The sequence below is a fragment of the Lynx rufus genome, unplaced genomic scaffold (genome assembly GCF_022079265.1).
Source record: "Lynx rufus isolate CCGP_SWC_20201006 ecotype Redwood Valley unplaced genomic scaffold, mLynRuf1.p SCAF_24, whole genome shotgun sequence".
NCBI lineage: Eukaryota > Metazoa > Chordata > Mammalia > Carnivora > Felidae > Lynx > Lynx rufus.
In genome coordinates this window covers 19,481,332-19,590,810 of record NW_025814839.1, presented here as the reverse complement: position 1 = coordinate 19,590,810, position 109,479 = coordinate 19,481,332, and the positions used below count along the sequence as shown (strand labels likewise).

General features: G+C 47.2%; 1 protein-coding gene and 1 non-coding gene across 4 annotated transcripts; both read right to left on the bottom strand.

The window, feature by feature from the left end:
* Positions 1-35,303: 35,303 nt before the first annotated feature.
* TRNAR-UCU (transfer RNA arginine (anticodon UCU)) lies at positions 35,304-35,388 on the bottom strand. Its single transcript has one exon. It is a non-coding gene; the product is annotated as a tRNA-Arg (tRNA).
* A 10,049-nt stretch (positions 35,389-45,437) lies between these two features.
* On the bottom strand, positions 45,438-107,743 carry PITPNB (phosphatidylinositol transfer protein beta). 3 transcript variants are annotated; one of them, XM_047088058.1, is made up of 12 exons: positions 107,658-107,743; positions 102,928-102,958; positions 99,768-99,913; positions 88,523-88,614; positions 87,872-87,879; positions 87,290-87,364; positions 85,601-85,684; positions 65,615-65,692; positions 52,206-52,316; positions 50,464-50,586; positions 47,065-47,150; positions 45,438-45,864 (listed from the first exon to the last, which is right to left on the bottom strand). In XM_047088058.1, the coding sequence occupies exons 1-11, from the start codon at positions 107,675-107,677 to the stop codon at positions 47,103-47,105; spliced, it is 816 nt and encodes a 271-aa protein (XP_046944014.1). In that variant the 5' UTR covers positions 107,678-107,743; the 3' UTR covers positions 45,438-45,864; positions 47,065-47,102. The 3 variants fall into 3 exon arrangements, with proteins under 3 accessions (XP_046944014.1, XP_046944013.1, XP_046944015.1); XM_047088057.1 differs by lacking the exon at positions 47,065-47,150; XM_047088059.1 differs by lacking the exons at positions 45,438-45,864; positions 47,065-47,150; positions 50,464-50,586; positions 52,206-52,316 and adding exons at positions 57,570-58,064; positions 62,445-62,548.
* Between the last annotated feature and the right edge of the window lie 1,736 nt (positions 107,744-109,479).

The following is a 109,479-nucleotide window of genomic DNA, read 5'->3' as shown; positions in this document are numbered from 1 at the left end:
TTAAGTCCGATCGGGGTCGGGTGGGAAGCCCCAAGACGTCTCCCGAAGCCTCCTGGAGTCCGTGGCGGAGCTGCTAAGGGGCCGAGCAAGGAGACCCTTCAAAGCCGTGGCTGGCACCCGGGCATGGACAGAGCAGTCCCTCCCCGCCCCCCCGCCCCCCGGAGTCCCCGCGCTCCGCAGCCCAAGCCTCCGCCGAGCACGATCCGCTCGCACAGTCTCCGTCGGCCCTGAGCAAGCTGCTACTGTTTCTTCAGCGGGTCGGAGGGCCGGACGCTCGGCTCGGCATCACGGGTGCGGGCCCTGAGCCGAGGGCGAAGCGGGGCTGGGGAGGCGGCGGGCGCCCGGGGTCCGAGCCGAGGTTTGAGGGAAGGCGCGGTTCCCCCTGCTCCGCGGCGGGTGCTCTGCACCCCGGCGCGCCGCTTCGCGGCCACGTCCGCCGCCTGCCGCTTCTGTCCTCTTCTATTCGGTCTCTGAGTTCGAAGGGGTCTCCGCGCCCGGTTCCAGGCGCGGGCGGGCAGCGAGACGAGAGGTTGGGTCGCTCCGAGTCTCGGGTTCCGTGCCTCCGCTCCGAGGTGCTTCGCGAGTCCCCCTCGGACCCGAGGAGGGGGGCGTACGCGGGTTGGGGGGCCACGCTGGGCGAGCGGGCTGAGGCGTTCCGGCTACGCTCTACGGGCCCGGAATGGGGGGGCGGGGGCAATCCTGGGGGGGTCCGTGCACCCCTCTCCTGGCTGGCGGGGGGGCTCTGCGTGGGGCGTTCCGAGGGTCTCGGCTCCCCTCTCGGTGTCTGCCTCTCGCCCAGCGCCGGGAGAAGCAGCAACAAGTTTTGCATTTCAGCAATCAATTTCAGCCATTACATTTGCACCAATCAGCGCAGCCCGAGCTCCGGTCCCGGGGCGGGGCTCGCTCTTAAGGTGGTCCTGGTTGCTGGCTGCTGAGGCCCCCGCCATGAACCCGCACTTCGCCAGCTCCGGAGTACCCCGCTCGGGTTTTGCCTCGGGGTCCTGCGCCAGTGCGCTGGGGGGCGCGCCCTGGCCTCCTGGCGCATCGGGGCGGAGAGGGCGCCGGCGGAGAATGGCGGGAGCTTGGCTTTGTTCGCCCCCCTGCCCACTCACACAGTTCCCAACTCCCCACCCCTAACTGAAGCGAGACCTGCGGGTTGGGCAGGGGGCGGGGAGGTGGGCGGTAAGCGGTGCGGGGCGCTTAGACAATGGGGTCGCCAAGCAAAGCTCTCGGACTGAGCACGGAAAGTCGCTAAGAGTCAGCTGCGCTTCAGCCCCGGGGCGAACCCTCGGTTCTCCACCGCTGTCTGCCTACTAGTGGCACCCAAGTTAGCCGGCCCTCGGATTTTCCTGGAGGTGAAAGCAGACGGGGGATCCCGAAGTTAGGGTTCTCCTCGAAAGACCCGGGCGCTTGCTCACTCCTCCTCACTAGGGCGCGCACAATTGTTCCCTGCCCGGGGTTCCCCGTTCTTGGTCGCCGGCTTCCGCCCAGGGGAGCCTTAACCGCTTGGCCACTTGTGGGGGGAGTGTGGAGCGGGGGGGGGGGGGGTGCACCTCGGATGAACGCAGAGCCAGAAAGAAGACCCGCGCGCAGAAGGTGCACCGACCCGCTGGAGCATCCTACCCCGGACACCCGGGCCAAGGCCCAGGCCCTCTGCGGGCGCGAGGTTGGCCTCCTTAAGAGATCAATTAAACTGAAGAGGCCAAAGAACGGAATTGGGTTGTGATACTAAAATCAATAAGAGTAATTTAATATCTGCCCTGCTCTTTATGAAATATTTATCCCAATAATCTTAGTTAAAATGTTTAGATCTTCCTGATCCCCACTGAGGCTGAAATCTATCTTGCAATTAGAAGTTGGGAGTTAGAGGGGATGGAGGGTAGGGAAGGTGTTTATTCTGTGTGCCTGCGTGTGTGTGTGTGTGTGTGTGTGTGTTTTCCTCCCTAAAGTGCGCGTCAGGGAGGAAGGGGGAGAAGGCCTGTAATTTCCCTTGCCATAAAATAGCGCCAGGCGATTTCGCTAGCAGACCAGCATTCTTAGGAGAAGGGGAGGAAAAAAAAAAAAAGAACTTTCTTTGAAGTGCCCCTGATATCGCTATTAAATCTAAATAAAATTAAGCATGGTGTATAAAAATGCCTTTCCCCCCACAAAAGAAAGTGTTTATCACCCAAGTCTGTCTAGCGTTTGCTAAATTGCGCATGAAATCTGAAATGAAATAAACGTTATAATAAAACCAACCCCTGAGCCCTTTTTATTTAAAAACCTCAGATTAAGCACTCCACCGTCGCGGGCGGGAGTTAAAAAGTTACCACGTTGTGTGCACACGGATTCATTGCTCCCTGGAGTCACTGCTGGGAAGGCAGACTCTGGGTGTTCCAGAGCCAAAATGCCAGGGACACGGCTCAACTTCGGGTGAGGGGAGGACAGCGACCGGGGTCTCTTGAGGGACTCCAGGAGAAAATAACACCCCTCCCAAAAAGAATAAACATGAAAACAAGCAATAAAAACTTGCAACTTTGAAACTCAGAGAGCGGAAGCCAGCTCAGATCTAGGGCCCTTCCTGGGACCTTCCTGTTGTGGATGTCTACCCAGATTTTTTTTTTCTTTTCGAAATTAAAAATGAAAATGACCCCCACCAAAAATGGGGTCCATAAATAAGCATCGAGAAGAAGTATTTGTACAGGGCGGTGGAGTTTTAAAAGGATTTTTCTGCAGGATCAGGTTGTTGGTCTGTGATTAAATATTGATTTTGTGTAATTAGTTTTCATGTGAACTATCCTCTTGCTGATAGCTTAGAGGTTTCAGAACTAGAAAGAAATGGAATCGGACATGGAAATTATTACTTAGCAAAGTGACAGGGAAGTGGGAGCCGGAAGAGACTGAGGCTTGGCTGATTTAGGCACAAAGAAATAGAGGTACTGGGTGGGCCTCTAGGGACCCCACCCACCCACCCACCCAGGGCCCCAGGCCAGAGCAGGGGAGACCCTGAGCTTCCTGGTCAGGAAGGGGACAGCTAGAGGGGATGGTGGCCAAGGGGAAGACCCAGTTTGGGCAAAGGCCCGTGCAAAGCTCCTGACACCTGGTCACACACCTCATCCAGAGCCATCGGTGCCGGGTGCTGTGCGTCTCAGGAGGCCCTCTGTGAGGAGCATTATGTCTCCGTGCGTGTCTGGAGGAAATAGTGGCAGTCGGACCTGTCTGGAGACCTGGGTGGGCCAGGGCAGTGGGAAGAATGGCCCACAGACCTGCAGTCCGGGGAGCCCCCCGTTGGGGTGTGTCCTAGGCCAAGGCATGACTTCACACGGGGGTGGGGGTCCCCTGAACACCTGGGCAGGTTTCCTGTGGAATAACTGTGTGCTCCAGGGAGGGGGTGTGGGACTATTTTTCTGGGGCTGTTTCCAAGAGCTCAGTCTACAAGGTGTGTGAGCGTCTGAAAGGAGGGTGTGTTGGGGCCTGGCTGGGTTTCTCTCCAGGATGTGTCTGGGTCACCTTTCCGTAATGTGCGGGAGGGCGACGTGCGGCTGCGTCCATGTCTTCGCCTGGGCGAGCGCGGCAGGGCACCTGCGTGTATCTGGGTACAGGCCTTCTCGGGTCTCCGGGTGTCTCCGTGAGTGTCCCCAGGAGAGGTGCTGTCTGTCCCCCAACCCTATGCCTCTGCGTGTGTGTAACGCCCGCGTTTGTACCCGCGGCTCTGTCTCTGCTCGAGCATGTGTGTTTTCTCTGTGAGTGTGAAAGTGGACATCGGTGCCCGTGGACGTGCTGGTGTGTGTGCCTCCAAGGGGTGGGCGCCCCTGCGTGTGCCTGTGTGCGCGCTCGGCCTGCAAGGGCCTGCAGTTTCTTTGGAACAGACACATTGCCCCCTAGCGCTCAGACGACTCAAAGTCCCCACGGCGCAGAGCCGGGAGCAGCAGGGTCCACCCCCAGACCCTCCTCCTTCCTACTCCCCTTCCTCCAGCCCTGCTCTCCGAGGGGGGCTGCATGGGCCCACATCCAGACAGGAGGGCCCCCTGGATGGAGAAAGGGGACAGCTGAACTGGGGGCCCCAGAGCTGAAGAGAGCCGCTCCCAGCTCGTGACAAGCAGGGGGCTGCCTGGAATGGCCCCCAGTCAGCTACTGGAACCCTCCCTACTGGGGCTGAGAACCTGGCATATTCAAAAGAGCCCAGGAGCCCCAGTCTACGAGGGGGCCCCCACCAGCCAACACCCCATTCAACAAAAACGCAAAACAACCGATACTCAACACCCTTCACCCGGTACACACCCTGCTCTCACGCCCGCCCATCAGGTCCCCAACACCAACACAAGCACACAAACGCCCCTGTACACGCCCACACGTGTGCCTTCACACGCATATCCATAGTAGACGTGTGTGTACACAATCACACGCGTGCACTCACATACACACCCATAGTGGACATGTCTGTACACACTCACACGTGTGCATTTACACACAGATCCATAGTAGACGTGTGTGTACACAATCACACGCATGCACTCACATACACACCCATAGTGGACATGTCTGTACACACTCACACGTGTGCATTTACACACAGATCCATAGTAGACGTGTGTGTACACACTCACACGCGTGCATTCACACACACTTCCATAGTGGACATGTCTGTATACAATTACACGCGTGCATTCACACACACCCATAGTGGACGTGTCTGTACACACTCACACGTGTGCATTCACACACACCCATAGTGGACGTGTCTGTACACACTCACACGTGTGCATTCACACACACCTCCATAGTGGACGTGTCTGTACACCATAATGGCTACTGGGGACGGAAGGCTCAGTGCTAATTGCTTTACGTCCAGGGTACCACTTCCTCCTCAGAAGGGGCCCGCGAGACGGGGGCTCTGAACCCATTTTACAGATGAGGACGTGGAGCCTCACACCAGCCAGGTGAGTCTCCCAAAGTCAACCAGTGGCAAAGCTGGGATTCTGCGCCAGTCCACCTGCCCCTGAGTCCCGGCGCTTAACCGCTGCCTCAACGTTCAGGTACAGCACTTAGCACGTGTCAGGAACACGGGTAAGCGCCAAGAAATGTTGGCTACCTTTATCACAACTCCACTACTATCGCTATTCGTATTATTGTGGCCGTGACGAGTGTTAGCAGTCTCTGTGGGTCCCTCTCTCCCACACAAACATGAGAAAACAGCGCCCACGCCCACATACATCCTCAGCCTTTTCTGCCCTAACCGCCTTGCCCTTTAGAGCCTGGGAGTGCGCAGGACTCCCAGCGGGCCCGAGTCTCTCTTGCAGCTAGTCTCCCAGGAGCCCCGGACGGGAACCTACTTCCCCGGAGGCCAAGGGTAGAGCGTCCACGGAATGACTCCCTCTCCTGAGTCAGCGGTGGAAAGGGCTGGAGTTTTGGCATTCCATACCCAGATTCACATCTTGTCTTCCCCACTTTTGAGCTAGGCAACCTTGGACCACATACTTCCCTCTTCCTGGCCTCAGTTTCCCCTGGTGAAAAGGGGAATGAATGACGGCCAGTGCGGGCGGATCGTAAGGTTTGGAGGCAACGTTTAAAAAGTGGCCCAGAGCCTGACAGATGCCCTCTCTTATTACCATTGTTGTCGTTATTATTTCTTCTGTGTTTGGATCCGGGGAGGCGGAAGGTGAAACAGTGATCCCAGAGAAATCGGATTTATGTGACAAATCAGTCTTGCCTCACCAGCCAGTCTTTGAGGGAAAGGATGACTCTGTTAGGTGGTCGCCTCAACGTCCCTGACTTCACACACTGTGCTGGTGTAACTGGGGGCAGGCCCAGCACCTGTCCAGGGAGGACCCAGGGCTGAGGCCTCCAGGAGGGCCCAGGTATGGCCAGGGCAGAGTACAGTAGCTTGCTAAAGGTTGGAAGGGATGAGACCCTCAAGGAGCCACAGGCTGCCGGTTGCTAAGCAACCACATCTCCTCCCTCTCTCTATGCACGATGCCCGATATTTGGAGGGGGGGGGGTCTCTCCTCCATCTGTCCATTGAATAAATGTATATCGAGTGCCTACTATGTGCCAGGGCTCAGGAAAAAGTGGAAGTTGCAGCCCCAGCTCTCAAGTCAGACCAAAGAAACCGCCTCGTAGTATAAGCAAAAGGGACTACATTACACGCTAGAAGGGGCAAAATAACTGTGGTGGGAGGGAGGGACGACAGAGAGGGATTCCCAGAGGTGGGTTTGGAAGGTAGAATAAAACTTCAACGACCAGCACAGAGTCAAGGGACTTTCGAAGCAGAGACATCTGATTACGGTACGCGGGGGAGGTTTGGGCAGCACTTTGTTCAGGGCTGGCTGAGGGAGAGGCTTGTCTAGAGGTCTAGAGATCAGGAGGGTCTGGGCTGAGAGGACCACAAAGGCATCTGGGAAAGTTTGCACATCGTTCTGGGGAATGATGAAAGGGTGTTAAGCAAAGCCAAGTGACACAGTCAGAGGTGAGTTTTAAAAGATCTTTGGAAGGTGCCTGGGTGGCTCAGTTGGTTATCGGCTCAGGTCACAATCTCATAGTTCATGACTTCAAGCCCCACATCAGGCTCTGCACTGACAGTGTGGAACCCGCTTGGGTTTCTCTCTCTCCCTCTCTCTCCGCCCCTTCCCCACGCTCTCTCTCTCGCTCTTTCAAAACAAACTGCTTATTTATTTATTTTGAGACAGAGAGAGCATCCCAAGCAGGCTCCACACTGTCAGTGCAGAGCCTGATGCGGGGCTCGAACTCATGGATCTGTGAGACCGTGACCTGAGCCGAAATCAAGAGTCGGATGCTTAACCGACTGAGCCAGCCAGGTGCCCCAATAAATAAACTTAAAAAAAAATTGTTTTTAAATAAAAGATCCTTGGAGACCCTGAGGGCCTCCCCTTTCTTGGCTTTCCAAGGTGGACCCAAAAACCACCCTCACTGCTTTCCCTAGAAAACAGAGCCTGGGATGGGGAGAGCGACGTGCTTGTCCCCAGGCAGCCAGCACAGAGCCAGGCAGTACAAGCCGGCTTCCCCATGTCGGGGTTGTTCGCACGGACAGGGGCCCCCTCACTTCAGTGACTACAGACGCTGTCACCTGTTGATTAGGACTTCCCACCTGGCCCTCAGCTGGAGGAGGCCTAGGGACATTTACAAGGTGTCCTAGGTTCAAAGCCCAGTCCCCCCACCCCTGACCGCACGACCATAGGCAAGATCTGGACTGGAGTTCCAATTTCCCCATCTGGAATCATACCTGTCTCCAGGGGTATCAGGGAGGCTGAAAGCACCCAGGTCACACAATGGAATATATATTATATATAATTATTATATTACATTATAGTGCCTCATATATTATATTATGTAGCTTTATATTATATATATTATATTATATTATATTATATTATATTATATTATATAGCTAACCTGTGAGGTGAGTTCTATGATTTTTCCTATTTTATAAAGGAGGAAACTGAGGCACAGAGAGGTGAAGGGATTTGCCCCAGGTCACCCAGCAAGTAAGAGGCACAGCAGGACTCACACCAGACCTGGCTTGACCCCCCCATCGGCCTCTATACCTGTCCGCACTCTATGCAGCCTCGGCCCCCCGCCCCCGGGTCTGAGCCCCCCAGAGGCAGGAGGGGGAATTGGCCCAGCCAGAGAAACTCCTCCTTCCCCTGCCCTTGGGGACCCCCAGCCTGGGTTGAGGGCCCCCTCCTTCTCTTCTCCTTCCTGCCCAGCCCCTGCTCCCAGAGGCCTGTAGGGCCCGATCACGGCACGTCAGTATGACAGAGCCAGTGACCTTCCCCTTGAACCAGACCTGGAGAACTGGCCGCTTTGCTGCTCACAGGGCTGGGCAGGGCCACCTATACGGGAAAAGAGCTCTTGCCGCCAGAAAGCGTTGCAGCTTCCCAGGGACCCAGGCACCCGGGGGCCGAGTCTGTGACCTGCTTCCAGCACTGGGCCGTCCTTGAAGCCCAGCCATCCCCGGCACATGCTCCCTTCTCATGAGTCTAGCTCAGAGCCAGTACCCGCAGGCCGAGCTGTGACCTGGCAGACCAGAAGCGGGCCCACTGCTTGAAGGTATGAACACCGATAAGAGATGCCTCTCTTCTGAGCACAGAAACCCGCCTAGGCTTCATTTTATCTTGAAAGAGATCCTAGGAGCCGGGTCCCTCCACCATCCCTGCAAACTCGCTGGAGCCCACACGGCAGGGCCTGGTCTCAAACCGTGGTCCATAGGATCCCCAAGCTATCCGGCCAATCTCTCCATCTCCGAGGTTTTCTCTTCCCCCAGATAGCATCCAGCTCTGAGCTTCTATTTTCCATTCTCTAAGCGGAGTGTGCTGAACCCAGGCCCCAGTCCCAAAATAACTCAAACCAGCTCCATGGGCTGGAACCGAAGTCCCGGCAACGCCATTGCTTGGTCCAGCCTCCCTCTGAAAAAGTTCTCTCTCCCGCAGCAAAACAACAGAGACCACGCACGAGGCGTCACGCACCACACGGTGAGTCAGAAAATGCAAAAGGTCGGCAGCGTTCATAATTATGCAACAAACCTGTTTAGCATGATCCCCCCCCAGCCCCCACCGCCTTCATTCCCTCCCTGCAGCAGTCAGCAGGGCGAGCTCATTACCACTGAGAATCTAGCTGGCAAACCAGCTTCGTAAACGGAGTCAAACAAGCATATACATACGATGGGAAAACTTTGGACCAGCCCGTCGTTAGCCAAAGCCTTTCACATTACTTTGTCTGTTCCCTCACCCCCGCTGGGGAAGACTGCAACATGGTGGGGTCTCCATTGGGGTTGGGAGTTGGGGCACTGGGGAAACCACTCCAAGGCAGGGAGAAGGTCACCCAGACTTGGTCCTGCAGCGCCTGGGGCCGAGGACTCCTTCCAGGGACGATTCCTGCAAGGACCTGGAGTCTGCAGCCTTGTCCCGTGGGTCAGTGGCAGTGACAGCCGCTGGGGTTTGCCAGCTGGATCCCCTTAGCTTTCCACTGCGAAGGGAAGGGGCGGGCTGGTGTGGCTCAGAGCATCCCACAGATGTGAGATCTGTGACATTGGACAGGTCATTCGCCCCCTGTGCCTCAGTTTCCTCATCTGTAAAAGCAGATCCCAGCATCCCTACAGCAAATGGTGTTTGTGTGAAAAAGATGAAATGATGTCTCGAACCTCCCCTAGGAGGTAAGTGGGAGCCAGTGCAGAAAACCGGAGAGGGGGGGGCCCTGGCAACTCACAACAGGAGGAACACGGTCTCCAGTTCTGAGTGCTCACTTGTGCCGGCCTCCGCACTGAGTCCCCTCCGTAGGTTATTTCTAATTCCTAAGGCAAGAGGACACAGGGTTGTGTATGTGCCCATTTTATAGAGGGACCTTAGAGGAAGGTGCGGCACTTTGGGAAGGAGCCTGGGGAGAATTGCTTTGAAATAGGCACCTTCGCCTGTTCAGGCAAAAGACCCAGGCAGGAAATAAACAGAACTCCCTGGGGAAGGCTCAGACTCCCCCAGCCCACCCGACCCCTCAGGCTGTGGAGTGGACCAGGGGCTGGTGGGTTTTGAATGCCCTTCCCGCTCTAGTGAGGCAATAGAGCCCAGAGAGAGTCAGTAATGTGCTTATTGGAGTCAGATCCTTGGAAAAGTTCACAAATTATCGCTGTCTGGCCCGTGACAGTTCGAAGAGCTCTCCCTCTGAGAGGGAGGCCCGGACAGTCTAGAGGTGCGCGGGATCAGCCTCGAGCACGGCCGCTCACAGTCGCTTTACCTCTCTGAGCCTCGGTCTCCCCATCCGTCAAATGGGGAGAATAGCAGTTGGTTGGGTTGTCAGGGGGGCGAACCCTGCACGGAGTACTTAGCACGTAGTTAACACTCAATAAACGGCAGTGCTACCGCGTGGAGCGAGGCCCCTGCAGGGCGGGCCCGGCTCCCACAGGGCGGCCCTGAGAAGGATTGATGAGGTGCCTGTGTCACACTTTTGCTCCCTCTCAGACCCTGGCTGTGCGGTTCGAGGCTCCGAGCTTGCATCCAGACCGGAGACCAGCACACCGCCGGCACCGAGGAGGGGCAGCAGGCCGGGCGTCCCCACCCCGGGTCCTCTGGGCCAGGCCCCAGCTGCACAGGGCCCACCCTCCCCTGGCTCCCCCCCAGCTGGGGCCCAGCCACCTCTGACATTTGCCACCAGGCCACCTGGTGAGCTCCGGGCAGGCTCCCGGGCGCCAGCTGCCCCCACCTCTGGCTCGGATGAGCTCATCTGGGTTTGGTAACTTCCAAGGCCGCCAGGAATGTTTGCTCAAATGTTCCAGCGGCCCCGCTTGTGCATGCGGAAAGCAAGCTGCTATAACTCAGACAGGCTGGCTTCACCGGGCCAAGGAGATGAACGCCGCGTTTTGGAATCTACATCACCCAAAAGGAGAACGCCTCTTAAATCACAGGGATTCGGGCGAGAGCAAGGACCTCATGACACCCCGGGTATGGGGCCACGAGGGAGGGACTGTCTCCAGGCACTGGACCTCCTCCTCCTGCCACCGATGTCCTGCCTACGCCTCCTTTGGAGGGATGTCAGGTGGAGGAAGCGAGGCCTGGAGGGGCTCACCCAGCCGTGACCATGCACACGCGCACACGCACTCACACGCACGCACTCTCTCACATCCACATCCCCGGGCTCTGTCGGCGCGCGTCTCCTGGCTCCTTCCCTTCCCCGGTTCTGGCCACCACCCCCCGCCCAACACCCCTAACCCGCAGTCAGGATGGAAATCTGATCGGATCAGATCACACACACCCCTCCCCTGCCCCGCCCCCACCCTCCCCACACCGATCAAGTTCCTCAGCCACACCTTGTTTTTGTGTTTCGCAGAATTTGCAGGTGCAATGCCCACAGCTGGGGGGCTCTTTCCCACCCCTGCCCCCTTTCCCCCGGGTGAGGCATAGTCTCCCTCAGCTCAGCTACTGCATCCTTAGGGAAGTCTTCCCCAAAAGCTGACTTCAAAATGTTCTCTTCATCCCAGGCCTGGGTAGCGTGACATCCGTGACGGTGGCCATCCATCCAGCTTTAGCTCGTGGGATCGTTCGACGAATCTCTGTCCACCCCACTCAATAGTGAGTGCTGGGCAGGGAGGGACTCTCCCTGGTTCTGGGTCCCTACTGTTTGCTGGCCCCAAGTAGGTGCTCAACATACATTTGCTGAATGAATGAATGAACGAATGAATGAAGACATTGTGCCATCCAGAGAAAGTGGCAAGGTTGGGGGTCCAGAACATTTCTAAAACTCAATAGATTAAGCCCGACAGTTTTGCCAACCAGCAAGGGCCCTTGCAGTTCAGTCTTCCTTGTTCAGTCCCTCTGGCTCTGGGGCCTTCCCCTGGTCTCATTGTTACTTGTCTTTCTGGGCCCGGCAAACTCCTATTCATCCTGCAAGACCCCACTTCATGGGAGGGTTGTGACCGATTGATACGTTAAAAATCCATCTGGGGGTGGGGGTGTGCCTGGGTGGCTCAGTCACTTAAGCATCTGACTCTTGATTTCAGCTTAGGTCAAGATCCCAAGGTCGTGGGATTGAGCCCTGTGTCGGCCTCCACACTGAGTATGGAGCCTGCTTAAGATTCTCTCTCTCTCTCTCTCTCTCTCTCTCTCTCTCCCCCTCCGCCCCTCTCTCCCCCTTGTGCGCTCACTCTCTCTTTCTAAAAAATTAAAAATTAGAAAAAGGAAAGTGGGCTGGAGGTCACCAGGAGCTGGGGTAGGGGGCAGTGGGGAGTGACCATTTTATGGGTACAAAGTTTCTGTTCGGAGTGATGAAAAGGTTCTAGAAATGAGCAGTGGTGATAGTTGCACAACATTGTGAATATACTTAACGTCGCTGAACCTTACACTTATAAACGGTTAACATGGTAACTGTACATTATGTATGTTAATAATAAACAATCATAAAAGCCTTACACTACCCAGGTAAGTACCCAAGTAAGATTTATCTGGTGAAACTTTTGTTTCATTTGTGTGTTTATTAGTGTATTTGTATAAAATATGTTTCTTACTTTGGGTCAACATCAAGTAATTTTGAAAAACACTGCCTTTGGGGCAGACGGGGCACGGATCCTCAGAAGCCTGCCCTGACCTTGGGGACAGTGACCAGCTCCCCGCTGTCTGTCTGTTCTCAGGCCCTTTTGCACCGAGTCTCAGCGCTCAGCAAGCATCCCTGTGGCCTAGCCTCACATGTCTCTGTCGGTCACCAGAACTGGAGCACAAGCTCATGAGGGCCCAGGCCTGTGTCACATTTATCTCCATGCCCTCAAGACGCCAGGCTAGGTGCCGACACGTGACCAAGATGTAGGTGAGGCCAACAGTCCGAAGTCGGGATTCACCCTGACTTCAGGTCCCAGCCCCACCACTGTTATGCTGTGTGAGCTTGGGTGAGTCACCACCTCTCTGGGTATTTAGCATCTACTGTGGGCCTGCCTTTTGTATGGCTCTGTTCTAGGCCCAGGAGAAACAATACTGAATAAGACTGGCAAGATCCCACCCCTCGCAGAGCTGACCCCTTCAAGACCAGATTTGTGATATTTCATAAACCATCTTTTTCCTTCCTTCCTTCCTTCCTTCCTTCCTTCCTTCCTTCCTTCCTTCTTTCCTTCCTTCCTCCCACCCTTCCTTCCTTTCCTCCCTCCCTTTCTTCCTTCTTCTTCCCTCCCTCCCTTTCTCCCTCCGTCCCTTCCTTCCCTCTTCTCTCTCTTCCTTCTTTCCTTCCTTCTTCCCACCCTTCCTTCCTTCCTCCCTTCCTTCCTTCCTTCCTTCTTTCCTTCCTTCTTCCCACCCTTCCTTCCTTTCCTCCCTCCCTTTCTTCCTTCTTCTTCCCTCCCTCCCTTTCTCCCTCTGTCCCTTCCTTCCCTCTTCTCTCTCTTCCTTCTTTCTTTCTTCCTTCCTTCCTTTGTCCCTCCCTCCCTCCTTCTTTCCTTCCTCCCTCCTTCCCTCCCTCTCTCCCTCCCTCCCTTTCTTCGTCCTTCTGTCCCTTCCTTCCTTCTTCCCTTCCTTCCTTCCTTCCTTCGTCCCTCCCTCTCTCACTCCCTCCCTCCCTCCTTTCCTTCTTTCTTTCCTGCCTCCCTCCCTCTCTCCCTCCCTTCCTCTCTTCCTTCTTTCCTTCCTTCCTTCCTTCCATCCTTCCTTCCTTCCTTCCTCCGTTCCTGCTTCCTTCTTCCCTCCCTCCCCAAGGGTCTCACTGCTCACCCTTGTGTCATGTCACCAGTGGGAGGAAAACCATCTTCCAGCAGCTGCTAGATGGGTAGTGACCCCGTGCAGTAACGTCATAGGGCTCCCATAACAAAGCACCGCAAACTGGGTGGCTTCAAACAACAGGAATGTATTCTCTCAGAGTCCTGGAGGATAAAAGTCCAAAATCAAGGTGTTGGAGGGCCGTGCCCCCTCCAAAGGCTCTAGGGGAGGGTCCTTCCTTGCCTCTTCCAGCTTCTGTGGCCACCAGCCATGCTTGGCTTTCCCTCTAGTCTCTGCCTCCATCCCCACGTGGCCTCCTCCTCCTGTGTCTCTGTATCCAAATTTCCCTTTCCTTGTCCTACAAGGACACCGGTCATACTGAAGGTAGGGCCCACCCTACTCCAGTGCCTGCCACGTTCTAACTTGATGACGTCTGCAAGTAAGACCCTGCCTCCAAATAAGGTCACACCCACAAGCTCTGGGTGGACCTGAATTTTGGGGGTACACTATGCAACTCAGTACATTCTGGGTCTTTTAAATCAACTAGAATGCTTTCCAGGGACTTTTCCAAGATACACTGGGTAAAACCCATGGATAAGAATTGTCCAGACTCAGCGTGTGTTATCCAATTAGGTGCTAAAATATATTTTATTAGATATATCAGAAAGCATTTCGTGGGGGGGGGGGGGCATCTGGGTGGCTCAGTCGGTTAAGCGTCCAACTTCAGCTCAGGTCATGATCTTGCGGTTCATGAGTTCAAGCCCTGTGTCGGGCTCTGCTGACAATGCAGAGCCTGCTTGGGATCCTCTCTCTTACCTTCCCCTGTTCTTTCTCTAAACGAACAAACACATAAATAATAGCATTTCATTCTATTACAGTCAATCCACATTTCATCTCACGTGACATGTAATAGGTTCAGCCAATAATTAACAACAACAACAAAATTTTTTAAAAGAAGCTAGCTGCCGACCCGTTGGGTTTGAGCAACATACACGTTAGCTTGTCCTCTAGGCAGAGGAAGAGTTTGATAGTGATTCCTAAGACTCCTCGTAGTCTTTAATTACAGGACAGGTTCCCCCAAACAGTTAATAATTATTTCCTAAAATGGAATTGTTTTTATAATTATGTTATTATAAGTATTTTATAACAATTATATCATTATAATAACGATTTTATAATAATTTTATTAAAAACGTATAATCTATTTCTGTTACTTTGGTCAACTGTATGCCACTGATAACTGTAATGATAACTCAAAATCAGAAAACAGAAAAAACAAAATATTTTAACCCTTAATGCTTCATAGTCAACAGAAAATGAGACAAATATTTTCAAATGTTAAAAATCTGCGTGCAGGGGCACCTGGGTGGCTCAGTGGGTTGGGCATCCAACTCCTGATATCGGCTCCTGTCATGATCCCAAGGTCATGGGATCAAGCCCTGAGTTGGGCTCTGCACTGAACCTGGAACCTGCTTGGGATTCTCTCTCCCACTCTCTGCCCCTCCCCCACTCGTGCTTTCTTTCTCCCTCTCTCTCAAAAACAATAAATAAATTCAAATAAACATAAACAAATAAATAAACAAATAGATAATCTGTGTGCAGGGGCATCTGAGTGGCTCAATCGGTAAGCGTCCAACTCTCGATTTTGGCTCAGGTCATATCTCATGGTGTGGGGGTTCAGGCCCTCATTAGGCTCTGTGCTGACAGCTGGGAGCCTGCTTAGGATTCTCTCTCTCCCTCTCTCTGCCCCCTCCCCTACTTGTGCTCTCTCTTTCTCTCTCTCTCTCTCAAATAAAAAATAAATAAATAAAAATAATAACTAAATAATCTGTGTGTAACAGTTTGGCCTGGAGACAACGGTGAGGACTGAGTCTGGGTGGTGACAGTAATATTTCTACAGTAATATTTCATGGGCTAACCCACTGAGATCCTGGTCATGTTTCTGGCCCCTTCTGCTCCTGCCAAGACGTGGCACAGTGAGGAAGATTCAGTTTAGAGTCGAGAGGCCCTCCGGGGATCAGCCAGCAAGTTCAAAACCAGTCTCCACCCCGGGCTAGAACCAGCTTTCCTGACCCTCGCTTGAGCAATTCCTTAGACCCAGGAAATCAGAACCCCTCCCTCAACCCCCAGAAGGACTAACGTCTGCACAACTCCTCCAACCAAAGACAGCTACTTGAGAAGGCCTTGTAGCTCTGCGGAGTCGAATTTCGCCCTGGAGGCACCCAGAGCACGGAGGTGAATTCCACAGTATCCCGGAGAGCCCAGGCTGGAGCCCAAGAGAGGGCAACGCTCTCCTGCACATCTAGAAGCTGAAGCATCTCCACCACACCTCAGAGGCCCAGGGAAGCCTCAGCCCCCCAGGCGCAGACATTTGGGTGCCTCCTGGCAGTTCGAGGAGCGAGTGAAGGCGAGACGGTGAGCCCTGCTCACGCTGCTTCACGGCAATACGTTTCAGTAACAACAGACCCTTCAACTTGGTTTGACAAGCCCCCTACCCCCAGACCTCTCTGGGGGCCGCATTTCTAAGACGAGTTCCGGACAGAACCCCACACCCACCCTGACCTCCGGCCATTTGGGAAACCACCCAGAGGGGCTCGACCCTTTTTCAACCCCTTTTTCAACCCCTCTAAAGGAAATCTCATTCCCATGAAGCAGTCATTCCCTGTACCGTCTTCCCCCGGCCTCTGGTAACCGCCAGGCTGTGTGTTCTGTCTCTCCCGACTTGCCTGTTTGGATATTTCATGTCGACGGGACCGTACAACATATGAGCTCTGCGCGAGGCTCGCTTCACGCAGCGTAAGGTCTTTGAGGTTCATTCAGGTGTCCGTACCTCATCCCTTTTCATGACTGAAGAATATTCCATTGCACGGATAGACCACGTGTTGTGTGTTCATTCGTCCATTGACGGACACTTGGGTTGATTCTACCTTTTGGTTGTTGTGGATGGTACTTCGGCAGACAGCTGTGCTCATCAAGTTGCTTCTTGTCGAAGGAACCGACTGGGTGCCAGGCGTGGTAACGGGCATCGGGAAAGCGACAGGGAAAAAGCTAGGAACATGGCTGTTCCCTTGAGCTCTGGGTCTGTGCCACACAGCATGAGATGACGAGGTGTGTGAAATTATAAAGCGGATCTCCTGCTGGACAGTTCCTCGTTTGGTTCTGCAGCTCCTGGCACATAGTAGGAGCTCAATCAATATTAGTTGAGTGAATGAACAAATGAATGAATGAATGAATGAACCAATGTTTTTGTCCAACTCACTACTGGATCCCCAGTGCCTGGAACAGGCACAAACATACAGTATTCCACGTATGTTTGCTAAATGATTGGACCCAAAACCCAGTGTCTGGTCCCACAGAGAAGCATGGGGCTTACGTTCAGATCGTAGTTCAAATCCCAGCTGTGCCATTCACATGTCGGGTGGCCTTGACCAAGTCCTTTGCCTCCTCCTCATCCGGAAAGCTGGGCTGGACCTCTTGCCCCTCCTGAGGCTGCTGTGATGGATCACCACAGCCGGGCCACTTCAGGGAAGGGATTGTTGGCCCCTGCAAGGGTAAGGCCCTGCTGTATCACGTATCTGCTGGCCCTTCCTGCCCTGACAAAAGGCCCGATTTAACCCAGCGGCAGTCACCACTACCACGGCGGGAGCACAATACGGCAGGTTTGTGGCTGGCGACCGCCGATCAGATTTCGAGTAATATCCCCACCAGACTGCCCAGGCCAGCAGACAAAGGCCTCTTTGTTGCAAATATACTTTTTAAATCCCTAAAGATGTTAGAAGGGGAGATCACACTGCGAAAACGCTGCAGAAATTGTGTAAGGAATGTATTTCGAATGTGAGGGTGTTCATTCGAATGGAATCTGCCCCGTGCTTTTTTGGGAACAAGATTAGCTCAGGGCAGACGTGGGCCTTGGACCCGGGCTGGGAAGTCTCTAAGGTGAAATAATCCTAACAGCCATCAGCACAGCGGTGCCAGCTGTGATTCACGGAACCTTTAACAGGTGCCAGCCGCCTACGCATGTTACTTCCATCCCTCAGCTCTTAGAGAGAGTTCGACTGGCAGTACCATTCTGTGGATGGGAAAACCAAGGTGGAGGGACGTGTTGGCCCGCGTGACACAGCCGGGCTTGAACGGGGTCTCTGGGACCTTCTAAGCTATTTCCAGCCCCCTCCACATCCTGTTGACGGTCACAGATGTGGAATACATCCCCACCTCTGAGCTTTAAACCCCACCGGTCATCCGCGAGGACTTCTGACACCCGCTCGGCCCCTCACACACCTTATTCCTTCAAGTTCACACGTGAGCACCTCTCCAGATGACCGTCTCACCTCCTCCGAGGCAATTCCACTGGCTCCAGACCATGCCTCCTCTGAGTTCTTAATCGAGGACCGTGACGGTTCTCCAAGGCTGCGTCGTGCCCTAACACACACAGACACCTCAGGACTCCTCAGCACCAGGAGAGCGCTGTGGAGGACAGCTTGGATTCGAATCGGAAACACCAGCTCTACCTTGAGCTTCACAGGCTGCGTGGCTGAGAGGTTAAAAGTAGATTCCTGCTCCTCAGTAAGTTCAACTTTAGAATTACCAGATGACCCAGCAAGCCCACTCCTCGGTAGATACCCGAGGATATGAAAAAGCAGATATTTGGGGGCGCCTGGGTGGCTCCGTCGGTTAAGCGCCCGACTCTGGATTTTGGCTCAGGTCGTGATCTCGTGGTTTGCGGGATCGAGCCCCGAATCGGGCTCTGTGCCGACCATGCGGAGGCTGCTTGGGATTCTCTCTCTTCCTCTCTCTGCCCCGCCCCCCGAGTAAATAAATAAACTTTAAAAAAAACACAGATGTCTGTTCCAACAAAAACTTAAGACACGAATGTACATAACAACGCTATTCCTAACAGCTGAAAGGTGGGGGGGAAAACCCAGCGTCCGCCAACGGACAAATGCATAAACAAAATGTGGCGAATTCGTGTGATCGAGTATCATTCAGCAGTGAAAAGAGAGCGAACGACAGACACACGCTACAGTACGGAGGAGCCCTGAAAACATTCCGCTAAAGGAAAAGCCAGACACAAAAGGTCACATATTGTTACAATTCCGTTGCCGCGAAACATCCAGAATAGGCGGATCCATGGACACAGCGAGCAGATTAGTGGTTTGCCAGGTGCTCAGAGGAGAGGGGAGGGGGCCAGTTCCCGCTAATGGGTCCAGGGTCTTCTTTTGGGGTGACGTAAACATCTTGGAACTACCCCGGAGGTGGTGGTTATACAACAGTGTATATGTACTAAACGCTAATGAATGATACATTTTAGCATGGTTAAAACGGTGGGTTTTAGGTTACGGGAATGTCACCACAATAAAAAAAAAAAAAATTGATGTCATCTCTCTGTGCCTCCGCGTCCCCTCCCTTCACAGGGCTCTTTTGAGAACACGGCCAAATGGCGCATTTAAGGAGCTTCATACCCCATAAACAATAGCGGCCACTCTTTTTATTTTATTTTAGTCCCCAGACACCACTCTTCCGCCCCTGTGCCGAGATTCGGAGGGGAGGGGGCTTGGCAGAAGTCACACAATTAGGCAGGGGCTGCGGCAGGACTCTAATCCAGCTCGGTCTGGACCTCAGCTTATGTTCTTTTAATTTTTAGAAAAGGGTTATTTATTTTTGAGAAGGAGACAGAGCACGAGTGGGGGAGGGGCAGAGGGAGAGGGAGACACAGAATCGGAAGCAGGCTCCGGGCTCCGAGCTGTCGGCACAGAGCCCGACGCGGGGCTCGAACTCACAGACCGGGAGATCGTGACCTGAGCCGAAATCAAGAGTCGGAGGCTTAGCTGACTGAGCCACCCAGCGCCCCGCTCCCTGCTCTCTTAAAACTGGCCAGCAGCCTCTGTCCCAAGCTGGGATCAGTCTCAGGTGTGGACGCTGGTTATCGTTTGGATTTTAGCCATAACAAGCTTTGGGCCAGTCCCTTCCCCTCTCTGGGGCTGACGTCAGTCTCCCCCTCTTTACAAAAGGTGAGTTTGGGCGACACCCAGCTTACCTGTCTTTGCGGTGCTGTCCCCTCTGCCCAAAATTCTCTCCTCATCCCTGTTCGCCAGCCGATGGCTCTGCCTCACCTGTTACACATCACCTGAACCTCACCTCCCAGTGGAAGCCCCGATGTTACATGTCTCCGTGCTCCCTCAGGGGACACATCACATTCCCCATTGTCCATGTGGCTGAAGGACACGTCTGCCTTGGTAGCTGCCGCAGCCCCGACGGAAGTGCCCAGACAGCGTGCAAGTTAACGAGGAGGCGTAAGTGTCCGCATTCGTTTATTGACCTTCACTGGTGCCCCAGAATCTGTGCTGCCCTAAGTTCAACCTGTAGCCTCCTCGGTTAACTTAAACATAGAGTCGTGCCTACGACCCAGCGAGCATGCGCCTACGTATAGGCCCCAAAGAACTGAAAACAGGTGCTCCAGCAAAAACTCGTACCCAAGTGCTCAGTGGAAGGAACACAACGTCCCTCGACAGATGAACGGACAGAGCGTGGTCTATCCGCACAGCGGACTATTACTCAGCCTTAAAAAGGAATGAAGTAGAGACACATGTTACCGCCTGGATGAAGCCTGACATCATTACGCGTCCGTGAAAGGAGCGAGTCACAAAAGGCCGCGTGTTGTGCGCTTCTGCTTGTGTGGGGTGGTCCAGAGCAGGCAAATCTATAGAAACAGAGAGTATAGATTAGTGGTTGCCGGGAGCTCGGGGAGGAAGGGAGGAAGGAGTGACTGTTATAAGGGATTCAAGGTTTCCTTTGGATGTGAAAATGTTCCAGAACTAGTTAAAAGTGAGGGTTGCATAGGGGTGCCCGGGGGGTGGCTCAGTCGGTTGCGTGTCTGACTTCGGCTTCGGTCATGATCTCGCAGCTCGTGAGTTCGAGCCCCGCGTCGGGCTCTGTGCTGACGGCTCGGAGCCCGGAGCCTGCTTGGGGTTCTGTGTCTCCCTGCTCTCTGCCCCTCCCCCACTCACACTCTGTCTCTCTCCTTTTCTCGAAAACAAACATTAAAAAATTAAAAAAAAAAAGAAGCGAGGGTTGCACAGCTTCGTAAATGTACTCAACGCCACTGAATCGTTCCCTTTAAAGTGGTCGAGGGGCACCTGGGTGGCTCTGTTGGCTCAAGTCATGATCTCCTGGTTTGTGAGTTCGAGCCTCGAATCAGGCTCTGGGCTGACAGCCTGGAGCCTGCTTCAGATTGTGTGTCTCCCTTTCTCTCTGTGTCCCTCCCCCACTGGTCGTCTGTCTCTCAAAAATGAATAAATTAAAAAAGAAGTTTTTAATGGCCAAAATTATCATTTTATATGTACTTTACCACAATTAAAAAAGAAAAAAAGCACTTGGGGGCGCCTGGGTGGTGCAGTTGGTTCAGCGTCGGGCTCGTGATCTCGGCTCAGGTCATGAGCTCACAGTCCGTGAGTTCAAGCCCCGCATCCAGCTCTGCGCTGATGGTGCGGAAACTGCTCGGGATCCTGTCTCTCCTTCTCTCTGTTCTTCCCCTGCTGTGCACTCACTCGCTCGCTTGTTCTCGCTCGCTCTCAAAATAAACAAATAAACTTAAAAAAAAGAAAAGAAACACTTGCATATCACTCCCCTTTCAGGCAAGAGGTGGCGTGGGGGACGGAAAAGAGCATCAGAGGACACAGATCGGAGCTGAGCTCTTGCCCAACACGCTGGGCGCCCTTGGGCAGGCCGGCGAACCTCTCTGAGCATCTTTGTCCTCCTTCATGTTGCTCTCGGCCCCGCAGACCTCACAGGGCTCAGGGGAAGCTCAGGCAGGAGACCGCATAATGTTTCACATTGTGGTCATTGTATTGTGACCACGAGAGCAAAACAGAGCTCCGTGAAGACAGTTGACCCCCCTTAGGTTGGTCAAGCCTTCTTCCTTTTTCCGAAGGGTGCTATTTCACCTTGTGCCCACAAAATCCCTGGAAAGAAGGGAGGCCAGAGGTGAGGGGTGCTCTCTGTGTGTGACCTGCCGGGGGGTCTGCTTTCGAGAACGTGCCCTTATGGGTGCACACACGAGGGGAGCCTTCTGGAGCCTGCCCGTGCCGGTAAATGCCCCCCTGTCTCACTGGCAATGTGTCTTGGTAAGTAAGGGGAGGGGTGGCAGGCCCGGGGCACCTGCTGACTCAGCGTGTCCCTTCCCACCTGCAGACTTTGCACATACTGTTCCCCGTGCCTGCAACCCTCTTCCACTGTGTTAGCTTCCTGTTACTGCTGTAACAAACTGCTATAGGCCTCATGGCTTAAAATGACGCGCATTTATTACTTTCCGGTTCTGGAGGTCAGGGTCCCACTAGGCTAAAATTAAGGCATTTCTTTCTGGAGGCTGGAGGCGAGATCTGGGTTCTGGGCTCTTTCAGCTTCTAGAGGCCTTCTTCCCTCACCTTCGGAGCCAGTAACGCTGCATCTCTCTGGTCCTCTTTCCGTAGTCACATCTCCCTCTGAACGGCCAGAAAGATGCTCTGCTTTGAGGGGCCCATGTGATTACAGCGTCCTTACCGACTACCCCCAGATAAACGGGGATAATCCCCCATCTAGAGATTCTTAACCCTAATCGCATCTGCAAAGTCCCTTGTGCCACGAGAGGAAACGTAGTCACAGGTTTTGGGGCTTAGAACTTGCACATCTTGGGGAGCCATTATTCTGTCTATGATGACTGCTTCCTCTTACCTTGACCTCTCCCACTCATTCAGTGATTTATTGAGTACATTTGGGGTGCCACCATACTGGGGAACACAGTGGCGACCAGGACAAACGCAGCCTCTGCCAAATGGACCTCCCAGACTGGTGGGTCTCAGTATGGACGATCACTGCCTCCAGGAAGCCCTCCCTGACTATCCAAGGGGCTCCTAGGCCTCTGTGCTCTCCCTAGCCCAGTACCATCATCTTGTAAAGTCAACAGCCCATCTCTTCAACTGGATTCCTTAAGGTCAGGGAGCGTGTCTCATTCACTTCCGTATTGCCAGGGCCCCCGTCTGGCGCAGAGCGGGCCCTGAGGACACATGAGTTGAATGGGCTCATCCCGGCTTCACTGCTTCCTGGCTGTGTGATCTTGGACAATCCCTTTGCCTCTCTCAGCCCAGTTTTCCATTTCTAAAGTGGCTATACACAGCAGCACCTGGCTTCAGGCGTCGTTGCAAGAATTAAACCAGACGAGGTTCATCCTGCACACAGTAGGTGTTCAACAGTTTCTTTGTGTCGTTGTCTTGTGCTACGGAGGCGGATTCTGAGTTAGGTGACCGTTTGGGATGGATCCCAGGCCTCAGATTTCTCCATCAAAGAAGCAGGTCACAGGGGCATTCATCACGGCCTCAGCTAGGTGGTTGCAGGTGCCACCCCCCTGACCATAACTCCCCCAACAGAAGCACCAAATGCCCACTTTCAGAAGACCGGTTGCAAGCTTGAAGGCCACGTCTTCGCTGGATATGCAGCAAGCAAGACGCCTGAGGGGCGCCTGGGTGGCTCAGTCGGTTGAGCGTCCGACTTCGGCTCGGGTCATGATCTCACAGTTTGTGGGTTCGAGCCCCGCGTGGGGCTCTGTGCTGACGGCTCGGAGCCTGGAGCCTCCTTCCGATTCTGTGTCTCCTTCTCCCTCTGCCCCTCCCCCGCTCACGCTTCGTCTCACTCTGTTTCTCAAACATAAATAAATGTAAAGAAAGACGCATGAAAGATGAAACCCTATCTATCTGCACACAGTGGGTGCTTACATCCACATCATGTGCTCAGGGGAGAGTCTGGACTTGGGAGTCACGTAGAACCGGATTCAGATCGCCACTCTCCCGTAATCAATGATTTGCTGACCTTGGGCAAGTCCCATCGACTTCTCCAAACTTGATTTGGGGACAAGAGGACCTGCCTGCGAGGGAGAAATGAGATAAGGGAGGAGCGCCAGGCACGTGGTCTGGTCTGGAAAGGACCAGATCCTTGCGAGCGATGATGAGCAGAGAAAAACCCCCAATCACCGCTGAGGGGCGAGCCAGGAGACAGGGCCCCTGGAAATTACACAAGGTCAGTCTCTGATTTCCCGTAGCTTGGCGACTCCTACTCACCTCACAACTTTGGAAAATATTCTCTTAGCATTTGCAATTCTTGATCTGGGCCCAACACTGAAATTATTGCAGACTTTTTTCTTCTCCTCCTCCTCCTTTTTTGACAGCTTGAGCAAAAGGAGCTGTTTTTGAATTTCGGGAGGGGAAAAACACACGCGCACACATACACACACCAAACAGCATCGTTTTGCAGGACAAAATGTCCCCTGTGCTCCAGAGCGGGCGGCCCCAGCCCCGCTCCGGCTGGCCTCACAAACACTTAGTGTCACTGCAGGTTATGTAAGCGCGGTTTGGGCCTGCGAGGTTGGACGTGGCCTTGGGTTTTAAAAGGAGGCAGAGGAGTTTGGGTGAAGAGCCATTTGGCTCAAAATAAATCCAGGAACTCAATGCAGGGGGAAAAAAAAAAGTCCTCAAGACTCTAATCGAGGGAATATTCAGATGTATAGTTTGCAGCGTCAAGAACTCCGAAAACTCGGGCCAGAGTTTGGCCAATGTGGCTTTCTCTGCCCCATCATGAGCATGCCTGACAGTAAGAGGCCAGGGAGTGCAGGGTGGGGTGGGGTCATAATGTGACCCCTTCAGTGGGACCCCAAGTACTCCTGGAAGGCAAACACCAATCCTTAGTATTTTCAAAACCTGTGCCTTTGTTCACTAAGTTTACATCCCTTCTGTCGGGGCCCCAGATGTAGTGATTCCTACTGGCCGGTGACACCAAGGCAAGTAAGCAAGATCTTTCATCCAGTCGGGGGACAGCAAGAGATGTGGGGTGCCCGACTCATCCTGATTTGCCTGAGACCTGCCCTGTTTTAAAACTGAAAGGCTTGGGCGCCTGGCTGGCTCAGCCGGTGAAGCGTCCGACTTCGGCTCAGGTCATGACCTCGCGGTTCGTGAGTCCGAGCCCCACGCTGGGCTCGGTGCTGACCGCTTGGAGCCTGGAGCCTGCTCGGATTCTGTGTCCCCCTCTCTCTCTCTCTCTCTCTGTCCCTCCTCCGCTCACACTCTGTCTCTTTCCCTCAAAAGGAAATAAACTAAAATTAAAAAAAAAAAAATACTGAAAGGCTCGCCTTTAAGGAAACCCCTCAATCCGGGGTAGCCGGGGGCCGGTGGTCACCCTACAAGAGGGAGTAATAACAATGACCAGCATAGAGTATTTTCTAAGTGCCCTTGTCGTGCTAAGGCTTTATAAAAACATTGTTGCACTTCATTCCCTCAGCTACCTCTTCAGGTAGATTATGCCCATTTTACAGACCAGGCAACTGAGACTCAGAGGGGGAAGTCAAACAGCAAGAGAGTGGAAGATCCTCAGGAGCTTTTATTAAAATCAGAGATCCCTGGGCCCCACCCCTAGAGACTCCAGCTCAGTGGTTGGGGGAATCTACATTTATAACACACCCTCCTAATGATTTTACAAGCAAGTAATTTCAATGTGCAAAGCTCGACGAAGCTCCCCTGGGAATGGCCTTGGACCTGAACACAGAAAGGTAAGTTCAATAGGGACAAGTATTCAAGCCAAGGGAACAGCATGAGGAAGAACATAAAGGCGTGGGGACTGATGAGTGTGTATCTGGATATAATGCCCTTGAGGGACAGAGCAGGAGAGGAGACTGCTGTTGACAGACCCAGGTCCTTGAGCACCAGGCTAAGGAATCTGGACTTTATCCTGAAGGCATTAGGAGCCACGAGAGGGTTTAAAGAGTAGTAACAAGGTCAAATTTGTACTTTGGGAAGATGATTCCAGCTCCTATGCAGGAGATACACCGGAAGGGGTTGTGACTGGGGTCAAGAGAACAGTTAGGAAGGAAGTAAAGAAACCGTGCTCAAACTGGCTTGGAAATGCATTGGCTTACATCATTGCATTAGCTTCAGGCATGGCTGCATCCAGGTGCTCAATTTAGAAACCAGTCTCTCTCCCTGTCTTGCCTCTGTTCCGGTGTCTTTCCAGATAGACCCTCTCTCTTTGACAATAGGAGATCCCCCAGAAGCTCAAGGCTCGCCTCCTGTGGCTTAGCCACCCCACCAGAAAGAGTGTGTCTGTCCCATAGTACTTTCAGCCTAAGTCATAGTGTTACCATTTGCTGGCTCTCATAGGCCCATTTTTCAACCAATCACAGTGGTATCTCATTGGCCAGGTCTACACAAAGGCCCACACTTGGAGTGAGAGAGTGGGATCGGCCCCACCCCAAATCCACAGTCTGGGATGGGAGGGAGACTGGTCCCCAAAGGAAAATCTGGATTCCGTTTTCCAGGAACCTCGATCATGACCTATGAGGGGCTAGAAATGGATCCCACTGGATTACCATCCCCATTTCCGTGAAGTGGAAACAGAGAGGTAAAGCCTCAAGCCACCTCTGGCCTAGAGCCGGGTTTGAACAGCGCCTGGAAGCCCCCAGAACAAATGGCTTCGTGTGGGAGACATGAAGGAAAGGGCCACAGGTCGGTGGAGCTGAGGTGCCGGGAAGCATGTGATACCCGAGGGACTGGCGGCCCAGGCACAGATGCACCACGACCCGCAGAGCTGTGGGGTCCGCGCGACAGGAGCAGGGGAGCAAAACAGCACTGGGCGCCCCCTCACGGCCCAGCACAGCATGACATGCACTGCGAGGTGGTTGCCCCTGACCCCGGGGCCCCCTCCCTTGGGCTGTGAGCTCCAGGAAGGCAGGGACCGTGTCGCCTGTGTCCTCAGCACGGGCCCGGCGCACCGTGAGGCCCAAAGAATAGTTGTCAGATCAACGGGCGGCTGCCCTAACGGTCTTGCACACCTCAGGCACGGGAGGCTCACTGCCACGCGAGACAGTCTGTCCCTTGGTTGAACAGCCCTGCTAGAAACGCCACCCTCAACCCCCCGCAAAATGAGAGCAAGATTCAGGGATCTCCCACTATGGATTTGCTCCTCAGAAGAGAATTCGAAAGTAGCAAAGACAAACGATCCACACGAAGATACTCGTTCCGGTGGTGGCGTCATGGCAGGAGTCTACGAACACCTCACTGGTGGCAAAGATTGTGTGCATGCATGAGTGCGTGTGTGTGCGTGTGTGTGAGAGAGTACGCGGGTGTATATGTGTGAGTGTGCGTATATGGATGAGCATGTGTGGGTGAGTGTGTGTGCTTTAGTTACTCCTGAAACACCACCGCAACGGACCCACTAGTAACCGTGAAAAACGTGAGCCACGAGGGGCGCCTGGGCGGCTCCGTCGGTTAAGCGTCTGGCTCCTGATTTTGGCTCAGGTCACGATCTCACAGCTCGGGAGTTCGAGCCCCGCGTCCGGCTCTGTGCTGACAGCTCGGAGCCCTGGAGCCTGCTTCGGATTCTGTGTCTCCCTCTCTCTCTGCCCCTTCCCTACTCATGCTCTCTCTGTCTTTCAAAAATTGAATAAGTGTTAAAAAAATTTAATGTACTAAAAAGTGGGAAAAACATAAAAATCACCTCAAACCCAGGCACCTGGGTGGCTGAGTGGTTAAGCGTCTGACTTTGGCTCAGGTCATAATCTCATGGTTCATGAGTTCGAGACCTGTGTCGGGGCTCTTTGCTGACAGCTCGGAGCCTGGAGCCTGCTTCGGATTCTGTGTCTCCCTCTCTCTCTGCCCCTAACCCACTCGCATTCTGTCTCTGTCTCTCTCAAAAATAAACAAACGTTTAAAAAAAAAAATAAAGTTTCTTTACGATTACATTCCCATATCCCATAGGTACTGTTATTCCCATTTCAGACATGAGGAAACTGAGGCCAGGGAGGAGAAGCCATTCTGCACGTGGTGCTGCAGGGACGGACTGAGCAGCTGACCCTGAGTGGGGACCTTGAGCCATCCCCGGGGCCCGGGCCAGCCCCTTCTGCAGCGCTCCTGAGAGCTGAAGACAAAACTCTTGCCTCTGGGGGCCTTCTCTTCTCCTTGCCGGCCATTCCTACACCCTCGCTCCACCCCCCCCCCCCACCCTCCACCCTGCACCCCCCTGCCCCGAGACTCGGTCCCAAGTCTCCCATGGCAGACCACACAGAGCATGGCCGGAGAAGGCTCTGCAACAGACAAGACTGGCCTGGAAAATGTCCACACCGCCGCAGCCTGACTTCTGCATGAATCTCGAGAACAAAGGCCCCCGTGCCCACTTGGGCCGCGCCGCCAGGCGAGCAGATGGAGCAAAGTGTCAGAGCCGCCCGGGGTGGCCCTCTGCTCTCTAGTACACAATTAAATCTGACCCGGCAATTATGACTTTGAGGGCGGCGACGGCCTCAGAACCGTGGCGCGTCCCCGGGCACCAGGCTCAGCGGGGAGTTCTAGGGTGTCACCCGCCAGCTAGGCAAAGAGACCCTTCTTCTAAGGGGAAGAAGTGACTTCTGTCTGCAGACAGGGCTGGCTTTGCCAGGCTATGCGCTCACATAATCCTATTTAGCCTCCCTGACAGCTCCTCGCGACGCGTGGTGGTCTCCGTTTCACACAGGAGGAAACTGAAAAACAGCGTGTGGGCAGCGTCACCAGACCGGTAAGAGTCAGAGCTGGGCTTTGAATGAGCGCCCCGCCCCCCCCTTCCTCCCGCACCAGCCCCAAACGTGACCCTTCCCTCCAGCTCTGAGCTGCACGGCAGAAAGGAACACTACTCACTTCTCTCACCCCTCCCAGCCCCAAGCTCTTTGCTTTTGAGTCACTCTTTCAGGATCTTTCTTTAGACATAAGCCCCCTCCTCAGATACTCACTCAACATACATCCGTGGAACGATGACTGTACTGCCAGAATCTGCACGGAGGTAAGGAAGGCAGAGACAGCCTCTGCCTTCATGGGGTTCATAGACTAAACGGAGAGGCAACATTCAACAAGCACAAGGAGCTGGCAGTCAGCCAAGCACATGGCAAGGAGGGGACATGCCGCCATGAGAATGTGGGGCCACAGAGGGCTTCCCTGAGGAAGTGCCACATGGGCTAAGAGCTAAAGGTCCTGGGAGGTGATAAAGAAAGGAGGAAACAGTACTGTAGGCAGTAGAAACAGTATGTGCAAAGGCCCTGTGGTAGGACCCAAAAGGTCAGTGTGATAGGAGCATAGAAAATGTCAAGGAAATAAAATTAATTTTGACTAAGGGCGCCGGGGTGGCTCAGTCGGTTAAGCGTCTGACTCTTGATTTTGGCTCAGGTCACGATCTTGCAGTTCGTGAGTTGGAGCCCTCCGCCAATAGCACGAAGCCTACTTGGGATGCTCTCACTCCCTGTCTCTCTCGAAATAAATAAACATTTAATTAAGTACTTAATTAATTAATAAGTTTTGATCAGCTCCTAACACCAGTGGCTCCAGCTAACGTTTGCTGTGTGGCCGCTGCACACTGACCCTGAGCTTCCTGTACCTAATCCCTTTAAATCTTTACAACACTTCCATGGGGAGGGTATTTCCCTCCTATCTTTCAGATAAAGGGAAATGGAAACTCAGACACCGAGAGTCCCCAAAGCTGGCCTTCGACCCCACCTGCATCCTCAGCCCGCATATTTGAGGGGGGGGGGTTATTCCGTACTCGGCTCTGTGTGAGGTATTTTATTTATTATACATTATTTCGATGCCTCCTTTCAGCAACCCGTGACACAGAGACCTTTATCACCCCCATCGCGCAGATGAGACAAGTGAGGCTCAGACAGGGCATGGGACCCGTCCAAGGTCACAGAGCGGGAAAGCCACAGAGCTGGGATCCAAACCCAGGTGAGCTGAGCCCCGAGCAGGGGTGCAGTAACTTCTAAGTGTCCGTGAGGGCCGGCACAGGCCTCACCCCGACGTCACCCCCACCCCTGCACACAGAAGCCGGTGACAGATGCACACTGGATTCCTCGTCTGTTTGCCACTGTGGCCGTGTCTGCGCCCTCGGCAGCTCCTTGGGCTGAGCGGCACCCCCGCTCCAGAACCGGCCATCCTGTGCAGTGGTCTGCCGATGGTTGTCTCAGGGCCTGGCCCCCCTCTCGTCCTCCCGGTGGGTCTCCTGGATTATCATTCGATTCCTTTGACGCCCCCCAACGCTGGCCAGCCGCTAGACATTCTCAGTCCGGGTTCCCCCAAAAGCAGACCCCGACTGGCAGGTGGTCCAGGAAGTAGAACGGGAGCGGGGAGCGGGGACGTGAGAGAAGAGGCAAGCCGATGAACTATGCGTTAAGGCGTGGGGTACCACTGTGGGGGGGGCCCTCTGGGAGGTTGTACAGATGACACTCGCGGTGCCCCGCCTGAGAGACGAGGGAGCTGGGGTATTTATCCCCCAAGGCCCATCCTGCTCTGACGAAGGCTGCTCCTGGGGTGCGGCCGGGGCGGGTGGGGCCGGGACACGCGGACACTGCGCGGCGTGTCCGGCCAGCCTGCTCGCTCACCTGGCCAGAGAGCGCCGTGTGCAGGTGACCTCCCGGGTGGGCCAGGACACGTTGGCAGGGCATCGATTACAGGAATCGTAAGTTTCTGTAAACTTGAAACTTCTGTAAATTTCCGGAAACCTGAGTCATCGATTACGGCCATCTAGTCCGGCAGGCAGCAAACGTTTCTCGGACCTCCATGTGCCTGGCGGTGCTATGCTCGCCAGCCTGGTACGGTAGAAACCATCAAGTGCCCACCATGCATCAGGCACCAAGCTGAAAATTCAAACGCGCTATCTTCAAATTAACGGGTGCACGCGTAAGCATCCAAAAAACCCACTTCGCCAGATTTTACATCCCTTGCTTGCTGGCCTTGGAAACTCGGGTGTGAGAATCACCTCGGAGCCTCAGTTCTTCCATCCATAAAACGGGCACGAAATCAGCGTTCGTTTCATAGGGGTGTTGAGACGATTAAACTGGAGAGTTCCTGGAGGCACAGAGGCAGCACACCGTCACCTGTACTGATGCTTCTTTTTCTTTTTTGTTTCTTCTTAGCACCGTATTTCACCAAATCTGGGACATGATCGGTTGTAAACCACATCCCAATTTTACAGCTATTAAAATGCAGAGTTGGCGGGGGGTGGGATTTCTTAGAACTGACAGAAGACAGCCTTATTCCCGTTTTCCCTATCTGGGCACGGAGACTCGGGGCAGGGATAGAATACGCCTGTTTTCCCCGCTACGTTCCCCGCTTCCTGGCCCAGGATGGGGTCCCCGCCAGGCCACCCGGGTGTCAGGTTCAGGCAGATTTCGCCGTTAATGCCACGTTGCATGAGCCGACTCAACCCTTTGCAAGCCGTGGATTAACTTATTTTACTGCTGTGTCAAGGAGAAGCAGGAGTCTGGAGCAATTACGCTGATTGGGGACCCCACCCACCCGACACTCTCCTCCTGGCCTCTGCCGAGATGACTCAGCCCGAATTATCCTCCTAATTGTCTCAACCTGTGTGGACTCCCAGCTGGGGCCCTCCTTCCCCCAAACGCACAGAGCCAGTCCTTGAGGGCCGCAGACAGGAGGAAAGATCTGCCGTCTCTGAAATGGAATGTGGACTTCCAGGCCCTTCCAGCGTTCTTACAAACGCAGTCGGTTTTCGCTTCCCTCCGCCTCCCGTCCACCCACCCCTCTGCATGCGTGCCTGGGTGTCGGGGGCCTTTATGAGAGTTCCTGCTTGGAACAGAGGACCTCTCCCTTCGGGCATCCCCGCTTCTCCACCCCTGACCCTTGCCTGACGTTTGGTGACCTGCCTAAGGAAGGGGGAGCGTTCGATTTGAATCCCCCTTGAGGGGAGGGATGATCTTGCGTTGACGTTTGGATCCCACCCAGCAGAGCTAGTGGCACAGAGAAGCTATTTTCGAGACACGTGGGTCGGATAAAGAGAAGGAAAACAAAAAACCCAAAAACCCAAGCAAGAACCAAGGGGAAACTTGAGTCATGGCCAGGGAAAAGGAGACCTCCAAGGAATGGGGTGCTACAGCTGACCAGATTCCTGTAGCAGACCGAACAGCAAAGGCAACAGACACAACAGAACAGGCCGACGCAGCAGTGTTCCGTGCAAATTAAGGGATCAGCAGAATCTCACAGGGAGACAGGAGGACCCACTAGGAGGTGGGTTTTTATATTCAGGATTCCGTAAAGCATTTTTTTTTTTTTTTTTTTTTTTTTTGCCAAGAAAACTCCCCTACATTGGTTTTATGAATGCACAAGTCTTGGGAATTGAACAGGTATTCAATTCCCACAGACGAGGCAGATTGAGGCTCATGGAAGCCAGGCCCGGACTGTGCCACCGTAGGCTGGGGGACATTGGGAGCCTGACTTATTTTTGAATATATTTTTTTTAAATGCCTGTTGATTTATTTTGAGAGGCGGGGAGGGGCAGAGAGAGAGGGAGGGAGAGAGAATCCCAAGCAGGCTCCACGCTGTCATCACAGAGCCCGAGCCGATATCAAGAGCTGGGTGCTTAACCGACTGAGCCACCCGGGCGCCCCTTTTGAACATTTTTCTTTAAGTAATCTCTATACCCAATGCGGGGCTCAACTCACTGACTTATGTTTGATTGACAGGTGCACAGGAATTAATGGATTCCCTCAAGGACACTCATCCAGGAGTACTCAACATTATCATCAGTCTGGACAGAACTTCCCCACCAATCCATTCCCCTTCCAGCTACCACAGAAATGGGCCATCACATTTTTAATGTAGTTGCATCCTCCCAGGACACCTGTCACCCGTGTGTGTACATGTTTATGTATCCAAGAACAAAGAAGGATGCCTTGAGTACGTAGTTTTTAAATGAACGTAAGAGACATCATCTTCTCATCATTGTTGCATTTTTTTTCTCCATCAATACTAATTTTCAAGACTCATCCTTGCTGGTAAGTATAGAGGCAGCTCCCTCCTTTTGACTACTGTATAATATTCCATCGCGTGACCACCCCCTATGTTACCTGTCCATTTCCCCACAGATGGACATGTAGGTTATTTCTAAGCCTGCCTTGCTAGACACTTAGTTTCTTTCTTTAGTTCTCTGTTCTATAAAAATGAGGTACCACAGATGACTTCCAACTTTCCACGAGCTGGCCGCCTGCAGCACAGACCTCGCCTCTCGAAAGTTCACAGTCCGATGGGAGAGATGGGACTTGCAGACTTGTACGTACGAAAAAGGAATTTCACTGCACAGCGGAACGGGGTGCCAAATACGTGTCTTAATTCTCGTCTCTGCCGTCGGTCTCTAAACTTCTTCCCACCCTGAGAAAGCTTTCCACGGTGCCCAGCCCTCCTGGAAGAACGAACAAGGCCAGTGAGTGGTCCGGCACTGGGTGGGGGTGGGGGTGGGGTGGGGTGGGGTGGGGTGGGGTGCAGCGCCGCTGATTTCGTAGGGAGGCCCCGCCTGGTCCGTCAATAACAGCCCAGGCTGGGCAACTTCCTGCCCCAGACTAGCAGGACGCATCGCACATCACGCAGCGGGAGTCCTCTCCTTGTTATTTATGTTGGCTGCAAAATCCAGGAAATCGCCACTGGATATATAGCCCAATGTCTCAGGATTAAATCCTGTTAGTATGAATCTCATTCCCCAGCACTCCCCTGGGATCCAGACCACGGGGCCTGCCCGATGGTGGATCCAGGTTTGTTGTTACAGGGGAAAAAGAAAGAAACCAGAGCCGTCGAGGAAGCTCGGAATCGGATGTATGGCCTGGAAGAAGCAGTGCCATATGCTTAATTGCGCTCCGATCACACAGAACGCTCCAGAATCGCTGCTCTGGGGTAGAGAGATGCTAATGGCCGTCATTACATTTGGACAGCCCTGTTCGGTTATATTGTGATCTTTGCAACCACCGTGTGGTTCACTGAGAGTCGCCAGCCTAGTGTAACATGGGAGAAACGTTTGCATTTGCAAATGCGTCCTGAGAACCTTACACAAACCACACCTGGCTCCGGGAACTGAGGATAGGGAAAAATGGACGCTCGTGGAACCTCTAGTCCAGCTGGGAGACGAGCAGTATATACACACACACACACACACACACACACACACACACACGCATAAGTGCTGTGAAGGATAAAGAACTATGACACATAGGCACAGGGCCTGGTTTTATATGAGTTAGCCTGGGAAAGCCCCCTTGAAAAGGGAACATGAGCTGTGGGAGTGGAAGAGTGTTCCAGACAGCAGAAGCAGCCAGTGCAAAGGCCCTGAGGCGAGTTGCCTGGAGTGTTGGAGAAGCAGCCAGCAGGAGGCCAGTGTGGCTGGAGTGGAGTGAGGGAGAGGCCTAGGAGGGGTGAGGGCAGAAAGAGGGTCAGAGTAGAGGGAATCTGTACTTCCGTCTGAGTTACATGGCAGGGCTTTGAGCAGAGGAGGGATGTGACCTGTTTGATACTTAAAGAAGCCCTCTGGCTCCTCTGTGGGAGGGGAAGGGGCCAGGTAGGAAGGTCTGGGAGCAACCTCCCAGGAAGAAAGGATGGTGGCTGGGCCAGGTCAGCGTCGTCGTGATGGACGAGGTTCAGAAGGGTCGGGATTCTGGACCTATTTTGAAGGTGGAGCCCACACAATCTGAAGTGGAGAGGGAGAGACGCACTTGACCCAGTCAGGGAGTGGGGCGTTGAGCCAGGTCTCCTCTTTGGCTGTTCCAGCTTCTTTCCACTGCAGCCCGTCGCTGGGGCCTTGATGCACTTGAACAAGCACGCTGACGGCCACTAAATCCAGTGGGTTCGCACAGGCGGGTTCAATCCCGGAAGGTGATCGCCTGGCTCCTAGAGTCGCAGACTCTACTCTTTGCATCTGCTCCCTCTTGCCAGCTTGATCCCGGGCAGGCTGTGGGACCAGGATCCTGAGGCTAGGGCGGCGTGCTCACAGACAAAACCCCAAGCAAACAACCCTTTGCGTTTGCACCACAATCCAGAGAAGAGGAGAGCCTCTCCAACTTTATCAGACAGAGGAGGTGGCAGGTCTGTTACCCTGAGGCACCCGGGCAACTTGGAGTAACACCGGGGGTGACGCTCAGGTGATGGGGAGGTCACGTGGCTGGGCTCTGCCCGTGGAGGAGTGAAGGATCCTGGTGCTGAGATCCTGCTGGGGCCAGATACTAGTTCCCACTCCTTTCCCCTTGGCTCAGCTTATTTTCTGGGCTCCCTGGTCCCTGCTCCCCACAACCCCCACCCGGCTCCCCAGCCTGGAGATCTCACACATGAGTAAGTCTTCGTGCACAGCTGTGATTGTCTGGGGAGACGCAGACTTAAAACATTTGAAGGCACTCAGGGATGTCGAGCTGTGACAATCAGGTACAAGGCATCCGGCCTCTTGTTCATTCTGCCTACAGAAGCTCCCAGGACGATCAAGGAAGAAACAGCAATCCCGTCTTAGAACGTTCACAGTTCCACTCCATTCCATTTTAGAATTTCTTAGATCTAATTCCTTATTTGTTCCATCTTGGGACTTCTAAGGTTTTCATTCCCTTAACTAGAATGTCCTTGATCTCATTTCTAATCAAGTCCATCCCAGAACTTTGGAAAAGTACGTGGGAAACAGGTCTGGGTCACTTTCCCTACCATGGCTATTGGCTTGTATCTAATTATTCCTCCAGTTTGTTTGGAGTGTCGACTATAGGCCAGGCACAGAGCTGGGAACTAAGAATGCACAAGTGAACGGGGCAGAACCTCTTCTCCTGAGGGTCTCACGGCCGGCAGGGAGGCAAACACTCCACAGAAGTAAACGATGATGGTATCTGGTGCTAAATTCATGCAAAATGTCCTATAAACCACTCTGTGCCAGGCACACAAGCGAGAAAACATGGGCTCTGCGGGCACTTGTGGCTCCCTGCCCTGGTCCCCAAGTTCAGGTGCGCACCAGAATCACTGCTGGAAACTGATGCAAATGCAGAACCCTGGGCCTGAGACCTCAAAGGTTCTCATTCTGCAGGGCCGGGGTACGGCCCACGTAAGGTGACTGACTGTCCCCATTTGCCCAGACTTGAGGGTTTTCCCCGGGACGCAGGACTCCAGCACTAAACCAGCATAATTCTGAGCAAACTGGCACGGTTGGTCTCCCTCGGCCCAGGAGTCTGCATTTTTAAATCTTTTTTTTTTTTTTTTAAGTTTTTATTTTTGAGAGACAGAGACAGACAGAGTGCAAGTGGGGGAGGGGCAGAGAGAGGAGGAGACACAGAATCCAAAACAGGCTCTAGGCTCTGAGCTGACAGCACAGAGCCCGACGTGGGGCTTGAACCCACAGACCGTGAGATCGTGACCTGAGCAGAAGTCAGACGCTCAACCGACTGAGCCACCCAGGCGCCCCCAGGAGTCTGCATTTTTATTTTATTTTTGTTTTTAATTTCTTTATTTTAACATTTATTTATTTTTTGAGAGTCAGAGAGAGACAGAGCACGAGCAGGGGAGGTGCAGAGAGAGGGAGACACAGAATCGGAAGCAGGTTCCAGGCTCTGAGCTGTCAGCACAGAGCCCGACGCGGGGCTCCAACCCACATGAGATCATGACCCGAGCCGAAGTCGGACGCTCAACCGACTGAGCCGCCCAGGCGCCCCAGGAGTCTGCATTTTTAAAACGCAACCCCAGGTGATTGAGATGTAGGCGGTCCACAGGGTCTCGTGGGAGCTGACCGGAGGCCCTGAGCCCCAGTCATCCCTGAGGTAGGTGGGGAGTTTGCACGGGCAAGGTTGGCTGGCCCGGGGGCAGGTAATCCAGGCACAAGAGCTGGTCTTGGGTGTAAAAGTGCCAGTTGGGTCTAAGCACCCCGAATCTGCTGACCTCGATCCCCTTCAGGCATTCCCAGCGTGGCAGGCTAATGTTGGGGAGAAGCAAAAATGAAAATGGATTGACGAGCCCAACTGGGCGGAGAAGACCGAGCTTGTCGATGAAGCTGAGCCAAATTTCCCGGCGGCCCCTAGCTGGGCACAGCTGAGCTACGGCTTCCGTGAGCTGCAGGATATTTGAAGTAAAGGCTCAACCTTGGAGAAGTATTAATGAAAATGTCACAGGCACTAAAGTCAAAGCAGATGCGAAGCCGGCTACACGGGCAGACAGAGCTGATAAGAAACAGCCCAGGAGAGAACAAAACCTCTTGAGATTAGGTCAAGGGCAGACCAAAAAAAAAAAAAAGAAAAAGACATCCGGGGGTCCCCCCATGGCAACTCGGAGGAAGGCTGTCGCTCCTATGAAACAAGCTGACATTTCTGTGCTGCTGTGTTATGTATCGACATCCCGACAGGGCAGCGTTCGGAGGCCTCCACATCGGCAAATAAATATTACGTCTCCATCTTCAGCTAAGCAGAGTTGTGGTGCATTCCTATTACTTCATGTGGATTAACCATCTGGAAGTTGAATCAAGCCACAGAGTAAAGAATGGGATCCAATTTTGCATTCACCAAAATAAGCCGTACTAGTCTCAATTTATGGCAGATGGTTATGCAGTCTCAGCGGGCCAAAAAATCTCTCTGCAAAAGAATAAAGTTTATGCCAATTACTGTAATAGGAACCAGCACAACAACTGCGTGGGGTTGACTAAGATCGCAGATATCGTCGTACAGCACATAAACCACGGGGGGCCGGGGGAACGATGGGGACCCAGTTAATTCATTAAGATAACGCGAGAGAAATGAGGAGCAGAGTTAGTCATAAAACAGAAATATTTCCTCGCCAAGGATGGGAGGGGATCGGGGTGGAAGGGGCCTCAGCCGTGCTGCGGGCAGGGGCAGGGGCAGGGTGGACGGTCAGTGGTTAAGGGAGACTGTGTGGCTGCTCCACACAAAAGGCACGGGAGGAGAGGGGTTGAATCGGGGCTCCTCGGCTCCATTCACTCCAAACAGATCTGTGGAGCATGGGACTGCGCGGTGGGCAGGCCCTGAGACCACAACAGTGGCGGGTGCTCCTGGCACCTGCCCTTAGGGATGCTGGCCTCGTCGGGCGGTCAGGGGAAGCGTCTTTGAGGACCTGGACCCCGGGCTGAGGTGGAAGAAGGAAGGGGGGAGGGGAAGGGACTCCAGGCCTAGAGGACACCGTGGGCTTTGCTCACGAGATGCCGGATCACAGAGGCGAGGGGCCAGGATGGATGGGGTGGCCAGGCCCGACACGCAGGGCCTCTCGGGCACAGGGAGGAGGTTTGGCTCTGTCCTCAAAGCAAAGATGGAATGACTCAATCAACCTTCCTTTTGGAGCGAGCCCTTCCTGCAGGAAGCGCCGACTCTTTTCAGCTGAGGGCAGCTGCTTGACCTGTGTGTGCCCTAGTGTCCTCAAGGATCGGGAAATGTGAGAACGCCCCACTCTCCCCAGGGGCGGTGTCAGGGTGCAAGTGTGGGCCGCAGCAGGGAATGTGCAGGTGGAGGAGAGACCCGCTCTCTCCCCCATGAATGGCCCTGCCTAGGCAAAATGCTGCCGGGGCCGGCACCTGATCAGAGACCGACCTCCACCCAATCAGCACCCCTTACATGGGAAAGTTTTGTGCCCTAATGAAGGCTGGAGAAAGGATCAGGCGGCTGGTTTGGGGGCACATCAGGCTACAAAAGGAAGTTGCTTGTCTCCTAAAAAATGTTAGTTCAGCTTTTGTACTTGCTTTTAAATGAGTGCTGCTGGCTTAAAGAATGTGGACATTTGGGGCTGAAAATAAGGTGACCAACTGTCCTAACTAAAGCGCAGGGCAAACAAAGTCCTGGCCAAACTAAGCCCAGGACTGTCCCAGTCCAGCCTCCCAGGAAACTCCTCTCTCCTGGGTGAACGGGGATAGGCTGGTCGCCCTCACTGACTACTAGGAGACCAATGAAGGGGTAAATCCGATGCTGCAGTTACTTACACATTTCCTGTCTCATGGCCACACTCCATGCTGGTGTTAGTACCCCAACCTTCACGGGCAGGACGCAGAGGCTCAGGGGGGCCGAGACTCCTCACTGGCCCGTTGCAGTAAGCGGACGTGGCCGACTCGGAACACAGGCGTCGGACGCCAAAACCCCCTGTCCGGCGTGGCCTCTCGGAGGGACAGCAGCAGCGACCATTAGTAAAACCCAATGGCAGCGGTCGTGGTTGCCAAGCTCCACGTTCTCTGGGGAGGCTGACAAGGAAGGGAACAAAGTTCTTCGCAAGCAACAGTAATCCCCCTGTTCCTCGCCTGGCCAGACGACTCTTGCCGACTCACACAAAGGCCTGAGCAAACACAGGGGCTGCCTCCTGGCCAAAAGGCCTGAGCAAACCAGCACTGCATCCTGGTGGCCCAGAGCCAGGGCTGGGCCAGGCTGTCCTCAGTCACCGGTAGAGCACCCCCAGACACACACACACACACACACACACACACACACACACAGCCTGGGGATCGAGAGGACCGACCGGGGTGGGGGAGGTGGGGGGAGGGTGAATTCCAGGGCGAGTGGGAGAAGCCCCCGCTGGAAGCCTGGGGCTCGCATGTGCGGGGAGCCCGCCAGCCGGAATGCAGGCGCTGACCTCAATCGCACAAGTGGAAAATCTGAGCCTGTCGGGCTCGGAAGGGGCCGGGAGGAATCCTGAAATCCTCCCCCACCCCCCCAGACGGCTTTCTGGCACGCGCCTCGGAAGAGCAGTGAGCTCATGGGCCACCAGATGATCTTATCCCCAGTGATAGAAGGCACTGCTGGGCATTCGCGGACAGGGACGGGTTCTCGAGGCCTCGCCCATTACAAAAAGAGTTTTCAGTAAGGTTCTCCTGTGAAGTGAAACACTGAAGACGGTTCAGGGGGTCGGGGCGGGGGAGAGCTACCCACAATCCCACCACGTTAACAAAACAACCCCGGTGGCTCCCTTCCAGATGTTCACAGGCCGAGAGATTTCCTGCAGCTGAGGAGTGATTGCAGCTCTGATTTCTCACCTCCACGTTGCAGACATTGTTTGTGTTTCCACACGCATTTCAGAATTATCACTAAATCTCTTCCCCCCCTCCTCGCCCCCCGAGCACCCGGAGGTGGCATGGGTATGGAGAACCACAAACCCTCAATTTTCACAGCACCGTCACAGAAACCAAGCGGGAGGGCTGAGAGCAGGGGTGTGTGTGTCGGGGGAGGGGGGGGATGGGGGTGAAGGACTTATGACCAGGAAGCCCTGCCTAAAGAGGCTGCCTCCGTTGGACATAAGGTGCAACATGGGAGCTGCCTGACACCCCAGACCGAGGGGGAAACCGGACACGGTCTAGGAAAAAACGTTTTCTCGGCTCTGGGCTCTGGGAAGAGATCAGTTATGGAAGGGTGCTCCTAAGTGGTGTTTAAGAACAAAGGGTCCTCAACAGAATTTCTATCATTATGGCGGCTCCTTCCCCCGACCTTTGGTAAATGCCACAGGCATGGGACTCGGCGGGTCCTGAAAGACAGGGGGCAGGACGGGCAGCGGTTAGGAGTGACTCTGGTGCAGCCCCCTGGGTTAGAACCCCGGCTCTGCCAGCCACCTCCAGCCCCCCACCTGTTTGTGTAAATAAAGTTTTATTGGAACCCCACCACACTCACCCGTTTACATTACGTCTAAGGCTACCTCCGTGCTACAAAGGCAGACTTGAGTAGCTGCGACAGAGTCTGCGTGGCCCCAAAAGTCCAACGTATTTACCATACGGCCCTTTAGGGAGAAGGTTTGCCAACGCCTCATCTAAAGAAAGGAACGAGGGGGCCTGTGCGTGGTCTGTGCACGGCTGTTCGGGGCCCGATTCTAAGCCTCCCTCCGGCCTTGCTTGGGAGAAGTCTCTGGTCCTACACGGTGCCTCTCTGGGAATGACATTTTGGAGCGATGGCTACAAAACACTCACAGAACCTCTTGGTAAGGCTGAGTTGTTTCAGGGCTTCCCAGGCCATGGGAAAATGGAGTCGGCGTTGCGACAACATGCCATCAGTATTCCAGGCTGCAGGGAGCCAGCGTGCAACGGGATGCCCAGAGGCGAAGCTTTTGTTTAGCACATACATTAATAAACACTGTAAGCCACTCCTCCGTTCCACTTCATGAACCTCCCTCAGTCTGCAGCGCAAGGCAATTCCGCCATCGACTGATTAGCAGGTGGTGTCAGAATATATAAGGGATCAACGAGGCAGAGGCATGTCACGGTGCTTTACTGCTTCTCAGAAATTCCAGGAGTAAACAGAGTCGACCCAAGGTCGAGTGTCACGGACTCTGGGAAACAGGGCTGATTTTCTGGGCAAGGGCCCGGCTTTACCGCGCCCCATTAGGGGGTCACGAAGCCAAGCTCTGGTTAACCTGTCCGCAGTGGTATCCAGAGAGCCAAATCTCAATCACGGAAAACGTGGAGGGCATCTGTGAGCTTTTCCAGGGGTGTAGCATTTAGCTTAGCGGCCACAGATGGTATTTCCTGGACGACAGACGACAGACAGTGATGTTAAAACATGCCAGTTGAGAAGTTTAGCTAAGCAGCATTATCTTCGCTGTATCCCGAACACCAACAGCTTTTGTTAGCGCGTCACAGCTCTGCCCTTCAACTTTCAGTTGGTACCGGTTGGGAGTCTGATGGCAAACAACAGCAACTGTCTTCCCAGGCTCAGCTCTTTCTGTGGACGACATCCACACTACGCAGAGCAGACAGCAGCTCAGTCCCTTCCACCCGTGCCTGACCATCCAACGGCCACGAGGCAGAGGAGTATCGTGGGCCCCACTTTACCAACAGCAGAATGAGCCTCTCGCTGGTCATGGGCTTTGGCTGCACTGGTCTCCTGGGGCCCTGGGAGCCACGCGGGTGTCGGAGCAGGGGTGCGGCACCGTCCGGGGTCTTCTAGAAAAGTCACGTCCAGCACAGCCTGATTAAGGGTATGCGTCCGTGCTCTAGACCAGAGCTTGGCAAACTACGGTGTCAGCGGCCAAATCCAGCCGGCTGCCTATTTGTGTAAGTAAAGTTTTGTCAGAACAGACACACAGATTTGTTTACAGACTGCCCGTGGCTGTTTCTGCGTTGCCAGGGCAGAGGAGAATAGCTGTGATACGCCGCATGACCCTGTTAACGCCTAAAATGGTCACCACCCAGCCTTTTGCAGAAAGCTGACGGACCCCTGCGCTAGATAAGAGGGTGGCTCATCAGAGCACAGCCTGGACTAGGCCGTATGAGAGGAGCAGGATTTCACAGGCGTTTGTGAGCACTTTTGAGACTCGGTGACCAACTAGGGTCCCTGGCTCCGGCAGCGCCGTCAGTGATGCAGGTCACGGACAGAAGAGCATACATCTGGGAAGAGGAGGACAGACGCGGATTTGGCCGAAGACTCCTGGAGGTGCAAGTCGACCAAAACTCCGGTTTAGAGGTCCGAAGAGAGGAGGAAACGTGGGCCTGGAGCTCCCTCCTCTGTCCTCTTGCCACACTCACTACCGTCAGCTTCCAGAACTACCACCTCCTGTGGCAGCTGGCTGCCACACTTTCATTCTCCGAGGGCAGGAACCGGAGTGTACGGGTTTGGGGGCTGCGCTCCCCTCCCCCCAAGGGCTCCAAAGGGACCCTTGCACAGGGCGGGCAGGCATCTGCTGTGGGCAGACTGGGAAGTCTCAGAGTCCAAGTTCTCACAGGGAAGGAGGCAACAAGGGACAGGGTGGGGCGGGGGACGGCTGTGGCCCCTGCCCGGGCTGAGGTCCCGAGCTAACCTGGGATGCAAACCATCCAGGCACAGAAGATGAAGCGTCAATTCCCCGATTAGGGCAGCGTGGAGCCTGCAGGTGCCAAGCGAGGGGTGAGGACTGCTGCGGAGACCACGCCAGGGTGAAGGCTGGCTGCACGGAGACCAAGTGGTTTTCTCAGTGATCCCCCAGGAAGAGAGTGGGCATCTTCTCAGCTCTTGTTCCCTGTCCCTTGAACACGGGACACACCGGAGCCAAGCCAGAGAAAGGCGACCGGTGGGCAGCCGACGCTTTTCAAGGCTTCCGTGACTCTCGGGCTGCCAGGGCTGGGAACCCCTGGTTTACATACACGAGGAAGCCAGGAAGCAGTGGAGGCAAGCAGTTCTGAATTCCTTAAACAACAGGCTGACAACATGGCACTTCCAGAAGGAAGAAAGGGCCGGGCATCACAGCACCAGGGGCCTCCAGCTGCCGAGCACGGCTTCAAATGCTCAGCGTGGCCTCAGATGACACGGCCTTGTGAGAGGCAGCTCTGGAATAACTGCAATTTCTACTTTTTCCCCATCCAATCTGGTTGAAGAACTGGTTTTGAAGAGACCGGCTGTTGCTTAACATTTCCAAGTCAGAGGACATAACCTCAAGTGACACTGGCGGGGTTCCCGGGAAGCACTCTGTCGGCAATAGATGCCCCGAGCTCGGAGGGACAATCTTCAACCTGTCCCCTAGCACCTTCCCTCCCTCCCCCGACCGCGGTAGTCTCCAAAACTACACTTGCCAGTGTGGACAACCTGAAAAAACTCAGAAGTCCTAAAACACTGTAACATTCGGTGGCTCTCATGATATCAGATCTCAGGGTCTAAGAACAGGCAGAACTTTCTCCTTGCAAATGGTCAAGAACAGGGAATCCCACACTGACCCCGTCGGTGCAGCTGCTGAGAGATGAACAGAGCAACCGTCAGTGAAGTGTCTCTTCCTTCCTCAGAGACGTCAGGAGGAGGCTGGGCTGCGAAACCATCCAGCTTAGCAAGTTGGCCAGGGGAGAGAGAGGTGAGCTTTGGAAAAGCCAGGTGTTGGGTCCACAGTGATTTCAGATCAACCAGGAGGGAAATGAACGGAAGAAGAAGGGAGCGATCACACCAAAGAGGGCGCACCACACGCTCAGGGATGCGACGCCTCAGCTGACCCTCAGCACCCTGCAGCTGGGCGCTCCAGGGCTCAGCGAGCGGCCGGGAGGGGTGCGCCTGACCCCAGGCCCGCTGTTGGCAGCACTGGCCCGAGAGTGGCACTCTGGGCTCCTCGGGCCCCGGGCACCCGCTCAGCTGCCTTGAACCCGAACGTCTGCTTTGTTGTCTGTACGAAGCGGGCGAGGTCTAAGCGCTCTCTCCGTTATTGCACCGAGCTGTAATCAGCTGTGCACGCGCCTATCTCCCACGCCGGGCTGTGGCGTTTACTCCCCTGGGTGCCTTCACTGAGCCCTGCCGCTCAGCATCCTGAACGGCAGACCGGCCCCACGAGTGCAGACACGAAGTCTGAGACAACACACTAAGAAGGTCACCTCGGAAAAGAACATTCGGAAACATAACACTCTACATGCATCCACGCGTGTGGCCGGCCACCTCTGCTGACGCTGAGCGGCTCTAGAGTGTAAGGCGAGACCACGGGAAAATAGCTGCGAGGCATCCAGAAACAGGAGAGTGGAAATGGCGAAGTCCTAAGAGAGTTTGTGAAGCACTGCCCCGAACCAAAAAGCCGCCATCTTGAAACCATCAGACTGATGACAAAATCTTCACTGAGTGCTTTTGGAAATACTACGCGTTCTCCGTATTTATCCCCTTGAAATGTAATTTTTAAAGAACCTCGGAGACCAATAATAACCCTTCTTCAGTTTACTGCTTAGCTTTTAAAGGCAGAAAATTAAGAAACCAAACCTAACAGTTCAATGTGGCACAGGCACATTTCAAGAACGAGTTTGCAGTGAAAAATTAAAAAAATTAAAAAAAAAAAACCCACATCTTTTCTTTATTTTTCCCAGAGTGGTAGTGCCGCAAATTAGAGAATTGTTGAGAAAACGGCAGAGAAGTGGTCCACGGTGGTCTGAACCAGACGGGGCATCAGGGAAACAACCACTCAAGCACACAAGTGGCATTTTGTGATCAAATTTATTTTTTGTTTAAATTTCATTTACTTTGTTTTACTGTAATTTACACAAGAGACTGCCAAGTAAACTAGATATTTTACATTCACCACGCATTCCCTCAAATCTCCACAGTTGTTAGAAAAACATTAGAATCCATGCGCTGGGCTCTCATTTCCATGTGCGCCCCAGCTCCCGGTGATGCTACAGAGAGTTAAGTCCGTTAAAAGGAGAGGGCGAGACTCTTTATTTCACAAAATTAGCAATAATCTTCCTTGCACCAAACACTTTGCAGACAAAAATGATTATGCTTTGACAACACCTATCTTACAACAGTGCCCAGAGAGTAAACATCAGTCTTGATCCTGAGTACACGGAGGACATATGCAACGTGGGGTCCGTAGCCAAGGCTAACAGGGCATCGTGGGTGTGGCAGTGATCCTAAACACCCTGGTCCGAGTCACTGCCACCACCTCAGTGGGGACACAGGGCGTGTGGGCAAACGAGAAGCGGGGCGGGCAGGACTGTCAGCAAATCAGATTACAAACTGATATGACCACAGGGGCCGGTGTGCTGTAGGAGGGACGAGAGGTTAAAGAAGACGGTTTGTGACCGGAAGGCTTCAACAATATCATTCTAGTCAAGCTTCCAGGACTGACAGGAGAAAACGGGTTTGGACAGAGAAAGCTGATAAAAATCTTACCTAGCTTCATTTCCTTTTTTAAAGAAGGAAGAAGGAAGAAGGAAGAAGGAAGAAGGAAGAAGGAAGAAGACAAGGTGGCCGAGGCTGCTAACCAGCATGTTCGTGACGCTTACTCGTGACGGGTTCCAGTGGCGCCCTACTAGACAGCACCTCTAGTGAGGGCTAGGCCCTCAGCAGGGCCTCGGCCTAGGAAGGTGTGTGGACAGGCCAGCGCTGCCCCCCCAATTCCTCCCTCCCTCCCTGCTGTCTCAAAGGCGCCTTCTCTCGTAGGGTGTATTTCAATATGAAAAGAGCAAACCGTCATCACTATCTGTGTTCTACCTCGTAAGCTGTGAGGAATCGAGATCATTTGCATAGTTTCCAAGCTCTAATTTCAGAAAACAGTCATTCCAGAAACAAGACTCTGCGGAAATGCTCTACTTCCAAGTTTTCCTGCAGCCTACAATGCTATTAATTTCTTCATCAATTTCTTTGCTTGCCTAACAGGAGCCTGAAAATTGTATAGTGTTTATTATAAATCACAAGCCGTCATCTCCATTTTTGCTAGGTTTGATGTAGAAAAATACTTGAAATTTAAAATACAAAAATCCAATAAAAACCGGAACTTTTTTTTTTTAAAACGATTTTTCCCTCAGGGCAAACAAGTTAAAAATTGGCAGGTAACTACACTCCTTACTAACAGACATTGTCCAATTTGAATTTAAGATAATAACCATCCAGAAATAAATCGGTATAAATACATTCAGAGTTTACATTCCAGATTCATTGGAATACCAAAAGATGTTGAATAAATTTTTCTGTGGGAGTCTGTTGCTTATGAGACTAAAATAAAATTTTATAAGAGACGGATTTAAAAGAACAGAAAAGTAATAAAAGGCTATGTTGTGTGTGTATACACACACACACACACACACACACACACACACACACACATATTGGTCCACAATTCGACATTTATGAAACATACCAGCTAGTATTACATTGCAGTCAATTTGTCCATTAATGGTATTACTCTGATAATTATTAAAATCTGTTCCAGGTATATATATTGAAAATATTTTCTTTTGCATTCTTGCTGAAGATAGGTACAGTACTTTGGAGAAATTGTACTAATCCCTTCAGTATGTTTGTATGTACATATATACACGTGTGTGTGTTTTGATCTGTAGCTCTACATGCGTCTTATATACAGCTACAGACATACACACACAAACATATATACACACGTGGTTGGGAATCTGTGCCCGTGAGTACATAATCACAAGCACACGTCTGGGAAACGTCAACACTGCAAGATACTGGTCAGATTCTTCTTCACTCATCACTGGCTGCACTTGTTCCCCTCACTTGACCTTGATTACGTAACTGTAAGAAAAGCGAAAGACAGTGCCATGTGTTAAAATACAGAGACACACAAAAAAATGTTATCATCTTGTCACACATTCTCTGGGGCGGGGGGTGGGGGGGATCCTCAACACGGCAAAACTTCTGGCAGAAAATGTACCCCACATACTACATTTTAAAACTTTAATCTCTTGAAGATTTTGGTCTTACTAATGGTATAACATCTTGTTTCATCAGAGGGAAAATAAATTGCAAGTGGAAATAAGTCACAGAACTTAGAACTTAACAAAAGTAACCATAACTTAATTTTTTTTTTTTTTTTTAATGAACACTGAATTTAAACAAAGGGCTCTGGAGGAATCCTGGCAGAGTTCATTCATTCTTATTTGTACGACTACTTCTGTTCATGACTGAATACTTCATTTCTCCCGTGTTCAATAACTCGATAATTCGAGAGCAGGGAGCCCATGTGAGGGGGCAGCAAAGAGCCACAGTGAGTGAGGAGAGTGTTTTAATCTTGTTCTTTTCCTCAATAAACATTATAGTTCAATAGTAACAACTGATGATTTGTGTTTACTCACACTAGTTTCAGTACGTGGGGGAGATTTTGAGGCTCTTTTCTCCCCCTTGAGGAAAATCTCTTCTCTGGGTGTATAGATTTGTGTTAGGGAAATAAGGCCGTAGAAATATTTTATATTACAGTGAAAACCAAAGTGTATTTATACATATTAAAGCTAACTATAAAGGTTAACTAAAGATTCAACATGATGGAAGACATCCAGATGTTCAGAAAAAATTTCAGCTACAAGGAATCACCGAGGTTGGCCTTTATGGTATGGGACGAAGGAGCTCTGGTTTAAGATGTTTTTACATATTTCCTTACTAACCACATATGATCCTATTGAGAAATAGGTCAATTAAGTGGCCATCAATGAAAAATCAGCTGGCTTCTAGGATAACACTACGGTATGCCGGGCAGCTGGTGTGTGTCTGACCCTAACACTAAGAACTGGAGATGACTACATTCAACCTGCTCCCACAGATAGAACTCTTACAGAAGAATAACTCAAGTGTTCCATGTCAATCTCGAACATATGTATCTCTTTTCAATTCTAAAAATTAAACCACATTGAACACTTAGTCTCTGCTCAGCAAGTTAACTACCCATTACCAAAAAGGTACTGGTTTTTAAACATTCTTTTTACCCGGGTCTTCACTTACACAGTTTGATATTGTCTCTGACCCTACAGGGGACTCATCTAGACATCAGCAGCCGACGTGCCTCGGACGGTACCCTTCTTACGCATCTAAACGTAAAATAAAATCATGAGCTGCCAAAATCACAGACTCTAAATTGGGTTAGTAAGCAGGGGGAGAAAAAAAGATCTAGGAAAGATTGTGAATGACCACTGCCTATTTATAACCACATCCACATGGAGAATGAAGTTCTGAGGCCCCTCCAGTAACACTGATCTAAGGAAAACCCTGCAAAAGGCTTTTCTTGTAACAGCACACACACAAAAAATGTGTATCTATTCTTGAATCTAGGAAACGGAAGCCTGCAGACTGATGATGTGGAATTATCAAAGACGGCCAAGGGTAAATGAACTGTTCACCAATACAATGTGAGAAAATGCCCTGACGGTCTGAGTCATATGTTCATAGTCCCTAGACCAGACAGGAAGCCATGAGAGGTGGCCACCTCTGCTGCTTCTGAGACCAGAGTCCCTGACAGGAGTTCTTTATGGGAAGTTTATTTATAAGAGGGAGGACAAGAGGAAGAACAAGTGAGCATAGGCACAATGTATGAGAAACAAAGAAGGACATAAGGACACATCAGAAAGGACAGGCATTCATTACAGTAGCCTACGGACAATTTTTAAAAAACTCAATGAGAGAATCAGAAAAGAGCGGACAGAAAAGGAACAGATGTAATAAACACACTTCTGCAAGTAAGTCAACACTTCTCCCCGACCCCCAGAAGTGCCAGTTGTGAAATACAAGCACAAAGTTCACCCCCAGCACTTCTTCAGCAGCTAAGCCTAACCCCGCACTTCTCTTCAGGATTCCAGGCAGGGGCATTCCTGTCATGCCTAAGCTCTCAAGATGCAGTTCCTTTTCTCCCGGGCCAAAACCCATTTGAAAGAAATCCAGGTCTTAAAATATTTGTGAATTAAGAAGAGAATTATAATGTATCAAACTCCATCGTCAGGTGTCAGGGAAACAGGACGTCAAGAAAAGGGGAAATCCCTCTGTGGTGATGAGGACTCGGCAACCTCAAGCCCCACCGTGAGGCAGGTGCTTTCTGGGTAGGCGCTTTGGCCTGCAGGCACGATGCCGCCCAGAGCCTGAAGACGCTCACAAACCAACCGTAGGGCTCAAAGCAACAGCAACGCGATGCGGAATAAAGCATTCCCCGATGACCCACAGCAAGATAACTTAAATGGGATTTTACGTGACGATGATCAGCATATAATGCTGAAATTGCCTTAAAACGTTTTTGCAATATTTAACAAAGAAACTGCCACGTCCCCCCAAGCCCTGAACCAGCAAGAGACTTCTACCGACGTCATGTGGGAATCCGTCAGTCTGAGCCGTACAGGCACGACAATGGTATCTTCGGATAAATGGGGCTTCTGTGTAACTACGCATCTACCTTATGGACCCGCTTGGAGAAGCAAGAAGCTGAGCCTGCAAGGCCCATGGCAAGAGGTGGGAGCGGGCACCTCTACCTCCTGGTCAGGGCACTCACTGTGAGTACACTGGGACTGCTCTGATTTCTGCTGTCCTGACACTGAACTTGGCAAGGAAGGGAAGAAGTCCCTGCCAAGTTCTGTCTTGGGGTTCAGAGCTCAGACCACAGAGGGCTTCACCCCTCACCCTTCAACCATGACCTCTTCTCCTCATGTTCTGGACAGTCCTTGCAACATAAAAATGAAAACCAAAAGCGAACCTCCGTCTTAAGGGCTCAAATTAAGAAAAACAGGTTTTATCCGAGCGCTGGTAAATCCTTTTTGAAGATACCAAGGCTGTGCCATGAGCTTAGTGAGAATGAATGTAATCATGCTGCTTTCTTTTTTAACGTTCAGCTGAGTCTAGCTGCCCAGAGGGGCTGGAGACAGGGCTGGCAGGTGTCTCTGGAGCACATGGAGGGAGCAGAGCCAACCAGGGCAGGGGAGGAGGGACCAAAACTGGGTGCTGGTAGGAGTGCTTCTTAGAGAAGGGCATTGGACTCTTGAAAACGGGAAGACAGAAGTGGGAGAAGGGCATGGGGAAAAAAAGGGGGGCAAGTAAACCATGGTTTACTCTTGGCTGTTTAAATATTTAGGAACCAGCCTAAAAAAAAGGGGGTGAGGGACAGTCCTCCACACTTGCCATTCTACCACCCTACTTCCAAGACCCAGAACTGAAAGTCATACTCTCAGTGTGAGAAACGGAGGCAAAAGAGGTTTCTATTGTCTGGCCTAGAAACCGAACTCCAATTTACAATGTTGTCTCCATGGCAAAACAGGTTCCAAATTCCAAAAAATCAACTTAAAAACTTTTGGAACAAAATCCATTCATAAACTGGAGACTGCTGAAAGTTTACTTTCTGTATAAGATAAGGTTAAAACATTTTATTGCCTTATAAAGAAAATATGTCCTAGTCCTCTCAGAAGGTTTGTATAAAGCTAATTAGAAGCAGATCTGCCGTAATCACCAAAAGTAAGCAATTTTAAACACAGATTCTTTATGATGCTGTGTGCCAAATAGATTTCCTTCTGTGCCAAAGAACCTGATTTGCTGCCACTCTCCTGTGATTAAGTGGAGGTCCTGCCTCACACACAAGCGTCTGTCAAACGCTCCCGCCTTCAGGGCTTCCAAAACTAGGACCGCTGGCGGGACTCTGGACGACTGCATAGAAACCACCAGCCCATCCCGGACATTCCTTGGGCTCACGTCCCCCAAGAGGGCCTTACTTTCAACTGAAAAGCAGCGTGGCCCAGAGCAAAAGCAGAACCAGACACTTCTAAGAGGAAGTGGGAAGAACCCATCCCTGGAAGAAAGGGGGCGCTCACGCGCTGCAGGGTCTGCCCTGCCCGCTGGGGCTGGGCAGGAGCTGGGGCAGGCTTTAACTGCCAAACAGGGCTGGCTGACCTCCAGCCCAAGCATCACCCGAATTTCTGCCTAAAGCTTGCTAAAGAGCTAAGGATTAAGTGCTAGCTGTGGGAGGGAATCTCTGGAATGTGTGACAATATGGCTAGCCTTATCTAACTGACAGTGATAACAAAATGAGCCAAAGGCAACTTGGTCTGATAAAGTGAGTGTCTAAAAGGACTATGAACCAGGTCCCATCACAGAGAGCTGATGCATGACAAAGTATGAAACCACTGGGCATTTTACAGGTACAAACTCCAAGTCCATAAAGCTCTAGTCTACTTTCATGGAAGATGCTCAAATAAAGAGAAATCAGAACATGCAAAAGGATGTTAGTGTCTAAGAAACCCAATTCTGATGGAGGTATATATTTAAAAATGGCCTGTAATGACACTCTTCTTAATTCTAAGTCTACACTTACTAATAAGCACATACATAGTTAGAAAGGGGAAATGAGAGTTTCCACAGAGTGGGAAGTCTTACTGTTTCTAGTTCTTTCTGAGTTTCATCCTCCATTCTCCTAATGTCTTCCATTGTCAGATCAATCCACTTGTCAATCCAACAAAAAAGTTGGCGATGAAAGTTCGTAAATATCCTTTTTTCTTGCTTTTAAAACAAAGAAGAAAAGTAGTATAAGATGGCAAAAATAGAAGATTAGTAACATATTAACTTTTACATCCCAATTAACCCATGCAATCTACATATACTTGGAAAAGACCACTGTGTCTTTTGTATCATTTTGTAAAACAAAAGAAAAAGAAAAATCTCCCTGTGAAATGTGAAATCTCTCCCTGCAAAGGCAGCACAACATGTCAGGAACTGAAAAAAATGTGATGTGCACGTTGTGATCCAACATAAACTCCCGCTAGACGTGGTCTATTTGTACCTTTTTCTAAATCTGGTGACCAAGGGTCAACTCGATTTCTTCCGCTATAAAACAATACATGGTCATTCTTAACTTCTCTGCGATTCAAAGAATATTGTGAGGTTGAATATAATGTGTACGGAAACAAAAGAATCTTGGGTTCTTTGGAATAAGACGTTTATTTAAATTAAGGATTATTACATACTCTCCATCAATTTTTCTACTCTAACGTTACTCTCACTCTCTATAAAAAAAACCATACATTTAATGAGCGGTTTTAATTGCTACGTTATTTAAATGTTACTAAAATTTCCCAAGAAGAGAGAAAAGCTCACTGAACAAAAACAGTACTTTAATACTTTTGGACAATCTTCAACTTTAAAATTTCTTTCCATGAACAGAAGGGACTTCATCAATTACATGTGTGACGAACTAGATTGTTAATCTATTACTATGATCCAAGAGGAAGGAAGGAAGCCAGTATTTACAGAGTGCCTACCATGGGCCAGCTGCAAGCAGGCCCAACAGTAATCACAGTGTCCAGCACATTAGGACCCTTTTTAAAAAAAAATGTCAGAGTGGTTACAGCTAAAAAGTAGAAAAATTATGGTAGGACAGATACAACCATTTGTGGATTCAAAGGTATAACAGGGTTTCTTTATAATTATAATAGAAGAAATAGTCACACTACAGGAAAAGTAAACACCAAAGAAACTTTCCATATTTCTTATGTGTTTACAACATGTGTGTTTCTTTATACAGCTGCAATTTTCTCCTCCTTCTAGATCAAAGTGTCCATGTTACTTTCACTTTAATAAAGACAACATACGAAAGAGGTAATTAGGATTCGGGTCCTCAGATTCTGTCACCCTAGGTTCAGAGTGTAACTATTCCCAGTAAGGACCTCTAAGAAGACCTCCCACGAGAAAGTGCCAAGTACGTAAGAAAGTGTGTGTCGAGAGAGAGAGAGAGAGAGAGGTTGTGGAGGATGTGAGCGGGGAGCCAACTGAGGTCGGACAGAGGAGCCCCTCAGCAGGCAAGGCCTGGCCTCTCCCTCCAGCCAGTGCCAAGACCCCAGGAACCCTTGGGGACATGCTGTACACGGAGAGGGCTCTCTGTGAAAACAGCTGGGCAAACCATCGGGAAAGCATGTTGAACAAAACACGGCTACGCTCCTCCCCAAAGAAAGCTCCTTAAAACCTGCTGGTATCTGTCTGATGTTTCTAGGCAGAAAAGGGTAAAAAGGAATTATACAGAGACAATAACTGTTACCTAATAAGCGAGAAAGAGACATGGTAACAGAAAATATCCCACTAATAGCTACCTAAATTTAAGTCTCCGCATTTTGAACAGACGTTACCTTCTGAATGAAGTTTTCTACTTTGCTTTGCAGTCCCCACCACTTGAATTTGATGGTCACCAGCTTATAGGCACACATCTGAGGGCAGTCAGAGTTGTTTGCCAGCTCCTTCTAGATGACGAAAATTGAAAAGGAGAAATCGTGACTTCAATATTTGTTTTGATGAAAAGTGACCGTTGTGGAGTGACATCACAGACACAGGTAAAGAAAAGTACAATCTCACATGGGTTTAGTTTAGGTATTTGGAAACTCGAAATCATTTTAGCAAAAGCAGCAGTATTCCCCTGCTGCAAACCCTCCTTCCACAGATGAAGTTACTTCTTGGCTCTACAGTTTAATAGGTGCACTGTTCTGCCTCAAATTACACTGTTCAGATTTTCTATTAAATACCAAATTCTATCCACGTCGTATCAGTAGTGAGCTTTAATACATAAGGGTTCACCTAACGCCATTACTGCACCGTCCCCATGGATGTGGTGAGGCACAATAAAGAACGATCAGGAAGTTTAGCCGTCTTCTGTGTCTTTCTAACGCTGGCATGTGGAGTGGCACTGTTTATTAACTGAGGTATTCTCACTACAAGGGGGATCTGAAAAGGGACGCGGCAAGCAGGAAAAACGGTCTACAATTACCAAGTGTTTGACATCCCGGCTTGAATTTGTACAAACGGTCACACCTCATAGTTGAAATGGCGCAGTCAGGGAATCAAATCAAGAGTTGTTAGGGTAAAAAGGTGGTGGGGGGGTATTTTTTTTTTTTTTAAAGGAGCAAGGGAAAGAAATGAGGGGCTATCTGGATGGAAAGAGACTAAAGAAGTATATAATGTCTATAATTTACTTTCAGAAAACAACGTTAAAAAGCAATTAGAATTTGGAACCTTAGATTATGTCACCCTAGGTTGAGCCAAAAAACTTTTAAATATGTACTTGTGTCGAGAGAGGGGGAGAGGGAAGGAGGGGAAGAGAGGGAACACAAAGATGGTGAAGCATCAACAACGGCCAAACCTAGGTAGAGGTGCTCACTGTTAGACGCTTTCGGTTTTTCAGCTAATTTTGAAATTTTCATTGTAAAAATAAGGCAGGGGATTGCAATCTATGGTTACTACTGCCCGTTTCTGTGAAACTTAGCACAGGCTTCTGCCTTAGCAAGTTCAGGATGCTCGCGTGTTTATTCGGGGGGAAGGGTTAAGTAGTGGGTGAGCCAGGAGCTCACGTGGGTCTCCCAAGGTGTGTGTGCAGGAGCCCGAGACAGTCCTGGGCCGACCCAGAAGAGCGCCTGGGACGGGCTCACGGTAGTGAGCAAAAGCAGACACGGTCCCGGCTCTGGGGCTCCCAGTCTGTATGGAAAGCAGGCAGGTATCAAAGAATCACAGACTGCAGGCACGGACAGGGGAAAGGGCCATTCTGTAAACTCTCGGGCCAGGGCTGGTGCACCTGCAAGACAAACGCTACGTCTCAGGACCCCTGTGGGGACTCAATCAGGTGGTGCGAGTCCCGTGCTTAGCTGGGGGAACTCAAGGGCTTACCACATATTACTTCACTCTCTTATTCTGTCATAGAGTAGGGATTACCGGTTTTAATTTGCAAACAACTTTAGATAATGCTTCTCCAAAGAGTACAAGGTCATGTGGAACACCGTTTTTATAAAAACGGGATGGCCAGGTGAAGAGATGAAGCAATCTTTTAGGGGTTCCTCCCCCTCATTCACCACTGCTCTCAGCTTCACGCCACATTCAGGACATCACGACGCCAGCATCGGTCACACCGTGTGCCACGGTCCCTTCTTGTCAGCTGCAACCCATTTGTACATCCCACTTTCAGTACGTCCACTGTGTGTAGCCAGTATTCGTTCCATGCAGCCATCATGTACACAAATTCGAAAAATGACGAATTCCTAGGTCATATTCTAAAACCTCAAAATGATTCTTCATTTAAGCAATCACAGCACCAGACCACATTTCCCCCCAGATCCTCAGTTAACGTTCCAGTCTCAAATGCATTCTAAAGATAGGATAGATGGAAAAATTCTATCTTGGTATTATTAATATGACTCCAAAGTTCTACAGAGTCCTGCGTGATTGATCAACTTCTCTCAGAAAATCTCTTCGCTTGTAACATTTCATCTCATTAATGAGCTGGTACAGGGGTTAAATCGGTGAGGTACCACCACAAGCGTTTAAATAAAAACACGATATACAGCAAACTGTCCTGGTGTGGGTGAATTCTATGTCAACAGAAGAACTTGGCTGGCTGAGCTCTACTTCCCCATGACTTTCCTCCCATAAAACAGAGCACTAACATCATAATTCAGCAGGGATGCGTATGTACACACCCACACGTATCCGATCCCATACACTTTATGAACAGGTTTAATTCGGCAAGTATTAAGAGGGTGCCACTTACAACCCCATCTGTGCTAGGTGTTGTAAGAGGACACAAAAGCGGCCGGGAGAGAGGAGAGTAATTACGTGTGCACAAATAACGACAAAACCACTATCCTTGGTGCTAAGGATCTCTGCCAGAAGGGACACCCTTCTGTCGCTGTGGCCCCGGCCTGAAACATATTTGCAGTTCCCCCTCCCTAGCCTGCAGACCCCACACACTTCAGCTGGGCTCCTGTGTGTGGAACTAGCCCAGCAGCCTTCCACAAGACATAACTAGCTTCTGAGTGCCCAGCCTCACCGAGACTATCACACGGCTGGTCTTTCAGAGATCGTTTTTTTTCAGTAAGCAATGAGCCAGTATTGAGGTACTCTCTCATTCAACAAGCATCACTGAAAGCCTTCATGATGAAACACAATTTGAAGAAAACATGAAGAATATAGTATTTAAAATTATTGGGGCGCCTGGGTGGCGCAGTCGGTTAAGCGCCGACTTCAGCTCAGGTCACGATCTCGCGGTCTGTGAGTTCGAGCCCCGCATCGGGCTCTGCGCTGATGGCTCAGAGCCTGGAGCCTGCTTCCGGTTCTGTGTCTCCCTCTCTCTCTGCCCCTCCCCGTTCATGCTCTGTCTCTCTCTGTCTCAAAAATAAATAAACGTTAAAAAAAATAGTTAAAAAAAATAAAATTATGAAATACACCTGCTAAACAGTAGCCTTAGACTAGGAGTAAGGGGATGTGGGCTGCAGTTCCCATTATGCAAAGTAACTTCCTATGTTAGGTGGGTAGGATCCTTAACCTCTCTGGGCCTTGCTTCTGCCAGTAAAAGGAAACACTGGGCTCAACTTTTCGTCTTCCACTGATGCAACGCTAAAAGGGTCAGTGAACTTAGTTCCTCCAGGGTCAGGGACGGCACATGTCCTTGGCATTCAGTGGCTTAAGACTTCCTATAATTTTGCATTTTATTCCATAATGGGCTTAGCAAAATATCCTCCTGCCTATGCACTTGGGCTGAATCGCCTCTGCGGCTAAGAACCTCTGATGCACCACTGATTAGCCCTAAGATACCTTCCAGATGGAACATTCCAAGGCCCTATTAATTATGGGCTGCTGATAGCTTCGTTCGGAAACTCCAAATCACTGGACACCTTAGTGTGCTAAATGAAAACCTTGGGTGTTTCCAGGAGAACACCGACTCCTCAGAATTCTACCATTTTATAAAAACGGCAGGAGGAAGCATGGTTCTAATTAAAGGGTAAGCGGAATTTAACACAAATATGCTTATACCACACTTGGGCTCCAAGAGCAGAGAATACACACATGACTCCAACAATTACCTAAGTTTGTTTCTCACACGCTTTCTAGTGACTCTGGCAGTCTGCTCAAATCAATTAAAGGAATAGTGGTAATTTACAAACAGTGATCTATAATATTTAGTTTAAGTCATGGGACAAAATGAACCCATTCTCCAAACTATCTTCCTCAGACCTAAAATATACATTCCAGTCTCATCTGCTTTTTTTGTTTTTCCATACAACTTACAAGTGATTAAAAAAAAATTTCACAGAATATGTACAAGTTAAAAAACAAGTCAATGAAGAGCCTGCTGCCTTTATTTCTTAGCGTAATTCTTTACAGTATCAGCACCTCACAGTGTGAGGTGAGAGGACTTACAGAAACATAATGTCAACCACAGGAATAAACGGAGAACGTGGAAGCTACCTATTTTTAATATATATTATATATTATTAATATATATGTGAAATCTGGGGCGTTTGGGTGGCTCAGTTGGTTAGGTGTCCAACTCTTGATTTTGGTTCAGGTCATTATCTCACGGTTGTGAGATGGAGCCCCGTGTCAGGCTCACACTGGGCATAGAGCCTGCTTAAGATTCTCTCTCTGCCCCTCCATCTCTCAAAAAAAATTTTTTTTAAATATATGCAATATTTAAGGTCTCATTCAGTTCTTACAATGACTTATGCGATTTGCCTCTTAATTTGAGCTATGTATGACCTTAAGACTAGTGGTTAAGAAATGGCTTAAAAAGTGTCTATACCTAAGGGGCATCTGGCTGACTCAGTCGGAAAAGCATGTGACTCTTGATCTCCGGGTACTGAGTTCAAATCCCATGTGTTGGGTGTGGAGATTAAACAAACAAACGAGTCTCCAGGGGAGCCTTGGGTGGCTCAGTCAGTTAAGCATCTGACACTTGATTTCGGCTCAGGTCGTGACCTCACAGTTTGTGAGATCTATCGCCAGGTCAGGCTCTGCACCAACAGTGCGGAGCCCGCATGGGATTCTCTCTCTGCCCCTCCTCTGCTCTCTCTCAAAATAAATAAGCAAACATTTAAAAAAAAAAAAAAAAAAAAAAAAAGGGTCTCCATACACAATGAAAATAAATAAATAAACATTTAGAAAAAGTCTCCACATGTAATGAAACAGAAAATAGGGAGACTGCCTAGACATAGTTAAGTAAAAGCTGAAACAATCCTTGTGGCACCATCTTCTCGGAAGGGAATGTGACCCTCTGTCATTAAAAAGCCTTAAAGTTGTCCATATCCTATGTATAACCCTTTAACCATGTAATTCCACTTCCAGAAACGTATCCCAATTCATCAGAAAACACTACATATTTACTTATAACAGCAACAACCTGGACTTAATGGTGAAGTATTTTACAAGCCTTCCTAACAATGGGCTGCTACACACATAGACATTAAAAACCATCTTTTCAAAGAATGCTTAATAATGTAAAAATTTTTTAAAGGCACAATATGAACATAAACAGGTATCTATCCATGGTATAAACAATTATTAACAAAATACAGTACATAAATCAGGATATGTAACAGATAACAAGAATTAAATCGTGAGAATGTAATGGATTTTTACTTTCTTCTGTGTACAATTCTTTATTTCTGAAACTTAAGAAGTACACATCTTTTGTAATCAGAAAAAAACCCAATACACTTCGACAATACAAGAGTTTTTGCCCGAAGGTGACTATTCTAGGACAATGAATTCCTTTGCCCTAAATTATCTGGGTACTATTTCAAATCTTCACTCTTCTTTTGACTATAAATAATCTAAATGTTTTCCTGCCTTTGGTTTTGAGATTTAATACATAAAAGCTAAACAAAATCAAGCTAAAATCTGAATTAAGATCTTAAATAGATAACCTTAGTCCAGTCCATATTACATTTTTCCTAATCTTAAACTTCTAAAGTAAAAATGAGGTACACAGGCAAAGTAAAATATGACATACTCTTCAGAGTCATCAGAAATATTCTTGTGAAAAAATGTGTGACTTTCAAAACGTGAAAAATCTCAATGGGGCAAATATTTGGCATTCCACATTCAGAGGACTGTTCTAGGATCCACAGAACCCAAAGGAGTTCCAGCTTGTCTGTCCAGTTCTCAGGATGTTCACTGGGGCAAAGCAAAGCTTCCTCTCTCGCCTTGAACAATACAAACGTTTTCCTCTTCATCAGGTAGAAAAATAAGCCCAAGGCAAATAAAGCCAAAATCAAAATTCAGATCATTCACACATTAATTCCGACTCAGCTCAAACTTCACATTTGCTAACCTAAAGCAAAAACAGGATTAACTCTTTCCTAAATCTAGTTGTAAATAAAATTACTTTGCTGATAAATATGAGTTTTATATAGATGAAAGCATGAAAATTTAAAAGAACAATTGAAAATAAAAGGTAAAGACTGGCTGGTTACCAAAAGACAAGAATAGTCAGGAGTTCTATAAAATGAAAACCACAGGCTAACAGAAGAACCCTAAATTATGACTCATCTTTACATAATTTAAATTTCATCTGTAATGCAGCAAGCACAAGCTAGTGGAGAAAACGTTTCTAAAATTGTATTTCGTTTGTGTGTTCACTGAATTCCTTACATTTCATGTTTCTAACCATAAATGAAACCCCCAAACGCAAATCATGTTTTTAATTTAACAACGCATATTAGGTTACTCTGAGGTATGTGGACGAGGCCTAAGGGAGAGTAATGTATACTGGAGCCACGCAGCATAACTAAACAAAACGCAGCGTGTTTAACCGGAATGGCGAGCAATCAGCCCGAGTTATCCACAAGAACTAGTTTCTTGTATCTGTGACAAACAAATATAAACAAACGTACAAGACAATTAGGAAAAACAAATGAAACAAGCCCAAAGGCATTATGGAAACTCATTTCCTAAAAACGTAGTCCTCTCACAATGCCACGCTACACGTCAACTCCACACACGCTCCTTCCTGGTCAAAATGCGTGGGGATGGAGAAGGAATTGGTATGTGCTACAGATCACCAGATTAATACTCTGGAAGTACGCGGCAGGTTCTGGAAGGCTCACACTGCCTTCATATTTTAATTTCTCAATTTTAGGCAATCTGAATGCTCAATTTCAGCTGTTGATTTCATAATGTAAGTTTCCAACCCAGATTTCACTAAGAAAGTTAAAAATAAATGCACTGCTGGGGCTGTTGCCAGTGCACGCATCAGTAAATATCAACAGAGGATTACAGAATATATGTGAAGTACGTGTACTTAACTCTCAAGCAAAACCCAATTCCCCAACTCAGCCTCACCATTCCCTCAGTTTTGTTCGATTTTTTTTTTTTTTTTTTGGCAGCCATTTAGACAGATCTACAGTGGACATCATATTCTCTGTAAGTACACAGCAGTCCAACGTTTGGTTGCTTTTTATTTGGTTTAAGGCAGTTTACTTGAATCCAGCAAATACTTACTAAGCCTCTCTCAGGCACGAACCTCGGTGCTGGGCAGTGCCCCACGTTAAGTAGGTCAGACACAGAGCCCATGGCCGAAAACTCAGTGTTGTAACAGGGACGAAGGGGGTGGGGAAGGAGGCCCAGTGAGCACACAGACCCCCGCTCTGACAGGGGACACACCAAGTGCCATGAGAAGGTCATCAACAGAAGACTTCAGCAGAGTCCAGGGCTGGAAGATTCTTATCTGACTCGGCAAATGGGAAATGTTAAAGAGAGTAAGCAAATGCAAAAAAGAAGTTCAAAAGACTAAACTAATCACAGGCTAAACTAATTTCATGAAAACAGGCAAAATGAAGTGAAGACAGGAAAGCTTACTGCCTGTGACAGGATAATCAGTCACATTTTCCATGTCTCCAAACTTAGTGTTTGTGGAGCTCACACCCATTTTCCTAATCAGAACTATGACATGTGCTTCGTGCTTGTGTCCAATTACTCTAGGAGTGACACCATGTGCAAGGGAAACCACAGGTTCACTCTTCAGATAATGCTCGTGAAGAAAACACTGTCCCTGACAGTGTCAGTAAGAACCCTGCAAGGGGCCCATCCTGTCAGATCACCTCTCGAACCCAAGTAAGACACTCCATCTGTCTCCCTGCCTGCGTCCGTTGGTGCTGCCTGAGAACAGAGGCATTCAGTATCCACGATAAGGTTAGAACTACTCGTGTATCACTCCTGGGGCACTTAGCTTCTTGAAGACATGGGACAGATTTCTTGCTGTCCTCTGTAGGAATTGGGTAATTCACACAGACCAAGCGCTACTTATTTTTATACTGAATTAAAAACCTCATTTGCAAACCAGGTGCTCAAGAAAACAAAAACAAAACCAAAAAAACCTAGCCATGTTTTCAGGTCGGCTTTATTATACATAAGCTACAATGTGGTCTAACCAGACACTAATTATTAAGTCTCTGTATGCCACCCACTATAGGTTTTTGAAAATGAGATGATAGGGAGGGAACATGTTTTAATGTCTTCACATCTTTCCCAGGACTGAGAGCCATGTCTAGATGAAGACAGGAAAGGACCCTCGGTCTCTCTCCTCGAGAGGCTATCAGGTGCTCATTAGCCTCTTGAGGGCTCTGGGCTGCCTTCTCGCAAGGCTCTATCTCAAAGAGATTTCCATAGCTGGGCTCTGAGCTCTCCCTCACCCCCACTTCCCTTCTTCCCATCCCTGGCCAACAGAACCTTGTGGTATCTTCACTTCGGGCCACTGACAAGGCTCCCGCCTTCTTTCCACAGATGAGAGGCGGGAGGAGAAAGGAGTCTCGGTAGTGTGGCAGGGAACAAATCCGCGTCCCTACAATCCACAGATGGCTGCCCTCCACTAGCTTGAAGGATCCAGATCAGCTTCACGGGTAATTCTAAAATGAGTCTAAAGCAGGACTGAGCAGGTAAACAGCACGACATACTGTTGTGAAAGCCACAGCTGTCAGAACTTTCGCTCCAGACTTGAGTTCGAACATAAATAGGACGTGCCTTTATGGCTAGAAAAAGCATACGTACGCACACAAAGATAACATTAAAGAATCCCAATTTCTAGACCAACTTCTTTATTTGACCTGATCACCTTATACCGCAATGTTCAGACACTGGATGGTTCCGAGACCCGTCAAGCACTCTAAGGGCCAGATACTCTGGCAAAGTCTCCTACAAAAGACCTTTATAGGCCTAATTCTTAACTATCTTATACATAGAGACAAAGAACTTTAAGTCTTCAGGAAGCGTCAGCATTAAATGAAGAAAGAAATTCGGCCTTGCCATAGGATGCAAATGACACCATAATCTTCAAAGATGGTGGTTCAATTTGTTAAGACAACCCTTCAGATCGGAAGAGGTAAACTTGAAAGCTAAAGGCAATCACACGTACACGGTTTGTGATAAACCATTAGAACAGGCAGCCATACCAATGTCATAGAACACACAAAGCCCTCAAAACATGGAAGAAACCAAAACATGTGCACACACACGTGTGCATGCAGTGCTATAAAGAAATAAACATTTACATCCGTAAGAAATGCACCAATCTACCTTGAAGCAAAAATCTTTACCAGGTTAAAATCCCTCCCCTATCAGTATGTACAGAATCACTTAAGTGTTGAACCCTAAATAACAAAATATAACTCATGTGCTCAGATTTAAAAAATTCTCTTTTCAGAAGGAAGATAAATCCATAACTAAAGCCTGCATCCCTGGGTTTGTAGTTTTTAAAAAATAAAAGGTATGTATCATACCACAGGCAAAAAAAAAAAAAAAAGTCCGTACTCTAATCCAGTTGGAAAATATGAAAATCTACTCACTAGTGCTCCCCTGGCACCCTCTGGACCACTTACTAGCAAAGGTTCTCTAGCATTCATATGGCCTCTGCTCTTCGGCTGACCCACATTAAGCACTCGTAACACACACACGTTAAAGACAAGGGGTACAGACAAGTGAGTCAAGATGGGCTTGACGACTCCCAGCTATTAAGACAAGAGAACCCCTGGATACCAGACACAGAAAAGGGATAACTGTGTCATTAATAGGGCAGCTTGTGTATAGATCTCACCAACCCCCAGAGATGATGTGGCTTTTCATTTCCAAAGACCAAAGCTTCCTCCGCATTGGGAACGTAACACTCACTACTTCATTCAGTCCTGGCAACAACCTTCTAAGGCAGTGACAATGTCCTTCCCGTTCTAGAGATGTGGAAACCCAGGCCCAGAACTAGGATTAAGTTAACGAAGTCACAGCCTATACCACAAGCGATAAGGAAATGGATTTCCCTCAGTGCCACTATCACCTACAGATTCCCTGACCATTGGAAACGTACAAATGTTAACAGGAATTATCAAATTCTAGCAAATGCCATGAGTACAGACACACACGTGGCCTGATGCAACAGGGCGTAAGATGTGGGGTGATGTGGGGGTCAGAAAGCGTCACGTCTCCACCCACTACGCATCTCTGTGACTGGCACTGAATCAGGTGCCATAGAGATGTCGGACATCCTGCTGTTTCTCCTACAACTATTACCTGTGTTTCTCTGGCCAAGTTTCTCATCTATATAATGAAGCAGTTGTACTTACCCCACAGGAAGGTCGTGAAGATGAAACACGACCTCGCATAGTGCCTGGCACCAAGGAAAAGTGTCTTTTCCACTCTCCAGTCCGGCGTAGACAGCCAGTAAATACTGTGAGAGTTCAGAAGGAACACGTCAGCGTGGGGTAAGTAAGGAAGAGTTTCCAAGAGATCAGAGAGTCTGAACCTGGTGCCGAATGCACTTTTGAATTTGTACTCGTGAAAGGGAGTTTCTCCTGAGGGGCGACGGGAAAGAAGACTGAAGGGAGAGGATGGGACGGCGCACGGAAGGAAGGCCCAGAGCCGCTGCAGAGGGAGCGGGCAGCCCTTGCGCTCTTGCACAGGAGCATTCTGACAGACACTCTCGGGCAAGTGGGTCCAGAACAGGACTTCTTTTTCCTTTTCGCCTAATTACCACGTATTCCTCCCTTCTCTCCTAGTTCAGACGTACAGAAATCCCCAACTACCACCCAGCCCTACCATCAGTGCCATGGTGGGTATCGTCACTGGCAAACAGGGCCTGCCAAACACAACTTAAATTTTTTTTTTAACGTTTTTATTTTTGAAGGAGAGAGAGAGAGAAAGAAAGAGCATGAGCAGGGGAGAAGCAGAGAGAGAGGGAGACACAGAATCTGAAACAGGCTCCAGGCTCTGAGCCGTCAGCACAGAGCCCGACGCGGGGCTCGAATTCACCAACCGCGAGATCATGACCTGAGCCGGAGTCGGACGCCCAACCGACTGAGCCACCCAGGCGCCCCAGGGCCTGCTGAACACAATTACAAGAGATGCTGATAAGATCAAGTCAATCCACAGGTTCCTATTTTTCTATATGTTGTATTACCAGCTACCGTCATCCTTTTTACTTTTCTTCCTTCACAGGAATGATTACAGTAGTCCCCCCCTTATCCACGGGGAATATGTTCCAAGACCCCCAATGGATGCCTGAGACCATGGACAGTACCGAACTCTGTATATACTGTTTTTTCCTATATATGTACCTTTGATGAAGTGTAATCTATAAATTAGGCACAGTGAGAGATCAACAACTAATCACGAAACAGAACAATTATAACAAAAACTGTAATGAAAGTTACATGAATGTGATCTTTCTCTCTCAAAATATCTTCTTGTGCTGGACTCATCCTTCTTGTATGATGTGAGATGATAAAATGACCATTGAGATGAAGGGAGGGGATGACGCAGGCACTGTGATGCAGCGTCAGGTTACTGACCTTCTGACATCAGAAGCATCATGTGCTTCCAGAATGCAGTTGACCACGGATAAATGAAACCGTGGAAAGAAAAACCGCAGAGACAGGGGGGAACTACTAGTTATTTCTGGGATCATGGTAACTTAGTTAAGCTATAACTGAACTTTTAAGGGTAGCTACACTCACCATCATTTGGGTAAGGTTAATAACCAAGAGTTAAATAGGTAAAAAGGGATCACTATCAGTGAGCATTCTCCCAGAGAAATAATAAGCTATTGTTCCCCCCCCCCACACACACTGGGGGAAACGACTGCTAAAATGCAACCTGAAAAAAATGTAAAATTCACATTCTTTCTAGAAAGTAAACCTATTCTAGAATTTTAATCATTAATTGATAATAAAAGACAAAGCAATGGCAGTCAAAAATCATAAATAAAAAAGGAATAAAAATCATCTTCCAGGTTCCTAAAACGTTGGAAATTAGGTAAAACTCACAGTGTCAAACTACATGTGCTGCCTGTTCTCAAACTGGGTGGGAGCTCCGACAGAAGAGACTGGAGCTCAAGCATGACAGCCCAGCATAAAATGGAGCATCGCCTTTTCAAGTGTGCACTTGAAAAGCTGACAATTTCAAGAAAATTTAATGTCTAATTCACCTGAGTCTCAACTTCGGGCCCCTCTCTTCCCTTGTAAAAGCATCATTAGCTAGAGTTAGTACTTACTGGAGCAAGATGGCCTTTGAGAAGATATGGCTGCCTTAGAGGCAGCCACCCATCTGCTGCTCCAACACGGCACTCCTTTTTGGAAGGCCAGGTTAAATCTCAAAGGGGAAAGACCTCTTCTCTGACTCAGCATAAGTTCTAAGGTCCACATATAGAAATCTGCACAAGGATGGGGGAAATTCTTAAATCCACTGAACTAAGTTTAGATCACACATACTGGATTTGTTCCTTGATTTGTAAGTGACATAGATCACTTCCTGTGAATTCAAGTCAAAAGTCTACGGTCATGGCCATTCAACTGGGAGAATCTTGAACTGAACTCCACCCAGAGAACAAATGTAAAAATAAGAGAATTCTGAACCATTTCTCGTAGAACAGTCAGATCCATCCTTCATTTTAGCTGACGTGCAAGACAGTCCACACAACAGTCTGACACCCACCAAGAGCCACTCCACGGGTTACTTGTGGGGCTATCTGTCACAGTAACCCCCTATCTGCAAACAACAACTAACACCTAGAGGTCTTCTACTGATGACTGGTGACCGGCTTCGGCATAAACAGACTGGTTACCAAATAAAACGTGTTGGTGGAAATGTGCTCTGGGCACATTTAGGTTTTAATGTTCCCCTGCTCCTGTCAAATTACCTGTAATCACTTGCCATCACCACAGTAAGCCCTCTTTAAGGGTCTCTCATTTAGTTTAGTGGATGTCTTTAAAATGCCTTCTATTTCTATAGCAATTTAAATTATTACCTTGACATTGCTTTTCTCACTCCCGTGAATAAAGTAAGGGCGTGTTCTTTATTAGAAAGTGACTACTTGCCATCAAAATTGTTCTCTGGTGTTCCGGTTTCCAAGACGTAACTATTAAAAGGCCAGGAACACGAGCTCAGGTGAAGGGAACTTGTTCGGTTTCCACTAAGACTAAATTTAAACTATAAACCTTCATTTAACATGGATTTTTGTACTGCTTCAAGTCTCAAAAGAGAACACTACAATCCCCAAAGACTAAATCACTTGTCTCTTTTTAAGAGTTATCAGAATAGCATGATGCTGAAAGTGACAGTCTGGCTATGTTCTGTTTGTTAATGCAGCACAGACGTGCTGGCCAACTGCATCGCAAATACAACTATTTCTGTGCCATTTCTATTTTTCACTTAAACGTCACCAGCTCTCCCAGACCCGGGACCTGTCAAGTGGTCTGTTGCCAAGACTCTGCCTGTCAGAAAGGTCAGCATCCAGTACCTTCCAGTTGGGTCCCAAAGGGCCTCTCTTGGTCTTGACTGACTGGAATAACGCTGGGTCTTCATCAGCTTTGTAGTCCTGCAAAGCAAAACAAAGTCAGAGGCAGAGAAGGAACCCAGAGAAATTTCTTTAACCTTGCCAGAACAGCTCTTTGCAGCTACTAAAACACAGGACAGAAACTGATTAGGCTTATTACTGTGCCTTTGCGGAAAAGTAGGAAAACGCTTCGTTATGATAGTAAGTTTTGGGTTTGGTTCTGTTCTACACTTTAAGGCAAGATGACTACACAATATTTAGTAACAGAAGTCTTGACGAGCAAGCCACTGGTTACTGAAGAGCTCCACAAACCTTCCCACGTCTTTTAACAGTTTCAACATGTCGATACACATAGAGGCACATTCAAGAAATAAAACCATCCCGGTCTTGACAATATCCATCGGTGATGACTGAGAGCTACCACTGTGGCCGGGAACGCAGATCAGAACTATCAATCCTGCGGCAGCACCCCCCCAGCCCGGCCCTGATCTCTTCCATGGCTGGGTCTGTGCTGGGTGCCTCAATGACAAGGCCAGCCTGTCCACACCCTTGTTCAGAGACCCGTAGGGTGCAAATCCCTCAGCTTGCTAATGGAAGCCCCTCATCACAGGAGGTGAGCGAGGGGTTTATGCCTCCATCATAGAACTACCTCAGTTGTATCACGTCACAGCGGAACGGCCTTAAGACTGGTTTTATGCAAAGTTCTAGCGTGTGTAAATTCTATTTCCCTAACATCCTCTTCCTTATAGAATGGAGAAAATGAAAGAAGTAATCTTTTTCAACCTGCCTGCTCTACACATACACACATATACACACAACCTACAGATAGGAAAAAAACTACCTTAAAGAGTAAAGTTCAGATTTAAGAAAAGAAATGAGTTTCAATGGCCACAGTGAGCAGAGGTCAGCTGGTGAGCTGAAAATACTACAAAGGGAGAGCCTTTGCTTTGTCACGCAGAATTCCTGAGCCCCTGAGCCTGGGGTCCTTCCCAACATTCATGGAAAGACCATGTACTTTAAGGAAAACACCCAGACAAGTCGTATGTGAAACATCACTGTTCTAGAGATAAAGGCAAGCACTGAACATCTCTAAGTATAATACAAACTTTCACAAATCAAAGAAAACATGTTGAGAGGCAGCCGCTCTGAGATTCAACATTTACTCAGTAGATGCACATGACGTGTCAGTAATTCCTAAAGAGAAAGTTAGACGTAAATTGTGTGAAGAAGGGAAAATGTGAGGTCCAAGTAGAAAACAACAATTCGAAAAGGGCCCAACAGTGTGCTAAAATTATCACACAAACATTTAGCTGGCTACACTGAGTCTTACTGCTTTAAGATCTGCAATGTGGTAGTAGGCATTAGGTCAGGCAGCACTATCCAGTTACGACAGACCAGAACAAGCCGCCTGCAAGGGGCCGGAGGACTTCTGGCGTTACATGTGTCTGGGCACATCACAGAAAGCTCAATTTCTGTCAACTAACGCGAATTCTTAAATTCCAATTTAGAGCCGCACCCTCAAAATTAACAACTTCACTGCTGAGAAAAGAATCCATCGTATAGGCAGTCTCAACACCAAGGTTACCAGTGCGCAACCAGCCGATATAAACCATCACGTAACGCCATCAAATGTTTTCTCTAAGTCTGAGGCTTGGAATTAAAATCTAGAGACAAGCTTACTTTTCCCCAAAATTGAAAGTATTTAACATCCTATCAAATAATCACTTCTGACACCATGTCCCTCGATCGAATCTATTTATTCAGTAGCCACCACGTAGAAGGTAGCGTGCAGGATGCTAAGAGGGGAGCCCAAGGGGTCTGAGGACACAAGGAGAACCAGCACCTACCTGGTGCCAGCTCCTAGGAAGTCGCAGTGGAGCTGGGAGAAAGGAAGAGGCAAACAAAGAACCGAAACCCCAGAGAGTAGGAGTTAACCGCCAACAGAGAATGGAGAGAATGAGAGTCAGAACTGAAATCAACGGACACAAGCCAAGGAAAGGCATTTTTAAAATCAGTTTTAACATCATGTTTAAAAGGTAGAAAAACCTTAAGTGCAAAGGTAGATGTTAAAAATTCTTGTGATTCAATTTTTAACTACCTGTATAACGTCCAGAGGCCTGGCCAGTGTTTACCATTTCAACCCACTTAAGTGGGGGGGCGGGGGGATACTTTTTTTTTTTTTTTAAATACCATCTCAGATGTGACCTCATTGTGGGCATGCCGTTCAAAATTTTTTCTTAATGCAAAATGTGAGATATGATGGAGCCTGGCATGGGCTGAATGGTAAATCGCACATTTCCTAAATCCGAGGGACTGTCAGAGCATGCTCCGCCATTTTATGTGACAAGAAGAAGGAACACACTCAGCCAATGAAACATGCCATACCTGGCAGACAAACCCTAATTCTCAGTGTATTAAAACGGGAGGAAAAGCGGGCAGGGGAACCTCAGAACTGATGAAATGGAGCCCACAGAACTTCTGTACGATTATGGCACCGGTGGAGGTCAAAACGAACAGATGGATCGTGTGGGCTTTGCTGACGACACCCTTTCAGGTCCTTCACGACCCCAGCTCCGTACCAGGGTGCCCACCTCCGGGCCTTTCGATGCCTGTCTGACATACTGAAGAGGGCAGAGTAACGCCTCAGAGCCTCTCCGCTCTGCACCTGTCACACTGTGGCAGAAAAAGCCTGTTTCCGAGCCTTTGTCGTTACTACCACGTACATACCCTGCGACACCTTTCGGAACTAAAGGATCCACAGAATTACGGAGGGAAACCCGCCCATGAAGACCATCCCAGCCGCCTCATTTGACAGATGAGGAAGCCACGGTCCCAACGACCAAGTGGTATGGCTCTCCTAGCCCAGGACTTAACTCCAGCCTTCCTGGCCTCTGTCCCCGGCTCATTCCAGTGGACCACACGGGAGGCAGCAGAAGGGTGTCCACAACTGCCAGATAAGCAAAACCCATTTCAAAAACACCAAGAAGCAGCAGCAGCAGAGGCATCAAAGTGGATTTGCCTGTAAGGCAGGAGTGTGTGCGTATAAAATATCACACACACACACACACACACACACACACACACACACACACACACACACGCACTCATGTATCTCCCAAGGTAAGTCTTCCCAGCTGTTTTCTCTTGACTAAAAAGCAGCAAACATTAAAGGTGTAACACTGGAAGTGTCACAAGACCCAATTATTAACAATAGCACCTTAACCCTGACAGATGAGGATAATGCATCTTGTCAAAACCCAGGAATTTTTTGTGTTTTAATGTTAGTTTGCATACGTAAATGTTTAATCAGTTGAATTAAGTGCCAAGGTATTACAAAGCAGGAGGCAGGTGTGGTTTTAACAACGTCAGTTTTGTACCTTTATAACAAAACACTTAATTTTTCTGAACAGTTACCTTCTTCGCTACGATTTTATTGTTGGATTGCTGGTTTGGTCTTTCTGCATTTGAAAACTGGCCGATTCATATCCGTATCACAATGAACAAATATATTCCTTCATGTATGACAGTTTCGGCATACAGAATGCAACCTCAGCTACCAATTATAGCTGCAAATGAGCAATAGTGTGGAATGAGACAGCCTGCTGGCTTTGTTAGTATTCTGTCTCCTTCGGGATCCCATGGGGAAAGGGGAGGCTCTGATGAAGAGAAGCCCTTGGCTCATGGTTTATTGTGCTTGCCACCAGCTGCAGACTTCTCATCTCATTAGTTCTTTTAGAATACTGTGGGTGAAGACAGCTGTAGCCTACTTGAGTCTTCAGCTCCTGGGTATTCTGAAGGCTGAATTTGCTATGCACTTTCTGTAATCCTTGGGAAAAAAAAAAGCAAGCAAATTCACCAAGCCAAGGATGTGTATTTTTAAAACGAGGTTTAAAATCACGTTTAAAAGTAGAAAAATCTTATCGCTAAGGTGCACTGTGTTTAAAAATTTTTACGATCAAATTTTAATTATCTGTATGATGCCCAGAGGCCTGGCCAGGATAAGGGCTCGGTAAAACCATCATTATCAAGTTAGGTGTAATGTCCCCGGACACCCGTTCGCTCCACCAATACCAGGGCCTCGACGACAGAAAAACACAATGGTATCAGCATAAGGTACATTCGGATTAGTGGTAATACAACTCTATTTAATTGAAAACTCTCACTTAAGTAAAAAAGGAGGCAAGTGAAAGTCAAGACACCCTTTGGAGAACAAATAAAATATAATATGGGAAATAAATGGCTTACTGAGTCTCCATGCTGGAGCCACAGAGTACGTTCATTAAATTCTTATAAATAGCTGTTTTCTGTCACTGGAATACAAAAGTTGTGCTACCTCTTGGGTGTACATCTGTTAGTCTCTACAGCTCTCAACAGAAACTCTCAACAGAAACCAGATTCATTCTGAAGACAAAGAATATTAGTTTTATGAATCTCTTAGCAGAGTGGCTGTCCCCCCAAATGCAAGTACAAAATCTGTGCTGAGCCAACCTAAATGTCCTTGAGCCCAGATTTAACTCATGATTATGAATGGGAAGTGAGTAGGAGGGGGGGGACCGGCAGGAGATTCTTGACAGCTTGTGGAAAAATCGAGATGAGCGCCACACGCCAGAAACTGCTCGGAGAACCAGGCATGGGTTGCCACAGGTGAGGCGAAATGGAGGCTAAGAAGAGGGCCTAAGCCACAGCATTAGCAGCCTCCGCACCTGCTCCTAAAAGGGCACCCTGCGCGAACCCCCGCTCCCCCCGCCCCGCCCCCAGCACAAAGAAACCATTCTGCGGGGTAAAAAATAAAAACTTGAGAGAGATATTAGGATCCCGCAGCCTGCCGTAAAATGCTTTCCTTGAGCACAAGATGATTAATTAGGTGTCTATTCAAATAGCTCAAAGATAATCACGAAGTTGAGAATGCACGGGTATCGCCGCTCAACCTAGCAAAGCTTATTTCCTCTAATCACATCCTAAAAGTAAAGCCCAGGATGAGGGGGAGAAAACCAAATTAAATATGAAGATAAATAACAAACATCATCTATTAGCACTGTGCTTCATTTTTCAGTACGTATTGTGGCACTTGGAAAACAAGGCGTTCCTGGATCCTATCACCGCTGACCCCAGCGCATAACTAATTGGAGCTGACAAAATCCAAGCCAGACTCCAGAGGGGAAGCCCATGAAAAAAAAATGTTTGCATTAAATTTTGCAACAGCAAGTAACAGAGGTGTAAAGACAAATAACATTTACGAACTTGTTTAAGAAACTCATTTCAACAGTTATTTTCAAATAAGCAGCTTTCTTTCCTATTTTTAATTACAGCTCCCCAAGGACCCCTCACCCTTTCAGGTTCCCACAGAGCACCATTAATATAGTATAAGTAAATCTCATTAATTCAGGTCCTACCACCTTGGAATTTATAATAATTCGGACAGGGGCTGGACTGAAGTTTATCTTTGCGTGATCTATGAAAAAAAGATTTGCTACACAAATTAATAGAGTAACAAGATCTCAGGAGGGCTGTTTAAACAGTTCAGAAGTGTTTTAGAGCAATTCAGAAGCATTCATTTGCATATAATTATTATGCTAATTACAAATCATTCTTATCTATTCATTAAAGCAGATTCCCAAAGGACCACTAATTGTCAATAACTTGTTGGCCTAGTTTCTGTTACTGAATGTACCTCTGAGGAACAAAACTGCATTAAAAAATATTCTCTAATTCAGCCTTCTCATTAGTCCTTACCGGCTTCCCACCAATGAATCCTAAAAGGCTAATTTTTAAACAACTGCACTCAGAACAGAGAAATGCAGTCAAACCTACAGGGCTGAAGAGAACACTTTTTTTGTGATCTTTTTAATCTCCTGGAGACCCTGCATAGAGATCTGGGGTGGGAGTAGCGGTGGGGCTGAGCATGGGAAGGGGGCAGAGGCTGTCAACAGAGCTCTATGCTAAAAGGTGGCCATAGCTTAGAATAGTCAGGCTAGGGCACAGCCAGGCTAGGGGCACAGTGGGCTGGGTGCCTCTTCCATTCTTTCTGAGACCGCCAACACTGTCACGCTTATGAAGGCAGACCCCGAAAGCCTTTGGAAGGCTACAAATTAATAGAGAAATAGAAAGAAATCAATTTCAGCCCTGAAAAGAAGTTGCAACCAAAAGCCTGATGTGACAGGGACACCTGGCTGGCTCAGCTGTTAGAGCAAGCGACTCTTGATCTAGCGGCCGTTAAATTTGAGCCCCATGCTACTTAAAAAAATAAATAAAGATAAAATGAAAGTAAAAACAACAACAAAAAAACAACCCTGAAGTGACAGACTCCATCTCCTCCTGCACACCTGCAGGGGAACCAGATAGTTGTGTTCTAGATGAGACTCGGGAAGGTGAGGTGCGGGGGGGAAAAGGAGTAAAGCCCTTGGTGGGCGGGAAAAGGGATTCCTGGATAGCCCAGGGCTGGTGGGCTACTCCTGAGCCCTGCCCTCAGATAAGTGGGCTACTGGTTTGGGTAAGCCTATGTTTCATGCACAAATATACAATATATTTGTTACTACCACCTATTTACAGTTAAATAATGATTAGAGCATTTTAAAATGAATAACTCTTAATACTCTTGATACGAATGTTGAACATTACATTTTTAAAGATTAAATTGCAAATGCCTGAAATGTACGTAATATGTTCAGGAAAAGTCTTACTTAACACAAAATGTATTTATTTCTTAAATGACAACAGATCATAAAACCTATCATATCAAATTCCTTAAACTAAAACCAGGGGAAAGCCCTAATGAATATTCAGGTGAGCCCTTTCCAGCAAAACGTCCATGTTGGTTTATGAGCTGACCTCAGACACAGCTGCTCCTAAGCCCCAGGACCCCAGTTAACCCATTAGCACTAATTTAACAAACATTAAGTAGGAAATAATTGCAGGGAAACAATTTTTTTTTTTTACAGCAAGAGCAAACTCCAATAACCAGCACTATTCTTGCTACTATGTTTGGAGAACTTGTTATATGCCAGGCACATGCATTCTCCCAGCTAACCGTCACAATGCTGGAACACAGGTGATCCCACCATTTCTGGGGGTGGAGAAGTGAAATCCCTTGCCCTTGCAGAGCAGACGGGCCAAGACTCAAGGCAGCTCTGTCAACAACCTGGCCAACCACCACACTTTTGAATGCAAACATGTGATGTGATTTACGCTTTATCATCTGAGAGTACTCAAGTAATGAAGGGATCTTTGCTCCCCCTCTCCCTAAGAAAGAGTTACACTGCTGGGGTGCCTGGGTGCCTCAGTCAGTTGAGCGTCTGACTTTGGTTCAGGTCACGATCTCACGGCTCGTGAGTTTGAGCCCCAAGCCAGGCACAAGTCAGGCTCTGTGCTAACAGCCGAGAGTCTGGAGTCTGCTTCAGATTCTGTTTCCCTCACTCTTTGCCCCTCCCCAGCTCATGTGTGCGCGTGCTCTCGCTCTCTCTCTCTCAAAAATAAACATTTAAAAAAATTAAAAAAAAAAAAAGAGTTGCACTGCTTTTAATAAAAAAAAGGTGGGTGGGAGGCTTTTATAAGGAATACACTTAAAAAAAAATTGATTTGAAGCCATTTATGCGAATTTCTTTCAGCTGCTCAAAATGGCGTTTTCCCCCCAATCCAGAAACTGGAGCAACTCGACCTCACACCTCACCACCTCCACCGCCCCCCTACTTTTTTATTTTTAAAATATGGAAGAGATCAGAAGTAAACATTAAGTTAACAGGTTTTAGTGAAAAAGCATTTTGTGCAAAATAGACTTGTACATGCAGATTTTTAAGGGAAATTTAAAAGTCCTTGCTAAGATTTAACCAAGCTATGAACGAAGCAATATGTTATTTTCCCACAAGGGGGCACTGCCATGCAACTATGCCTTCAAATACACTAGGACATTCTCCAAATCCCCGGCTGGATGTAAATCTTCTAAGAGTTCCAAAAGTTGACCATGTAAGGGAGCAGAATAAAGTGGGGAACGTTTTTACATTTCTTTTCAATAAAAACCATGCCTATGTTTATTTGTATCTCCTTTAAGGATGGGGGGTAAACCTCTATAACTTACTACAAAAAAAGGATTTCGACAGTGGCTTGCTTCCCAGCATAGAAAAGGTGGGACAAGACGAGCATTTATTTGACAAGGGGAAATTTCTTAAGCAAATGCAAAATCACCGCTACCTTAAAAGCTATACTTGAGTTGTTTTGTTTTTTTCTTTCCCCCGAGTTCAAGGGGGCTACGATTACAGTTAGGAGCTGGGTCACACGTCTCCCCTCTTTACTCTGCACACGCTTTAATAAGGAGCTCTTGGAGCTCTCGCACACACACCAGAGAGAAGTTTCTAACGCTTAGTCTATGTTCATTTTAACAGCAAAAGGAAGAGGTACTCTACTAGATCGAGTGTCTGCTCACGCCAAAGAGAACTGAAGCCGCATTTGGCAACCACAGGCTCTCCTTGGACTCGCTGGCTCTCAGTCACAAACTTCTAATAAACAAAAGCTCTTTTCAGGACTAAAGAATTAGGTAGCCCCTGCACAGCTCCGACAAGCAGAAAGCCCTTCTTAGGAAGCAAGCAGCTACAGCTGGAACAAAAGCAACATCTAGAATGCAGACCTTTTTGAAAAGCCGGGAGAGACGATGAAGTGAAGTAATGGTCGGTGCTGACTGCTATGGGTTATTATCCATCAAAGATTAATTTGGAAGGTCTATTAGGTTGACCCCAAAAATGTCATTTGTGTGGCTCAAAGCTGACAAATATGAACAATTTCACAAAGTTGGAGCTAATATTTAACTTTTTCTAGCCAGATTTCCTGTTTTCAGAAAAAATTTAATCTTTTAAAGATTACATAGAAAGCATAATTTATGATTCTTGCATTTCCTTAAAATTAATGAAGTTTTTTTTCTAAAGGCAGTACAGTAAAGCATATGTTGCCAAGACTATGCACTCAAATGTGTAACATCTGGGCACTGTCCCACAGAATGCCTGATCAAAGAAAAAGATAGGCCCAAATCCTTCCTAGAGCACGAGAAACAAGCATTGCTTAAGGTGTGACCAAAACTTACATGCCTAAATAAACAAACCAAGTTTCATCAGCTTTCCAAGGCTGATATTCAGGAAAAAGTATCTTTAAAAAACAAAAAAAAAACGGCAGTAACTAAACACAATATACACTCGTGGTTTAAAACAATTAAAAAGGGTTATTGTTCAGGGTGCCTGGGTGGCTCAGTTGGTTAAGCATCTGACTCTTGATTTTGGCTCAGGTCATGGTCTCACGGTTTGTGGCACTGAGCCCCAAACTGGGCTCTGCGCTGGCAGCATGGAGCCTGCTCGGGATTCTATCTGTCCTGCTCTCTGCCCTCCCCGCTCCGCTCTCTAAAAAAATAAACTTACAAGTGTCAGAATGTTACACACTCAAGGGAACGGTGCATTCAAAGTAAAAAGAGCTAAATGCATGGAAAAGCAAGTCTTAAATATTCATTTTTCAAAGGCAAATGGGATTCAGAAAATCAGGTACTGCTTAGCACATTTCTACTCTCAACTAAAACTGCCTACCAAAACATACCAAATAAATGCATCATAAACAAAGAACAAATGGCCAAGGCCAGAAAGAACAAGCAAAAAGCCCAAACTTGTTTCTTTGAACATCACAATCCTTAAAGGGATTACCATGAATTTCCACAAACGGCTTAAGGGAGCAGTTTAGAAGAGCCCAACAATTCCATTATCATCTTTTGGTGTACAACTAAAATGGGCCAGAACTCTTCTTTTAGTAAAGTACAAAACTCCAAACCTCTAGGCTCTAGTCAGCCTTCGAACTCGGACTTTGGCTACAGCCTGGAGCCCAGCACTGGTCTGTATCAGTTGTGTGGGTGGGGGTGGGGTGGGGGGAGGGGGGCGTCCTTTGGCACAGGGGCACTTAGCACCACCACACTCAATACACAAGCAACCAACTCCAAGTCACTTAGGAACACTTTAATGTGTTTGCTGATTAAGAATCTTGCACTCCCTTCAGACAGATACAATTTCTCTTTATCTGGAAAAATATTTACCATACCAACACAGAGCAAACAGTGAGTTCCAAAAGATGTTAGCTAAGTGCACATAAGAAAAAACGTATGGTGCTCTCTGTAAGCACCCACACCAAAAGACATCTTAGGGGCTCCAATCCTTTTTTGTTCTCTTGCACAGATGCAAATTTCCAAATATCCCAGCATCTAGCAGTTGCGGGAGGAGGTGACCAAGGCCACTAATGAAACTGCTATTTTGGGGAACCAGGGGAGATGGAAAGAACGGGTGGTTGATTGTTTGTTTTAAATAAATTAAGCATGCTCTTAACATATTGCAAAGGAAGGAACATCATATGGTGAGAAGATGCTCTAGAAAGACAAAAATAAGTCAGCAGCCCCACTTTTAAGTCCTGATTCCTCTTTCCAGTGCTTATGTGGCTCAGGGAAGTTACAGCACTTCCTCCTGGGCTCAAACTCCTTAACAGTGAAAATAAAGGCTGGGGTGAATGTTTTGGACCACGACCCTCAAAGAGTGCCCACTGTGCAATCTTCACTCTGTATCGTGTATACTTGAGCATGTCCCAAGTGTGAGCATGTACAGAAATCTCCTGGAGAGCTACGTGGAGCCCAGAGTGCTACCTGGACACTGACTGGGGAGGAAGCTAAAAATCTGCATTTCTAACAAGCTGTCCCTGGACAGACCAAACTTGAAAGGAAAGAGACTTAAGCGTTTTGGCTGGAGTCCTAGCTAAGGCACTGAGAGGCAGGCTTGGGAGTTAGTTACAAGGCTCCCCAGAAGGCCTCAGAAGCCCTGAAAAGAACCTCTTTGCTTCCAATGGTCAGAGAACTGGACCTGTGAGCAGATCCAGCCCACAACTGGGACTCCCACAAGTACAGACCTGCCCCCCTAGCCACGGTGGGGGGGGGGGGTCTTCTCCAAAGGAAAACAAACAAGGGGGGTGAGGCCGAATGGGCTGGATTCCAGGAACTTCCAGGAAGGGTGAGCTGGACTGGCAGCCCACACCCTCACCTGGGAGTGTCAGGGTCCCCTGGAGTGTGGAGGACCCCACTGTGACAAGGGAGTGGAGCCACGTGTTACTCCAGGCGCTAGGCTGGAAAAGCTGCTGGGGAGAAGGGTTCTACTGCCAAGAGGTGGCCCAGAGGGCAGTCCAGACTTGAGCAGTGTGTGGGGACCCAAGGCCCAGAGCTCAGGATGTCCAGCTCTGTCGGGCAGGCATCAGGGCTGCAGAGCAGCTTCAAGTCACGCCCTCCCCACCGCCCCCCAGGGGGGCATCTGCAAATGACAGGGACTGGGAGAAAAGGCGGAGAGTTGGGGTAAATCCGACGGGGCAACTACACTCACAGGCAGGTCGGGATGAAGGGACTGAGGGTAATGAGTAACAAGAGGTTAAAAGGAAGGTCAGAAAGAACAAAAGAAAGAAGAGGCATGAAATCTGAGCTTTCGTTTAGGAGCACAAGCCTACTGGGTCACTCACATTCAAAGGGGCTCCTTCAAGCTCTCTAGGGAAGTCCCCGAGAAGAACCCCGAACCCCATCAGTCGGAGCACACCCTCCACATCCTTTCTGTGACCCAGACACAACCTGGTGTGGTGAAACACCACTACAGTCACAAAACTGGGCACGTCTTGGTTTTGAAATGCCTCATCTGGGAAAAATCTTTCACCACAAGTGGATACACTCCAACATGCTGAAATAGGAGGGAAAAAAAACTCATTCCCTCTTTATATGAGCTGCATTTTAACAGGGAATAGATCTGTACTTTTATACTACGTCTTCCAAACAATGCTTTCCTACAAGTATTCGCTTATTACTGACACTTAAAAAACAGATGTTCAACTAAGTCATTTTGAGACCTGTGAGCCTTAAAATCCTGATTTAAACACTACTTCTACTTAAATCAATTCTTGGAAATAACAATAAAGTCACAGCATATACTACAGAGGAAGCAGATACTACAGAGGAAGACTGATACAGTCCTTTCTGGTTACACATAAATACCTAAAAATGTGGTTCCAATTTCTTTCTGTTTTTTAAACCGTGCTCATTTTCTTTCAAATTACTTCCAAAAACGAAGGTCTCTCTGATGTTAATCGTGTGTACACTTCGGCTTACACTTTAAAGGGTCTTCCTCTCCTGGGAAGTGACTTTTGTATACAAATCATGAAAAGCTACTTAGACAAAGTGCTGGAGATGATTAAAAGGGGCCAGATTCACATTTATACCTTAAAAAAAAAAAAAAAGCAGAAGCAGATGTCAACTGACTCATTTGTATATATTTTGGAAATGAGTTGAAGATATGCATATGCATTTCATCAGGACGTTTAAAGAAATCTCAACTTTTTTTTATTGTGGTTCTGTATCAACAACAACTGTAAAAATTTAAAAAAACATATATATATTCTGGTATCTTCCGTATGCTAGAGAAAACCTTGATTCATTACAATGTGATCTAACTAAAACATTTTTCAATCTGACAGAAAGGTATTTGCTCATTCAGAAACGAATTTTTAGAACTAAGAGCATATCACCTACTTCATCACCTAAGATTAGTAAAGAAGGAACTAAAGCAGCATTTTGTTCATTCAATATTTGAATGATAAAAACATCAATTCCTCCAAACTGTCTTCTCCCCCTTCTTTTTTTTAGACAACACAAAGGAAAAAAATCTGCAAATTCTTTTTGATTCACCAAGCCTTTATTAAAAGTTCACTCAGTATCATGCACTGAGCATCTTGCTGGAAAGAAAGAGATGATGTCGTACCTCATCATCTCCTGGAAACACAGAGACGATGAGGTACAACAGAGTCTGGGCCCCCAAAGGGTACCCACTTTACTGTGGAAAAGAGGAAGGCTTTTCAGGAGCCATGCCAAGGTTAGATCTGAAATGGAAGAGGGGCTGGGACGGTGTGGGGATGGAGGAGGGGAGGGGGCTCAGGGATGTGTTCTCCTGGAATGGCTTGCCAAGCAGAAGGTAGCTTCGTTCCTAAGGGATGGAACACCTTAATACTTCACTACAATGCCTCTTTCCCCCAAAACAGGAAACCAGTTTTGAATAGTGGCCAAAGGAAACGGGGAGGGGGGAGAGGAGACGTTTATGCAGACATCCCAGAATCCTTAGCTTGTTTCATTAGGCAATCATGTATCTTCTAGGAAGCTACAAAGAATGGTGGCTATAGTAACAGTCCTATACAGACTTTCCATAAGTAATCAACAAAAAAAAGTGGATAAACCATATATTTATATATATATGTGTGTGTGTGTGTGTGTGTATATATATATATGCAAATTACTGTGACCTTGGGTCAAATTCTTGTTCCTAGAGTTATTGTGACAATGTCACTCTTCAAATATGTAAATTATGTCAAAGGATCCACTCAAATATTTAGTTACTCTGTGGGTCTTATCACATCCTTTCTGTGTACAGTGAGGTACAGTTCATAAGCACAAGCAAAAAACAGCAAAGTCTACAACAAGAGTGATATATGAGCTGTCTGACACCAGCAACCCAGCAGAGTTGATCCTTAAAGTAATCAACAGTCACTCTGAATTAAACTGTCCAGGGCTGTATTTGTGTTAAATCCCCCTGCAGTGACAGAAACCCTCCACCAGGTGGAGTTAACAGTCAAGATTCACTTGCAAATTCTTGGGTTGGGTTTTTTTTTTTTTTTTTTTTAAATAAAGCTGATTTTATTTACTTTTGAGAGAGCGTGCAGAAGCATGCATGCGTGAGTGAGGAGGGGCAGAGAGAAGAGAGAGAATCCTAAGCAGGCTCCACACCAGCAGCACAGAGCCTAACATGGAGCTCAATCCCACAAACTGAGATCATGACCTGAGCAGAAATCCAGTCAAACGCTTAACCGACTGAGCCACCCAGGCACCCCCCAAATTCTTGGGTTTCCTGAACTCCCAACTATTTCACATTACTCCTGATTGGGGAGGAGACCTGGCTATTAATCCTCTCAAAATTACTAATTAACTGCTTTTATTTCTTTTAAAGCATGTTAATAGGCAGGAAAGAAATTCAGTCATTCAAGAAGTTTTTAGAAAAACTAGCTCATTCAAGAAAAACCAGAGTTCATTACCAACCAGATGAAAATCATGGATTCAGTCAGACTGAGACCAAAACCTCCAGGGGTTAAGGTGCCACAGCCTGAACTCTTGAGAGATCACCACACCCTCACAAGGTCTCCCTACTAAAAATCCACATTGTTGGTCCATAGTTACTAAACTCTCAATTCTAGTGTTCACTTTAATCCTTGAAGAGCAAGGTTTAGGTACTAAAAATTGACCGATGGCATGGCAGACGTGTCCCAAGAGGACTCCCACAACGAGTCACACTCCTGTACAAGCTCCTCCCCCGAGCACTGGTGGAACCCACGACATGCTTCTCACCAGCAGACTACGTATGTGCGGCACAGGGCTGGCACTCCTTCGATGAGGTTGCCTTCCCTGGCCACCAAATTTGTGAGGCGTCGTGCAGCAACAGAAAACCGATACACTAAGCAAGAAGACGTCCCCCAACAGTTCGCTGCACACACGTCCGACAGACCTCGACTCTTCCACCCCGTTCCCCAGCCATCTGGCTCCCTCACCGCCGTTCATGAAGGAATCACTACCGCCTTTCACTTTCTTCCCGACTGTCTCATACACGAGCAAGTACATGCATACAGATCTATTTTTCTCCCTTTTACGCTCTTACAAATGGAAGCATCCTATACGTACTCTTTTTTATCTTTCTCCCACATTACCTTGTGAAGGATTCCTGATCAGTACAAATAGAGCTCACTCCCTCTTAATGATCAAACTGAACTCCACTATACAGGTGACCCATAAGGTTCTAGAAACATTTAGACGTCAGACTGTTTCCAGTCATACGTTTATACCTTTGTCACTTCATACTGAGTAGGATCAATTCCTAGAAATGGAATTCTGCTGGGTCAAAGGGCGTGTACATTTGTAATTCCGCAAAACAGGTTGTGCCGATTTACACACCCAGGGGCAATGTAAGTGGGTGCCTGTTTCTTCTCCCTCCTTGCCAACCCAGGTGTCAAGTTAACATCAAACTGATTTTATAAAATGTCTTGACTCACAAAGATTAGTTTCATCATCATTCTCAAGCTCATCGGGTTCACTCAACAAATGCTGATGAATGAAGTCCTCACTCTGAAAAGGGGATGAGTTTGAGAACATGGAGACCAAGATACATCAATGAAACGAGTAAGAGCAGAAGGGTAGAGGATTCCAACGTGAATGAAACCCCCTGGAAGAAATGCTGTCTGACCCTCAGGACACACAGGCCTCAGACAGAGAGGAAGGAGTACCGGAAGGCAGGACAGAACAAATAGCGGGGAAACGAAGCCAGCAGCTTGACGAGTGACAAAGCAGGGCCTTAGCTCTGAAACGGAAGACTGGAAAATCGGTGGAAAGAACTCTGGATTAAGAGTCAGAATTTCCATTACTGGCAGTGGCTAAACGATCTTGGGAAAAGACTCGTTTACCTGGGCTTCAGTTTCCTGACTTGTAAAACAGGGTGGTTAGCCCCGAAATCAAACTTTCTGTGGCTGCAGAACTGTGTGTTCAAAGTCCATTTTATGGTGAAGACTAATGTCAGACAGGCAGGACTATGCTGGGAGAGGGGGACAGAGGGAACTCCTCAGCCCCATGTTCTAGTCACTCCATCCTGACAGCCGGAGAAACTGGTGAGCTCCAAGAAATTCTTAGGATTACACAAAACACGGTCTGAAAGCAACGAGGCCGAGGTAGCTCAGGTCCCCTTCGACTCTAAAAACTATTCCAACTTTCCCCTCAGTGTCGGATAACGCACCTGCATCTCCACTTGCCTACAATGCCTTCATTCACTGACTACCTAACATAGCTCAGGCACTGTTCAAGGAGCTGGGAAGACGACAGTTAAGAGTAAAAAAGACGCTTCCCTCCATGGTGCAATCTCTACTTAGGGAGAAGAGAAAAACAAACTTACAATGTCAAGAGTAATGAGGGTAAGAGAGAAAAATGTAACGAGGGTGGGAGTAAACTATTCCACCCATCAAATTGTACTTTTCCTCATGTTACGCCTCCTCCATTCGGTCTTCCCAGATTTTCGTCCTCACACACTGTTCTTCTCTCTGAAATCCTGCAGCACTTTGGACCATGCATAAGGCTCTGCCGTTTGTTCACCGTTTCACTGCACTGGGCTGGTCTCAGTCAGATTGCAAGCCTCTGGGAGGTTCTGTACCACCCTGGACAGCTACTGCAGGGCTAGTCCAGCAGCACAGAGCAGGCACTCAGTACCTGTGGACTGCTAAGACAACGCTGTCATTTGAGAACTGCAAATGTGTACTTTTCCCAACACCATGGACCAGAATTTTCAAGGAACATGAAAGAGCAGAATCAAATGAACCAATCAAAACAGAAAACCAAAGTGGATCTGGTTAAGAAGTAAAGATGGCCAGGTGGTCCAGATGTTTGCATTAGACGCTAATCCTAGGACAAACATTAACTATTCATGGCCAAATAGATGGGGTGGAAGCTGAAGGGAGGGTGTCAGGGTGAATGTCTGTGCCTGAAGTGTGGAAAGAAGAAGATGAGTGGAAGAAAAGGGCGGACCCAGAGCCCCTGCCCCACTACGTCTCTTCCCTACCTCCTTGCTGGGATGGGCACCGGCCCCACAATTCACCCCCCACCCACCAGGGCTTCACGCACCCCTGGGTTTACAACTGCTCAGAGTATCCTCACCTCCCAGCACAGAGTTCTGTTCTCCCCTTTCACAGCGGTAAATGTGTATGTCAGGGTTCCTTTTGTGACATCAAAAGGTCTGAGCATCCCTACATGGTATCAGCTGTATTTTTAGTATTCACAACTGACAAAACACATAAACAACTACTGTGACACAATGTCCACAGCAGCACTAGTTACAAGAGCCACAAGGTGGAAACAACCCAATGTCCATGCACATATGAGCACATAAACAGACTGGATTGTTATCAGCCATAAAAAGAAATGAAGTATGGCACACCCTACAACGAGGATGAAAACACGCCGAAGTAACAGAAGCCAGACACAGAAGGTCATGTACTGTTATGAAGTCCACCTCTATGAATTATCCAGCAGAGGTAAATCCATGAAAACAGAAAACAGATTAGTGGTAGCCAACGGCTGGGGAGAAGGTAGAGAAGGGAGTGACCGTCAATGGGTGCAGGGCGTCCTTTCGGAGTGATGAAGACGTTCTGAAACTGGGTGATGGCGATGGTGAGAATACACTTGTACAAAATGCCACCGAACTGTCCATTTTAAAGTGGTTAAAATGGTAAATGTTATGTGTGCTTCAACCCAAAAGTACTGTGAATTCAGTAAACTTTAAAATAAATTTCTATCTCACTAATCTCTAAAATGTAACTTGGAAAACAGGAGCTACAAACACTGAGTAATAAAACCACATATACATATTTATTTACTCCCCAACAATGCTTGGTTTGAACACAGGTCTCAGAACTCCTGCACAACTGTGGACAATAATGGCGAACATTTATTAAACTAGGTGGTGCTCTAAGTGCTCACATTTAACGCTGTGAGATAATTAGGCAGAGAGAGAGAGTACGCAACCCATCCGAGACTGAATAGCCAGCAGGTGGCAGAACCTCAAAATTTGAATCTGAAGCCAATCTAGTTTCAGAATGTATGTTTTTAGTCACGGCTCCATGGACTCACGATACAGACTCTTCTCATTTGGGCCCAATCCAGCTCTTTCCCTACGGATCCATCCTAAACAACATTCCACACAGGGAAGCACCCGCTCAGCCTTAGCGCAGCAGCTATCTCAAGTGCTGTTGTCATGTGTCCTCGGGGCCAACAGTGCCTTTTCTCTCCTCGCTGAAGGCTGGCCTGGGGTCGAAGGCATGAGACCAAGGGCCTCCGGGTTCTTGCACAATCAGCCTTCACTGCTCTTCCCACTTGCATTCATGCCTGCAAACACTGAGCACCCATTTTAGCCTGAGAACAAGAACAAAGAACCGCTCTTATGACGCCAGCAAGACCAAAGGTGTCTTGTATTCTGCAGGAGAACAACCTGGAATGCAAACCCATGAACCACAAGATCCGATCATTTTGTCTGGCCAGCACAACTTTTCCAAACACCAACAATACCACCTGAATGCCTTCCCTGGGGCACCCGTACGGCTGCTCAGCATGATCTGGTGATCTGTCGGTGCAGGCATGTAGGTCAGCCTGCCCCCGCCCACTAACCGACTCACGCACCGCTCACTCCCAAACACTGTCCTCCTACCACCATTCTTTCACACTCAGTGAATCGTGGCTGGAAAAGACACAGAGGGAAAAAAAGGCAAAACAGACACCTGAAAATTGTTTTTAAAACAGAAAATACATTCACTTCTGAGGATTAAAAAAAAAAAATCCTATATAATTTCAAAGGTGGAATTCTCCTTAGAACTGAAAATAACTTCAAATCATAGCACAACTAAAATTTAAGAAGTTCTATGACAAAGGTCCCTCATTAGTGCTTACATTTCTATTAAGGGAGGATATCCTAACAAAACAGGATCCAGTCTAGCAGGTCACTGCTGGCAGTCTCGACCCCAGTGATTGCAGAGAAAAGGTGGGAGACCTCTGTTTTAGAAGGGTTACTTTTAAGTTGCAACAGCAAAACCAGACATTTAGTGTTGGGGTTTGTTTGTTTGTTTTTTAAGCTTATTTATTTTGATAGAGCATGAGCAGGGAAGCGCAGAGGGAGAGGGAGAGGGAGAGAATCCCAAGCAGGCTCCACGCTGTCAGCATGGAGCCCGATGCAGGGCTCAATGCCACCAACAGTGAGATCACGACCTGAGCCAAAACCAAGAGTCAGACACTTAACCGACTGAGCCATCCAGGCACTTGTTGAGGTTATTTCTGTTCAACTTACAACGCTGCTCAGGTTCAGACAACAAGCACTGAAAATGAAACGGAAAGGCCATGAAATAAAAATCTAACTGAATACACTGGGCTTTCCTGTGACAGAAAGAAGGGATGCCTGCCACTCTTGTTTCAAAGCTTCTGCTCTCTGGACTAGCAGGAAAAGGGTCACTAGTTATCTTAACATATAAAAAGTCCACAACTGTGCCCTGCAAAACCAAGCAGCACCCAGCACACTCCAAGATAAGAACTGAGTTAATTTTCACAAGCTGCAGCAGAGTAATACAAGGGTCTTACTTTGGGAGAATGCAGGTCTTCACCTTTGGGGGCGGGGGGTGTTTTTATTAAGTCAAAAGCCTAAAGTACAAATATTTACATCTAGTAAAAATCAAGATTAGGAAGCTGTACAACTGTTAAGCTTTCTTAACAACACTTTAAAAGTATAAGGGACCCGCATTATTTATAGAAGTTCAAGGGAGAATTCTTTTGTAAAATAATGTTAGTCCCTTTCCCCCCCAATGAAAACAAACCTCTATATATCTCAGGTATACCAGCATTTCTCAAAGGGATCATTTGTGTAAAGGTGAAATCCACACAAAAGACAACCTTCTCTCCTACTCGCTGGTCTTTTTGTTGTACGGACCGACACCTGACCTCCAGACTCATTTCAGTGTAGAAATGCAGGCCGTAAGGGGCGCCTGGGTGGCGCAGTCGGTTAAGCGTCCGACTTCAGCCAGGTCACGATCTCGCGGTCCGTGAGTTCGAGCCCCGCGTCGGGCTCTGGGCTGATGGCTCAGAGCCTGGAGCCTGTTTCCGATTCTGTGTCTCCCTCTCTCTCTGCCCCTCCCCCGTTCATGCTCTGTCTCTCTCTGTCCCAAAAATAAATAAAAACGTTGAAAAAAATTAAAAAAAAAAAAAAAAAGAAATGCAGGCCGTAAAAGGAAGAGTGAAGATCATTTTTCGATTTAAGAGGCAGCAGGTTACAATGTCACGGAGGACTATGCAGTACTTACTGCTGGTTCAACTTGACTTCGATCTGCAATATCTATGTGGACAATTTCAACAGTTTTCCACGTGTTCGGATCTAAACCGTGTACCTAAAAATGACAAAGATAAATGAGACACAACAAACTGTAGACTATTCTTACTAGACAAAACCACTACAGTTATATATATAATCTTTATCTGAGCCTTTTGGAGCACAATATGAAGAATAAAAGAAACCCAAATTCCTACCTCACTAAATTAGTTGTCTGAAGTCTTAAGGGATCTACAAATCTTTTACCCCCTGTAGCCCTAAAAAATAAGTGTGGGGAAGGGGGAGGTGTGAGGATGCTGCCGATGAACAGAAACCCATCACCATTACTTCCTGGTAGTCCTTAAACATGAGCCATATAGCCAAATGTACCGAACCTATGTTTAACCCAACGATACACAACAATGTTCTTGCAAGCCTTGAGTCCTAGACAAACATAAGGTGACATATTAGACTGCAAGAAGCTGCACTGTGTGGTTTAAAACCTATCCTGAATCTGATTATCCTAAAGCTTTCCAGTTTCAGTAGGATCATCAATTCCTCCATTCCTTGTGTTGATTAATCATTTATTTCTGAAACTCCCTCTATGAACCAATTAAGAACGGTTTAAAAACTGCCACAGATACACCCACTTGAGAGCTGGAAAAGGTACATGAACTCATACACTGACTACAGCATACCAAATCTTCTCATTTAGGCTCGAAATTTTAGAATCACTATGAAAAAAACAACAGGAAATGTCAAATGATCTTCAGGAAGAACTCAAAGCAAATACAAGTCATAATTCAAAAGTTCTATTAATTGGCACCAATCACATAAAAGCAGAATCTACCATAACATGAACTTTCTCTCCTATAACAGCGCAGCACAAGGCTGGACAGTAGTTCTCAAACTGGAGCGTGCACCACAACACAGAGGACGCTGGACCCCTCCAACCGGGGATTTTAGTTCAATAGGTATGGGATGGAGGCTGAGAAGGTGCACTTCTAACAAGCTCCCAGATGCTGCTCCTGGTCCAGAGGCCACACTTTGGACAGCCGCTGGGCCAAGGGCATCAATCTATACCAGACGCCTCCCCAAATTCTTTGACAAGCCTCATCAAAAGTTAATGATTACATTGAGTCCTAAATAATGATTTTCTTGAAATTTATTTTAGGGATAAATGTGCACCAACTTGTAAAAACCAGAAGCTTGTCAACATTTTTATAAAATATTGAAAGCTGCTCTTCCCTCTTGCCTTTTGGCCATTTCTCTGACATCAACCCAGCCCCAGCCAAGTGGAGCAGAGGTGAAAATTAAAGCAGTCAAGTTTGCTTTGTAGAGTAGCTCTGGCAAACATAGAGATGAAAACGTGAAAAAAAACCTGAAATTAATGGCTAAAATCGGTTTGTGGATGATCTGTGAATTTTATCTCTGCTCTCCCTGTCCCAGATAAAAAACGGCAACCTCACCAGTCCACTCTCGCACCAAAGCAAGGGGGCTGACAGGGAAAGCCCGTCTGTCGCTGGCTGCTTGCCTGCCTCACCGCAATCGAACGCACCCTGGTGTGTCCAGGTAGGTCTAAGGTAGATCACCCTGGTGACAAATGGTCTGTCCATGACAAAATGGACTACGGTATTCCCATTTCCAGGGGCTTCTGCACTGAAAGCCCAGAGTTGAAACTTACATTTTCTAATGTTCCCAAGTCTGGTTTGTGCCATGTTTCAATTTTAATGAAGAAATCATCTTTCATATATTCATTCTGTAGAAAACACAACAGCAAAATAACAGTGATCTTTCACCGGTTCTTTGGGGCTTTTGTCTGCGGGAGCCTTCCCCAGCGTAAGCATCTGCGCTTTGACTCTCTAAGACTGATCCTCAAGTGACAAAGAATCACTAGCTACCTATTTTTTATAGACTCACCAGGCAAACCAAACGCTGCATGCTTTTAAATAATTTAAACAACTCTACTTGTCATGCAGCATACAGGGCTAATATTAAAGAAGCTGAGAGGTTTGGTGAGCAAATACGGCATTCAAAGGAAGTAGCAGAAGCAAAATAAAGTCAACGGGGAGAGTTTGAGACAAGGCTGGAAAAAAACCCCATTAACTGGGAACATGCGGGAGAGTGTGGGCTGGTGGAAAGAGCACAGAGGAGCCATGCAGCGTTGGACAGTTTTAATTTAAAAAGTAAGCAATGACTGAAAATAAACTATGTAAAGCAAAATTTAAAGATGCAGAGTATGTGACACGAAAATAGTTTTACTCACCGTTACAACTGAGTCATAATGGGCAGGTAGGCAATAAAAGGGGAAAAATTTGAGAATATTAATCAAAGTCAAAACAATGTGTCATATTACTTAATATCACGCAGATTAAACTACCTGAAAACACAGAACAATTAGTAGTTCATGTCTGCAAAGTTTCTACACGAGTGACACTACAGGATACCTTAGGTTATGAAATTAATAATATAATTTTAAAACAATGGTAAAAGGAATAAGGTCACAAAAGCAATACATCACTTTAAGGCTAATTTAGCAAACAACAGGAAACTGTTTCAGAAGTCTGCCATATTCCTCCCCTATTATGTGGCAAAATGAGTACAATAGTATTGAAACTACACAGAAAGACATTTTTGAGTGCGGATGACCTTTAAGGTCTCACCCCTGGAGCCAGTGCCATCAGCAAGGACCTCCAGGAGGCTGTCAGCAGGGAATGAATCAATGCCCCTCACAAAGGTCTCAGGAGAGGAACCCAGTGCAATCTCTCCTCTGCCACAGCACCTGCCGTGACTCCCCAAGAACCCCATAGAGGGCTTTCTCAGGTGTCACCCTTCTCAAAGGCCTCGATACTGGGAGTCCCTCTCCCCCTCAGCAGTGGGGCGGAGGGGTAGAACGGCTGCCATGGACCAGGCTTACTTGTTCTACAGTAGGGGTATGCGTTCCAGGCTTTCTCGTGAAATACCAAGGAGCCCTCTGGAGCAATCATCCTCACGAATGCAGGAACTTTGCTGTGAGGAGAGAAATAGTGAATGTATTTTCAGTACTACCATTCCTTCTTTGTTGGCATCCACAGGGCTAGTTCAAGGAGTACCATCGTCAACAGTGATTACGTTCTGAGTTTCATAATCCATGTTCCAAGACTGTTATCAACAGTTTTATTTTCAATCCCAAAGTAACTAAGTGGAAAATTAATGTAAAACCAACAAAATGATTAGGAACATTTAACTGTATGCAGGATCTAAGGGGGGAGAAAAGAAACAAGTTTGTGCTGGGCTTCTGCTCTACTCCCTGATATGAAATCCAAAAGTTAACTGAGGCTATTCAACCTGTATATAATACAGCACAGAAGTTCTCTTACGTGGTTTAGATAGACCACACTCACTGTGGAACACAGAACAGCCCCCAGAATATTGGAGTGTCTCTGAATAAAAGCTTTCAAGTACATTGTACAGAATAAACCTAAAGAAAAATGACAATGTAAAGGACCCATGTAGAAATGTGATAGTAAAACATATCGAGTACAGGGGTGCTTGGATGGCTTAGTCAGGTAGGTGTCCAACTTCAGTTCAGGTCATGATCTCACAGCTGGTGAGTCTGAGCCTCGCACTGGGCTTGCTGCTGTCAGTGCAGTCTGCTTTTGATCTCTGCCCCTCCCCTGCTCATACCCTCCCTCTCTCAAAAACAAAATGAAAAACATCTAAAGCATATCAAATATGAAATTTTATATGTCTGGAAGATGAATGTTATTTGCTGCCTCAAGTATAGCTGGAAGAAGGTTAAGTACATAATACAGGAGTTTGTGCCAATTCACAGGACAGTCAGCAAAGATCCCAACAGTAAGTGGGCAAAAGACACGCAGGGACACATTACAAATAAAAAACACAACTGGCTAACCAACAAATGGGAAAATCAGTCTTTCCAGTCCTCAAAGAAATGTACATGAAATGACCACTTTTTTATTTTTCATTTTATTTATTTTGAGAGATAGGGGGTGGGGGGAGCACAAGCAGGGGAGGGGCAGAAAGAGAGGGAGAGAGAGAATCCCAAGCAGGCTCTGCACTGTCAGCATAGAGCCTGATGCGGGGCTTGAACTCACAAACCATGAGATCATGACCTGAGCTGAAATCAAGATTCCAGACACTTAACCAAGACTGAGCCATCCAGACACCCTTGAAATGACCACTCTTAATGGCTCAAGCCTACTGTAAAGAAGGCAGTTTTATGGGCACAGGCTTTTTATCCAGATCGGATTCAAATCCCAACATCACCACTTAGTGTCCGTGGGACAATGGACACATTACTTGGCTCTCTGAACTTGCTCATGAGTTGAACAGAGTCCCTATTACCTAACTTTGCAGGGTTATTGGGAGGATTCAATCAGATAACACCTGTAATGTGTTCAGCACATTGCATAGTACAGTGAGAGCCCAATTAACAGGACGTACTGCTTTTTAATTATCAGTTGACCTGGAGCTGAGTACTTTCAACGTGCCTTTCTTCTCTTATATCCAATAGCGCTGTGAGGTACACGTTAATTTATTATTTCATATAACCAGCATTTAAGTGGCTAATTGCAGGTCAAAACTATATCCTCCAACTTGAAGTCCTATACACTCTCTTCTGTATCCAAGTTGCTTCTCTGAGAACTTTCAAACACAACTTGATTTCCTAAAGTAAGAGAAAGAACAAACTAGGGAAACTTGGGCCCCAGAGAGGACTTCTGTCTCCTAAGAATCAGCAGTTGACCAGAGGACCCCCCACACACACACCTGTTGAATTTGGGAAGCTAAGCAAGGTAAATGAAAGGAACCCCACCAGCCAGAGAGGCATGCAGTGACAGAAGAGGTGGACAGCCCTTCCACTGTCTCCTCAGTACATAAGAATGTGCATATGACTTGGAGCTTCCCCTCCTGTGGTACATTAAACCACTGGAAAAGAAAGGCTGAAGCACCATTACATACAACATTAGAGCAAGATTCCAAAGGCATAAAGAGATTTACCTGTGCCTTTACATCCCGAAAAGATAGTAATAAAGAGGAACTAATTCTTTGAGCACTCATTCTTTCCAAATCTTGGGAAGACTCATGTAAAGGGGCATGACTTCATAAAAATAAAGCTAAGAAACCGAAAATACTTTCACCTTAAAAGTCAACAAGTCCATATTACTTCTTTCATTGCTGAAGAACTGGAACCAAAATCCCTTCAACTGTGGGAGAGGTCCATTCGGGGTATAATGTAACACATATGGGTGATTTTCTAAACACAGCTACCAGATTACCTATCCATCTGAGTATGACAAAAAGATCTATCACGGATTCATTTGGTCAACTTGCTCAGAAACATATTTTAACAATCCTATTTATCCCTATAGTGCCCAAAAGTCTAAAAACTTTAAACATTCATCCAAAGTTCTAAAACTTGCTGACCCAAACAGAAGAAAATCGGTAGTCACTAAAGGCCAGCAAGAACCAAATCTATAAGAAGGTTTTGACATTTCTTCATTTTCCTCCCGAATGCCTATTACCTTATTTCCAGGATACTTTTCCACGATACCAATTCTAACAACAGATTTTGTTCTGACTTGGTTAAGAATGACCAAACCTTTGAGCCAGTTGTTTCAAACTGGCTGGCTTTTTACATTTAACACTAACAAACATCTTTCCTCAGTGAATCGAAATTATGGACTAAACAGAGAAAACACATAAACAGGGTAAGTAAATTTCAATTCTGCTTTAAGGGAGAAAAATCTTCACTGGTGGCAACTTTGAAATTTTCCTAACAAGGTGGTTCAAGCATACCATTTATATGTAATTGGCTTTTCTACCTCACTTATCAACCTACCTAGCAAGTAATTTGTTTTGGAAGCTCAGGGTCTCACAAAAGGGACATATATTTACTGAATTACCAAGATGCAGGTAGGCCTTAAACAAATTAACAAGGACATTCCTCCTCTTGTTTTCCCAACTATCATGAAATGTTCTCTTGTGATAAACCAACATTCATGACAGTGCTTAACTCAAGATAGACACCTCTAGATTCAGCTGTTTAAGAGTCAGGCATAGAGGTGCCTGGGTAGCTCAGTCAGTTGAGCATCTGACTTCGGCTCAGGTCATGATCTCAAGGCTCGTGGGTTTGAGCCCCACATCAGGCTTTGTGCTGACAGTGCAGAGCCTATTTCAAATTCTCTGTCTCCCTCTCTCTCTGCCCCTCCTGCACGTGCACACACACGTTCTCTCTCTAAAATAAACATTAAAAAAAAAATTAAGGCAAAAAATAACGTCCAAGAGCACAAAAGGTTGTCATACATAGCCCTTTCCCCACCCCAATTCTAAATGCACACGAAGGATATCTAACTTCAGGGAAAAATTCAACCAAAATGTGTCATCAATTGTGTTGACAACACTAAGAGACAATTGTGGAGACAACTGTGGAGACAATACTAAGATCTGACGTCACTATAACAATGGCTGCGAACCTATTAAGTGGTTAAGACAATTCTGTCATAGTGGTATGGGAAAACAAAGGGCTTATGTGGTTTAAAAGATATGTAATAAATGACCATAATGTATACTGAACTCCTGATCTAGGAGCATAGTTTTTTTAAAAAATCTTGTTCCTGAGATATGTAATACCTTGGCAAATCATTTCAAACTGCACTTTTCCCATCAAAGTTTTATACCTACTTATAAACAAAATGAGCAAAACTGTTCATTTATATTTTTCCATCCTACATCCTACTGTGGATAAACACCAAAATGTAGAAAAAACCTTATGAAAAAATCTGAAGACCATATTAATCTGTCACAAATAAAATAATCTTTCATTTTATAATCAACTGAAACATACCTTAAATACATTGGGCACCTCACTCATTCATTCACTCACTCAAGTATTTACTGTCCATTGTATCAGGGGCTATGTAAATAACAGTACACAAACAATTCCTACCCTGGGCTCACCTTCCAGGGAAAGCAGCAGGAAACAGAGCAGTATATAACCAAAGGCAGTGAAATACCTCTCCCGAAGTGCAGTAAAGGAACAGAGAACTGGACAAGTATGTACTGGGGTAAGGGTGCTCAAGGCCTCCCTGAGGAAGTGACACTACAACGGTGATCTGAGGGTGAGGAGGGCCAGCACATGAAGAGACAGGCCCCAGAGTCCCATCAAATAGCAAAAGCCGTGGCCTACTTGGGTCCCTCTGAGGCCTCTGGCATGGCTAGCCTATAGTATAGGAGGAGAGGGACGGACACAAAAGGATGATGGTGAGGTGAGCAGAGGGCAGACAGATCACACTGAGGCCCATTTTATAGACTAAAAGCATTGGGTTTTATTCTCTGTATGATGAGAAGCTACTGAAGGCTTAAAGAAGGAGAATGAGAAAACCAGATTTAAATTTTCAGAACTTAAAACTTTGTCACTTTAGTAGAGTCACGTTAGTACATGAAAATTAACTGGAGTGGGCAAGAGTGGCAAAAATTAACTCAAAACGGATTAAAGATCTACACATAAGAGCTAAAGCTATAAAATTCTTATTAGAAAACGTAGATGGGAAATCTTTGGGACCCTGGGTTGGATGATGGTTTCTTAAGTATGACACCAAATAACAACAAAAGAAAAAATAAGTAAACTGGGCCTTTTCAAAATTATCAATTTCTTATGCTTCAAAGGATACTATCAAGAAAGTGGGAAGAAAACTCACAGAATGGGGGAGAAAAAACTGCACATCATATACCTGATGGAGCTAGTTTCTATAATATATAAAGAAACTTACAACAAAATAGACAATTAGAAAACAGGTAAAATATTTTAACAGATATTTCTCCAAAGAAAATCTACAAATTACTAGTAAGCACAGAAAAGATGCTCAACATCCTTAATCAGCAGAGATATGCAAATCAAGACCTTGAAACACCACCTCACACCCATTAAGATGGCTATTACCAAGACAAAACCTGAAAATAACAAATATCATCAAAGATACAGAGACAAGGGAACCTTCACTCACTGTTGGTGGGAATGTAAAATGGTGCAGTGGCTTTGGAAACAGTCTGATAGTTTTTCAAAAAGTGAGGAGTGAACATATGACCCAACAATTTCAACTGTAGGAGAGTGCACGCATGCATGTATATACACACCCTAAAAACATATGGCTACACAGAAACTTGTACCCAAGTGTTCACAACAGCATTTTTTTTTTCAATGTTTATTTATTTTTGGGACAGAGAGAGACAGAGCATGAACGGGGGAGGGGCAGAGAGAGAGGGAGACACAGAACCGGAAACAGGCTCCAGGCTCTGAGCCATCAGCCCAGAGCCCGATGCGGGGCTCGAACTCACGGACCGCGAGATCGTGACCTGGCTGAAGTCGGACGCTTAACCGACTGCGCCACCCAGGCACCCCAGAACAGCATTTTTTATAAGAGCCAAAAGAATGGGTAGCAAGAGATCAGTCTGGAAGCAACTGGAAAAGTTCAAGAGTAAACAGACAATGATAACTTGCATTAACGTGGTGGGGATGGAGATGGAAAAAATGGGTAGATTTAATGGGGAAAATTTACAAAATGAGTTAAAATCCTGATTTGTGGGAAGGAGTAAAATCACCAGACACAAATTCGCTAACTTTCAGGAGGTAGAACAAGGCTTTAAAGTTTTGAAGAAATATAGGGGCACCTGGGTGGCTCAGTTGGTTGAGCAACCGACTTTGGTTCAGGTCATGATCTCACAGTTTGTGAGTTCGAGCCCCGCGTGTTGGGCTCTGTGCTGACAGCTCAGAGCCTGGAGCCTGCTTTGGATTCTGTGTCTCCCTCTCTCTGCCCCTCCCCCACTCATGCTCTGTCTGTGTCTCAGAAATAAATAAACATTAAAAAAAAATTTTTTTTAAATAATGAATAAAATAAAGTTTTGAAGAAATATCAAAAAGAGAGAGGGAAGGAAGTGTTTTTCACATAACAAAAGACAACAGCCATAAGAAACGTTAACATACAATGAGGAAATAATACACAACAGAAGTTATTCCTGATAATCTTCTGGAACAGGATCATTCTTGATTTAGAAGTGTGAAAACTGTGCAGGGGCGCCTGGGTGGCTCAGTCAGTTAAGCGTCCAATTTTAGCTCAAGTCATGATCTCACAGTTAGTTCACTGGTTCAAGCCCTGCACTGGCCTCTGTGCTGACAGCTCAGAGCCTGGAGCATGCTTCAGATTCTGTGTCTCCCTCTCTCTCTACACCTCCCCCAATCATGCGTGCACTCTCTCTCTCTCTCTCATTCTCAAAAGTAAACATTAAAAAAAAATTTTTTTAAGTGCAAGCTGTGCAAAATTTAAGACTCAGAACTATATACAAAGAAAAAATTTTGTGTTGCTGTCTAATTCTGGACTCAAGAATGAATTACTATATTTGCCTGATATTTATCAATCTCATACTTATTCAAAGATGCTCTCTGATGTGAATCATCTCATATAATCGATCTTTGTATTCTCAGGTGACTTTAAACTTCTCATTTTTAAACATGAACATAACTTTAGTTCCTGGCAAATGACTCTTTTGCCTACAAAAATGAGGTCTTTACTGGAACCACATGAAATTTTAAAATGATGTTCAATTAAACCTCTGCTGTTCCAATCTTTGGGGAATAAGATCATTCAGGAGTTGGCACAACTTTAAGAATTCTGCATCATCCAGGACTGACTGGAGATGGTGAAGACATAATGCTTACTATGAAGAATAAAAGAGTAAAGCTGATCTTCCCCAAGAAGGGAGAGAAAAAAACAAAAGGACTGGTCAGTGTGTTCCTTCCTACAAAGTCTCAGGAGAGCTGCAAGTTTTTCTCTGAAATAACCATCTCAAAAGTTGCAACACACTTCCTTGCCTTGCTTCAAAATTCTTTGCCCAATAAAGTCTTTTCTCCCTCCCCACCGTCCACTGTTAAGTGTATATTAAACATCATAAGGAAACATACTCAAAACTTTTATGGTAAATGGGGTACAAGACAAATACGTACACATGAAACACATGGTCGGGTGTCAAAATGAGTAGATGTGACAAAAAGTAATGGGAAGAATAAAAGTAGTCAAGGGATGTCTCTGCAAAGGACAGCGCTGACTATGTGTGGGAAACTGAGGTTATGGGCAAGCCCGTATCACAAGAAAAGAACCTAACCAGCTGAACATGGCACTTCTGAAGGACAATGAAGAGACGGGCTTACTTAGATCCAATAGTCTGCACTCTGGACAGTTGTAACGGTTGAGAGGCATGGAGAAGTACACCTTGTTAAGCTTAACTTTATTCTGAAAGAAGGCTTGAGACTTTAAAGAGGTACAAGAACACGGGATATGGTGAAACCCATCGTCTTGGAAGAATTTCTCAGTCAACTCCTTTGGTGTTCACTTCAGAAAATGGAAAATATTCTAACCGTCCCACAGAACTCAGCAGTAGAGCAAAGTGGTTAAAAGGGTAAGTTCTGGAATCACAATGCCTGCCTGGGTTCATGGCCTGTCTCTGCTACCAACAGTAGTGACGCAGGGGCCAGTTACTTACACTTTTCTGGACTTTCGTTTCCTCACTAGAAAAGGCTGCTACGGGGAATCAATGAAGTCCCACCTAGAATACTTACAGTGACCAGCGCACAGTAAGAATACAGTAAGTAAGAAGATCTAGTAAGAATACTAGATCTTCTGCTTACAATTACCATGGGCAACTATTTACTGTAAGTTTTCAAAGGACATGGAAAGAATCTCATTATCCTGTAAAAAGATTATTATTTGAGATTCAAGGAAAGAAAAGTCCCCTGCAATGGTCACTAAATTATGGGTTTTTTAATACCTTGCCAAGACTGTTTCTCAATCTTCTGGTTAAGATGAAGTGTACATATCTTACCAAGAAGTGTCTTGCTGAAATGGGAAAGCATACTGGCCAGGGAATCCAGAGACATTGATTCCACTGGGTAAAGCAAACCTCAAATTTCAAGTATCTCAAACGTAAAATAAGGTGTTGGCGGTCCTGGGCAACAAATTTCGCCAGCCAGGTTTGCAATTCTAGTGATGCTATAAAGTGAGAGTGCACATAGCACTAGAGATTACCCAATGGAGCAAATGCCAAAAAGGGGAACAGGGATTACTGGACACAACTTCCTCAGGGAAGGAACCCTAAAACTCTCTAGGAACTGTGGATAGGTCTTCAGCATGTTAAACCTGCAGGATGCCCGCACAGGATACACAAGTCTGACAGGCTATGCCGCCAGCCCTGTGTCGTGACTGCCTTCTTTCCTATGGCCCAGCGAAGGCCCTGGCACTTACTGCTAAATGATTCTTTGCCTTTCCATAAAATAATTATCCTGGGGCTACTGTGCCATCGGCATGACACTGACGACTCTGAGTGTGGACATCTGACTGCCTTGCCCTGGACCATTCTCTCCCCTGGACTACAGCAAAATCGGTTCTGGTTTTGTCTTTATTCCCAGACAGGTTTTCAGTGGTTCTTCACCACTGCCAGAGAGGCTATTACCTGCCACGCAGACCGAGACCCATTAGTGCCACCCTCTTTCCTTTTCCTTTCCTGTTTCAGGCCTCTCCATGCTGCTGTCCACAGCTGCTATGTTTGTGCGACAAAATCAGCCTTCTATGGGCATCAGATAGCCCTTACCATCCAATCAGACCCCCTTCCTCCCTTCTCACAGGACACCTGTGCTCTTGAGGTCCTGAGCACTTGTTGTCCAGGACTTGGGACTGCCTACTTGTGACCAAAAGACCATGGGATCAGAATCCAGAAAATCCAGGTCTCAGTCACCATTCTGCCATCTACTAGCTGTGTGACTTTGGGTAAACACGCACTTCAGTGTCCTCTGATGTACAACACGTATATCGCTTATTTTTCAGGACTGCCGTGAGAAGTAAATGAATACGTGACAGGGTAAAACCAAAGGGCACTGTGGAATGATTTTAGCTCTTTCTAGGAATGAAGAAGCCATAAGTTCACTGGGAGGCTGGCCTCCAGAGAGCCGGTTTTCCTTTATTTAATCTATTAAAAGCCTGAGAGAAGTTCTGAAAGTCACCCCCAAATAAGCTCTTCAGAATATTAACAACTCTTGCACTACCCGTATTTATATGGCCCTCTTCAACTCAAAAGATTTCCTATTTATGGCTGGAATGTCATCTGAATCAGATGTTTCAAAACAGTTATCATTTTTTCCCTAATTAAACAATATAGAAGAGCAAAACAAATTTTTTAAAATCACCCATAATCCCACCACCAAGAGAAAAACATTCTTAACATTTTAATGAATCTCTTTATAGGCTGTTTTCTGATTAGTTTTTTAAAAATATATGCACTGCATATTCATATTTACATACATATCTAGCAACTAATCTTTTCCATGTAATGATATATCAAACATTTCCCCAATTGCCCACTCTCAGTTTTCAAATGAAGGGTATTTTGAATCTGTTTCAAGACTATTCACATATAGATATCATACAGCAACAGAAAGTTTTATGTATCAAACATTCTGGTTAATTTTAGAATCCCCAGAGAGTTAAATGTTTACAATAAAAAAAAGTTTTACATGTTGGTAAAATTCAATTAATGAGGAAGTGTACAATACTCTAAAAATAAGACTATTCAATATTACAAATGTTATGTAGATCATAACATCTAGAATGCCACATTTTTCTCTCAACTGACACATTTTTTTAGGTATACTTAGGGCACTAATAAATTAACAGGAACCATGAATAAGGCAGTCTCTATGGACAACTGATTGATCAGAATTATTGCCATTGTTCAAACCTGCATCAGAAACAAAGAAATGTTGTGTTCTAGGAGAAAATAAATAAATAAATAAAATTTAAGATTCGATAAAGTCATAACCTTCTTTATATTCATGTGTCAGTATAAATCAAGCAGCAGTCTTAAAATGAAACAACAGGAAAAATACTGATCATCATAGCTCATCTACAACTTTGAGGAGCTCTACAAAAAACATGGGTGTTATTCATTCCAGTACGAAAAGAATAAAGGCAAGAAAAGATCAAAGATCTCTCCTACCTTTAATAAATTAGGGGGGAACTACTGAAAAAACGGACTCTTAAAAACCATTGATGATCTTTTGCCTTCCTTGGACAAACACTGGTATGCTTTTTCGGTTTTAAAATATTTATGCCAAAGATAGAGATCAGATGGCCAAACTTAGGAGAATGCAGAAAACAACTTCTATCAACCAAACAGATAAAAACAATGAACAAAAAAGATTTGAACAGTCAAGTCACATAAGAAATTCAAATGGTCCACTGATATAAACATTCAACTTCGCTAATAAAGAAATGCAAATTGAAAAAAAGAAACTATTTTTGTATATCTAACTGGCAAAAAACTAAACAGAGAAAATTATGGAAAATGAACACTATCAAATTCTTTGGGGGCAATCTGGCAGTAATATCAAAATTTTAAATGAACATGTCCTTGCAGCAATCCCACTTTTATACATTTCTCCTAGAGAAACAGTTACCGAAGGCATGAAGGCATGTACAACCACGTTCCCAGAAATCTTGTATGTAACGCACAGAAAGGAAAATACCTAAAGCACCTATATTGACTCATCATTTACAGAATGGGTAAGTCAACTGTGCTTTGTTCACCCTAGGAAATCTCACTCAGCCTTAAAAAAAATGCCACAGACATTAAGGACGTTCACGATGTGTCATTGCACAAAAGATAAAGGCAACTGCAGAAGTGTACATATAGTATGATCCCATTTGTCGTAGAAAACAAAAAATAACACAACAGAGCTCTCAGTATATTTGTTTTTAAAGGCTTATTTGCATATGTATAGAAAATGATTCGGAAGGAGAAACTGCTTCTAGTGTTTCTCCCTGGGGTTACGGATATGTGATGGCAAGAGGTGGGGACTAAGTTTTTATTTTATAACCTTCTCTGTTGTCTGAATTTTTTAATAAGCAGTCATTACTTTTATAATTTAAAAATAACCAATAAATGGGGAGGTTCTCTCAAAAAATTAAAATGCAACGCATTGTCAGAGTGAAATTTTAAGAAATACCTCAGCACACCTGCCAGGAAGTTAAGGGGTTACATGATCAACAATAAACTGGATAGTTAAGGCATCATTTTCAATAGAATGACTAAGCATCAAATGTGAACAATCAGCTTACCTTTTTAGGTGATAGATTTTGTGTGTATACTGTCCCTTTTCTCCATCTTTCTCGTAAGGTTCATTTTTTAAGACTTCGATTCCTTCTCCACCGCCAGTTTCATTCTTACTAGCTTCAGCAACAGAGTAAAGCTGTCCAACCTGATACTGGAATTTCAGAGCACAGAATTTCAGTAAGCTAGTAGTAACTGTGGAAACTTCCTATGCTAAAACAGTACCATATATGATACTGAAAAGCATATCCAAAGCACTCAGCGCATTTGTTCCATGTGACAGCAGGACTCAAATTAGAAATCAGTATGTTTAGGAAGACAAACACTAGATGATCATACAGCTTTAAGAAACTCTGTAATATTTTACAGGATTTCCATTATTTGAGAAAACTGCTAGTTACAAACACTCTGGGGCGCTTTAACATGTACCATTCACTTATCAAAAAAACACCTTGATGCTTGGCCCAACTTTTTGTGTAATATACATTTGTGTTTTCCAAAGCACTTTCACATCCATTTTATCTCATTTAATTTCACAAAATTCTGAAAATGACAGGAATATAATTGTTACTCTGCCAATTAAGAAAGCTGAGCAACCAAAATACTATTCTTAACGATAAAAAGAAGATACATGAAGGATAATAATAAACCCTGAAAACGCAGAGAACCATTACAGCCCAAATTCTGGTAGACCTCTGGGGTCTTTTTTTCCCATAACTTCTGCCTGACATGCCCAATTTGGCCCTTGTCCACCAAAACAGAAGCGATGGTGGGTACTCAGGATCAAAACTGTTTATTGTAAAGTTCTCCAGTAAACAGAAATACTTTTTAAGGATTACACATATACAAGAATTACTATAAAAGGCAAGGAACTGCTGACAGTAGTTTCTATTTCATTAAAAAAAATTTTAATGTTTATTTATTTTTGAGAGAAAGAGAAACAGAGTGAGAGCAGGGGAAGAACAGAGAGAGAGAGGGAGACACAGAATCCGAAGCAGCTCCAGGCTCTGAGCTATTAGCACAGAGCCCAACGCAGGTCTCGACCTCATGAGCTGTGAGATCATGACCTGAGCCGAAGTCAGACCCTTAACCAACTGAGCCACCCAGGTGCCCCTACTGCATTTTAAAGTGAACCAGAATTCTCAATGGCCTGAACCAATACCTGTGAGTGGGGAGTATTGTTCTGTGTCAATTTGGAGCTGCTAACAGTTCCAACAAATAATAAAAAACAAAGTTCTCATGTTCTAATTTGTTCTAGTGACTACACCATGGCGCTATCTCCAATCTCTTCAAATTTGGCTAAATTTCTTCCTCCTGGTGAGGAAGGCCTAAAGAAGCGTTTTTTCTTTTCTTTTTAAGCATGTTTTCAAAGCAAAGCTATCTCTAAAAATGAAATCATTCAAAATGAACATTTTATTTGAGACAAAAATAGGGGTAGTGGTAAGCTCAGTAAACACTCATTATGTAAAAAGCCCATGGGAGTTATGACACTGTCTTAAAGGTTAATTTAAATATACACTAACTCAATCACTCAATTTGGGTTTAGGAAGCTAGAACCAAACACGTTTCTTAAGAGCAACAAAAATAATTTCTGTAGGGGTTTTAGACTGCAGGAGGAGAGGTTTCTTCTCTGGTTTTTGTAATAACACCACCAGGGTTGGTCCAGTAAGCTACAATCCTTAATTAAGTCCTTCAAAACATACTTCTCAACACTGTCATATTTTTAAAGGAGGATTAAAATGTCTCTAAATCAGAAGATAAATTTAATCTCAGGCAGGAACAGAGTAACAAAACTTCACACAGAAACAACTAAACAGTATCCAAAAAAAAATACATTAATGAACTGATATTCTATGGCATGCTACTAGGCTTTCATTCTCATTTTTAAGAGTAATTTAAAGACAGACAAGAGAGGTGTTTAGTAAATCTGAATAGAGGAAAAAGCCGAGATTATTTTGGATGACAACATCAAGACTCAAAAAGATTTCAACAAATTGATCTGACCAACTGAAACCAAAAGAAAAAATTTAACCAAAACAAACGTCAATTTCCACATTCAAGTTCAAACAATCAATCGCACAAGTAAAGCACAGGGGTGTCTGGCTTGAGTATTTTTATACAGGGAAACCTGAGGCACTACTGAGATGTATACAGCTGTGTTCAAGACTGCTTTGAACTATGCCAGCAGCTACTCATTTTTTGTTTCTGCATTTTTTTTTTCCTTTCTGTCTTCTGTCAGCTGTCACTTCTTAGGTTATCAGTTTGTTTTGTCCCACTTCCAATTCACTGCTTCTAATCTACTGTCAGCTCTAGGAAAACAAGAAAACTGAGCCAGTGCAAACTGTATGCGAGTTCTAGAAGGACCCAGCGGGCTTTGTGGGGTTTGCTACACAGATGTTTCTCTGCTTTTATCCTCATTCCCGGCTATGCCACAGACGGCTACCACCGAAGGATGTACGAGTTCTGGATTGGATGTGTACTTCTGTACCACGTGCAGATCAAGGGAGACGATAAGCTCTCACAGTTACGTGCCGGTCAGGCTGTGTTTGGAATAGTGGTTTCAGCAGAGCAACAACTACGACGCATGTAGTGAGAGCAGCTGGTGAGGAAGTCTAGAGGTCATGTTAGACCAGGCCAAATGAACGCACTGGGAATGGTTAACCCTGTGACCTCATGTGGAGGAGAAGGAACAAAAGAACTCAAGGGGAGGAGCCAGAATGGCCCAAAGAAAACCTAAAGGGCTACCATATGCCAGTCAGAATAGGCTTATTTCCCCTGCACGAGTGGAAGGGACTGTACACAACAAGCCTTACAGGAAAGCAGATTTGGGCATAAAGTCAAAGGTTTGAAATATCCGACAGTAAAACAGACTGTTTCTCTAAGCAGCAAGTTTCTTAGCCTTACAGTGCTCACACTGAGGTCGGAACCTCCTTTCTCTGGGATATTGTAGCCAGAATTCCTGAACTGGGCAGGAGATTAAACCACATTGTTTAGAGCCTTCTGAAACAAGGCAGTGTAACAGAATTCATTTATAATCAAGCATCTGTGATACACCATAATTCACTTGTACGAATGTAAAGGTAAGCGAACACAACAAAAATATGATTTGAGATTAATGTACCAAACACAATGTATCAACAAAACAAACAGAAAACAAGCGAGACTTACCTCCTGAACAGAACATGGCAAAACCACACGGCTAAAACGACAAAAGAAAAAAAAAAATATTTATCATGTATGAGAACACAGGTCTCTAGGTTTACAGTAACTTTTATTTGAATCCAATGATAGCAGATCACCCAATACAAGAACGTCATTTAGAGAAGAGGGTCTTCACGATGTATACAGCTCTAAATAAGAATTTTTAAGCTGGTGGGGCGCCTGGGTGGCTCAGTTGGTTGAGCACCCGACTTCAGCTCAGGTCATGATCTCACAGTTCGTGGTTCGAGCCCCAAGTCAGGCTCTGTGCTGACAGCTCAGAACCTGGAGCCTGCTTCCGATTCTGTCTCCCTCTCTGCTCCTCCCCAGCTCGCGCTCTGTCTCTCTCAAAAATAAACATTAAAAAAAAATTTTTTTTTTAAATAAGAATTTTTAAACTGGGGAAATAAGATTACTGTTTCTGGCTCTCAATGATGATTCCCATTTAGTGTCCTCATTGTACCAGGACCCCAAATGCAGTTGCAGAGATTCTGGTGAGGAGAAAAGGAACAAGTGAAAACTCATCACTGAAAATTGCAGGGTGCCGAATATATTATCTTTGGACTGTGTGGTCAGGTTGCCCTCAGGCAATTTTTGGTATGGTTTCATTCTCCATCTCTACACTACAAATTTTGTTTTCATGATATCTCTCATTGGACATAGGTCTTGAACCACTTGAACGAACACTTCCAAAAATTGTTCCCCACTACCCAACTATTCCTCAGTTTTACTAAGAGAAAAACAAGTAAAAAGGTCCTTTAGACTTAACAAGAATAAACTTTACCAAGGAAAACACTTTAAACTTTATAAATATAACCTTTCCAGGGTAGATTCAGTTTAAGGTTGACAGATGTTTGGTCCTGTCCAAGAGTTTGTTACTGGACATACAAAAGGACCTAAAAGGAGACTAATGCTCCTGAAAATATATTCCAAAAAAGAATACTGGGGTGAATTATTTTATGTCAGAATATTGCATTTTATCACCAGATTTTTACATGGAAGTATCTTCACTTATTTCCAGCATAAACTCTGAAAATCCCTGAGTATCAACTGTCTCGTGATAATAGCTGGTGTCCAAGATAGCAACTTTTTTTTTTTTGGCCTGATCCTTTTCAGACTTTTCCCTACTAATCGTTAAATGACACAGCAACGTCATTTAAGATTTTGTTTTAACTCTATTAAAAGGAGAGAAAAATCTCACAGCGGTCACCTCGATTTTCATTTTATAGAAAATTCACAACTTCTTCCTCATTCCAACTTCTCTTTGGCTGCACTGCCCACCCACCCCTCTTCCTATCCTCCTCAAACAGCTATGCTGGAGTGCTCAAATCGCCTTGATTTCCAATAGCATAAAACATGCCTCCTGTTATTCTCCCCTCCTTCACTAGGGGATCACTCAGCATTCTTTGTCTTTCTGATAATGGTCACCTACAGACAAGACTACTAATTCCTATTCTCATCAAGGATAAACTTGTTATACAAAAACTCCTTCCATACCTAATCCTTTTAACTGTCTCCTCAGAGTACACACTAACTTGCTATCTCAGTCACGCAAAATAAACTAGGGCCAAGCGGGTGCAGTGGTCAGAGGGGAAATAAGATACAGATGGAGAGTATATTTCGAAAGATAGAGAAAAATACAAAGATACAGGTTGGGAGCATATTTTCAGGACCTGGAATACAATGGTAAGAAATCTATTATATTTATTAGGCAACAAGGAATCCAGGAAGGTTGCTCCAAAAGAGAAGTGACATGACTACAGTTAATCTGAAGAAGCCATCTGTAGGTAATTAAAAACCATTAAGAAGCAGGATGTGGGGGAAAAGCCATCTTTGGGAAAGCTGGGCAAGGGTGTACAAAGGCCTGAACCAAGAAGATGGGCTGCAGAGGAAATGAAAGGAATAGAGAGGAAAGAGTTAAAGACTTCCCTGAACTTCCACAAAACCAAAGAATCACTGCTGAGTAATTTTAACAACTACTCACTGGTAGGAAGATCCCTATTTTTATACAACAGCACTTTCAGGGACTTATTTCACAAAATCTAAGTTGACTGATCGAGACATTCTGGATGAATGATGAGTCAAATAAATTCTTCAACATTTGCTTAATGAAAAGTGAAAGGAATAGATAGGCTCTGATTTTCTCTTCTTCTCAAAGTAGTATTCAACTTAGAGTGATTTGAAAATTTCCAAATTCTCTGAAAATCATCAGGAAAATAATACTCCAAATAAAACTAACAACTAGTTCTTTAAAATCAGGCCTTTCCGCGAACGGCAACTTCATCCATTGCTCAAGTAGCAACTTGAAGGGAACTCCCCACCCTGAGAAGTCATTTTTAAACTTTTAATCCACGTCAAAAATAGATGACATTTTTTTTAAGAAAACAAACATTCGCCAAAGTATTTTACGGTTTACCAACATCTTCACATAGGAATGACCTATTCATTGCTCCTGACCAAAAACAATTTTAGAAAGTTGACTTGCAAGCAGGAAGAATCATTTTTTCTTCGTCTAACAGCACTGAGCACTTACAGTATGCTAGCCTAGATGCTATGCTGGATACCAGGAATACTTAGAACAGTCTCTGCTCTCAAAAAGTTTAAGAGGAAAAAAAAAAGTCTAGGGAGACACACATGAAGAGTGAACATCAAATGTAACTTATAACTCCACAGGAAAAAAATTACACTTGGGCACATTACAGCATTCATTACCTCGGTGCATTTAAACTTTTATAATGAAAGTAATGGTTCACAAAAAGCATATTGTGCAGATTCCCAGTGGGAACTGCTTTCCATGAGTTAGGTGGATACTCCTCACATAACTGTCAAAGGGATCTACTGAACACTTAATTCATATTTTAGGAAAGAGGAAATAACTCTAATAAAAATGACGAGATCGGTGATCTAAGATCAGTTCGGCAACCCACTTGCTATGTGACTTGGGCCAAGTCAATTTCCTTCTGTCTTGTTCCCTCCATTTGTCTTAATTTCTGCCACCTACCTACATTACAAAGATGTCAGAGTAGTAAATAAAACTTTCATGATACAGTGTATAAATGACTTGGAAGAAAAGGTTTATATAAATCCAAAATTCAATACTATAAACTTTAAGTGAAAATGTGTCTTTTCTCAGGACCCCGTCACTGATTAAAGTTGTAATTTTTCATTAATTTAACAAGTACTATTGAGCCCTTACTATGTTCCAAGGACTATTCTAAGAGCTGGGGATGTGGAAGTGAGCAAAAAGGAAAAATTCATGGAGCTTACATATAGTAAAAGAACACGTGTAATAAAAAAGATTTTAGAAAAGTATGTTGCACGTTAGACAGTGAGAATTGCTACTGACAACAATTACACAGGAAAGGCAAATACCAAATGGTGGGGATTGCAATTAGGTTTTCAGAGAGGGACTCCCTAAGAAGGTGATACTTAAGCAAAGACCTGAAGGAGGCAAGTTAGTTAATGAGATGAGGGAAGAGCACTTCAGGCAGAGAGAACAGCAAGCAGAAAGGCCCTGAACCAAGCGTTTTCCCTGAACTAATGAAAATGATAAGGAAGCTTGCGAGCTTGGAATGGGCACGGGAAAGGTAGTAAATGTGATGAGAGCAGAAAAGAAAATAGCGTAAGACTTCTGTGCGCTATTGTAAGGGCTTTGTTTTTTATACACAGTGAAATGGGGGGGGGTGGAAGGTAAGTAGAGAAATGACAGGAGTGACTTTTTAAAAGAAGTTTGAGAACATTAAAAATAAAGTGTCTGGAGATGGCTAAATTAAGCTGAAATTTGTTTAAGAATTTACAAAGAGAAGAGCAATTGAAAAGCCAAGGAACGGGCCACACTCGAAATCCCTAGTTGCCCACAGGATGCTGACGATACGAACCAGCTGTGACAGCTCAACAATCATGCCTAACCAGATTTCCTGTGATAGTCACAGCCCTTGTCGGTGGGAAATGCCGTAACTTTTCAGCAAAATCACTTTGCCCGTCCTGATGCACCTGAAAATCATTCCATTTGACAGACCACGTGTTAACTCCTCGTCTAAACCCCGTGAAGTAGGTGGAACCCAGAGTATCACCCCATCTTAAAGATGTGAAAACTGAGACTCAGAGCAGAGAGATGGCTCTCCTGGTAAGTCAACACAGCTGCCCTGGGGAGAGCACTTTTGCCAACTCCCAGCTCCTGCTTGAACTTCAGGGTGCCTACGTCCCACCTCGAGTCGCGGCACCAGGGCTGCCTTCACCTGGCAGACCTGTCTTCCGCGGGTTACAGGTAGGCTCCACCCCAGACGACAAATCACTGTCAGACCCACCGCGCCTCCCCATCCTCGGGGTCCGGCTCGATCCCACTGGCGGGCCTGCGGGTGGGCCCAGACTGAGACTGGGGTGGGGGGGTGGGAAGAAGGCGGGTCCCAGCGGAAACTCCCGGCCTCGCCTTCCCGAGCCACGCGCTCCGGCCGGGAACCCAGGCGCCTCCGCCCCAGGGGAGAAGGCGGCGGTGTTATCACGGCAACGTCAAGGGAGCGGGTCTGGGGGCGCGCAGTGGAAAGGCCTTCAGTGGGGCCGGGGGCGCGGGCCGGGGGGAGGGAGCGGCCACCTCGAGGTTCGTTCCTTTCTAGGAATATTCCGCTTCCGCCACTCCTCAGTCAATGAGTCTCCCACCACCGAGGTCCCGTAGCCCCGCACGCGCCCACCGACCCACTCACAATTCCTTGATCAGCACCATCTTCCCGGAACCCCCTCACAGCTGCCGCCGCTGCCGCCGCTACCGCCGCCGCCGCCGCTACCGCCCCTCACGGCGCCTGCGCGGCCCCGCCTCCTTGCCCCCACCCGAACCACTGCGGCGCCTGCGCGTCCACACCCTTCCGCCGCGACTCGTCGCGTCAGCGCGCGCGAGGGGCTAGCTCCGCCCCAGTCCCGCGCCCCACCCTAGGCTCACGGAGCCTCCACTGCGGCTGCGCGGCTAGTTGGAAAGCGTGCGCCTTCTACTGCGGTTGCGCAAACTGGGCTCGCGCTTGCACGTCCCTTAGGTGCCACTCCTCCCTACAGTCTAGTTTCCTCGGGTCGTGTGTGCAGCCTACGGTTTCTGGTGAGTTTTCTAGTCAGTTCCCTGGAAGTCGTGTTCTGGTAACCAGCGCTAAGCTTTCTCTCGCTGCTTTTGAGAAGAGGCCCTGTCCTTGACTGGCATGTCGTTCCGACGTCTACAGGAAAGTCTTGCTGACGCGGTGGGGAGGCCGACGCCACCGCGTTCTGTTCCCGTCGCGGGCCCCGTCGGATTGCGCGGGACACACAGAGGCTCACCTGGCTCACTGCTCACGTGCATATACCAGCAGCTTCGTGAGTGCCGCCAGGGCCAGCAGGTGTGGCCACAGAGCTCCCCAACGCCCGAATCCACCCCAGAATCCAGTGACCCGATGGGAGGAGTGCCCACCACTCGCAGCGAGGGCCCCCGCGGGGAATAGAGGTGCTCGCCCTTAAGACCCAGGAAAGGGACTTGGGCTGGGAGGACAGTCGCGCGGCCATAGGGAACGCCCACGTGACCCCTTCCCCCCCCTACCCCCCAGGCGCCCTTCTGCCCGAAAGCCTAGGAGGAGTGGTGGCCCCAGGAGTCATTCGCACCAGGCACTGTTCTAGGCGCTGGGGATACACCTGGAAACAAAATCAGAGGACACGCCCCCTGACCTCCCTTGGAAACAAATGAGAGAATTTGGCTTCCTATAAATAAGCTAAAATAGGGTAATGGAGGAGGCAGACTCATCAAGGGAAGGACTCTGGGGAGGCTATGGTTGAGCCTAATGGTATAAATAGCCTAGCCTGTGAAGATAGTGGAGGAGACACTCCAGTTGGAGAAAGATAGTCCCTGAGGCTGGAATGAGCTTGGAGTATTTCAGGGCTGGTGGAGGGTAGGTGTGGCTAGAACATCTTAAATGAGGGGGCAGAAATAAGCTGGGACTAAATAGGTCACTGGACCATAGTAAAGAATTTTAATTGTATTGTAAGAACCACGGGAAGCTGTTAAAAGGTTATCAAAAGAATTACATGAACGTTAAAACTGTTCTATTATCTATATGATAGATATCGGATAGTATAGTATCTGATACTGGAATACACTCAATGGAGTTAGGGCTGTCTTGAAAGCAATAGAAGTGAAATATTTACCAAAAAGCTAGAGATTTCCTCCTAAAGCAGTATCTGGGGATCATTTTCGTGATGTATGAAGCCCTTTGCTAGTTACTATGATTGCGAAGGTTCACGGAAACCTGCCCTTTTCAGGGAGTTTAGAAGTTGGGAGTAGCTTCCATCGATTGCGCACCTATTATGTGCTAAGTATTGTGCGAGATGATGGAGATGCTTTATCTCATTTCCTCCTTAGAGCAACGTTATAAGATAGGTATTTTAGCATGCTTAAGAAAGGAAAGAAAATGAGGTACAGAGCGCCAAATTAAGTGAACTGTGCAAAAATCACTCAGCCAGCTTGTTTACAGAACTAGTTTTCAAATCCAGGTGTTAAAACCTTCAAAGTCTGGT

Coding starts and splice junctions, on each gene's coding strand:
- PITPNB (XM_047088057.1), bottom strand. CDS start 107,677: ATGGTGCTGATCAAGGAATT. Junction 99,914..102,927: donor TGCCATGTTCTGTTCAGGAG/GTAAGTCTCGCT, acceptor CTGAAATTCCAG/TATCAGGTTGGACAGCTTTA. Junction 88,615..99,767: donor AAAATCTATCACCTAAAAAG/GTAAGCTGATTG, acceptor CTCTCCTCACAG/CAAAGTTCCTGCATTCGTGA.